At 35.6% G+C, this 144,179-nt stretch overlaps 1 pseudogene; it reads left to right on the forward strand.

Annotated features, from left to right (window-relative positions):
* Positions 1 to 26,417: 26,417 nt before the first annotated feature.
* Positions 26,418 to 90,957, forward strand: LOC116859267 (annotated as a pseudogene).
* Positions 90,958 to 144,179: the final 53,222 nt, after the last annotated feature.

The raw sequence follows: 144,179 nt of genomic DNA on the forward strand, positions 1-144,179 counted from the left end.
TATCATGAGTACATTTTACAATTCAGTAGGTTAAAATGATACACAATTATTTCTACAGTTTTCTTAGAATCGTGTTTCGTTGTCTTCATTATAAGATAAAGTCACCATTTTGATGAACATCAATGTATGATGTACAATGCATATTGATGGTAGGCTGCATTCAAAATAAATTAACTTTGTTTTCTAGTAAATGCAAAACTTTTGCAAAGGAAAGAAGAGTTCTGTTGATAACTGGATGCTAAATTCTCTTAACTAACCTATCAATCACAATATTTAACACTATATTGAGCACATATTAAACATTATATACTCAGTAATGTATCTGGCAAAGCTCATCTCCATAAGAAATCTAATTTATTTTCATTTTTTATTTAATACAGGTTTACTTAAAGTTTTACATCACAATATGAGGACCAAACTAGCATTAGCTAATATCTCTTACATTGATATCACATCACACAATTATCATTTCTTTTTTTGTGGTGAGGATATTTAAAATCTAGTCCCTTAACAACTTGAAGGTACTTCCTTATAACATTAATAAAATATATTTGCCTTATATTTTTAACAATATATAATTGTCATATTCGGTTATGTAAGTTCAACTTGTACAATATGTTGATTTGGTACATTTATGTAATGCAAAACAATTACTATCATAGCATCAGCTAACACCTTCATAATGTTGAATAATTGTAATTCATTCATTGAGTCACAATGGTACATAATTTTATACTTATTAGGAAATATCCACACACTACAATAATATGGCATTTTCTCAGGAAAGGAACCTGAAGTTTACACGTAGATCCATTTAACTTCCCTACCACCAACTCTATGCTCAAAAACTTGTGCAAATGAAGAGAATAAAATAAATAGACAATAATGAGAGGAAATAGAAACAGAAAGATAAAGAGCAGAAAATGACTATGGATAAAAACCAAAGGAAGGTCATGGACCTGTGCACCATTAGTGAGGGTGGTGGCTCATAGTCACTGTGAAGTAAAAGTGGAGAAAATTGCAATACAAGTTGTGGGTGGGTATATGTCATTGTCCTTCTGAGATGTGTGTCTATATGTGGGTATTTGTGTGTAGGTTTATATATTTTATGTATTTTATGAAATCTACACCCATTGATTCAACAGGTACAGACTTCTATACAACAAATCACAAATAAAAATGTAAAATTCAAAATGTAATGAAACTCTTTCTTAATATTTAGTCATATTGGGACAGATATGCATTTTCAAAACAATATTTATAGCAGAATTAAGTGCATTTAGTTTTTAATACTTCAGGTGCAGAGAAAAATAAATTATATTCAAACCTCACTGGCGTTTTCGGTGCTGGATTCTTAAATTTATGATTTTTGGTGAGGACAGTTTGCATGTGCTTAATGCAAACACCTGGGAGAGTCTATTTCTCTTTCAAATGTCTCTCTCAAATTTTCATAAAAATTTTCACTATGATCATTTGAGTTATGTTCATGCAAAACCAACCAAAAGTTTTTAAACCATTATTTTCCAAATATGTAACTTAAATCAAACAATTTTTAACCAAATTATTTACATGTGTAAACATTAGAAAGTCTAGTTAACAGCTCTTAACTTCTCACAAGCATTTGTCTTTGTTTTTCTTTTCAGGAATTCTTCATGAAGAACTTGGTAAGTAATATTTCTCTAGGAGGATAAAAATGTTAATATTTCAAAGCAAACTCTCACTACATCTTGTTCTTTCAGAAAGGATAAAACTCCTGGGAAAAGAAGGTGAGTTATGAAAAGGGCAACTTCTAGCCCTGACTCATACATCTGTCCTTTGACCAGGCATCAGATTCCTGTTTTACTCACTGATAAATCTTGGTTTCAAAACTATAATTTTCTTTTCTTTTTTTTTAAATTCTAGGGTTGTCTTTTGCTCGAGGATTTTCAGGTAACTAGATGCTGAAGTACTTGGATCTGGAGTCTTATTTTTAGCCAGAACACTAGGCCACCAGAGAAGGGAGACTAACACACTCACAAACTCCTACCTAACACAAATGCATTATTTTTTGCCAAAACTTCCATTTTATTATGCTTATTGTTGAGTAGTTTATAGCTATATGTCATTATATTTCACAAATTGTGCTGCTATCTGAGATTCATTGATGGAGGGAAGCAGAATATTATAATCCAAAATTGTATCATCAACATGCTTTCCAAAACCAAAAATGGTTTTTAGTGAGGGATGGTTATAGAGTTAGCTGACAGGGAATGGGGCAAATGTAGGCATCCACTCATCTGTGGTAGGTTTGAGAAATTTGTCTAAATATTTGGTGGCACAATGACACTAAGTGCCTATGGACCACAATCATTGGCCCTTCATTTGATTTATCAAGTTGAAAACCACTTTCTCCTTCAAGATTTCTTTTGACTTTTAACAACTGTCACATTTACTGCCTTTGTTTAATACTAGGAAAAATGGAAATTTGTGTTACATTTTACAGCTTTGTATTAATTAGTTAAAATGAAGCATCTTCATTTGATTCTCACAAATACACAAAGTCAGGTACTTTTATAAAGAAATATATGATGAGCATTCATAGGGGATTTCTCCAGATTATATAACTAATTGACATAATATTCACATTCATTAGACAGCTTTACAAGCACATTTGCCAGTTGAAAAAAAATACAGTACACATATCAATATTTCTTTGAAAAAAAATGTCTATGAGCAAATGAGTTGTAGTGAATTTAACAGAAAAAATCCTGTATTTGCAGTGCTAACATATAAGAGTTTTTACTGATTTTTATATTGCATTATTACTAGTGGAATTTTCTTTGTGGTTATACTAACACAAGTAAAACTTAGTTTTATCTAAAACTATTAATTTATAGTATAATTCTTATAGCATATATTAAGAGAATCCTGTGTAATTAAGTAGATATCCAGATAATTTTTACCTCAGTCTTGTGTGTTTATATGTTTTTAACACTTTTCAAATTATTTTTGGATTCATGTATCTGTGGAAATTTGTGCTGTATATAGGCAATTGCAGAAAAATTAATTTAGCAAATGTAGTCAAATTTCATTAGATAATAAGAAGTTTATTAGAGCACAGTTTAAATTGTCAAGACATTCAGATTTAAAGTAAATATATATATAAATATTTTTCATTAATTCAAAACTGAATTAAATAGATATGGACTTGAATCCTAACATTGAGGGATTTTACTAATCATAGTTGGACAAATTTCTTTAAATGTTTGTTCTGTCAGCTACAAAATAAAAGCATTTCTCCATTTTATTATTTTGTTATGAAAATTAAATATTTATGAATGTGCTTCAAATAGCACTATGTACATAAGTATTCCATGTAATATTGCATTCGCAAAATAATATTGTGACTAGAAAAAATCTGTTTGTTTAGATATTCATTTTTTTTCCATTCTAGACAAATGTTCATTATCAAGTTCTCAAGTGAGTGAGTTAGTAAATAGAAGTGATAAAAAAAAGCATGACTTGTGGGAAAAGAACAGCTTCATTTGAGGAAAGTTAGAGAAAAATCCTAGACAGAGAAAGGGCCCTTGTACATTGTATTAATTATTGTGGGTTATTATTGATCATAAACAAGACTGACAACAGGTTCTTCCATAGAAAATGTTACCTTGGACCCAGAAACAGCTCACCCGTATCTCGAAGTTGCTGAAGACAAGAAAAGTGTGAAAGCAAAAAAAAATTTGCAAGAAATACCCATAGGCAGTCAGCAATTTGATAACCTAGTCTGTGTATTAGGTAAGCAAATATTTTCCAAAGGTAGACACTACTGGGAGGTGAGTGTAGAAAAGAAAATGAAGTGGACTCTAGGCATTTGTAAAGATTCCGTCTGCAGACGAGGAGAAATCACAGTGTCCCCAGAGACTGGTTTCTGGACATTGTGCTTAAAAAAATGTAATGACTACCAAGCTCTTGCAAGTTCACCAATAACACTCCATTTTGAGGAACCTCCTGAGATTATTGGAATCTTCCTGGACTATGAGGCTGGGAGGTTGTCTTTTTATAATGTGAACAACCTGTCTCACATCTACACCTATAGAAACTGCTTCACAGAGAACTTGAGACCATACTTTTATCCTGGCCCACTCTACAATGGTCAAAATGAACACCCTCTGACCATCCTGTAATATGTTATATAAACAAGCCAGAAAGAAGATGTTCTTCTGAGGAAGAAATGTCTTATTTCGAATCTGCTGAATCTTAGGAGATTATATATATATATATATATATATATATATATATATTTAGAATGCTGAATTTCTTCTTTTAAATAAATCTAAATTTCAATGCTATGAATTATACCTTTTTAATCACTTCTTTCGCAGGTATGTACTTTTGTCTATGGACAAGAATAATTTGATTTGAATTGCATGCTGTAGAATTTACTTAATGAAAATGCAAGACCACAGAACATAAATAAAATACCCAAATGATGTGTCTACTTACACAAATGGTGAAGAGAAGTTAATTCAATTCAAGAGAAAATAAAGTGCAATAAGAGTGAGCCTGGTTAAAATGCATGCTTGTAGAACCACTTTGGAAAACAGTATGGAGATTCCTCAAACAGTTAAAAAATAGAGATACCCTACATCCCAACAATTGCATTACTAGTTATTTACCCCAAAGGAACGGATGTAGTGAAAAGAAGAGGCATATGTAACCGAGTGCTCATAGCAGCAATGTCACAATAGACAAACTGTGGAAAGAGCCAAGATGCCCTTCAAAAGATGAATGGATAAAGATGTGATACATATATCCAATGGGCTATTACTCAGCCATCAGAAATGATGAATACCCGCCATCTGCATCAACATGAATGGAACTGGAGGGGAATGTGCTAAGTGAAGTAAGTCAAACAGAGAAAGACAATGATCATATAGTTTCCCACATATGGAATATAAGGAATAAAACAGAAAACCACATAGGAAGGGAGGGAAAAATTAGTAGGAAGAAATCAGATAGGGAGACAAACCATGAGTGACTCTGGATCCCGGGAAACAAACTGAGGGTTAAAAAGGGAGGGTAGTGGTGGTTGTGTAATTGGGTGATGGGTATTAAGGAGGGGATGTGATGTGACAAGAACTAGGTGTTATATACAACTAATGAATTATCGAACCCTACATTCAAAATAAATGATGTACGGTATGGTGGTTGACTTAACATAAATAAATAAATAAATAAATAAATAAATAAATAAAGTGGGCCTGCATGGGGAAAGTAGAAGACCTGTGGAACACAGATGAAGTTGGGACAAAATGGTTCTAAATTAGTTTCCAGAGAGGTAAGTAGCTGAAACAACATGATAGGTAAGCTGAAATAGATTTTCTTTGTGCCACTAATGGACCATTCGGGTATATTATAATAAAATATTCAATATATAAGTAAAGAAATGTTAAAATTAAATCCTTGCCTAAAATAATAATAATAATAATAATAATTATTGAACTATTTCAAATGAATATGAAGCCCATTATCATAGGTCATTTTAAAGGAGGTGGCCTATATCTGTTTACATGAATCTACCTGATCATGGGCATGGAATATTTAATAATGTCAAGAGAGTTCATTGAGGTTTCAGGAAAGATCTGTCTGTGTTCTCAGGGACTGTCCCAGAAAATTAGGAGATGGTATGGTTGCTTGCCCTTCAAATCATATGAGAAAATAATTAAGAGATTAATTAGTCTCTCTCATGCAATCTAAAGAACACAGTGGACTTATGTTTGCCTTCTTCTGGAGATGTTTGGAGTGAGAAGGGCTCGCAACTACTCTGCAATAAAGTGGTGCTTCATTGAATGACCTGTGCACTTAAAACTTTTCTGGGTGAAGATCTCATGTTTTCAGGAGACTAGAATATGGTCCATAAGAAAGAGCTGCTCTGGGATGCTACATAAAATAATACATATTAGTGAAAATTAGATTATGTACCATAGGATACCAGGTGTTTGAAAAAAGGAATCTTAACAAGACAAAATACAGGCAAATTTTACTCTCCTCAAGTTAACAGGAAAAAAAAATCCTCAGCTATTTCAGATCCTTTGAAGAACTAATGAGGGAAAAGTGAATATGAAATAACTTATAAACATAGCTCATTACAATGATCAAGTAAAAACTTTTTCTCCTTTACAAAAAAATAAAATAAAAATAAATAGTAATAATGATAAACATATTTAGCTCATTACAACAATAATTAAGTTAAAATGTTCTCATTCCTTTTACCTCTAATGCCTCTTCACCCAGACTTTCCACAGTTCCCTATAATGTGTGTTGTCCCTTATTGTAGTGAAAAATATACCTGACTCATTCATTTACAGGTGTTTCACTGCTAGCTTTAGCTAAAGGGTATAGATAAATGCTAAGAAGTAGAGACATCTAGCATATTGATATGTCTTTCCACTAACATTAAACTGTGTTGTAGAATGTGACTTAGAAAATATGAAAAATTATGGCGAGGGGGAAAATTATGACAAAAATAACTTGCTTAAATTACTTATTCCAGTTACACAAGACACAATACAAGCTCATTTTGCTGAAATGCCTGAAACTCTGCTTTAATAAAAAGAATAAAATCAAGAGGAATTAAGATGCAGAAGAGTAGTGGAACCCTAAGCTTGCCTCATCTCTCAAACACAGCTAGATAAATATCAAATCATTCTAAACAGCTATGAAATTGACCTGAGGACTGAGAGAACAAACTACATATGTGGAGGGAGAAAAAAAAATGCCACCTCATGATAAGTAGGAGCTATGGAGAGTTGATTTGAGGGAGGTAAGAATTGTGGGTGCTACAGAAGGGAGGGAGCCCTGATCACAGAGATTGGTGTGAGAGAGGAAGAGAGAGAGAGCGAAAGCAGCAGGCAGGGCATTACACAAGAAAAACTCTTGCTCCAAACCACTGATTGGGAAAAGAAGACAGGCTGACTACTGCAAGTTATTATAAGCAGCTGAGTACAAATTCTAAAGTTTAAAAAGTCTGTGCCATCATCAGGATCATGCTCACATACTTAGTAGTACTCCTATGGGGAAGATGTATGGAAGACAAGGAGTGGGCAACTTGGTCTGAGAATCAGCTGTGTCACACAGGGAAAAAATTTTCCTTCTTAGAGTGCATTTGGGAATGATGGCATGGCCTCTCCAGGAACAGAATAACTGCTGGGAATAACATGATGCCCTTTTCATTAGCACAGGAAGAGAGATACCAGTTGAGTGCAACAAACCTTGGTGCCAGTTTTTTTGCTGTGCCTCTCAATAAACTCCAAGGCACTTTGTAGTCATGTGACAACACTTCAGGAACAATCCAAAAATGGCAAAAATAAAGTAAGACCATACATCAGAGGATCAATATGGGTTCACTTCACAGGGTCTGTAAATTTGGAGTTTTGAAACCCAGCCACGTGCCTGAGAAAAATCACAGGAGTAATGTGGAGCTTGGCAAGTAGACAGTTTAGACACAAAGTGAAGGCAAGGATTTGATGGAAGCTAGGAACAAAAGATGGGTGAGTGTTTGCACATGTGTGAGGGCTTCCTGAAGAGTGATGTGAACTTCCTGCTTCAGAGATGAGAGAGCAGAGTAATACCATTTTCCCCTGAATATCAGAACTAACCACTTTTATGAGGAGCACAGTACCCCCCAATGGATACTGAAACAATATACACCAATGTCCACGTCCTGTACTCTGTAGGTGCATCCCTACTAGGGCATGCTAGCTTGAGAATCAGTGTGTTGGCCCCCTCATCCAAAAGACCAGCACAAATCCCTCACACACACTAAGTCTACTGATCATAGAAGGATGCATAGCTTCTGCTTTATGGGAAATAAGTTCTAGATTCCTCCTCTTCTTCTTCCTCCTCCTCCTTCTGCTTCTTCTTTTTTCCTTCTTGTTCTTTTTCTTCTTCTTTCTTCTTTTCTTTCTTTCTTTTTTTTTTTTTTTAACAAGCAGACCAAAACATACCCAGTTAAAATTTGACAGAGTGGAAGACAAGGTCCAAACAGCCCCAACTGCAGGGAATGAGACATTACAGAGGACTCAACTAATGGAAGAGACAAAACACAATGGCAGAGTTTATGTAGGATGTATCCTCCTTTTAAAAAAATTTTCTTAATGTAGCTATTACTCTGAGAAGAAGGAATACACCAGCATTCATAACAATCACATCCAAAAAAACAGTGACCTAGACAAAACAAGAAGATAGACGAATTCACCCCAAAAGGAAGAACAGGAAGAAGTAAGGGCCTGGGATTTTATCAGTACAAATATGAGTAGGAAGTCTGAAAAAAATTTACACAAGAATTATAAGGATATGAGCTAGTTTGAAAAATGCTTAGGAGACAATAAAGAATCGCTTATTATAGAAATAAAAGAACTAAAAACCAGTCAGGCCAAAAATAAAAATGCTAAAACTAAGATGTAAACCTGAATGGTCGCCGTGAAAATGAGGATGGATGAAAAAGAGGAATGAATCAGTGATATAGAAGGTAAAATATAGAAAAAAAATGAAGCTGAAAAGAAGAGGGTAATGGAAAAGAAAGGTAATGGATCATGACTGTAGACTTAGTGGAGTCAGTGACTCCTTAAGAATAATAACATTCATATCAGGAATCCCAGAAGAAGAGAAAAAGGGTAAGAAGGTTTATTTGAGCAAATTATATGAAAACTTCCCTAATCTGGAGAAGGAACAGGCATCAAAATACAAGAAGCACAGATTACTCCCATTAAACTTAACAAATGCCAGTCATCACCAAGATATATCACAAATTCACAAAATACACAGACAAGAAAAGAATCCTGAAAGCACAGGACATCTGCGTGGCTCAGTTGGTTAAGCTTCTGCCTCCAGCTCAGGTTATGATCCTTGGGTCCTGGGATAAAGCCCCACATCAGGGCTGAGCAGGGAGCCTGCTTCTCCCTCTCCCTCTGCTGTTCCCCTACTTGTGCTCACTCACTCTCACTGTCAAATAAATAAATAAAATCTAAAAAAAAAAAGTCATCAAAGCATCAAGGGTGGGGGGAAAAAAAAGTCCTTAACATGCAAGGGAAGACAGAACAGGTTCACAACAGATTTATCCACAGAAACTTCATCAACCAGAAAGTGGAGTGATATACTCAATATGTCACATGGGGAAATATGCAAACATGAATACCTTATCCAGCCACCTGTCATTCAGAATTGGACAAATAGAATTTCCCTAGACAAAAACAAAACAAGAGCAAACAAAATAAAAGTAAAAAAACAACTAAAGTAATCTGTGACCACTAATGCAGCCCTGCAATAAATAACAAGGGGACTCTGAATGGGGGGGAGGGAGAGATCAAAAGCAACAAAAACTATAAAGGAAATGAGAACATCACAAGAGACACCAACTTTATAGGTTATAAAATGACACTAAATGCATGTATTCCAATAATTGCTCTAGATGTAAGTGGACTAAATGCTCCAATCATAGACATAGGGTATCAGAGTAGATAAAAAAAAGGACCCATATATATATACCACCTGCAAAAAACAAACAAAGTAAAAGCAAACACCATCACCACCACCACAACAACTACCACCACCACCACAACAACAAAAAACTCATTTTAGAGCTAAAGACACCTGCAGATTGAAAGTGAGGAGTTGGGGAGCCATCTATCATGATATTAAAAAAAGAAAAGAAAAGAAAGATAGCTGGAGTAGCCATCCTTATATCAGACAAACTAGATTTTAAACCAGACTATAATAAGAGATGAAGAAGGCCATATATCATAATTACTAATCAAACCAATCTAACATGTAAATATTTTTAGGAGCACCCAACCATATAAATCAATTGATAACCAACAAAGAAACTCATTGATAATGATGCAATGAGTAGGGGCTCTAGAGAAGGGATGAAAACAGAGGAATAGGGGACCCTATCCCTGAATTTAGCTGGAAATATACCAATCCACTCTAAACAACAACAAAATCAGCCTGAGATCTAGGAATATATATCTGTATCTCTACAAACAGGAAATCTAGCGCAGTCTCAAGGTATGAAGGGCTGAGCCATGATTCTGAGAGCAAATATAGGAAGATAAACAGAAGGGGGGGAGCCATCATAAGCTACTGTAAGGAAGTTGATAAAACACTGGAGCACAAAAACATCCCACACGGGGGAACAAGCGCAGACTTGTAGAGCACCAGAGGTGGGGAAAGGACTTTAGTGCAGCTCCTACATAGGATCCAGGTGCTGCAGGTGCATGCCCATGAACCGGGGATGGCTTGCAGTTTTAGAAGCACAAATTGCAGAGACATGCCCAATCCTTGGATCAAACTCTGGGAAAATTGTTGTGGGGTTCACCACTGAGGTAATTGCTATTTTTAGCAATGCAGACTGAAACAGAGAACATGTCTTGAGGGCTTAGTGAAGAGCAGATTGTTATTTCTCTCCTCTGGTACCAAGATTTGGGTATGATCACTGCTGCTATGACTATTGGAAGAGATGGGAAAATCCACCACAGAAAGCCACCAAAGAACAAAAATTCAAAAACCTGGATTTCACTGAGACCACTTGCCCCCACATAGGGAGCAATGCAACTCTGCCCAAGCAGGGCTGCCTGAGTAACAGCATAGCATGCCCCTCCCCCAGAAGACAGACTGGAAGAACCAAAGGACCACAATCCTAGGGTCATCAAATGGGTGTATCTTACTTAGATCATGGTTAAGACTTTGGACTCTATACATTCCCTCAATCACACCTCAACAGAATGAATAACAAAAGGAACCCTGAACAAAGAAAAAATCCAGAGACTATGGCCTCTGCCACCAACATAATGGATGTGGTCATAAACAAGATGTCAGAGATAAACTTCAGAGTAGCAATGATGAAGGTGATATCTAGGTTTGAGGAAAATATTAGAGACAAGATAGTATCTCTAAGGGCAGGAATGAGATCTAATCAGGCCAAAGTTAAAAATGCTATAAATGATATGCAAACTAAACTGGATAAATGAGTTCCAGGGTAAATGAGACAGGAGAAGAAATTAGTGAGATAGAAGGTAAGATAATAGAAAAGAAGGAAGCTAAGGAGAGCTGGGAAAAACAGATTAAAACCCAAGGGATCAGACTGAGAAAGAATAATGCCCTGAATTGTTCCAATGTCAGAATTGTTGGGATCCTGAGGGGCTGGAGAAAGAGAGAGGACTAGCAGGTATAATTAAGCAAATTGCTGAGAACTTCCTTAATCTGGGGAAGGAAATAAGCATTCCTGTCCAGGAGGCAGAGAAGACACCTCCCAAGATCAATGTGAACAGATCAATGCCCTGACATATAATAGTACAACTTGAATGTCTTAGATACAAGGAAAAAATCCTGAAAGCATCTTGGGGAAAGAGATTTCTTACATATCATGGGTGAAACATCAGAATAACAACAGACCTATCCACAGAAACCTGGCAATTCAGAAAGGGCTGGAAAGACATATACAGGGTACTAAATAATAAGAAAGTGCATCTAAGGATACTGTATCTAGCAAGATTGTCATTCAGAATGGGTGGGGAGATTAGGAGCTTCCACGACTGGCAAAAGTTGAAAGAATATGTGACCACCAATGTGGTCCTGCAGGAAATATTAAGGGGGGGGGAGATTCTATAAGAGAAGAAGGACCCTAAGAGTGATATAGAACAGAAATTTACAGAGATGATCTATAGAAACAGGGACTTCACAGGCAGCATATATGGCACTAAAATCATATCTTTTGATAGTCACTGTCAACATGAATGGCCTAAATGCTCCCATGAAATGGCACAGGATTTCAGATTGAATGAAAAGACATGACACATCCAAATACTGTCTACAAGAGACTCATTTCAAGCCTAAAGACACATAGAGACTGAAAGTGAGGAGATAGACAAACATTTTTCATGCCAAGGGAGCTTAAAGGAAAACTGGAATAGCAATTCTCATATTGGAGAAGTGAGATTTTTGCTGAAGACTCTAGTAAGAGATATAGAGGGACACTGTATCATTCTTAAAGAGTCAATCCAACAATAAAAATCTAACAATTCTAAATATCTATGCCCCCAACAAGGGAGCAGTCCGCTATGTAAACTAATGGTTAACCAAAATAAAGAATCCTATTGATAATTCTTTAATAGTAGGAGACCTAAACACTCCACTCATAGCAAGAAAGAGCATCTAAGCAGAAGACCAATAAGAATAAAAAAGAGCTTTGAATAACATATTGGACCAGATGGATTTCATTGATATATACAGAGCATTCCACTGAAAAACAACAGAATACTCATTCTTCTCAAATGCATATGGAGCATTCTCCAGAGTAGACCATGTACTAGGTCCTAAGTCAGGTTTCAACTGATACCAAAAGATTGAGCTTATTCCCTGCGTATTTTCAGACCACAATGCTTTGAAACTGGAACTCAGTTATAAGGAAAAAGAAAAAAAAAAAATAGAAGGATTTCAAGCACTTGAAATGTAAAGACCATCTGCTAACAAATGTTTGGGTCAACCAGGAAGTTAAAGAAGAACTTAAACAATTCATGGAAAACAATGAGAATGAGAACACATTGGTCCCAAACCTATGGGATACTGTAAACCTGGTCATAAGGGGGAAATACATAGCCATTCAAGCCCCTTGCGAAGGATTAGAAAAGTCCCAAATGCACAAACTAATTTTACACCTAAAGGAACTGGAGAAAGAACTGCAAATAAAACCTAAAACAATTAGGAGAGAGAAATAATAAAGATTAGAGCAGAAAACAATGAAGTCAAAACCAGGAAAATAGTAGAACAGATTAATGAAACTAGAAGATAGTTCTTTGAAAGAATTAATAAGAACAATAAAACTTTGCCATACTTGTCCAAAAGAAAAGAGAAAGGAACCAAATTAATAAAATTATGAATGAAAGGGTGATAAATCACAAGTAACACCATGAAAATAGAAAAAAAATTAGAAATTATTATCAGCAACTATATGCCAATAAGTTAACCAACCTGAAGGAAATGGATGGTTTCCTGGAAACCTATAAAGTAGCAAGACTGAAACAGGAAGAAATTTTCAATCTAAATAGACCAATTACCTGGAATGAAATTGAAGCAATAATCAAAAACCTCCTCCAAAAAAATACGAGTCTATAGCCAGAGGCATTCCCAGGGAAATTCTACCAAACATTTAAAGAAGAAATACTACATATTCAACTACAAGAGTTTCAAAAAACAGAAGCATAAATAAAACTTTCAAATTTATTCTATGACGCCAGCATTACCTTGGTCCCAAAACCAGGCAAAGACCCCACACAAAGGAGAATTACATGCCAAAATCCCTGATGAATATGATGCCAAAATTCTCAACAGTATCCTTGCCAATAGGATCCAACATTACATTAAAAGGATTATCAAATATGACCAGATGGGATTTATTCTTGGGACACAAAGGTGCTTCAACATTTGCAAATCTTTCAATGTGGTAGAACACAGTAATAAAAGACAAGACTCATGATCCTCTCAATTGATGCAGAAAAAAACACTGACAAAATACAGCATTCTTTCCTTATTAAAACTCTTTAGAGTGTAGGGATAGATGGAACATTTCTCAACTACAAAAAAAAAAAAAATGAAAAGTCCGCAGTGAATATCATTCTTGATGGGGAAAAGCTGAGAGCTTTCCCCTTGAGATCAGAATCACAGCAAGAATAGCCAATCTTGAGGCACCTGGGTGGCTCAGCAGGTTAAAGCCTTTACCTTCAGCTCAGGTCATGATCTCAGGGTCCTAGAATCAAGAGGGGATCCTGATTCCCTTCCTCTCTCTCTGCCTCCATCTCTGCCTACTTGTGATCTCTGTCAAATAAATAAATAAAATCTTAAAAAAAAAAAAGAATGGCCAATCTTAGCACTATTTTTAAAAAAGATTTTATTTATTTATTTATTTATTTATTTATTCATTTATTTGTCAGAGAGAGAACACAAGAAGGCAGAGGCAGAGAGAAAGGTAGGCTCCTCCCTGAACAAGGAGAGAAATGCAGGACTCAGTCCCAGGACTCTGGGATGATGATCTGAGCTGCAGGCAGCCACTTAACGAAATGAGCCAACCAGGTCTTCCAATCTCACCACTATTGTTCAAAGAAGAACTGAAACAATTCATGGAAACAAATGAGAATGAAGACACTTTGGTCCAAAACCTATGGGATAGAGCAAAGGCAGCCCTAAGGGGGAAATACATAGCCATCCAAGCCTCCCTCAAAAAAATTGAAAAATCTAGAACACAGCAGCTGTCTCTACACCTTAAAGAACTGGATAATCAACAACAAATCAAACCAACTTCACACATAAGAAGGGAAATAATCAAGATTTGACTTGAGATCAATGAGGTACAAACCAGAGATACAGTAGAACGTATCAATGAAACTAGAAGCTGGTTTTTTTGAAAGAATCAATAAGATCGATAAAATATTGGCCACACTAATGCAAAATAAAAGAGTGAAAGACCAAATTAATAAAATTATGAATGAAAAGGGAGAGATCACAACTAACACCAAGGACGTAGAAACAATCATCAGAAGTTATTATCTATAGTTATATGCCAATAAGCTAAGCAAGCTAGATGAAATGGATGCATTCCTGGAAAACTATAAACTCCCAAAATTGAACCAGGAAGAAATTGACAACTTGAATAGACTGATATTTAGTAACGGAATTGAAGCAGTGATCAAAAACCTCCCAAAAAGCAAGAGTCCAGGACCTGATGGATTACCTGGGGAATTCTACCAAATGTTCAAAGAAAAACTAACACTGATGCTCCTGAAGCTGTTTCAAAAAATTGAAGCTGAAGGAAAATTTCCAGGCTCTTTTTATGAATCCAGCATTACTCTGGTCCTCAAACCAGACAAAGACCCTACCAAAAAGGAGAATTTCAGACCAATATCACTGATGAATATGGATGCTAGGATTCTCAGCAAGATCCTAGCAAACAGGATCCAACAACACATTAAAAAGATTATCCACCATGACCAGGTGGGATTCATCCCTGGGTTACAAGGATGGTTCAACATTCGCAAATCAATCAATGTGATAGAACAAATCAGTAAGAGAAGAGAGAAGAACCACATAGTCCTCTCAATTGATGCAGAAAAAGCATTTGACAAAATCCAGAATCCATTCCTGATTAAAATGCTTCAAAGTATAGGAATAGACGGAACATTCCTGAATTTCATAAAATCTATCTATGAAAGACCCATAGCAAATATCAGCAATCAGACAACAAAGAGAAATAAAAGGTATCCAAATTGGCAATGAAGAAACCAAACTCTCTCTCTTTGCAGGTGACATGATTCTTTATATGGAAACCCCAAAATACTCCACCCCCAAACTACTAGAACTCATACAACAATTCAGCAATGTGGCAGGATACTAAGTCAATGTACAGAAACCAGAGGCTTTCTTATACACTAACAATGAAAATACAGAAAGGGAAATTAGAGAATCGATTCCATTTACTATAGCACCAAGAACCATAAGATACATAAAGAGTTAAAGGATCTGTACCTGAGGAACTACAGGACACTCGTGAAAGAAATTGAAGAAGACACAAAAAGTTGGAAGACCATTCCATGCTCTTGGATTGGAAGAATAAACATTGTTAAAATGTCTATACTCCCTAGAGCAATCTATACTTTTAATGCCATTCTGATCAAAATTCCACCAGTATTTTTCAAAGAGCTGGAGCAAATAATCCAAACATTTGTATGGAATCCAAAGAGACCCTGAATCACTAAGGAAATGTTGAAAAACAAAAATAAATCTGGGGGCATCAAGTTACCTAACTTCAAGCATTACCACAAAGCTGTGATCACCAAGACAGCATGGTACTGGCATAAAAACAGACACATAGACCAGTGGAACAGAGTAGAGAGCCCAGATATGGACCCTCAACTCTATGGGCAAATAATCTTCAACAAAACAGGCAAAAATATACAGTGGAGAAAAGACAGTCTCTTCAATAAATGGTGCTGGGAAAACTGGACAGCTATATGTAGAAGGATGAAACTCGCCCATTCTCTTACACCGTACACAAAGATAAACTTAAAATGGATAAAACACCTCAATGTGAGACAGGAATCCATCAGCATCCTAGAGGAGAACATAGGCAGTAATCTCTTCGATATCAGCCACAGCAACTTCTTTCAAGATATGTCTCCAAAGGCAAAGGAAACAAAAGCCAAAATAAACTTTTCAGACTTCCTCAAGATCAAAAGCTTCTGCACAGCAAAGGAAACAGATAACAAAACAAAGAGGCAGCCCACGGAATGGGAGAAGATATTTGCAAATGACAGTACAGACAAAAAGTTGATATCCAGGATCTATAAAGAACTCCTCAAACTCAACACACACAAAATAGACAATCATATCAAAAAATGGGCAGAAGATATGAACAGACACTTCTCCAATGAAGACATACAAATGGCTATCAGACACATGAAAAAATTTCATCATGACTAGCCATCAGGGAGATTCAAATTAAAACCACATTGAAATACCACCTTACACCAGTTAGAATGGCCAAAATTAGCAAGACAGGAAACAACATGTGTTGGAGAGGATGTGGAAAAAGGGGAACCCTCTTACACTGTTGGTGGGAATGCAAGTTGGTGCAGCCACTTTGGAGAACAGTGTGGAGATTCCTCGAGAAATTAAAAATAGAGCTTCCCTATGACCCTGCCATTGCACTACTGGGAATTTACCCCAAAGATACTGATGTAGTGAAATGAAGGCCATCTGTACCCCAATGTTTATAGCAGCAATGGCCACAGTCACCAAACTGTGGAATGAGCCATGATGCCCTTCAATGGACGATTGAATAAGGAAGATGTGGTCCATATACACTATGGAGTATTATGCCTCCATCAGAAAGGATGAATACCCAACTTTTGTAGCAACATGGATGGGACTGGAAGCGATTATGCTGAGTGAAATAAGTCAAGCAGAGAGAGTCAATTATCATATGGTTTCACTTATTTGTGAAGCATAACAAATAGCATGGAGGACAAGGGGAGTTAGAGAGGAGAAGGGAGTTGAGGGAAATTGGAAGAAGAGGTGAACCATGAGAGACTACGGACTCTGAAAATTAATCTGAGGGTTTTGAAGGGGCGGGGGGTGGGAGGTTTGGGGAACCAGATGGTGGGTATTAGAGAGGGCACGGATTGCATGGAGCTCTGGGTGTGGTGCAAAAACAATGAGTACTGTTATGCTGGAAATAAAAAAATTTAATTAAAAAATCAGTAAACAAAAAAAAAATAAAATGTATTCAAATTTGTAAAGAAGTCAAACTCTCTCTCTTCACAGCTGACATGATACTTTATGTGAAAAACCCAAAAGACTCCAGTCCTAAATTACTAGAACTCATTACAGGAATTCAGTAACATGGCAGAATACAAAATCAGTTCACAGAAATAAATTGCTTCCCTATACACTAACAATGAAACTGTAGAAAGCGAAATTTTGATTTCATTCACAATAACACCAAAAACCATAAGATACCTAGAAGTAAACTTTTCCAAAGAGCAAATGATCTATACTCTAGAAACTAGAGAACATTAATGAAAGAAATTGAAGAAGATCCCCCCAAAATGGAGAGACATTCCATGTCCATGTATCCTAAGAATAAACATTGTTAAAATGTCTATGACTCCTAGATGAATCTAACTTTCAGTGCCATCCCTATCAAAATATCATTTCCATTTTTCAAATAGCTGGAACAAACTATAGTAAATTTTGAAAGGAACCAGAAAAGACCCTGAATGACCAAGGAGCTGTTAAGAGAAAAAAGATGGGGGCATTATGTTGCCTGATTTTGTGCTATATTACAAAGCTGTCATCACAAGGCAGCATGATATTGGCACAAAATCTGAAACATAGGTTCAAAAACAGAATAGAGAGCCCCGTAAGTGTTCCTCATCTCTATGTTCAACTAACCTTCATTAAAGTAGGAAATAATATTTAATGGAAAAAAGACAGTCTCTTCAAGAAATGGTGCTAGGAAAATTGGACAGCTATTTACAGAGGAATGAAACCATACACAAAGATAAAGTCAAAATGACTTCATTGTGAGATAGGAATTAATCAAAATGGTAGAGGACAACAGAGGTAGTTATGACTTCAACATTGGCTACAGCAACTTCTTTCATGACATGTTTCCATAGGCAAGAGAAATAAAAGCAGAAAGGATCTTTTTTTGCATTTCATCAAGATAAAAAGCATCTGCACAGCAAAGGTAACAGTCCACAAAACTAAGAGGCAATTCATGGAATGGTAGAAGATATTTGCAAATGACATTACAATTTAAGGGCTGGAATTCAGAATCTGTAAATAACTTCTGAAACTCAATACCCAAAAAACAAATAATCCATCAAAAAAAAAAAATAGAAGACATGAACAGACATTTCTCCAAAGAAGACATACAAATAGCTAACAGACACATGAAAAAATAATGTTTAACATCATTAAACATCAGGTAAATCCAAACAAAAACCACGTTGAGATACCACATTACACCAGTTAGAATGTCAAAAATTAACAAGTCAAGAAAAAGCAAATGTTGGGGAGGATGTAGAGAAACGGGGACCCTCTTAACCTGTTGGTTGGAATACAAGTTGATACAACCACTTTGGAAAACAATGTGGAGGTTCCTCAAAAAAGTTAAAAATAGAACTACCCTATGACCCAGCAATTGCACTACTGGGTATTTACCCCAAGGATACAGATGTAGTGAAAAGAAAAGACACACACACCCAAATATTCATAGCAGCAATGTCCACAATAGCCAAACTATGAGAAGAGTGGAGATGCCCTTCAACAGACAAATGAGCAAAGAAGATATGGTCCATATACACAATGGAATATTACTCAGGCATCAGAACTGATGAATACAAAACTTATGCGTCAACATGGATGGGACTGGAGATTATGCTGAGTGAAATATGTCAAGCAAAGAAAGACAAGGATCATATGGTTTCACTCATATGTGGAATAAGTAATGACATGGAAAACATTAGGGGGGAGAAGGGAAAACTGAAGGGGGGAATCTCAGGGGACACATAACACCCAGGGATCATTAAAACATATACCATCCTTAATACCCATCACTGGGATAAGTCATACTCCCCACCCCCAAAACCCTGATTGTTTCCAAGAGTCCATAGTCTCTCATTATTTGTCTCAACCTAAGATTATGTATAACATAAATAATGAAAATCATGAAATACTACATAAAAAAATAGAAGGACTTTTATTTAATGTAAGGACTTTAACACACTCCCATACATCCTTGGACAGGTCCTCTAAGAAGGAAATCAAGAAATAGGGCATTGAATGACACATTGAACCAGATGAACTTAAGAGATATACTGGAAAATTTCCTTTTAAAGCAGTGCAACACATGTTCTTTTCAAGGTCATATGGAACATGCTCAAGAATAGACCACATACTGGCTCACAAATCAGCTTTCAACAAGTACAAAAAGACTGAGATCATTCCGTGCATATTTTCAGACCATAATTCTATGAAACTTGAAGTCAACGACAAAGAAAAAAAAATAGAAAGATAATAAGTATATGGCAGTTAATTTCATCCTACAAAGGAATGAATGAAATAACCAGAAAATTAAATAAGAAATTAAAAAATACATGGTAGCAAATGAAAATAAAACATGGCAGAACAGAATCTTTGAGATCCTGTAATGGCAGTCCTTAAAGGGAAGCATACTGCATTACAGGCTTACTTCAAGAAGCAAGAAGAGTCCCAAATACAAAACCTAACCTTACATCTAAAGGGGCTAGAAACGGGACAACAAATAAAACCTATAGCCAGCAGAAGAAGAGAAATAACAAAGATTGGGACATAAATAAATGGTAGAAACAAACAAACAAATAAAAACATAAAAACATATCAATGAAACTAAGAGCTATTTCTTTGAAAGAATTGATAAAATTTATGTAGGTATTAGCCAAAAAGTAAAGAAAAAGGACCCAAATAAATAAAATCATAAATGAAATATGTGAGATCACAACTAAAACCACAAAAATACAAACAGTATTTGTCTTTAGTTTTTCACTTAGTGTTCTAAGATTCATTGTTTATATATAACTCCCAGTACTCCATGCAATAATGCAAAAATTCTTATCAACATACAAGCAAATCAAATCCAACAGAACTTTAAAAGAATTATTCACCACAATTAAGTGGACTTTATTCCTGGGATGCAGGGGTGTTTCAATACTCACTAATCAGTCAACATGATATACAACGTAGTTGAAAGAAAGATTAAAAAACATATGATCTTCTCAACAGATGCTGAAAAAGAATTTCAAAAAATACAGTACCCAATCTTAATATAAACCCTCAACAAGGTATTCTAGATGCAACATACTCAACGTCATAAAGGCCATGTACAAATGACCCAGAGGTAATAACATCCTCATTGGGAAAAAGCTTAGATCTTTTCCTCTGAGGTCATGAACAAAATAGGAATGTCCACACAGACCATAATTATTTAGCATAGTACTAGAAGACTTAGCCTCAGCAATGAAACAACACAAAGAGTTAAAAGGTGTCGTAGTTGGTGAGGATGAAGTCAAACTTTCACTATTTGTAGACATGATATTCTATGTAGAAACCTGAAAAACTCCAAATTTTGCTAAATCTAATATATATATTAAACTATGTCACAAGATATAAAATCAATGCACAGAAATGTTACATTTATATACACCAAAAATGAAGCAGCAGAAAAAGAAATCAATGAATAAATGCTATTTAAAATTACACCCAAAACCATAAGATATTTGGGAAAAAACATAACCAAAGAAGGAAAAGATTTGTACTCTGAAAACTACAGAACACTTAAGAAAAAAATTGAAGAGGACACAAAGAAATGGAGAAACATGCTCATGGATTGGAGGAACAAATATTGGTAAAATGTCTACACTACTTAAAGCAATCTACACAAAATATCACCAAAATATCACCAGCAAATTACACAGAGTTAGGGCAAGCATTGCTAAAATTGTATGGAAACAGAAAGGCCCCCCAAACCAAAACAATCTTGAAAAAAAAATGTCTGGGTAGCTCAGTGGGTTAAGCATCTGCCTTTGGGTCAAGTCATGATCCCAGAGCCATGGGATTAAGCCCTTCATTGGGCTTCCTGCTCAGTGAGGGGTCTACTTCTCCCTCTCCTTCTTATGTTCTCCTACTTGTATTCTCACACTCTTTCTTTGTCAAATAAACAAATAAAATATTATTTTTTAAAAAAGAAAGAAAGAAAAACTGGAGGGATCATGAGTACAGACATTAAGCTTCATTCCAAAGCTTTAGTCATTTAGAGAGTATGATACTGCACAAAAACAGAAACATTGATCAATGGAACAGATTGAACAACCCAGTAATGGACCCACCATTACAAAGTCAACTAATATTTGAAAAGGCAAGAAAGAATATCCAATGGGGGGGGGAGTTTCTTCTACATATGGTGTTGAGAAAACTCTATAGAATTTTGCTGAAAAAATGAATTTGGACCATTTTTACACCTTACACAAAAATAAATTCAAAATGCTTTAAAGACTTGAATGTGAGAAAGGGAAATATTAAATCCTAGAGAAGAACACAGGCAGCGACATATTTGACCTTGGGCATAACATCTCCTCCCTAGACACCTCACCAGAGGCAAGGTACACAAAGGCAAAAAATAAAATAAAATAAAATAAAATAACTATTGGGACTTCTTCAGGATAAAACGTCTACATAGTGAAGGAAACAATCAACAAAATTAAAGGCATCCTTAGGAATGAGAGAAGATATTTGAAAATGATATATCTGGTAAAGGAATAATACTTAAAATCTGTAAAGAACTTTCAACTCAACACTCATAAAACAATTTAATTAAATAATGGACAGCAAACATGACTAAACATTTTTCCAAAGGACATACATATGATTAATTAACAGGGCTATGAACAGATGCACAGCATCACTCATCAACAGGGAAATACAAATCAAAATATGAGATACCAATTCACACCAGTCAGAATAGCTAAAATTAAGAAAGAGGAAGCAACAGATGTTAGTGAGGTTGTGGAGAAAGGGCCATTCTCTAACACTGTTGGTGGGAATTCAAACTACTACAGACACTCTGCAAAACAGCATGGGGGTTCCTTCAAGAATTAAAAACAGAACTATCCTTCAATCCAGCAATTGCACTACTAACTATTAATCAATGGACACAAAAATAGAAACCAAAAGGATGCATGCACCCTGCTGTTAATAGCACCATTATCAATGGTGGCCAAACTAAGGAAGATCCCAAATGTCCATTGCTGATGAGTGGATAAAGAAGATGAGAAGATGTGAATATATATATATACATATTTGTATATGTGTGTATGTATATGTACACACATACATACATATATGAACCAGAAAGGCCCCCCAAACCAAACAATCTTGAAAAAAATGCCTGGGTGGCTCAGTGGGTTAAACACCTGCCTTTGGGTCAGGTCATGATCCCAGAGTCCTGGGATTAAGCACTGGGCTCCCTGTTCAGTGAGAGATATATATATAGATAGATATAGATAGATATAGATATAGATATATTAGCTATTAGAAACAATTAAATCTTGTCATTCCAAAGGACATAGATACAGCTAGAAAGGTATTATGCTAAGTTAAATAAGTCAGTCAGAGAAACACAAATACCATATGATTTCAGTCATTTGTGGAAATTTAAGAAACAAAGCTGATGAAAATATAAGAAAGAGGAAAAAATAAAGAAAGAAAGCAACCATAATAGACTCTTAACTTTAGAGAACACACTGAACGTTGATGGAGTTGAAATGGGTGCAGGAGTTGTTAATAGGTGATGGATATTTCCTAGGTTATGATGAGCACTGGGTGTTATATGTTAATGATGAAACACTAAATACTACTCCTGAAATGATTTTATATTGGTTAATTATGTTGGTTAATCAATATTCACTACGGTTATCACTATATGTTAACTAACTAGAGTTTATTTTTTTTAAATGAAAAAAGAAAAACAAGAAATTTGTAGAGACTCCCTAGTTAGAAGGAGAAAATACAGAATTTTAGTCTCATAGGAAATGTGATAAAAACATTTCTTTCGGAGTCTGTAGAGATTCAGAAGGGACTGAAAAGGGAAATGAATAAACATTTAGGCTTCCAGATATGACTAATATCTACATTTCTGTTGTTACAATAGTTAGAGGAAATGCTGTGGAGCAGAGCTCTGCTTCCTGGAAGAAATTTTAGTAGGCACCAAACAGAAATTTATTTTGACCAAACGATTAATATAGATTGATAAAATGGCATAATAGTTATTGAAAAATAGATTTTCCCTAAAATAAATGTGGCCCATATTTGCCTTAGCGTGGGGGAAAATTGAACATTGGAGAAGCTAGTTTACAATAAGGGATGAGAATAAAGATGTGGATTTTGTTGAGTAGAAGTTCTGATATCCTCAGGGTTAAATCTTAGGCTTGACCAATGGCTTTGATTTTTTTTAAGCATTTTATTTCTTTGAGAGAGAGAGAAAGATCACAAGTAGGCAGAGAGGCAGGCAGAGAGAGAGGGGGAAACAGGCTCCCCGCCAAGCAGAGATCCCAATGCAGGGCTCAATCCCAGGACCCTGAGATCATGACCTGAGCCGAAGACAGGGGCTGAACCCAATGAGCCACCCAGGTGCCCAATGACTTTGATTTTATAGCAAAATGAGAAAACTGGAAAGCATCTCTGTAACTTGCTGTGTGTTCCTAAACTATGAACCATCTGAAGGTCCTTGGCAATACTGGCAACAGAAGTGTTATCAGAGCAATTTATGAGTTGCTCACTCTGGTATAAATTCCCTGGATTATTTTATTTTATTTTATTTTGCAGAAATATGCTGGAAGCCACTTTTCATGCTCTTGTTACAAAAAAATAACAGTAATTTCACAGGATCTGAAAGTCCCAAAGAAAATCAGTGGTTGAGCATCAGTCACTGAGGCTGACTTCTGACACAGAACTCTGGGTGGTCATTTTCCCAAGGAATGTGTCAGCATCCATTTCTCTGGGAGGAAAAAAAAAACTTTCCAGATATTGAGGGAAGATGATGCTGCTTGGCAAGTGGGTAGATGAGGAAAGCTTATGGGTTGGAGCACATATACATGTTGGGTTTCAGAATATAGTCTGAGAAAGATACCATAATATGAAGAAATGGGGGGAAATAGTGGGAGGAAAGCTATCAACATCTGTCAAGAACTGAGATTCCTCTAAAGGAGGAATGAGGTGAAAGGTAAGTGTCAGGTGGTTATCATGTTGACAGACCTGGGAGAAGGGGCTACCACCCCTTTAAAAGGTCTGGTTGGCTGATCCTGTCAGTTTGCCCAACAAGTCTGCTAAATACATCCCTTCCCAATGGAAAGGAGATTTACACAGGTCTGTCAGTCTCTAACTGGAGTCCCTCTGCCCTTCCATGGCCCCATTCCACTTTCATTACCATAAAGGGAGCTACACTGATAAGGTGGGAAACATAAACATTTTGAGACCTCAGAGCATTGGAACCTAGGCAGCTTTACATCTGGTTTTCTTGACTAAACAGAAAATGCATCTCTTTGGAGTAAAACACAAAATATGGTGCACACTAAGTTGGGCTTACTCAGCGTGACTCCTGTTAATGACTTTTTTTGATGATATATAACATTCGCTACAGGACTGATGCTTCCTGGAGCTCAACAAAGATGAAGTGCTGGTTTTCATTCCTTCTGCCAGAGAAAGACCTAAAGACACACAGAGGCCAAGGGGAAAAAGCAAAGCAGCAGGTGAAATAAAACACATTTCAATAAAATATGATCAGGGAAGTAGATATTCATATGGAAAATTATTAATGAACTCTTACTTCATATCACACATAACTGTCAACTTTAGGTGAAATTCGGTCCCCTATATAAGCAAAGAATATACAGCTTTTAGAAAGTATGGACATTCCAGAAAGGAATTAAACAAGAAAAGTATGCAGGCAAGTATACTATATCCAGCCAGGATGTCATTGAATATAGAAGAAGATAAAAAGCTTCCAGGACAGGCAAAAACTGAAATAATTTGCAAACTCCAAACCAGCCCTACTGGAAATATTGAAAAATTCCCTCTAAGCAAAGAGAGAGCATACAAATAACATAAACCAGAAAGGAACAGAGGCAATATACAGTAACAATCACCTTACAGGCAATACAATATCACTAAATCCACTAACTATTTTTCAATAGTTACCCTGAATGTAAATGGGCTAAATGTCCCAATCAAAAGGCACAGGGTATCAGAATGGATTAAAAACAAACAAACAAACAACAACAACAAAAAGCCAAGACCCAACAATATGCTGTCTGCAAGAAACACATTTTAGACTCAAAGACACCCCCAGATTCAAAATGAGGAAGTGGAAAACAATTTACCATGCTAACGGACATCAAAAGAAAGCTGGGGTAGCAATCCTTATATCAGACAAATTAGATTTTAAGCCAAAGACTATAATAAGATGAGGAAGGACACCATATCATATTTTAAGGGTCTGTCCAACAAGCAAACCTAACAATTTTAAGTATCTAGGCCCCTAACATGAGAACAGTCAATTATATAAACCAATTAATTTTTTTAAATGACAATAATACAATCATGGGGAGTTTAACACCTCCCTCACTGAAATGGACAGATCATCTAAGCAAAAGATCAACAAGGAAATAGAGGCTTTAAATGACACACAGGAGATGGGGGCATGATGGCAGAGAAGTAGGAGACCTGGCTTCAGCAGTCACCTTAACTGAGCTAAATATCTACCAGAACACCTGAACACACAAAAAAACAGCCTGAGATATAAGATTATATACTTCTGGATCTCTACAGAGACAGAAGACATCAGTGGAGAGGTAACACGGACTGGGAACACTCAGACTGATATTGGAGGATAAACAGAAGGGGGAGGGAGACACCAGAAGTGATCTGTTGGAACGGAAAACCCCAATACGAAAGTGCCCTGTGGTTCAGGACCAGCATTAACTTGGAGTCTGGTTAAAAGCACTCAAAAAGAGCAAAAGAACTTAAGGGGCAACTGGTGGAATCAGGGGATCATGGGCACAGGCTTAAGCCTATGGATCCAGGGCAGTCATCGCCGGCAACCACCCACACCAGAGAGAATGCAGCAGAACATCTGTGGTCCCTGAGAGCATGGCTTTCTGCTGCCTGCACCACCACTCAGCTGGGCATACTCCTGGCCATGCCTGAGAGAGTGTGGTGTATGCAGTAGTCAGGAGTCTCTAAGCCCAGCCAAGAGTGTGGATGCTCCCAGTATGTGCCTGAGAGAACCTGACATGATCTCTGGTCAGGTTAGCCTTCTGCGACCTGCAGGACAGCAGAGTCTGAGTACAACCTGCATGGGCCTGGACCCCAGACAGCAGTCCTGGCAAAGGCAGTCACTGGAAGTTGGCTCCCTGGAAAATATTGCTTCTGGACTTAGTGGAACAGAGGTGCAGAGACAAGGAGACACCTTGAGCAACCAGTGAGGCAGTGGCTGGGGGTATGCACCACCTGTGGGAAGTTGCGCTGTTCAGCAGAATTTGCAGAGGGCAAGTCTCTGTGTCCTGGACGACCCAGAGGGGAGCAGACTGAACCTCATCTCTGGGGCAGATGTCTTGTTGGTTTGCTTTCCACTAAACCTCTGAAAACCCGAAAAAAGCTGACAAAGAACAAAAACCTCCAGAGAACAAAAAACTGAAAAACTTGGTTTCCACAGAGCCCAGCCCCTTGATAGGGGCTAGGTCAATTCAACTCAAGCAAGACTGACTAAGAAACAACCCATCAGGCCCCATCCCCAGAAGGTGAGACAAAACAAAACAAAACAAAACAAAACAAAACAAAACAAACAAACAAAAAAACCAAGAGGACAACCACCACAGGGGCCCCATAAAACTCTAAAACCCCAACATCTGGGGAAAGCAATATATTAAGCTCATGGCATTGCCCTAAAACCAGTATATTTAATAAATGCAACTATTTTTTAATTTGTCATCACCATACTTGTTCTTTGAATTTTTTTTTTAAAATTTAACATATTTACCACTACAACCAGAGTTTTAATGCAACATATTCCATAATAACCTTTTAACTTGAACTTGTTGTATACATATACATCAGTTTTTCTTTTTCTTTTCTTTTTTTTCTTTTTTTCAAATATACAGATAGATATAATCTGTAAGGTAATCCCCTTTCCCCATTCAATACTACCCCTATGTATAAATCAGTTTTAATCTCCCTTTATCTCTGGAAAGTTGAGTACTTTAACAAATGTATCAAGAAACACCCAGGAAGAACCAACGTAAACTCCCTCACCCACATCGAGGATTTATAACCACCCTCCCATTTATTTCCTCTGTCAGTGCTCCTGGGTATGTGTTTTTGTTCTGGTATTATATAAATCTTATTCTAGGGGTTCATTTCGGCTGGGTTCTTTTTTTTTTTTTCTTTTACTTTTGTCAATATTTTTGTTTGTTCTTTTTTGTTTACATACATTATAAATCTTACTTTTGGGGCTCATTGTGGCTGGGTTTTCACTTTTTTTCTCTCTCTTTCTTTATTTTTGGTGGTGACTTTCCATTGCTCCAAAACATTCCTGTGTGCAACTTGCCTGGATTGTGGTTGATATATTCAGCTATACATGCCCTCAGCCTCTTCTCACCAAAATGACTAGGAGGAGGAACACCCACAAAGGAAAACTTCAGGGACTGTGCTCTCTCCATCAGAACTTTTGGATATGGACATAAACAGTATGTCGGAGAAGGAATTCAGGGTAAAAATTATCCAGGCAATGGCTAGATTGGAGAAAACCATTAGTGACAACACAGAATCTCTGAGGGCATAAATGAGAGCTGCCCTGGCAGAAGTTAAAAATGCTATCAATGAGATCCAATCTAATCTAACTACTCTAACAGCTAGGGTAACCATAAGAGAAGATAGGGTTATCGATCTAGAGGACAAACTGGTAGCAAAAAAGGATCAGGAGGAGGCCTGTGACAAACAACATAGAAGCCATGAAAATAGAATTAGGGAAATATGACACCATGAAATGTCCCAATGTCAGAATTATTGAGATCCCTGAGGGAGTGGAGAAGAGAGAAGAATAGAAGAAGCAGTTGAACAAATTCTGGGTGAAAATTTTCCCAATCTGAAGAATGGAACAAGCTTTCCAATCATGGAGGTGAAAATAACACCCCCCAAGATTAACGAATCTAGAAAGACATCAAGACACATGATAGTGAGTCTCTAGAATCATAATTTTAGACAAGAGTTTCTGAGGGCAGCTGGAGGAAGAGATTCCTTTAATACAGAGGAAGGTCCATCAAAATAACATCAGACATATCCACAGAAGCCAGAAAGGTCTGGCAAGACGTATTCAGGACACTAAATGTGAAGAACGCACAGCCATGAATACTTTATCAAACAAGGTTGACTTTCAAAATGGATGGAGCGATAAAGAGCTTCCAAGACCTGCAAGAATTAAAAGAGTATGTGACCACAAAGTTGGCACTACAAGAAATATTATGAGGCACTCTAAAAGAAGGAGTGACAAGGAACATAAATTTACAGAGACAATCTATAGAAACAAGAACTTCACAGGCAACATGATGTCCATAAAAATGTATCTCTCAATAATCACCCTCAGCGTGAATGACCTAATGATCCCATAAAACAGCACAGGGTTGCAGATTGGATAAAATGACAGGACCCATTCATATTTTGTCTACAAGAGACACATTTGGAACCTAAATAAAAATCCAGAGTGAAAGTGAAGGGATGGAAAAGCATCTTTCATGCCAATGGGACTCAAAAGAAAGCTGGGGTAGCTATTCCCATATCAGATAAATTAGATTTCAAGCTAAAGACACTACTCAGAGATACAGGACACTGTATCATTTTTAAAGAATCTATCCACCAACAAGATCTAACAATTGTAAATATTTATCCCCCCACAATGAGAACAGCAAAATACATAAGCTAACAGTTAATTTAAAAAAGTCATATTCATATTAATGCATTAATAGTAAAGGATCTTAACAGACCACTCTCAGTAAAAGACAGATTATCCAAGCAGAAAATCAATAAAGAAACAAGAGCTTTGAATAACACATTGGACCAGATGGACCTCATAGTTATATACAGAACATTCCACCGTAAAACAACAGAATACTAATTTTTCTAGAGTGCAAATGGAACTTTCTCCAGAATAGACCACATATTGGATCACAAATCAGGGCTCAATCGATACCAAAACATTGAGATTATTCCCTGCCTATTCTCAGACCACAATGTTTTGAAAGAAGAATTCAACCACAAGAAAATTTGGAAGGAATTCAAACACCTGGAAGCTAAAGACCACCTCCCTTAAGAATGTTTGGATCAACCAGGGAATCAAAGAAGAATGCAAACAATTCATAGAAACAAATGAGAATGAAGAAATTTTGGTCCAAATCCTATGGGATACAGCAAAGGCGATCCTAAGGGGGAAATACATACAATCCAAGCTCTCCTCAAAAAAACTGAAAAATCCAGAATAAAGCAGCTCTCTTTGTATCTTGCAGAACTGGAATATCGACACTAAATTAAGTCACCCCCCACACACAAGAAGGGACATAACCAATATCAGAGCAGAGATCTATGAGATAGAAACTAGAGATATAGTAGAAAACATCAAAGAAACTAGAATTGAAAGAATCAATAAAAAAGATAAACCACTGGCTAAACTAATCCAAAAGAAAAGGGCGAGGACTGAAATCAATAAAATTTTGAATAAAAGTGGCAAGATCAGGACTAACAACAAGGAAATGGAAACATTCATCAGAAATTATAAACAGCTATATGCCAATAAGTTAAGCAACCTAGATGAAATTGGAGCATTCTTGGAAACCTATAAACTTCCAAGACTGAATCAGGATGAAATTGACAACTTCAGGTTGTCTAGACAATTATCTAATAATGAGATTGAAACAGTGATCAAAAGCCTCCCAAAAACAAGAGCCCAGGACCTGACGGTTTCACTGGGGAAATCTAACAAACATTCAAAGAAGAAATAATACATTTTCTCCTGAGGCTGCTTTCAAAAATAGAAACAGAAGGAAAAGTCCCAGACACTTTTTATAAAGCCAGCATTAGCCTGATATCCAAACCAGAGAATGACCCCATTTAAAAAGAGATATTCAGACCAATATCTATGATGAATATGGATGCCAGGATTCTCAACAAGATCCTAGCTAATAGGATACAACAGTACATTAGAAAGTATATCCACCATGACAGGATGGGATTTATCTGTGGGATACAAGGGTGGTTCAAACAGTGTGAGAGAACATATCAATAAGAGAAGAGAGAAGAAATGCATGGTCTTTTCAACTGATGCAGAAAAAGCATTTGACAAATTGCAGCATATGTTCCTGATTAAAATGCTTCAAAGTATAGGGATAGAGGGAACATTCCTCAATTTCATAAAATCTATCTATGAAAAACCCACAGCGAATATCATCCACAATGAGGAAAAGCTGACAACCTTCCCTTTGAGGTCAGGAAAATTACAAGGATGCCCATTCTCACCACTCTTGTTCAACATAGTGCTAGAAGTCCTAGCAACAGCAATCAGTAAACAAAGAGAAATAAAAGGTATTCAAATTGGCAATGAAGAAGTGAAATTCTTTCTCTTCACAGATGACATGATACTTTATATGGAAAACCCAAAAGACTCCACTCCCAAACTACTAGAATCCATAAAACAATTCAGTAATGTGGCAGGATACAAAATCAATGACAGAAATCAGTTGCTTTCTTATAGACTACCAATGAAACTATAGAAAGGGAAATTAGAGAATTGATTCCATTTACTATAGCACCAAAAACCATAAGAAACCTTCAAATAAACCTAACAACAGAACTAAAGGGCCTGTACTCATGAAACTATGGAACACTCACAGAAGAAATTGAGGAAGACACAAAAAGATGGAAAAGCATTCCATGCTCATGGATTAGAAAAAATAAATATTGTTAAAATGTCTATACTGCCTAGAGCAATCTATACTTTCAACACCATTCCAATCAAAATTCCACTGGCATTTTTCAAAGTGCTGGAACAAACTGTCCTATTTTTTTTCTATGTAGAGGTTCATTTAATCTTTTTTTATTATTATTTCTTTTCATTGTAACAGTATTCATTGTTTTTGCACCACACCCAGAGCTCCATGCAATCCATGCCCTCTCTAATACCCACCACCTGGTTCCCCCAACCTCCCACCCCCCACCCCTTCAAAACCCTCAGATTGTTTTTAAGAGTCCATAGTCTCTCATGGTTCACCTCCCCTTCCAATTTCCCTCAACTCCCTTCTCCTCTCCATCTAAAATTTGTGTGGAACTTTAAGTGACACAGATTTTTAAAGAAAATGTTGAAAAAGAAAAAACTGCAGGCAACACATTTCCTGATTTCAAGCTTTACTACAAAGCTGTGATCACGAAGACAACACAGCCCAGGCAGAAAAACAGACACACAGATTAGTGGAAAAGAATAGAGAGCTCAGATAGGCACCCACAACTCTATGGTCAAATAATCTTCAACTAAACAGCAAGATATACACAGTGGAAAAAACGTGTCTTCAATAAATTGTGCTGGAAAATTGGACAACTATGTATAGAAGAATGAAGTTTCACTATTACCTTACACCATGCACAAATATAACCTCAAAATGGATAAAATTCCTCAACATGAAGCAGGTATCTATCAACGTCCTAGAGGACAGAATAGCCAGTCACCTCTTCAGCACCAGCCACGGCAACCTCTTTCAAGACAAGTTTCCAAAGGCAAAGGAAACAATAGTAAAAATGGACTTTTGGGCTTTCTTCAAGATCAAAAGCTTCTGTACAGCAAAGGAAACAGTCAACAACACAAAGGAGCAGCTAACAGAATGGGTGTGATATTTGCAAAGGCAGCACAGACAAAGGGCTGAAATCTAAGATCTATAAAGAACTCCTGAAACTCAACACTCAAAAAAGAGATAATCACATCCAAAAATGGTTAGAAGACATGAACAGATACTTCTCCAATGAAGACATACAAATGGCTAACAGAAACATGAAAAAATCTTCATCATCATTAGCCATCAGGGAGATTCAAATAAAAACCACATTGAGATACCACCTCACACCAAGCAGAATGGCCACAATTAACAAGACAGTAAACATAAAGTGTTGGAAAGGATGTGGAAAAATGGGAATCCTCTTATATTGTTGGTGAAATGCAAGTTGGTGCAGCGACTTTGGAAAACAGTGTGGAGAATCCTTAAGAAATTAAGAACAGACCTTCCCTATGACCCTGCAATTGCACTACTGGGTATTTACCCCAAAGATACAAATTTAATGAAAAGAAGGGCCATCTGTACCCCAATTTTTATAGCACCAATGGCCACAGTCACCAAACTGTGGAAAGAACCAAGATGCCTTTCAGCAGACGAATGGATAAAGAAGATGTGGTCCATATATACAATGGAGTATTATGCCTCCATCAGGAAGGATGAATACCCAACATTTGTATCAACATGGATAGTACATAAACAATGAATTCTGGTACACTGAAAAGAAATTTAAAAAAAAGTTAAAAAAATCTGGAAGGAACAAATCTGAAGTGGTCATTAACACTTTCTGAAGATTTCTCACATGTGTAATTAAAATCTTTTATAATACTACAGAAAATCTTCTAGATTTAATAGTTTAAAATGATGTGATTCAATAAAGATTCATACTAAAAACAAAAACTCAACAACTCAAAGAGTACACAATACTCAACAACTCGACAAGAGTACACAATAATTGTAAATATTCTTTATTTTTTAAAGATTTTATTTATTTGACAGAGATCACAAATAGTCAGAGAGGCAGACAGAGAGATGAAGGGAAGCAGACTCCCTGCTGAGCAGAGAGCCTGATGTGGGGCTCGATCACAGGACCCCACTGGGGCTCAATCCCAGGACCCTGGGATCATGACCTGAGCTGAAGGCAGAGGATTTAACCCACTGAGCCACCCATGCTCCCCTGTAAATATTCTTGCACTCAGCATTGGAGTACCTAAATACATAACAACTATTAACAGACATAAAGGAAGACATTGACAGTAATTCAACAATAATAAGGGACTTTAACACGCACTTACATCACTGGATAGATTATCCAAAAAGAAGAGCAACAAGGAAACAGTGTCTTATTGACACATTGATGACACATATGAACATTTAGGGTTCAGATGGCCCTAAAACCTGTATTCAGAACATTCCACCCAAAACACCAGAATACACATTCTTTTCAAATGTGCATGAAACATTCTTAAGAATAGATTGTATTTGAAGCCACAAAACAAGTCTTATCTAATTATAAGGACCCTAATTACACCATGCATATTTTCCAACCACAACAATATGAAACTGGAAATCGATTTTTAAAAAATCATGAAAGAACACAAATGCATGAAGACTAAGTAACATGCTCTCAAATAATGAATGGGTCAACTAAAAATTCAAAGAGGAAATAAAAAATAAAGGAGAAAAATAAAAATGAAAATGAAACTGTCCAGTGTTTTTTTTTTTTTAATTTTAAAATTTCTTTCAGTATTCCAGAATTCATTGTTTATGCACCACACCCAGTGCTCCATGCAATATGTGCCCTCTGGAATACCCACTACCAGGTTCACCCAAGCCCCCCGACTCCAAAACACAGTTTGTTTCTCAGAGACCACAGCCTCTCATGGTTCATCTCCCCATGCAATTTCCCTCTACTCCCTTCTCCTCTCCATCTCCACATGTCCTCCGTGTTATTCCTTATGCTCCACAAGTAAGTGAAACCATATGGTAATTGACTCTTTCTGCTTGACTTATTTCACTTAGCATAATTTCTTCCAGTCTTTCCATTTAGGTACAAAAGTTGGGTATTCATCCTTTCTGATGGAGGAATAATACTCGATAGTATATATGGACCATATCTTCTTTATCCATTCATCCACTGAAGAGCATCTTGGTTCTTTCCACAGTTTGGTGACTGTGGCCACTGTGGCTATGAACACTGGGGTACAAATGGATCTTCTTTTCTCTACATCTGCATCTTTGGGGTGAATACCCAATAGTGCAATTGCAGGGTCATAGGGAAGGTCTATTTTTAATTTCTTAAGGATTCTCCACACTGTTTTTCAAAGTGGCTGCTCCAACTTTGGAATTCCCACCAACAGTGTAAGAGGATTCCCCTTTCTGCAGAACCTCTGCAACACTTGTTTACTCTCCTGTTAATTTTGGCTATTCTAACTGGTGTGAGGTGGTATCTCAATGTGGCTTTGATTTGAATCTCCCTGATGGCTAGTGATGATGAACATTTTTTATGTGTCTGTTAGCCATTTGTTTATCTTCTTTGGAGAAATGACTGTTCATGTCTTCTGCCCATTTTTTTTTTTTGAATGGGCATGTCTTCTGCCCATTTTTATTTGAATCTCCCTGATGTCAAATGATCATCAATGTGGCTTTGATTTGAATCTCCATGATGGCGAATGATGATGAACATTTTTTCATGTGTCCTTCAGCCATTTGTATGTCTTCTTTGGAGAAGTGACTGTTAGTGTCTTCAGCCCATTTTTTGACATGATTATCTGTTTTTTGAGTGTTGAGTTTGAGTCCTTTATAGAACTTGGATTCAAGCCCTTTGTCTGTATGTTAATTTGTGAAAATCTTCACTCATTCCATGGGTTGCCACTTTGTTTTGTTGACTGTTTCCTTTGCTGTGCAAAAGCTTTTCATCTTGAAGAAGTCCAAAAAGTTCATTTTCACTTTTGATTCCTTTGCCTTTGGAGACATATCTTGAAAGAATTTTCTGTGGCCGATGTTGAAGAGGTTACTTCCTATGTTCTTCTCTAGGATTCTGATGGATTCATGGCTCACTTTGAGGTATTTTATCCATACTGCATTTATCTTTGTATATGGTGCAAGAGAGTGGGAGTTTTATTCTTCTACACATAGCTCTCCAGTTTGCCCAGCACCATTTGTTGAAGAGACTGTCTTTTCCCCACTGTATATTTTTTCCTGCTTTCTCCAGGATTAGTTTACAACAGTCTGTCCATACCTGGGCTGTGTACTCTGTTCCACTGGTCTATGTGTCTGTTTTTGTGCCATTACCATACTGTCTTGGTGATCACTGCTTTGTAGTAAAGCTTAAAATCAGGCAACATGATGACCCATATTTTGCTTTCATTTTTCAACATTTCCTTAGCAATTCAGGGTCTATTCTGGTTCCATACAATTTTAGGATTGTTTGTTCCAGTTCTTTGAAAAATGCTGGTGGAATTTTGGTTGGAGTGGCATTGAAACTATAGACTGCTCCAGGCAGTACAGACATTTTAACAATATTTATTCTTCTGATCCATGAGCATGTAATGGTCTTCCATCTTTCTGTGTCTTCCCCAATTTCTTTCATGAGTGTTCTGAAGTTCCTTGAGTACAGGTCCTTTACCGCTTTGGTTAGGTTTATTCCGAGGTATCTTATGGTTCTTGGTGCTATAGTAAATGGATTTGATTCTCTAATTTCCCTTTCTGTATTTTCATTGTTAGTGTATAAGAAAGCAACTGATTTCTGTACATTGACTTTGCATCCTGCCACATTACTGAATTGCTATATGAGTTATAGTAATTTGGGAGTGGAGACTTTTCAGTTTTCCAATAAAGTATCATGTCATCAGCAAAGAGAGAAAGTTTGACTTCTTCATTGACAATTTGAATAATTTTATTTCATTTTGTTCCCTAATTGCTGTTCCTAGGTCTTCTAGTACTATGTTGAACAAGAGTGGCAATAATGGGCATCCTTGTCTTGTTCCTGATCTCAAAGGGAAGACTGTCAGCTTTTTCCTATTGAGGATGATATTCACTGTGGGTTTTTCAGAGACAGATTTTGTGAAGTTGACGAATATTCCCTCTATCCCTATACTTTGAATCACTTTAATCAGGAATGGATGCTGTATCTCGTCAAGTTTATTTTCTGCATCAGTTGAGAGGACCATGTGGTTTTTCTCTCTTCTCCTATTGATTTGTTCTATCACATTGATTGTTTTGTGAATGTTGAACCACTCCTGGATTCCATGGATAAATCCCACCTGGTTATGGTGGATAATCTTTTTTAATGTACTCTTGATTCTATTAGCAAGGAAGTTATTGAGAATCTTTGCATCCATATCCATCAGGGATAATTGGTCTGAAATTCTCCTTTTTGTTGATGTCTTTGCCTGGTTTGGGGATCAGCGTAATACTGCCTTCATAAAAAGAGTTTGGAAGTTTTCCTTCTTCTTCAATTTTTTGAAACAACTTCAGGAGAATAAGTATTATTTCTTCTTTGAATGTTTGGTAGAATTCCCCAGGGAATCCATCAGGTCCTGGGGTCTGTTTTTTGGGAGGTTTTTGATCACTACTTCAATCTTGTTGCTAGATAGTGGTCTATTCAGGTTATCAATTCCTTCTTGATTCAGTTTTGTAAGTGTATAGATTTCCAGGAATGCATCCTTTTCATCTAGGTTGCTTATTTTTTTAGCATGTAACTCTTGACAATAATATCTGATGATTGTTTCTATTTTCTTGGTGCTAGTTGTGATCTCTCCCTTTTCATTCACATTTTTACTAATTTGAGTCCTCTCCCTTTTCTTTTAGATTAGTTTGGCCAATGGTTTATCAGTCTTATTGATTCTTTCAAAAAACAAGCTTCTAGTTTTGTGATGTGTTCTACTGTATCTCTAGATTCTATCTCATTGATCTCTACTGTAATCTTGATTATTTCCTTCTGTGTGTGGGGTTGGCTTAATTTGGTGTTGATTGTCTAGTTCTATACGGTGCAAAGATAACTGGTGTATTCTGGATTTTTCAGTTTTCGTGAGGGAGGCTGGAATGACTATGTAATTTCCCCTTAGTAATGCCTTTGTTTTATCCCATAAGTTTTGGGCCAAATTGTCTTTATTCTCGTTTGTTTCCATGAATTGTTTATATTCTTCTTTGATTTCCTGGTTGATCCAAACATTCTTAAGGAAGGTAGTCTTTAGCTTTCATGTTTTTGAATTCCTTCCAAACTTTCTTGTTGTTGAGTTCCAGTTTCAAAACATTGTGGTCTGAGATTATGCAAAGAATAATCTCGGTCTTTTGGTATCAGTTGAGCCTTTATTTGTGACCCAGTATGTAGTCTATTTTAGAGCAAGTGTCATGTGCACTCAAGAAGAATGAGTATTATGTTGTTTTATGGTGGAAAGTTCTGTATATATCTATGAGATCCATACGGTCCAATGTGTCATTCAAAGCTCTTGTTTCTTTATTGCTATTCTGCTTGGATGATCTGTCTACTACTGGGAGTAGCATGTTAACATCCTCCACTATTACTATATTCATGTAAATATGACTCCTTATCTTGATTAAAAGTTGGCTTATGTAGTTGGCTGCTCCCATATTGGGGGCATAAATATTTACAATTGTTAGATCTTCTTGGTGGATAAACCCTTTAAGAATGACATAGTGTCCTTCTTTATCCCTGAGTACAGTCTTTAGTTTAACATGTAATTGATCTGATATAAGAATCTCTACCCCAGCTTACTTTTGAGGCCCATTGGCATTAAAGATGCTTCTCCATCCCTTCAATTTAAGTCTGGATGTATCCTTGGGTTCAAAATGGGTCTCTTGTAGACAACATATGGATGTATCCTGTCATTTTATCCAATCTGAAACCCTGTGTCATTTTATGGGAATTTAGGCCGTTCCCCTGGAGAGTGCTTATTGAGAGATACGTTTTTATTGATATCATGTTGCCTGTGAAGTCCTTGTTTCTATAAATTGTCTCCATAAATTTCTGCCCTATGACATTCTTGGGTTCTTTCTTCTTTTATAGAATGTCCCATAATATTTATTGAAGTGCCGGCTTGGTGGTCACATACTCTTTTGATCCTTGATAGTCTTGGATGCTCTTTGTCTCTCTATCCTTTTTGAATGTCACTCTTGCTGGATATAATATTCTTGGCTGCATGTTCTTTCATTTAATGTTCTGAATACTTCTTGCCAACCCTTTCTAGCTTGCCAGGTTTCTGTGGACAGGTCTGATGTTATTCTGACAGGCCTTCCTCTGTATGTAAGGAATCTCTTCCTCTTAGCTGCTCTCAAGTGCTCCTATCTAAAATTATGATTCCTCAATTTCACAATCATGTGCCTCGATGTCTTTCTAGATTCTATGAACTTGGGGATAGACATTTTTGTCTCTAGGATACAAACACTGTTTCCATTCCCCAGACTGGGAAATTTTCATGGGAATTTGTTCAACTATATCTTCTAATTTTTGTTGTTGTTGTTTTTCTCTACCCCCCTTAGGGATTCCAATAATTCTGATGTTGGGATGTTTCATGGAGTCCTTTATTTCCCTAGTTGTGTTCTCATGGCTTCTATGTTGTTTTTTTCCGGGCCTCCTCCTCATCCTTTTTCTCTGTATGTTTGTCCTAGGTCACTAATTCTATCTTCTGCCTCAGTTTCCCTAGCTATTAGTGAATTTAGATTAGATTGGAACTTATTTAGAACATTGTTAACATCTTCTCTGGTGGGTTTCACTTCTGGTCCAATCAATTCCATGTTGTCATTAACTGTATTCTCCAACCTAGCCATTGCCTGGATAATTGTTAGCCTGAATTTCCTTTCCAACATACTGTTTGTTTCCATATCTAATAGCTCTGATGGGAAGGGCACAGTCTCTGAATTTTTCCTCTGTTGGGTATTCCTCCTTCTAGTCATTTTGGTGAATGATGGCTGAGGGGATGTGTAGCTGAATTTATCAAATGTGATCCAGACAAGGTGGACCCTGCAATGCTTCTGAGCAATCGGAGTCCCCACCAAAAAGAAAGAAAAAAAGGAAAAAAAAAAAAAGAAAGAGAAAGAGAGAGACAGAAAGAAAAGAGCGAGAGAGAGAAAGAGAAGCCAGAATGGCAAAGTTTAGATTTATAAGGTATACAAAGAAAAACGGACAAAAAGCCTGACAAAAGTGAATGACACATATTGCATAGAACACTGGGTGTGGTACATAAATAATAAATTCTGGTACACTGAAAATAAATTAAAAATAAAAAAATAAATGAAAAGTAAATGACAAGGAAAAAAGAACCCAGCCTAAATGAACCCCAAGTATAAGATTTATATAATACCAGAACAAAAACAAATACACAGAAACACTGACAGAAGAAGTTAGAAGAGTGGTTATATATACTCAGGGTGTGTGGGCAAGGATGGTTATTTTGATTCTTCCTGGGTGTGTCTTGAAATCTTTGTTAAAGTACTCAACTTTCCCAAGATAAAGGGTATTAAAACTGGTTTATATATAGGGATATTATTGATTGGGGAAAGAGGATTACCTTGAAGCTTATCTCTATATGAATATTAAAAAAATAGAAAAGCAAAAGAATAACACAGGTATATGTATCAAAAAAGATCAAGTGAAAATGTTATTATGGAATTCGTTGTATTGAACCTCTCCTTGTGATGGCATATAGGTTAATAAAAATTTAAAAATATTAAAAAGAATGAGAATAGTGGGAATGAATTAAAAATAAATGTTGTATCTATGAAGTATACAGGTTATAGAGCAATATTGGGAGCTCTGAGGGAACCGGTTTTTCAGGCATTTTTTCTCTGGAGGTGTTTGTTTGTTTGTTTGTTTGTTTGTTTCCCTTCCCCTTCCCTTGGTGGCTTTTGGCAGTTCTTTGAAGGTTCAGAGGAAAGCAAACTTCACCCAGACCTACTTCTCAGAGAGAAGCCTCAGTCTGATCCACTCTGAGTGGTCCAGAGCACCCAGACTCCCCCTCTGCCAGCTCCCACAAGCAGAGCACGTCCCCAGCCACCCTCTCAGGGGTTGCCAGAGCTCCTGCTTGTCTTTGTACCGCAGTGCTACTAAAACCATGAGAAATATTGGTCCAGAGAGTTTGTTTCCAGTGAGTGCCTTTGCAGGGGCTGTTGTCTGGGCAGGTCCAGACTGCCCAAGAGATCCCAACCAGAGACAGTGCCCTGAGACTTTCATACCTTCCCAGGGTGGGAAAGTTCAAACTCTAGAGGGTCCTAGAGACCACCTACTAGTGCCCTCATGGATCTCTCTCAGGAGATGGTATGGAGTGGAGCTCAGGCCCCAGTGTGTAGCATTCATGCAGAGTGCAAAAGGCTGTGGTTCTAGAGAGTATCAGCTGTTATTCACACAGAGGTTGTCATGCGCTCTGCCATGCAGACTCTCTTGATCCCCAGTGGCTCAGGGACCATGACCTTGAGGCTTTGCCTCACTCTCTGGAACTGGTGGCTGTTGTCTGTGGCAATCCTAGGTCCATGGGCATAAGTCTGTGCCCATTCCCATCTGATACCACCAATTGTCCCTTAAGATCTTTTGCTTTTTTTGAGTGCTTTTAACCAGACTCCAAGTTAATGCTGGTCCCCAATCCCAGGACACTCTTGTATTGGGGTATTACTTTCAAATGGGTCACTTCTGGTGGCTCCCTCCCCTTCTGTTTATCTTCTGATATTCATCCAATCATCCTCCCTCCAATTTACCAGTAGTGGGTCTTCTGTCCCCATAAATATCCAGAAGTGTATAATCCTACATCTCAGGCTTATTTCATGGGTCTTCAGAATGTTCTGGCAAATAATTGGCTCATTTTAGGGGACTGGTCAAAACAGCGTCTCCTACTTCTTGGCCATCTTGCCCCTCCCTCCTCTGTCCAAATTTTTTGAAAGCAATAGCTTTTGTAAGAGGGAAGATAATGGCAGTAGAGTCTTACCTCAAACACCAAGAAAAAAATCAAGTAAACAACTACCTTACAAATAAAGGATCTAGAAAAGTAAGTACAAACAAAGTTCCAAACCAGCACATAGAGGATATAACAAAGAATAGAGTAGAAAAAAATGAAATAGAGAATAAAACAAAATAAGTTAAAATAAAATAACACAGATCAATGGATCCAGGGACTGACTCTCTGAAAAAATAAACAAAATGGATGTACGTTGAGTCAAATTCATTAAGAAAGAAAGACAAGAGAGACTGAAAAGACTCAAAAAAATCTGTTGGGCCTATATCAAAATAAAAACTTCTGCACCGTAAAGAAAACCATCAACAAAACAAAAAGGCAACCTACTAAATGGGAGAAGATATTTGCAAATAAATATCTGATAAGGAGTTAATATTCAAAATACATTTAAAAAAAAACTTATATAACCCAACAACCCAGAAACTCCAATGAAAAATGGGAAGAGGTCCTGAATAGACATTTTTATAAAAAAGACATACAGATGGCCAACGGACACCTGAAAAGATGCTCAACTTGTCTAACTATCAGAAAAATGCCAGTCAAAATCACAATGAGATATCACATTACACTTGCTACAATGCTAAAATAAAACACACACCCAGACACACACCCAGACACACACACACACACACACACACACACACACACACACACACTAAGTGTTGGTGAGAATGTGGAGAAAAGGGAACTCTTTTACTATTGATAGGAATACAAATTGGTACAGTCACTGAGGGAAGACTATTGAGTTTCCTTTATAAACTCAAAATAAAATTACCATGTGATCCCATAATTCCGTTACTGAAAATAAAAACACAAATTCACAAAAATATATGTTCACCCCTATGTTTGTTGCAACATTATTACAATAGCTAAGGTACAGAAGCAACCCACGGGTTGATCAATAAATATTTGGCCAAAGATGTCACACACACACACACACACACACACACACACAGAGGAACGTGACTCAGCCATAAAAGAGAAAAAAATAAGATCTTGACATCTGCAACAACATGGATGGACCTAGAAGGTATAAAGTTAAATGAAGTGAATTAGTTCAGAGAATGACAAATACCATATAATTCTACATCTTTGTGGAATTTAAGAAACAAAGCAAACAAAAACAAAGAAAAAAGAGACAAAAAATTAACCAGACTCTTAAATATAGAGAAAAAAAAAAGTTGGATTGTTGGAGGGGAGGTGGGTAGGTTGATAGGTTAACTAGATAACTGGGATTAAGAGTACACATATTTAGATAAATAAAGGTAATGTGTAGAATTGTTGAATCATTATAATGTATACCTGCAACTAATAGAACACTGTATGTTATTTATGCAAATAAAAAAGGGAGAGAGAGAGAAAGATTTGGAATTTTAGAAACCATGAGACTAGAGCTTCAAGGTAAGTTTATTTCATGTATATTTTATTTATTTGTTTTTATTTTATTTTTTAAATTTTATTTTATTTTTTCAATGTTCAAGATTCATTGTTTATACACCACACCCAGTCCTCCATGCAATATGTGCTCTCCTTAATACCCACGACCAGTCTCACCTAACCCCCACCCCCCTCCCTCCCAAAACCCTCAGTTTGTTTCTCAGAGTCCACAGTCTCTCATGCTTTGTCTCCCTCCCCAATTTCTCCCAATTAACTTTTCCTTTCCTTTCCCTAATGTCCTTCATGTTATTCCTTATGCTACACAAGTAAGTGATTGCCAAAGAGTGAAAATAGCCAAGATGCCATTCAACAGACAAATGGATAAAGAAAACATTGCCCATGTATATAATAGAATATGATGCCTCCATAAGAAAGGATGAATACCCAACTTTTATATCAACATGGATGGGACTGGAAGAGATTATGCTGAGTGAAACAAATCAAGCAGAGTCAATTATCATATATTTTTGTGTATTTAGATATGTGTGATTAGAAGACATTTGTTGATGTGAATTTTTAAGTTATTTATTTAAGTTATTTAATTAATTTATTTATTTAGGTAATCTCTACATCCAACAAGGGGTTCAAACTCATAATTCTGAGTTCAAGAGACACATGCATGTCTAACTGAGCCACCCAGGCACCCCAATATAAAATCTTAATGATGAGATTATTTTAGTCTTATTGAGCCTAGATGCTATATTTAGCTGGATAAATCACTACCTAAACTGAGATAGAGCACCTTTCAACATGATTCCCAAGTCTTAAATCCATCAATCCAAGGAGCAGAGAGGCTGACTTTTGTCTTTTCTTTGTTGGCACTATCAGTTCTGCTCTAAATTATGTAAAGATGGTGGAAACAGTCTTACAACTCAACACCTGGCAACTTTTGTGTATATGTACTTTTCAAGACTGGAAGTTCAGGACAAACATCAAAATATTGAGAGCATTGAGTCCCTGCTCATAGGTGTGATTATATTCAAGGTTATTCCTCTTGGAAGTAGAAGATGGGATACCAGTATCGCTGGATACACGAGTATTTATTTTCTTGTATTCATAAAGAATGTGAATGACTTCTCTCTGGATTTAATTAAAGTCTTTCACCTATGACAGAATCTCTGGAGCTTAGATAATCAATCTAATGTTCACTGTGCAAGTATTGTAAAAACTGACAGAAGGCCATTGTTATTAGGAGCTTACAAAGTCCTTCAAACTGAGATTCCAGAAATAGTTAGGAAAGAAAGGGAAATATAGATGAAATATGCTACTTAATTGTTTCAAATATGCCACCTTTATAAGAGGAAAAATGAAGGCAGGTGATGGGACATAACCATAGACTAGAAGCCAAGTTACTTTTAATATCTTGAATGTCCCCAAGATCAGCTAATAAGCAGAAGTAAATAATCCACGCATGAAAGTTTTCTGTTTTACAGAGGGAATGTGAGTAAACATGGTGCTATTAATATGATTAATTATGGTATTCCTGAAAATCTGCCAAAATATATTCTGCCTCATGCTCCAGATAGATGCTTCATTAACACAAGGTCAGTTTCACACCCTCTAGAAATTTCAACTCGAAGGGCAGTGCTAATTTAGCAAAATGATACAGACTTCCACACAGCTTTTAATCAGAGAACAAGTCACCATTACCTGAACTCTCTTGTGAAATCTATTAAAGTATGTATATTTAAAGTCATCCAGGTAAACAGTTCGGGTTAAAGTGTAACTGTTTTATTAACAATATAACATGTAGATACCCTCTTGTCAAATGTCTGTGTTGACAAATGAGTAAAACATTGGTCAGAAAAAACTATCTGGTGCTGGTAAAACAGATAACCTTTACGTTGTATCTTAATTCCACAAAAATTGCTTTATTTTTATATGACACATCCATTATGAACCTTCTGAGGGCTTTGTTCCCCTGGAATTTCATCTTCATTCTGACTGAGTTGCACATACCTGGATATTCCTAGTTGATATGGCAGAAAGAAGAGAATCTGGTCAAATACACACACTGATTATTTGTCCATCATTGACCTTCACTTCCATTTTATTGCCCAAAGCAAACTTCACGGCCAAATCTGTCATTATAGTCTGTTAATAAGTTCTAATAATCTCAAAGAGAAGGAAATGAATATGGTGTGCAGGCCAACAGTCTCTTTCAAGTTCCATGGATGATTTCTCATTATAATTTTCCAGTGTTCCACTTTGAAAACAGAAACTTTTAAATTAAACTCAATCCATGTCAATGAAAGATAACAATTTTTAATGTTTTCAGTTACAAGTAGCGAGTTCTGTTGGGAAACAGTAAAAATATAGACCCAACAATATCAGTCTAAGGCCAAAAATTGTTGAATAGATTTTTTTTTATTTCAGTAGTTTTCTAATTTTTCAATTAAAGTGCATTATTGTCCTTAAAACACAACAAACAAACAAAAAACAGAATAGAACGACAAAATAGAAAGAAATTTCCAAATCAACTTGTCACACATTGGTATAAAACCACAGTGTCCTGACCAAAAAAAAAAAAAAAAAGCTTTCATTTTCCTACTCATTCTAAAGCTTGAATTCATTTCAACAGTAATGCAACATTGGTCTTATTTCTGGGCAAACACAGCTACTCCTCAAGGTTGTGGCTAAAACAGTGTTCATATACATATTAAAGGTAAAACAAAAACAAAAAACAAACAAACAAAACAAACCCCAGTTCATCAGCCTTTATTAAGTTCTCACCTAAGTCTCTTTATTATTTTAATTCAATTTTATTTTTTCCGTGTGCCAAGATTCATTGCTCATGCACCACACCCATTGCTCCAGGCAATATGTGCCCTATGTAATACCCACCACCAAACTCGCCCAACCCCCCACCCCTCCTCTCCTCTGACACCCTCAGTTTACTTCTCATAGTCCACAGTCTCTCATGGTTCATCTTCCCTTCCAATTTCCCTCAATTCACTTTTTCTTTCCTTCCCCTAATGTCCTCCATGTTATTCCTTATGTTCCACAAGTAAGTGAAGCCATATGATAATTGACTTTATGTTTGACTTACTTCACTCAGCATAATTTGGTCCAGTCTCATCCATGTTGATATAAAAGTTGGATATTCATCCTTTCTGATGGAGGTGTAATATTCCATTGTATATATGAACCATATCTTCTTTACCCTTTTGTCTGTTGAAGGATATCTTGGCTCTTTGCACATTTTGGCAATTATGGCCATTGATGCTATGAACATTGGTGCACCTAAGGCCCTTCTTTTCACTGCATCTGTATCTTTGGTGTAAATACCCAGTAGTGCAACTGATCCTCCGGTTATATAATAGTTTGTTTTATGAAATGTCATGGCTCCATTCATATTTTTTTTCTTGTTCTTCCTATTGGTATATACAACTTTCAGAGCTCTTGTATTTTAAAGCTGGAAGGATCCAGACTTTAAAATAATGTTTTGTTTTCACTGTTTTAGTTTTCATTTTAAACCTAAGCTATATAGAGCTTATGGATTAAACAGAATTAATTGCCAAATTAAAAAAAATAAAGTGCATTATTGTAGCAATATTTCCTTCAGAGCATTAATGTGAATAGTGAAAATTCCCGTCATACAATATTTAATTAACGTTAAGCTAAAGACAATTGATCATTTGCTTCCACATCTATAATACAGATACAAATAATTAAAGAAAAATAATGAATGAACATCTAAAAAATAATGGATATGTATTGTGCATATATATATATATAATTTTTAAATTACTTTTAATCCAATATAGTTAACATACAGTGTTATATTAGCTTCAGGTGTGCAATACAGTTATTATTTTGCCATTTTGGAAGTTTGTATTTATTTTTGCCTTCACTGTCATATAATTTTGAAAACTGTTCCTATAATTGTGGCTTCTCAGTGTATGTATCAATGCCTCTCCAAGACGGAGGCCAGAGACCATTTTTCCCAGCCTTTCTTATTAGAGTTACTGCTGGCATTTTAGCCATATTCTCCAATCTTATGCATTAATGTTAGAATTCACTGTCAAAGTTAGTGACAGGGTTCTCTCATCTATAATAACTTTGGAAAAGTTTCCTTTTTTTGGGGGGTTGAGATTTTCTGGTAACCCTATGGCCTGGTAATTTCTTATTACAAATATAATTAATTGACATCCCATGTATAATGTGTACATATGTATACCAAATGCATATTTATAAAACCATAGTTATAATAATACCAAGTGAAAGATGATTCAAGTATCAATCAGTAACAGTAAAAATTGTCTCATAATCATGTAATAGGATACTACACAAAAATGAGAACCAACCACCAATAGACATCAGCAATAACACAGATAAATTTCATGAATGCTATGCTTACTGAAATAATTTAGACACAAATAAATATATGTCTTAATGATTCCATAATCTATACTTAAAAATAACAGGGAAATTTCATCAATAGTGATATTTGTGAGAAGGATGGTTATCTTTCTAGGGTGTTGCAACATGAGGACATACAAAAGGAGCTCTGGAGGGCTGGTAAGGTTTGCTTCTTGATATGGCTGGTGTTTATAAGATTGTTCCTCTTTTATGAAAAACTCATTGAGCTGCTATTTATGATTTATGTAATTGAAATGTACCCCTCCATAAGAAAATTCACTTAGGGGGAAAAGAATGGTGATGTGAAGATGAAGGCTGGTATGGAATTCTCTCTGGGAAGGATGGTAGGAGAAATAACATGCACAGTGACAGAGGGTTTAGCTCCAGCTTCTGCACCAGCATTAGCAACAGCAGAGCTTGTGTCCAGTTGGAGCAGCCATGTCCCACTGTGATGACATGGGTTAAATGTCTAAGTTGGCCTCCAAGTGTGCCACTTCCTAAGGTTCTGTAATCAATTTAACATGTCATCAACTTTCATTTCCACTTAAACTATTGCTGTATTCCTCTAACTCATATATTTTCCTACTTACAACTGGGGAGTGAGAAGATTATCAAGTATGAGTAATAAATGTATAAATAGAGGTACTGTGGGAAGATATGATTTTTTATTTCACAAAATCTGAGATGTATTTCACAAAATCTGAGATACCTCATGCTACCATAGGATAGACTTGCATCCAGGATAGTGTAAAAACAATGATTATCCTAGGGTCCAAGAGTGATAAAATATCCTGCCATTTTTCTCTCCCTTTCCTGCAGTTTCACCACCTTATAGGACAGAAACCAGGAATGCTGAGTAGTTCTGGATATTTTTGTTGTTGTTGTTGTTCAGGAAAAAAGACAGGCTAGAATTAGGTTTCTCTACAAGGTTCTAAGGGGTTTCCTCCCTTTTGTTCTTAATTTTTTCCCACTAGAGATATAATATTCATATTCCAGAACTTTTAGAAACCACAAAATGGTAGTCTTACATTTCACACAACATGAGCTGTTTTATTTGTGGGTCTCATATTTATAGGAATCTTTGTCTTGGTGAGTAAATATTATCGTGTTTGAACTTTGCTGAAATATTGTGATGCATTCAGTGATTGTTCACCCATGGACTCTTGGATCATTTATTTGCTTTCATGGAAGGAACTCCATCACAGTATACAGGATCATAAATATAATTATCTTCCAAGTTACCAGAGATGTATCTATACAAAAGTTGGCCCATATTATATACTAAATAAATGGAAAAAATATAAATGAATAGAACAGTCAGAATAAGCATCACCGAAGTTGCAGAATTACTTAAAAAAAAAAACACAAGCAAACAAACAAAATAGTTCATTTGAGATTGTTTTTACAATAAACTAAAATTCACTACAGTTTCTCTTCATGAGGTAGAAAGGTGATAGAAACAAAACAAAACAAACAAACAAAAACCCTCAAATATCATGTCACTTGAGAATTGTGTCCAGAATCAGATACTCTATCATCTTTGTTACCATAACATGTTCTACTAGACATATCTCTTGTGAATTAGACATATATCGACATATCACCTTTGTTAGCACAAAGCCTGATATTTATAAAAGATAAAATTGTTTAATAAATGTGTAGCCTATTTCTTAGATGCTCTTATTTCCCTGGATAAGAAGTACTCCACTGATATCCATGCTGGGATGGAATGGAATAACTTTTCATTTAGAATATTAAAAGTTAACTGGAGGAAATCAGAGGGGGAGATGAAACATGAGAGACTGAGGACTCTGAGAAACAAACTGATGGTTCTGGAGGGGAGGTGGTGGAGGATGGTTGAACCTGGTGGTGGGTGTTGAGGAGGGCACATATTGCATGGAGCACTGGGTGCAGTGCATAAACAATGAATCTTGGAACACTGAAAAATTAAAATAAAATTTTAAAAAATAAAACAAATATGGTTCTTAAAAAAAAAGAATATTGCACACCTAAGCATGGAATGACTTAAAGTCCCTCTATTCATCTTTTTTTTTCCTCTAATCTTATCTTAAATATAAGAGGAATCAGTGGTGCCGAGTAATGATTTAGAAGCAATAAATGCTTGAGGGACGTGTTTGTTGGTGGTGGTAAGTGTGTGTAAGTGTTTCTGTTAGGAGATGTCTCAAATTCTATTTTATAAATTTTGTAACTAAAACTAAATTGGGTGGCTAGAGAAAAACACTCTTACAGCACTCTAATGTGAGTGTACAAACAAAAACATGCATAAAAATACACATTGAACCAAAAAATACTATTCTATATGACTGTATGTTAATTTTCATGCACCAATATTACATGAAACTCAACCACATGAGGACCATGTAGTTAGCTATTTATGCTGGTAAACAGCTGCATAAAGATATACAGATACCTTAATTTATTTAAAATTTTCCTATCTATGGATGGACATTGCGGTTGTGCACAACTGTTAATGTAGTAAATACTTGTTGGTGGCAATTTTATTTTCTATTTCTCTAGAACTGATCCAATGTTTTGTAAATACCTTGTGTCACTTTAGACAACGAGAGTGTTACTTTCCTCATTATGTTTCCAATTTTAGTTTCCAAGTTTTTTTTTCTGAGAATGAAAAAAAAAATTGGCTATAGATTATTATGGTTTTTACCTGTCCTTCTGTAGAAAGTTGAGAATTAGATAATTTAATTGTTAATTATATAATTGTATTTCATCTTTTCTTAATGGTTTTAAGTGGCCTTTACTTAATTTTCTTTTATGCATTGTATTTTCAGTTATTCAATTTAATTTAAAATTTCTTTTATTTTAAAGAATTCTCCATTGACAATCAAATTGTCAGGAACCCAATCTCATCTATCTTTGTTCAAAGAATTTTCAATTGGTTAAATGTCCATGTATGCATATATTAATTTGGAGGATAATTGCATCTTTAAAATATATACTTTTCATAATCATGGATTATAAATTATAGTCTAGTAATTCATATCATTAAGGTCATTTCATAAAATCTAGTGGTTTATACATGTGGTTCTTCAAATAATTTTCCAAATATGTTTCTTGATGTTTTATACTGCATAAATAATAATACCTATAACTCTTCCCCATTTTTAACAGTCTGAAATCATATTGAGGCTTGTCCATTGATTTATCCAATAACGTGATTATTTATTTTATTAATTAAATGGTTATTTTAAAATATTTTTTTCCTTTTAAGATATTTAATCATTTAACAGAGATAACTGGAGAAAGATCATGAGCAGGAGGAAGGGGCAGTGGAAGAGCAAGAAGTAGAATTCCTATTGAGCAGAGAGCCTAACATTGGGCTTGATCTCAGGATCCCAAGAGCATGACCTGAGCCAAGGGCACATGCTTAATCAATTCAGCCATTCAGGCACCCTTATTTATTTTTTATTTTTAAATAAAAATTTGTATCAGGGAACCTGAGTGACTCAGTTGTTAAGCATCTGTCCTCTGCTCAGGTCACCATCTTAGGGTCCTGGGATCCCTGCATCAAGATCCCTGCTCAGGGGAGAGCCTGCTTCTCCCTCTCCAACTCCCCCTGCTTGTGTTCCCTCTCTTTCTGTTTTTCTCTCTGTCAAATAAATAAGAAAATCTTAAAGAAAAAGAATTCTATCAGCTAGTGTTTTTAGATCAGGGAAGATGGCAGAGTAGAAGGTCTCTAAGCTCAAATTGTCCCATGAGTACAACTAACTAACTGTCATATCAATGTGAATAACTCAGAAAATGAACCAAAGGCATACAGAACAAACTCCACAGCTGAATGTAGAAAATAGATCACATCAAAAAGGGCAAGGATGGTGGAAACATGTTGAGGATCTAAACAGAACCATGGGGCTTTCCACTGGAGGGTGGGACCCACATACATGGAAAAGAGAAAGAAATGGTCTATCACACTGGGGACCCTGATTAAGGAAAAGAGATCTGTATAACATTTGTGTTTTTTTTTATTTTTTTTTATTTTTTAAGATTTTATTTATTTGCCAGAGAGAGAGAGAGAGAGAGTACACACAAGCAGGCAGAGAGGCAGGCAGAGTCAACAAGAGAAGCAGGCTCCCTACCAAACAAGATGCCTGAAGTGGGACTCGATCCCAGGATCCTGGGATCATGACCCAAGCCTAAGGCAGTGGCTTAACCAACTGAGCCACCCAGGCATCCCAACATTTGGTTTTTAAACCAAAGGGGCCACATCTTATAAATTCTTATAACTTGTGGGAATTAAGTGGAATTTTAACTTGTGGGACTTAAATGGAATTTTAAAAATCATTGGGCTCAGTTCTGGGAGAATCAGTAGGGTGAGAGGAAAATGAGTCCCTGGCCTTAGAGAGACAGCACAACAAAAGATGCTGTCACTATATATATATATATATATATATGGAGAGAGAGAGAAAGAGAGCATAAAAAATGAAACACCTGTGGCAAGAGGAAGGAGATTAGTTCATACTAATCTCAGAGCATGGGGGTGGTTAGGTATTTTTGGAAGACTACTCCAGGAACTAAGGACATGGAAGATAACATTACCATCCCCATCATCCAGTCAAAACACATTAACCTGTGGGAACCAGCATGGTGCTGACACTCCCTGCTTAACTTCTTAACACTGTGCATTTGTCCCCACTTCCCATGCTTCAGTAGATCTGCCTCATCCACCAGCCTGGTCAGTTCTAGCACCGCAGATCCCCTACACCAAAATACCTGCACAAACCCTGCTAAAATCACACCTCACACTTCCACTCTCCCAGTACTCTGTGGGTCCACCTTCTCCAGCCAGATTTGGCTCGGTCTCACCCCTGTAGGTCCACACTCACAGAGGACCTCAGCACAGACTTTGTTAAAACTGTGTATCCCACCATCATGAATGTTGTGGATATGTCTCTTCCAATAAGGTCTTGGTCAGAGCCCCTCCAAATTGGGATATCAGGCCTGGTAGTGTGGATGATGCTCTGACAGGGGTGACAAAACTTTAAAGTGACTTTTTCCCTAAGGAAAGGGAATTATAAGTGAATAAATCACTCAGAGTGCTGTCCCAGCAGTGGGCTGGGGGCAGACAGTTAATCTGATTGCACATGCCACATGCAAATAAAAGTGTCTTGAGTAACAACATGAGAAAATAACATGCAGTCTGTTGCTACTGAATCTTTGATAAAGGCTCTGTTTGACTGAACTCCACCCTACAGCAGCCACAGACTTTTTCACCAACACCTAGGACCAAACACTGGTCCTGGCAAAGAGTCATTGTAGATGACTGGACAAAAGAAAAAAAAAAAACAGAAGAAGTTGTGCACTTCACACACCGGAGGCACCTTTCAATTGTGGTTCCTTTGTGCTTGCACTATGGTAGATACTACACAGGAGGGCCTATAGGATCTCTTCTTTGTAAGGTCACTACTTTCAAGAGGAGGAGATGGAGCTGACTTTACTAACACAGAGGAAAACACACACACACACACACACACACACACACACACAGAGTTGGAGAAGATGAGGAGACAGAAGAATATGCCACATATGAAAAAACAAGACAAATGACAGCAAGAGACCTTAGTGGGATGGGGATAAACAATATACATAATAGAGAGTAAAGTAATGATTATAAAGATACACACTGGACTTGAGAAAAGAGTAGAAGTCATCAGTGAGACCCATAACAAAGGGATAAAAAGGAACAAATAAGAAATGACCAACACAATAAATTAAATTAAAAATAAAGTAAATGGAATAAATATTGCATTACAGAAAAGAGAAGGGTGAACTAGCTACCTGGAGAATAAAATAAAAGAAAGTAATCAAGCTCAGCAGGTTAGAAGGGAACATTATGTATAATGATGGTAGACTCTGGGAACTCAGTGGCATCATTAGCATAATAACATTTGTATTATAGGTATCCCAGAAAGAAAAGAGATAGAAAAGGAGGGGAAACTTTATTTGAAGAAGTAATGGTAGATGACAGCTAACAGAATCTGGGAAATGTAACAGAAATTCAGATCCAGGAAGAACTGAGAGCCTCCAACAAAATCAACCCAAAGAAGAACATGCCAAGAAACATAGTAATTAAAATGGCAAAAAGAAGTAATAAAGAGTGGATTTTAAAAGCAGCAAGAGAGGGGCACCTGGGTGGCTCAGTGGGTTAAAGATTCAGCCTTTGGCTCAGGTCATGATTCCAGGGTCCTGGGATTGAGCCTCATGTTGGGCTCTCTGCTCGTCAAAGAGCCTGCTTCCCCATCTCTCCCTCTGTCTGCCTCTCTGCCTACTTGTGATATCTGTCTGTCAAATAAGTAAATAAAAATCTTTAAAATAAATAAATAAATAAAAGCAGCAAGAGAAAAGTAAACAGTTACCTACCTAAGAAACCAAATAAAGCTATCAGCAGATTTTTCAGCAGAAACTTTCCAGGACAGAAGAAAATGAAATGATACATTCAATGGGCTGAAAGAAAAACATGTGCAGCCTAGAATACTTTATGCAAACAAAGCTGTATTTTAGATTAAGGGAAGTAGTGTCCCAGACAAACAAAAATTAAATGAACTCATCACTACTAAACTAGCCCTATAAGAAAAGTTAAAGCGGACTCTTTGAGGGGAAAAGACTGACCATAAGTAAGAGTAAGAAATGTAGGAAGCAAAAAACAAACAAACAAACTAAAGATAAGCACATCAGTAAAAATCAGACCCGTAACTGACAAAATAAGAGGATGCAAAATATAACAACAGTATCTAAAATGTGGACAGTAAAGAGTAAAGAATGGGTTCAAATGTAAATGACTCTCAGCTCCATATGGGCTACTATATGCAAACGATGTTATACACAAATGTAATGGTAACCAAAAATCAAAAGCCAACAATAGATAGACAAAAGACAGAAAGAAAGGTATGCAAGCATGTCACTAAACACAACTAATCATGATAGGAGGGAGCAAGGCATGAAAGGACTAGAGAATAACTACAGAAACAACTAAACACAAGTAATGGCAATAAATACATGCAAATAAATAAATACTCTGAATGTAAAGAGGCTAAAAACACTAATCAAAAGACATAGGGTGACATAATGGAAAAAACAAGCAAAGCAAAAACAAACAACACCCACCTACATGCTGCCAATTTCAGACCTAAAAAAACCTGCAGATTGAATTTGAGGGGATGGAGAAATATTTATCATGCAAGTAGGTGTGAAAAGAAAGTTATGGTAGCCATATTTATATCAGAAACAATTACTTTGTAACATGACCATAACAGGACACCTGGATGGCCCAGTATTTTAAGCACCTGTTTTTGGCTCACGTGATTGGTCCATGTGTCCTGGGATCAAGTTCTTCATCAGGATCCCTGCTCAAGAAGGAGTCTGCTTCTTCCCCACCCTCTGCTGCTCATTCTCTCTCTTTCTCAAATAAATAACTAAAATCTCTAAAAATTAATAAAAAAAAACCACGACCATAACAAAAGACAAAGAAGGACACTATGTAACCATAAAAGGGAGTATCCAATGAAAATATCTAACAATTGTAAATATTTATGCACCAAACTAGGAAACACCCAAATACAGAAGATAGTCAGTAACAAACATAAAAAAAATCTAATTGATCATAGTACAAAAATAGTACAGAACTTTATCATCCTACTTACATCAATGGACAGATTATCCAAAGAGAACATTAACAAGCAAACTGTGGTTTTGAAAGACAGATTGGACCAAATCTACTTAACAGATATAGTCAGAACTTTCCATTCTGAAAGAGCAGAATACACATTAATTTCAATTGTACATAAAAAATTCCCCAGAACATATCACGTATTAGGCCACAAAACAAACCTCAAAAAATAAAAAATGATCGAAATCCTACCATGAAAGTCTTCTGAAGAAAACTATATGAAACTAGAAATCAAGGCAAGACTTTTGGAAAGAGGATAAATACATGGAAGTTAAATAACATGTTACTACACAATAACAGGATCATCCAAGAAATCACAGAGGTTATGCAAAAGTAATTTTGTTCATTTTTTTTTTCTGTGAATGACAATGAAAACAGAATGGTCTAAAATCTTTGCGATGCAGCAAAAGCATTTCTATGAGGGAAGTTTATAGCGTTCAGGCCAACATTAAGAATCAAGAAATTCTCAAATAAAAATATAAACCTAAGCATAAAGGGACTAGAAAAAGAAGGACAAACATAACCCAAAACCAGAGAAGAAAGGTAATAATAAATATTAGAGAATAAATAAATAATAGAGAAACTAAAAAAGAAAAAAAAAACATTGACTCCAGTAGCTGCCTCGTTGAAAAGAGCAATAAAATTGATAAACCTCTAGTTAGACACAGCAAAAATGAAAAGAGAGAGAGAGACAGGACTTAAAAAAATCAGAAATAAAAGGAGAAATAAAGATGAACAGCACAGAAATACAAAGATGATAAGATACTATGAATGAAATATATGCCAACAAGTTTTTCAGCCTAGAAGTAATGGATAAATTCATAGAAACATATGACCTTCTAAAAATGAATCACACAAAGAAAATTTGAGCAGACTGATTACCAGCAATTAAATCAATTCAGTATTAGAAAAATGTTCAATTAAAAAATGTCCAGGGCAAATTTCAAAGATGAATTCTATCAAACATTTGAAGAAGAAATAATAATACCTATTCTTATCAGGATATTCTTTAAAAAAAAAGAAGAAGAAGAGGAAAGAACATATCCAAATTCATTCCATGAGGCCAACATTATCTAGACACCAATAATTAATTAATTAATCAATCAATTAAACAAACTTCAGGCCAATAATTCTGATGAACATAGATGTAAAAATTCTCAACAAAATATTTGCAATCTAAATCTATTAATACATTTAAAAATATATTCACCACAACTAAATGGGATTTATTCCTTGGATGCAAGTATGTTTCAGTATGTTCAAATCAGTCAATGTTATACATAATATCAAGGAGAGAAAAGATGAAAACTATATGATTATCTCAATACATGCAAGAAAAAGCATTTGATAATGAGCAGCATCTACTCAGGGTAAACTCTCTCAACAAATAGGTTTAGGGGGAACAGCTCTCATCATATGTGAAAACCTACAGCTAACATTGTACTCAATATTGAAAATGAGAATTTTTCCCCTATGGTCAGGAAAAGACAAGAACATTCATGTTCACCATTTTTATTTAGCATAATTCTTGAATTCCTAGCCACAGTAATCAGAGAGGAAAAAAGAATAAAAGACATCCAAATTGCTAAGAAATAAGTAAATTTTCAGTATTTGCAGATGACATGAAACTATATATAGAAAACCTTTAAATATTCACACACACACACACACACACCTGCTAGAACTGAAAAATGAATTCAGTAAGTTCATAGGACAAAAAAAAAAAAAGACAGAAATATATGGCATTTCTGTATGCTAATAATGAACAGCAGAAATTATGGGAAGAATCCCATTTACAATTCCATCCCAAAATAATAAAATACTAAGGAATAAACTTAACCAAGGGTGTGAAGTACTTCTCTTCCGAAAACTATAAAACTATGAAAGGAAAGTGAAGCCACAAACAAATGGAAATACATCCCATGCTCATGGAATCAAAGAAGAAATATTGTTCCAATGTTCACACTATTTAAAGAAATCTACAGATTTAGTTCAATCCCCATCAATGCACCAAAAACATTTCACTGAACTAGAACAATCGTAATGTTTGTATGGAATCTCAAAAGACCCTGAATCACCTGAGCAATCTTGAAAAAGACAGTGTTGGAGGTATCATAATGGTGGATACCAAGTTATATTACAAAGCTGCAGTAATCAAAACCGGACAGAAAAAATAGACATTTAGGTCAATGGAACAGAAAACAAAGCCCAGAAATAAACCCATGATTATATATTCAGTGAATGTTCAATGAAGGAAGAAAAATATGCAATGGTAAATAGGTAGTTCCTTCAAAATATGGTGTTGGGAAAAAAACAGATAGCTATATGCATAAGAATAAAATCAGATAACATTCTTACGTCATACACAAAAATAAATTTAAAATGTCCTAAGGACCTAAACGTGACAACTGTAACAAAAAATTCTGAAAGAGAATGCAGGCAGTAGTGTCTTTGGAACTGGTTTTACAGCACCTTTCTAGATATGTCTCCTGAGGAAAGGGTAATAAAAGCAAAAGTAAACTATTGGGACTACATCAAAATAAAAAGCTTCTACACAGCAAAGGAGACACCCATCAAAATTAATAGGCAACCTACTGACTAGGAGGAGATATTTGCAAATGATATACCTGATAAATGTTTACTATCTAGAATACATAAATAACTTATACAATTCAACACCAGAAAAACAATAATAATCCAGTTAAAAAATGCTCAGAAGACATAAACAGACATTTCTTGAAAAGAAGGTCAACAGACCCATGAAAAGATGCTCAACATCACTCATCCTCAGGAAAATGCAAATCAAAACCACAATGATGTATCACCTCACATCTATCAGAACTTCAAAAATATCAAAAATGTGGAAAAAAAGATACACTTGTTCTAGTTCAGGTGGAAATGCAAACTGGTCACTGTGGAAGAAGGTATGGAGGTTTCCCAAAAAATGAAAAGTGATCCAGTATTTGCAGCACTGGGTATTTACCTGAAGAATACAAAGTGGCTAATTCAGAAGGATATACACACTGCTATGTTTCTTACAGAATTAATTACAATAGCTGAATTATGGAAGCAGCTCAATGTCCATCAGTAAATGATGGATAAGGAAGAAATGGTATATATATTCAATGGAATATTAGTCATAAATAAGAATAAAAGATTGAATATGGATGGATCTAGAGAGTATAATGCTAAGTGAAGTAAACCAATCAGAGGAAGACTTACCATATGATCTTACTCATATGTGGAACTTCAGAAACAAAACAAACACAGGAAAAACAAGACAGAGAGAGACAGACAGACATACCTAAAAAGATTATTAACTATAGAGAAGAAACTGATGGGTACCAGAAGGGAGGTGTTTGGGGGAAGGGTGAAATAAAGGGATTTTAGAATACACTTATCTTGATCAGCATTTTGTAAAATATAAAATTGTAGAATCACTATATCACACACCTGAAACTAATATAACATTTTATGTTAACTACTCTGCAATTAAACTAAAATGAAATTAAAATAAATTAAAACTTGGAAAACACTATGCTATCAGCTGAAAGTACCACTTCATTTATCTCTTGTTTTAACTAATCACATGACATATTAATATGTCCTGAGTTTGGGATTTTACCTGAGAACAATATTAAATACACCACAAGCCTGAAAAGTGGCAACATTTTGTTGCAACTGATTTTAGTGGGAAAGCTATATTTACCCATTACATATTGCCATTATATGAGTACCTCTTAGAGTGTTGCTTATTTTTAAAGTAATTGTATTATATGTACATTGTCAATCTTATTTTTCACATGAGGAGATGGAAAATAACTGTATTCTCCTTCGTTATCTAAAAGTCAAATATCTGACAGATTTTGTCATGTCCTGACCATATGTTCCACAATATTTTACTGCAGAGTATTATAGGCCAGACTATTTCCCTGGAGGATAAAAAATCATTCTTGTCTAAGTCCCCATGCATCATTTTCATTAACATTTTTTTCTTATGAATATTCTTTTACTTCTTTGGCTAGGTTTATGTCTGGGTATCTTATGGTTTTTCATGCAATTGTAAATGGGATTAATTCCTGATTTCTGTTTTCAGTGCACAGATTTCTGTATGTTCATTTTGTATTCTTAGATGTAGAATTTGGTTATCAATTCCAGCAGTTTTTTTGGTGGAGTCTTTCAATTTTATACACAGACTATCATGTTGTCCACAAATAGGGAAAGTTTGACTTCTTCCTTGCCAATTTGGGTGTCTTTAATTTCTTTTTTTTGTCTGAATGCTGAAGCAAGGATTCCATTAATGTGTCAAATAACAGCTATAAGAATGGACATCCCTGTCATGCTTCTGCCCACAGAAGAAAAGTTCTCAGTTTTTCCTCGCTGAGAATGATACTAGGTATGAGGTTTTGATGTTGTTGTTGTTTGTTGTGTATATATTTGCTTTGTTTTGTTTTTTATATGGCCTTTATTATGTTGAGGTACGTTACCTCTACTTCTATATTATCGAGTGATTTTTATAAAGAATGGATGATGTCCATTTGTCGAATGCTTTTTCTGCATCTATTGAGAATATCATGTGGTTTTTATCCTTTCTTTAATTAATATGGTATATCATATTGTTGATTTATGGGTATTTAACCATACTTGCAACCAAGGATCAACTACAACTTGTTGCGGGTGCCTGGGTGCCTCAGTCACTTAATTATCTCATTGTGATTGTGTCAAAATGCAAGTGATTGCTGTGCATTGATTTTATAGCCTGCCATATTACTGAATTGTTCTATGAGCTGTAGCAATTTGGGGGTGGAGTATTCTGGGTTTTTCACATAGAGTATCATGTCATCTGAGAAGAATGAGAGTTCAACTTCTTCTCTGCCAACTTGGATATATATATACATATATATGTGTATATATATATATATATATATAGGACTAGAAGTCCTATCCTCAACAAGCAGATATATTATATATATATATATATATATATATATATATATATCCTGAAACCAATAATACACTATGTGTTAACTAACTGGAATTTAAACAAAATCTTGAAACAAAAATTAATGACTAAATAAACTTTCACAAATTATGATTAGGTAAAATTTATACTTGTAATATATTAATGACTTACCATACATAAATCAATAAAGGTGATACAAAACATCACTAAACTTTAAGATACAAATATATACATGGTAAATTAATATTCAAAAATTGAGACTAAAATGTAAAGTGGGAAGCAATAGTCTTTCCCATAAATGTTTTTTGGGGAACTGTGCAGCCACATTCAAAGGTATTAAACTGGACCCCTTCCATAACACACACACACACACACACACACACACACACACACACACAATTATACAGAGATGAAACTCATGATGCTAGAGAGGAGGTTGGTGGGGAAAAGGACACAACTGATGAATGGAAGGGGAAGTACAGGCTTTCACTTATGGAAAAGAAAGTCAGAACATACGGAATATATTCAACAGTATTGCAATAGAATTCTATTTTGATAGATGGTTGCTACACTTGCAAGCAGCATAGAATATAGAGTTGCTGAATCATTATGTTGTACAACTGAAACAAAAGTAATATTTTTGTCAGTAATACTTTAATGAAAATGGTAAATTAATTGCAAAATATATGATCATCTCAATCAGTACAGAAAAAAAACTGATGAAAGTCAACATATTTAATGATAATTTCTGAAATTGAGTATAAAACGTATTTCAATATAATAAAGGTCAAATATAAAAAAAAACTATGACAAACACAGAACTGAAAGAAGCAATACTGAAAGCTTAACTTTTCTTCTAAAAACAGGAATAATTTAAGGGTACTCTGTAATTGTCATCTTATTCAATGTAGTACTGGGACCTAGTCAAAGCAATTAGGTAAGGGAAAGAAATAGAAGGCAGCAGACTCAGAAAGCAAAAGTAAAATGTCTCTGTTTGCAGATAGTATAATCTCATATTTACAACCAATGAAAAAAATCATAAAAGTAGCAGGATACAAAATATGTATAAAAGGAAGTTGTATTTCGATACATATTTCTATGAATGAATATATTTCTATAAGGGTGCATATATATATATATATATATATATATATATATATATTTAAACCAAGGTGAAGAAACACATACACACTAAAATTAGACATTGCTACCATGTTTTTCCACAGAAACAGAAACAAAAGCTAGCCTTAAATTAGTATGAAACCACAAAAAGACACAGAACAGCAAATGCAATCCTGAGATAGGAAAAAAAAAAGTTGGAGACATTGCACTTCCTGATTTCAAACATTATTAGAAAATTATAGTAATGAAAATCATAGAGTGGTGGCATAAAAATAGATATATACATCAATGGGACTGATTGACTGCCTAGATATAAACCCACTTGTATATGATCAACTAATATTTACCATGAAAATAAGGAAGAGACAATGGGAAAATAATATCTTCAATATAAGATAAATGGAAATAGATAACTACATGTAGAAAAATAAAAATGTCCCCCCATGTTAAATCGCTCACAAAAATTAACTCAAAATAGATTAAAGACTTAAACGTAGCACTTGATAAAATAATTTTTTTCTGGAAAACATATGGAAGAAGATATTAGGGTCGATAAGGTTTTTTAAATGTTTATCGTTTATTTATTTATTTTTATAATTGTATATTTTTATTAAGTTCATTTAGCCACCATGGAGTACATCATTAGTTTTGATGCAGTGTTCAATGATTCATTAGTTATGTGTAACTCCCAGTCTTCTTCACAACACATGCCCTCCTTAATACCCATCACCCAGTTACCCCTTCTGCAAACTCTCAATTTTTTCCCAGAATCCAGAGTCTCTCATGGTTTGTCTCCCTCTCTGATTTCTTCCCATTCAATTTTCCCTCCCTTCCCCTATAGCCCTCTTCACTGTTCCTTATGTTCCACATATGAATGAAACCTTATGATAATTGTCTTTCTTTGCTTGTCTTATTTCACCTAGCATAATGTCCTCCAATTCCATCCCTATTGATACAAATTGTACGTATTCATCCTTTCTGATGGCTGTGCAATATTCCGTTGTGTATATGGATCACATTTTATATATGCATTCATCTGTTGAAGGGCATCTCAGCTCCTTTCACAGTTTGGTTATTGTGGACATTGCTGCTATGAACACTGGGGTGCATGTGACCCTTTTTTTCACTACATCTGTATCTCTTGGATAAGTACCCAGTAGTGCAGTTGCTGGGTCATAGAGTAGCCCTATTTTTAACTTCTTGAGGAACCTCCATACTGTTTTCCAGAGTGGTTATACCAGTTTTCATTCCCACCAACACTGTAGTACCACATTTCTATACACTAACAAGGAATCGATCCCATTTTAAATCACACCACAATCCACAAATTACCTAGGAATAAAGCTAGCCAAAGAGGTAAAACTCTGTAATTCAAAAACTATAGAACAGTTATGATAGAAATTGAGGAAGTCACAAAAAAATGGAAAAGAGTTCCATACTTCTGGAATGGAATAAGAAATATTATTAAAATAATCTATGCTACCTAGAGCAATCTATACATTCAATGTAATCTCCACCAAAATGCCATTGACATTTTCCAGAGATGGAAGAAACAATCTTAAAATTTGTATTGAACCAGAAAAGACCCCGAGTAGCCAGGGGAACGTTGAAAAAGAAAAGTAAAGCTGGTGACATCACAATGTTTGACTTCAAGGTATATTACAAATCTGTGACCATCAAGACAGCATGTTATCTCTTGGCACAATGACAGACATATAGATCAATGGAACAGAATAGAGTGCCCAGAAATGGACCCTCAACTCTATGATCAACTAATACTTGACAGAGCAGGAAATAGCAACCAATGAGCAAAAGTTTCTTCAACATATGTATTGGGAAAATTTGACAGACACATGCAGAAAAATGAAACTGGACGATTTTCTTACACCATACACAAAGATAGACTCAAAATAGATAGAAGTCCTAAATGTGAGATAGGAATCCATCAAAATCCTAGAGAAGAACACGGGTAGCATTCTTTTTGACCTTGTCTGCAGTAACTTTTTGCTAGACTTGTCTCCAAAGGCAAGGGAAACAAAAACAAAAATGAACTATTAGGACTGCATCAAGTTAAAAAGCTTTTGCACAACAAAGGAAACATTAAACAAGACCAAAAGACAACCTATAGAATGAGACAAGATATTTGCAAATGTCTTTTTAGATAAAGGGCTAGTACCCAAAATCTAAAAAGAACTTATAAAACCCAACAACAACAGCAACAACAAACAAACAAACAAATCCAGTCAAAAAATGGATAGAAGACATGAACAGACATTTCTACAAATAAGACATACAAATGGCCAACAGACATATGAAAAAAATGCTCCATATCACTTGGCATCAGGAAATACAAATCAGAACTATAATAATATACCACCTCACACCAGTCAGAATGGCTAAAATTATCAAGGAAGGAAATGACAGGTGTCAGCGAGGCTGCAGAGAAAGGGGAATCCTCTTTCTCTGCACTAGAAAACATTATGGAGGTTCCTCAAAAAGTTGCAAATAGAGCTACCCTCTGACCTAGCAATTGTACAACAAGGTATGTACCCCAAAGATACAGATGTAGTGAAAAGAAAGGGCACATGCACCCTAATGTTCATATCAACAATGTCCATGATTGCCAAACTGTGGAAAGAGACCAGATTTCCATCAACAGATGAATGGATAAAGAAGATGTGGCATTTTTTATACAATGGACTATTACTCAGCCATCAAAGTTGTGGTTGGAACTAGAGAGTATTATGCTATGCAAAATAAGTCAAGTAGAGGAAGACAATTATCATGTTTTTATTCATATGTGTTATTTAAGGAATAAGACAAAGGATCATAGGGTAAGGGAGGGTAACCTAAAACAAAATGAAATCATAAGAGACTCTTAACCATAGGAAACAAATTGAAGGTTGCTGTAGGGGAAGGGGTTAGGGTTATAGGCATTAAGGAGGGGTTGTGATGTAATGCACAGTGGGTGTTATACACAACTGATGAATCACTGGACACTACCTCTGAAACTAATAATATGTGTTATATAATTGATTTAAAATTAAAATCTGAAAATAAGTAAGTAGGTGTGACAAAGAAAAAAAATAGAAATAAAAAATACTTAAAATAATAAGAAAGTATTTCTTATTGAAAAGGAAAATAAAATGTAAAGCTTAAAGCCTAAAAAATGATAAGGAAAAACAATGAAAGCTATATACTTCTTTCCCTAAGAGCTAGAGATTTGCAGTTCTCTATGATTGGTAAATCTGGGGTTATTAGGAAGTTCCTGCTGATCTTCTGGAGGAAGGGCTTGTTGTGCTCATGCTCAGGTGTCTTTCTCCAGGTGGAATTTGACCACCCCTGCCAGGGAGCTGTGACCAGTTTTAGCAGCTCTGGAGCCAATGTGGGGGTCGAAAACAGAGCTCTAGTCCTGGAGCTGAAAGTTCACGCACACGACTCTTCAATGAGTGAGCCCTCATGTATTAGCAGTCAATCACTCTCGTATCCCTGGTTTCTGTCTAAACTCTGTTCACCCAACCTGTGATTGATCGTTTTTTATCTCAGGCTCAGGACCCTGTTTTGAGTCTCCATACTTTACAGACTGTTGTGGTATATGTCTGTGCTGTTCTTCTAAGTGGTGGGAGGAGGCTTCATGGTACCTTTGCTTCTTATTGGGTCCCTGATCAAAGAGCAGTCTGACCATTCAATGGTTCCTTGGTTATGGTAACACTGAGTAGAGAGCTGGAATTTGGTCTTACTATTTGCAACTGGCTTCCCTGTTCAATGCTAGGAAATTTCCATACTCAGCCACCCCCACTCTTTTTGTGACCCTGGGAATCCTGAGAACATGCTGTCCCTCCTGGGATTCCACCCTGCTTCCTCTCCTGAGCACCTTTCAGGCAGAGTTCTAATGGTTCTGATTTTGTTCTCCATTGCGTATGACACTTTCCAGTACCTAGAACTGTGAATTGCCTCTGATTCACAACTCTGTACCTCCTATCTCGCAAAACATGGTCACTTTCCTATTTGTAGAATTGTAGCAATTCTTTTCTCAGATATCTAGCTGATTTTGCAGGTATTCAGAATGATTTTATAGCTAGCTGAATTGAAGTAAACAGATGAAATTAGGGTTGCTTATTCCTCCACCATATTAACTCTTCCCCCTAGTTTCATACCCTTCTGTTGTGAAAAGGTGCTTGGTATGATTTCAGTAATTTTAAATTTATTGAAACCTCTTTTGTGGCCCAATATGTGATCTATCCTGAAGAACGTTTCATGTGCTCATGAAATGCATATTCATTATGTTGTTTTTGGATGGAGTGTTCTATCTTTCTAACTATCTATCATCTATATCTATCTATCTATCAATCATCTATATCGATTTATCTATATATATAGGTATATATATATACCCTCCCTTATAGATATAGGTAGATATATATAGATAGATAGATGATAGATAGATAGATAGATAGATGATAGATAGATAGATAGATAGATGATAGATAGATAGATAGATAGATAGATGATAGATATATTAGATTCTTCTTGTCTGAAACATTTTTTTCCTTGTTTTCCTGCCTGGATGATTGATACATTCATTTAGTGGGCATTAGAATCTCTTATTATTACTAAATTACCATCAAGTTCTCTCTTGATGAGTCTTAATATAGCTTTCTGTTTTTAGGTGGTCCAGAGTTGGGAGCATAGATATTTTTAATTGTTAACAATTGCACAATTATGATGTACTCATATTTTTATCATTATGTAATCATTTTCTTTGTCTCTTGTTACATATTCATTTTAAAGTTTTCTTTACCTAATATAAATATTGCTATGCCCATTCCCTTTTTTCACTCCCATTTACAAGGTGACTGTTTTCCATTCCTTCATTTTGAGCATGTATATTTCTCTAGGTCTGAAGTGCCTTGTTAGCAGCAAGTAGGTGGGCCTTCGTTTTTGTCCATTCCTCTCACTTTATGTCTTTTGTTTGGAGCATTTAGGCCATTTTAATTTAAATTAATTATTTTTTAAAGATTTTAGTTATTTGACAGAGAGAAAGATCACAAGTAGGTAGAGAGGCAGGCAGAGAGAGAGGGGGAAGCAGGCTCCCCGACAAGCAGAGAGCCTGATATGAGCCTCGATCCCAGGGCCAAAGGCAGAGACTTAACCCACTGAGCTAACCAGGTGCCCTAAATTAATTATTGATAGTTATACTTAATGTCATGTGGTTATTTGTTTTCTGAATGTTTTAACTTTTTCTCAGTTTCTGTATTTCCCTTCTTTCTTTGTGATCAATAAGTTTCTATAGTGTTATGCTTTCCTTTCTTTCTCAATGTTTGTGTTCCTATCAGAGGTTTTGGGTTTGTGCTGACCATCAGTTTCATTTTTAACATTGTAACTGTATAGCAGTCTATATTATTTTGGTGTTCATTTAAATTTAAACACGGTCTAAAAAAGAAAAAAAGAAGAAATGAAAACAAATTTTCTTTCTTTTTCTTTGCACTCCTTTTATCCTACTTTTATGTATAAATTGTCATGTTTTACATATTTTTATTTATAATTTATAAAAACTCCTTTATGATTAACACATAGTGTTATATTAATATCAGGTGTAATATATAGTTATTCAGCAATTATTTATACTATGCAGTGCTCATTTGACAAGTGTATTCTTTAATCTTCACCTATTTCACCAAATACCCACCTTCCTTCTCTCTGGCAATCAAGTTTCTTCTTTGTATTTCAGAATCTGGTTTTCTTTGTCTCCTTTTTTTCCTTGTTCATTTGTTTTGTTCCTTAAATTCCACAAATGTGTGAAATCATGTTATTTTTCTTTCTCTGACTTACTTCACTTATCATACTTTTCGGATCTATTTATGTTGTTGCCAATGACAAGAGTTCATTCTTTTATATGTCTGAGGAGTATTCCATTTTATGTAATATTTATATATGTATATGTTTATATATTTATAGGCATACGTATATCCCACATATTCTCCATCCAACTATTGATTGACAATGGGGTTGCTTTCTTATTGTGGCTATTATAAATAATGCTGTAATAAACAAAAGAGTGCATATATCTTTCTGAGTTAGTGTTTTCATATTATTTGGGTAAAGAGTAGTGAAATTACTGCATCTCATAGTTCCTCTACTTTTAATATTTTGGTGGAACTTCATATTGCTTTCCAGGGTAGCTACATCAATTTTTATTTCCCAAAGCAATACACAAGAGTTCCTTAATCCCCACATCCCTGACAACACATATTATTTCTTGCATTTTTTATTTTAGCCACTCTGAAAGATGTGACGTGGTATGTATGTTTTTCAGTGGCATTTTCCTGCTGATTAGTGATGTCAAGCATCTTTTTCTGTGTTTGTTGACCAACAGTATGTCTATTTAGAAAAATATCTGTTTGTATATTCTGCCTATTTTAAATTGAATCATTTTGTTTGTTTATATGATTGACTTGTATATGCTATTTTAATTTATTTTGGATATTAACTTTTATTAGACAGATTTTTTAAAAATATATTTTCCCATTCAGTTGATTATATTTAATTTTTGTTGATTGCTTCCATCTTTTTTATTTTGATGTAGTCCTGATAGTGTATTTTTGCTTCTGTTTCCCTTGTCTTAAGAAGCATATATATAAGAATGTTACTACAGATGATGTCAAATAAATGACTAACTGTCCTGGGGCGCCTGGGTGGTGCAGTGGGTTAGCCTCTGCTTTCGGCTCAGGTCAGGATCTCAGGGTCCTGAGATTGAGCCCTGCATCATGCTCTCTGCTCAGCAGGTTTATTCTTTTGATTGTAGCTATCCATTTTTCCCAACACCATTTGTGGAAGAGATTTTTCTCCATTGCATATTATTTCCTTCTTTGTCTTATATTAATTGACCAAATAATCATGAGCATATTTCTGGGCTGTTGATTCTGTTCCATTGATCGATCTATTTTTTGTGAGCACAGTATTGTTCGGATTACTATCAGTTTGTAGAATACTTTGAAAACTGGGATTCTGATATGTTCAGTTTTGTTCTTTTTCTTTTTTTTTTTCTTTCAAGATTTCTTTGTCTATGCCAGGTTTTTTGTGGTCCCCTCAAATTTTGGAATTATTTGTTCTAGTTCTTTGAAAAATGCTGTTGGACATTCATTAAAGCTGTATAATGCTTTTGATAGTATTGCTATTTAAACAAAATTTGTTCTTCTGATTCATGAACATGGAATGTCTTTTAATTTTTTATGTCATCTTCAATTTATCTTATCCATACTTTACAGTTTTCAGAGTATGGATCCTTTGTCTCCTTAGTTAAGTTGATTCCTATGTTATTTTATACTTTTTGATATAATTGCAAATAAGATAGTTTTCTTCATTTCTCTTCCTGCTATTTCATTATTGATGCATAGAAATGCTACAGATTTCTGCATATTCATATTGTATCCTGCAACTATATTGAATTTGTTTTTTCTTTCTTTCTTTCTTTCTTTCTTTCTTTCTTTCTTTCTTTCTTTCTTTCATTATTTTGTGTGTGTGAATATATGGAGTCTTTAAGTTTTTTTTTTTTAAAGATTTTTTTTTATTTATTTGACACAGAGAGATCACAGTGGACAGAGAGGCAAGCAGAGAGAGAGGAGGAAACAGGCTCCCTGCGGAGCAGAGAGCCCCATGTGGGACTCGATCCCAGGACCCTGAGATCATGACCTGAGCTGAAAGCAGCGGCTTAACCCACTGAGCCACCCAGGTGCCCCTTAAGTTTTTATATATAGTATCACATCACCTGCAAATACAGAAAATTTGGCTTCTTAGCAATTAGACATCATTTACTGATTTTTCTTATCTGATTACTGGGGTTAGGACTTTCAGTACTATTTTGAATCAAAGTGGTGAAAGTGGACCTCTTCCTTTTGTTAGCTGTGGGTTTTTCATTTGACCTTCATTATGTTCAGATATGTTCCCTGTAAACTTACTTATTTGAAAGATTTTTTTTTTTTTTGAGAGGGAGAGAGATAGATAGAAAGAGAGCGCTTAACCTGGGATGGCAGAAAAGTAAAATAGGGAGAGAAAGAGAATCCCAAGAGGACTCCATGACCAATGTGGAGACTGACATGGGACTCGATCTCACAATCCTGAGATCATGGCATGCACCAAAATCAAGAGCTAGAAGCTTAACTGATTAAGCCACCCAGGCACCCCTATGTGTAGCTTTTTATCATGAAAGTATGTTGTACTTTCTCAGATGCTTTTTCTGCAGCTATTGAAATGATTCTATGTTTGTTATCCTTTATATTGTTCCTGTAACCCACCTACTGATTTATTTGCAAGTATGAAACCATCCCTTCATCTTAGGAATAAATTTCACTTGATTGTGATTATTTTTTTAATGTGTTGTTAGATTTCAATTACTTATACATTTTGGTGATTATTGCATCTTTGGTTTATTGAGGATATTGGCTTGTAGCTGTTTATTATTTTTGTAGTGTTTTTATTGGGTTTAGGTATCAGGGTAAAATAAATAATATGGAATTTTTCTTCCTTTTGTAATTTCTCGACTACTTTGAGAAATAGTGGTATAACTTTAATTCACCTTTTAATTCATTTTAATTCATCTTTTCTTGCTTTTATTTACTGGTTTTTTTTAGTTTTTATTTTTTAGTCCAATATTTATTAAACATAAATAATAATGTGTTCTAACACATAGTAAGACATAGGAGTTCATACCATCTTGAGGAGAAAGCAATTGAATAGTAGTTGTTCTTAGTAGTTGATCTTAGTGACTTAATAATTATATTTTTTTATCCTCAGTTAGTTAGCATATAATACACCATTAGTTTTTGATGTAGTGTTCAATGATTCATTAGTGGCTGCACACAATGTGATGAGCATTGTGTTTTATATTGGTAGGTTTTTTATTGTTTATTCAATTTTGTTGCTGTTAACCAGTATGTTAACATTTTCTATTTCTTCCTTATTTAGTTTTGGGAGTTTATATGTCACTAGGATTTATCCATTTCTTTTATGTTATCCAATTTCATGGCATATGAAATATGCATTATGAAATTTCATAGTAGTTTCTAAAGATCTTTTGTATTTCCATGGTGATGATTGTTGATTCTCTTCTTTCATTCTGATTTGGTTTATTTGAGTTATCGCTCTCTGTTTTTCTGTCTTTATGTCTCTCCCTTTCTTGTTTTAATGAGCCCAATTAAAGGGTTATCACTATTGATCTTTTCATAAAATTTTTTCTTAGTTTCATTTATCTCTTCTATTTTGTTTATTTTATTTTTAGCTTTTATTTCATTTGTTTCTGCTCTAATCTTTACTATTTATTTCCTTCTTCTATATTTAGTTTTTTTTTTTCCCTAGCTTCTTTAGGTGCAAGATGAAATTGTTTATTTGAGATTTTTATTTGTTTCTTGAGGTTGGCCTCTATTGCTATAAATTTCCCTTAGAACTGCTTTTTCTACATCCTAAAGTTTTTCGACCATTGTGTTTCATTTCATTTTATTTCCATGTACTTTTTCATTTCTTCTTTGATTTCCTGTTGCACCCATTCCTGTTTAGTAGCATCTTATTTAACTTCCATGTATTTATGGTCTTTCTAGATTTATTTCTTGTGGTTGATTTCCAGTTGAGTAGTGTTGTGTTCAGGAAAGATGGATGGTATGACTAATCTTTTTTAATTTGCTGAGGCTTGTTTCATGATCTAGTATGTGATCTCTGGAAAATGTTTTGTGTGCACTTGAAAATAATGTATATTCTGCTCTTTTAAAATGGAATGCTCTGAATATGTTTTAAATACATCGCCTAGTGTGTCATTAAAAGCCATTATTTCCTTGCTTATTTTCTGTTTGGATAATATTTCCATTGATGTGAATGGGGTATATACTAGTATTTTTGTATTATTGTCAATTAGTTTCTTTCTTTATGTTTGTTATTAGCTCTTTCATGTATTTGAGTGTTCCTATGGTGGGTGCATAAACATTAACATTATTATATATTTTTGTCAGATTGTTCCTTTTATTATTATATAGTGTCATTATTTTCTTCATTACCATCTTCATTTTAAGGTATATTGGATACGATATACGTATTGATACTCTGGCTTTCTTTTGACACCAATTTTCATGATATTTCTCCATCCCCTCACCTCAACCTGTATGTACATTTAGGTCTGAAATGAGAGTCTCTTTAGACTAGATATACATGAGTCTTTTTTTTTTAATTCATTGTGTCATCTTGAGTTGTGATTGGAGCTCTTAGTCCACATACATTCAAAGTAATTATTGGTATATATTTATATTCACTTCTTATTTTGTGGATGTTTGTGAAGAATTTCTCTGATTTGTCCTTGTCTTTCCCCCTTTCATGGTTTGCTGATTTTTTTAAAGATTTTATTTGTTTGACAGAGAAAGAGAGAGTGAGAGAGGGAACACAAGCAGGGGGAGTGGGAGAGGGAGAAGCAGGCCTCCCCCTGAGCAGGGAGCCTGATGTGGGGCTGGATCCCAAGATCCCAGGATCATGACCTAAGCCGAGGGCAGACGCCCAGTGACTGAACCACCCAGGCTTCCCAGTTTGCTGATTTTCTTTAGTGATATATTTAGATTTCATTCTTTTTATTATTTGCATATTACTTAATGGTTTTTGATATATGATTACCATTAAGTTTGTATAGAACTAGTTCCACAAATAGAAGTCTATACTAGGTTGATGACTTATTTACTTTGAACCTATTCTTTACCCCTTCTTTCATTTTAGGTATACGTTGTCACATTTCATATCCTCACATTTCATATCCTTTAATTTTTTGAGTTCCTTAACTGATTTTTTTTACAGAAATATTCACTTTCACTTCTTTTGTGTTTCCTTCCATACTTGCACTTTTGTTCTTTCTTTTTCACTCAAAGAGTTCCCTTTAATATTACTTCCAGTTGTGACATAGTGGTCTTGAATTTCTTTAGAGTTTTTGTTTTTGTTCTTATTTTGTCTTGGGAACACCTTATATCTCCTTCTGTTCCAAATGATAATCTTCCAGGATAGAGGATTCTTGGCTGCAGATTTTCCCCTTTCAGTATATATATATATATATATATATATATATATATTTATAAATTTTCCACTGACATTTCAGTTGATAAGTTCACAGGTTTTCCCTTGTTGATAACTTGTTTCAGATTTTCCCCTTTCAGTATATATATATATAGAAAGTGGCATGATACATATATATACATATCATGCCACTTTCTTCTGGTTTCCAAAGTTTCTGTTGAAAACTCCCTTGCTAGCCATAAAGGGTTTCACTTGTATGTTACTATTGTCTTTTGTTTTGCTGATTTTTTTTAAATCCATGCATTTTCCAAATTTAGTAAATGTTTTGATGTGGATCTGCTCTTGTTGATTTGTATGGGGGCTCGCTTTGTCTCCTGGATCTAGGTATCTGTTTCTTCTCCTAGCTTATAGAAATTTTCAGCTATTATACCTTCAAATAAATTCCCTGCCCCTTTTCTCTTTTTTCTTCTTCTAGACTTCTATAATATGAATGTTATTGTATTTGATGCAGTCACTGAATTCCCCAAGTCTATTCTATTTTGCACAATTTTTTTCTCTCCTTTGTTCACCTTGATTACTTTACATCACTGTCTTCTAGGTTATTGATTCATTTCTCTCTTCTTCCAGCCTGTTATTTTTCATTCCATCATACACGTTTCTAAATTCATTTACTGAGCCACTTATCTCTACTATAATAATTACTTAGTTCTTTGTTAAGGTTCTCACTCATGTCTATCACTCATTTCTCAAGTCCACTGTTTATTCTAAGATTATTGCTTTAAATGCTCCATCAGGTATGTTATTTATATTTACATCATTTTGATCTCTCACCATGACTATGTCCTGTTTTATGTTGGATAAATTTCTCTGTCTTTTAATTTTTCCTGATTTTCTGTGCCTGTTTCTGTGTATTAGGAAAATCAGCTACATCTCCTGTTCTTGAGGGTAAGGACCTTATGAAGAAGAGGTTTTGTAGTCTCCTACAGTGCAATGTCCACTATTCACCAGAATTTGTCACTTCATGGGTGTCTGCTATGTGTGCTATATGTGCCATACTATTGTCACTAAACTGTGTTTACTGTCAGTCCTGCCATCTGAAATGGATTTTGCTGCCTGTTACGGGCATGGCTTGGTCCCTGTGTTGTTAAATGGATAGTCTGGGGCCATCCATGCTGGAGTTGGATCAGATCAGATGTTTGACAGAGCTGCAGTCTAGATGGAACTGCAGTGTTCTTCCTGTGTCGTCCCTGATTGGCTCTTTTTTGTGGGTGGAGCCTGCCATCAGTTCAGATCTTTGTCCCCTGCCCATTGTTCAGACTATAGTCGAAATGCTATGTATGTTTAATTCCCATCTCCATAAGGAAAGAGTCATTTTGGTGTGGTGCTAGCCACTGCTGGGATGGCTCTCAAAATCTCTTGCTTGTGACATGTTTCTCTTTTTCAAATCTGAACTAAAACCTTGTCATGTAGGCCATTCCTGACTGTAGGTTTTCCCTTTCAGCAACTGGATATATCACACCACTGTCTGCTAACCTATAAATTTTCGACTGACATTTCAGTTGATAAATTCACAGGTTTTCCCTTGTTGATAACTTGTTTCTTTCATGGTGTGTATATGATTTTCTCTTTTTCTTTATTTTTTAACATTCTCTTTATTTTGTGTTCCCATGTGGAGGACCTTGAATTTATCTTGTTTGGAACCTCTGCATTCCTTGGACTTGCATGTTTATTTCTTTCTCTAGGTTAGAGTTTTCATTATTTATTTAAATAACTTTTCTATGTCTATCTGGTTCTTCTTTCTTTCTTTCTTTCTTTCTTTCTTTCTTTCATTCTTTCTTTCTTTCTTTTTTTCTTCTGGGTTCTTTATAATATAAATTTTTGGATTGTTCGGTGTTGTCCCAGAAGTAACTTAATCTATCTTCATTTTTATTTCATTTTTAAATATATTTTATTTTACTTATTTTGAGAGGGAGAGCAGAATGAATGAGAAAGAGAGCATGAATGCAGGATGGGCAGAGGGATAGGGAAAGCAGCCTCCTTGTTGAGCAAGGAGACTGAAATTGGACTTGATCCCAGAACCCAGGATCATGACTTGAGTCAAAGGCCCAGGATGCTTAACTGCCTGAGGTACACAGGCACCCCATCCTCATTTTTAAAATTATTTTCCTTTTGTTATTCAACTTGTTTGTTTTCCATTAATTTGTCTTCTGGGTCTCTGAACTGTTCTTCAGCATCCATGAATCTAATGTTGGTACTTTCTATTGTGATTTTTATCCCCATTGTTGTATTCTACATCTCTGCTTGCTTTTTTAGATTTTTCTCTCTCTTTAATGAAATTTTCACTGATTTCTTTTACCCTTTCCTCCAGACTGGTGAAGATTTTTGTGATCATTACTTGAAATTCTTCATTTGGCATTTTTTTTTTAAATGGTGTTTTTTCCCCCTGTTTTTTTTTTTTCCTTTTCTGTTAGTATATATTATACTTCTGTCTCCCAGTTTTGTTTGTGTTTCTGTGTTTGGTTCCATGAGTCAAGTGAACAGCTTCATCTTTTAAACCTGAAGGAATGTTCTTATGTGGTGTTCCCTATGTAGATTCTGAGTACTTGTTGACTTTTGCTGACTCATTTGAACTGCAGCTGCATATGTTAATTGCTCTTTTGTACTGTGGCTTTTTAGAGAAAGAAATACTACTATTACTACTAATATAATAAATAATAAAATATTAAGTTTAAAAAAATAAGAAGGGAAAAGGAAAAGAGAAAAAGAAAAATAACATGAAAGTCCAGAAATGAAAATGAACCCATCCAAGAAAAGAACAATAACAAGAGTAACAAAATTCTGGATCTTATTTTCTTTGTGAAACACCCACAAGGATGGTATGGACTTGCAAGCCCTGTGCTCTCTCAGGTTCCTAGCTCACTGTTGGCCATACCTAATTATTGTCTGAGCTTTTAGTGTGGAGAGTGAGAGAGCATCATTTCAGGTTTTTAGTTCATTTAAACTCTAGTTGTTTGCTATGTTCCAGCATGACCAAGACTAATGTGAATATGTGGACCCTCAGCTTGCTAAGGTCACACGCTCTGGTGATGATAAGACTTTCCAGTTATGGCATCTGGACCCTGTTGCTCTCTGGGATTTTAAGGTGGAGTAGGAATGTAAACTGAATTTCTCTCCAATCCCTCTTACCTGGAGAGCATTCCAACAGATTTACACCTTTGGCCAAATTCTACTGTTTTATCTTTCATATGCTACTTGCTCTTCTAAACCACAGTCAACATTTTTGTGCCCAGGGACAGAGGGATTTGTTCCCACTTTCTATCCTTCATAGCATCTGGAGTAGGGGTTCTCTTTGTTACTGTGTCTCAATGTCTCTTGTTATTCTCTTCCCATTCTCTGTACCTTTACTTGTTCAGAAGCTATTCAGTCATCCTTCAATACTTCGTCAGGAGGGACTTCTCCATAAATACATATAACTTGGTGTGTTTCATGGGGGATGTGAGTTCAGGTTCTTTCTATGTTGCCATCTTGGAACTGCTTTATATATTTTGAATATTAACTCATTGTCAAGTATCTCATTTGCAAGTATCTTCTGCCATTTAATGTGTTAATTTTTTTTGTTTGTTTTCTTTATTGTTTCCTTCACTCTGCGAACGTATTTATTCTAATGTGGTTCAAATACTTTATTTTTGCTTTTGTTTCTATTGTCTTAAGAGACAGGCCTAGAAAAATAATGTTATGGCTGATGTCAGAAAAATAACTGGTTGCTTTTTTGTTTTGTTGTTGCTGTTGTTGTTTTTCCTCTTTGAATTTTATACTCAGGTCTCACGTTTAAGTCTTTCATCCATTTTGAGTTTATATTTTTCTATATGGTGATAGAAAGCGTTCCAATTTTCTTTTGTATATAGCTGCCCATTTTGCACAACACCAATTATTAAAAATACCATCTTTTCCCCATTGTATATTATTGCCTTATTTGTTATAGACTAATTAACCATATAAGCATAGGTTTATTCTTAATCTCTTTATTATGTTATATTGAGCTATGTGTCTATTTTTGTGATTTTATCATACTGCTTTATTATAGTTTTGTAGTCTGTCTTGAAATCTGGGATTGCAACAACTCCAGCCATGTTCTTTCTCAAGTTTGTTTGCTTATTCAGTGTATTTTCTGGTTCTATGCAAGTATTATTATTATTTGTCTTAGTTCTGTGAAAAATATTATTGGAAATTTGATAGGAAATGCACTGAATCTGGTGATTGCTTTCTCAGTATAAACATTACAATGTGACTAATTCTTCCAATTAATCAGCATGGAGTATTTTCCTATTGTATATGTTGTGTTCTATTCCATAAATTAATACATATATATGTGTATATACACATGCATATATATGCATACATATACATATTACATGTACACAAACATATATTATATGTTATTTAAATATTATATATACATTATTTAAATATTTATACACAATATGTGTATATATACATTTATGTGTGTATATGTGTATGCATATATATTTCTGTATATATGATCATATAATATATATGTATGTATGTGACTATATATACACAAATATACATATTATATAACATATTTTGTGTGTATATATACACAAATATACATATATAATATTTATACAGTAATATACATCATATATATGCATATATACATATACATATACATATATACATGTCTATATCTTTATCTAGAGATTTAGATATCAATATCTAAATTGAGTTTAGATATTTAGATATCTAAATCTCTAGATAAAGATATAGACATGTATATATGTATATGTATGTATAAGATATATGTGTATATATATGTATGGATATATATAGGATATATATAGGATATATGTATATATATATAGGATATATATAGGATATATAGATATAGATATGTATATAAGCATCCTATCTATATATATATGCATATGTGTGTGTATATGTATATGTATATATGTGTATATATATGTGTAATATATAGGATATATAGATATAGATTTAGATATAGATATGTATATATGTATCCTATCTATCTATCTATAAAGGATACAGTCTTTGACTTCCTTGATTAAATTTATTCCTAGATATTTTATTAGTTTTTTATAATTGTAAATGGAATTGTTTCTATTCACCTTCTGCTACATTATTATAGTGTACACAAATCCTATCAATTACTGAGTAGTAGATTTTTATCCTTCAACTTTACTGAATTAATATATTTGAATTTTTTTGGCAGTCTTTAGGGTTTTGTTATATATAGTATTACATCTGCAAATAAAGAAAGTTTTATGTTTATTATACCAATATGGATTTCTCCTTGTATAGGCTTCACCTTTTTATTTATTTTTTTTATTTAAACTTTTCAAATATCCAGCTCTTGGTTTCATTGACTATTTTTATTATTTTACTCTGTCAATGATTTCTGATCCGATCTTTATTTCCTTCCTTCAATTCACCTTAGGCTTTGCGTTTTGTTCTTATAATTTCTTTGGGTGTAAAATTGTTTTGTTTTGTTTTGTTTTTTAAGCTTTTTCTTATTCTTGGTTTAGGCCTGTATCTCTATATATTTCTGTCTTAGAAGTGGTTATTTTGGGGTCACCTGGATGTCTCAGTGGCTTACATGACCTCAGGGTCCTGGGATCCAGCTCTGGGATCCAGCCCCATGTTGGGCTTTCTGCTCTGCAGGGAGACTGCTTCCCTTATCTCTCTGCCTGCCTCTCTATCTACTTTAGATCTCTCTGTCTTTCAGCTAAATAAATAAAACATTAAAAAATAAAGTGTTTATTTAGGGTCTCAAAGATTTTGAAGTGTTGTGTTTTATTTTTACTTATATGTATGTGTTGTTTTGTTTTGTTTTTAATTTCTCCTTAGAGTTCTTTGTTGACCCATTGGCAGCTTAGTATCATGTTTAGTATTCACATGTTTGTGCTTTTCCCAGTTTTGTTGTTGTTGTTGTTGTTTTGATTTTTTTTTTTCTTTCTTCTTTTTGTGATTGATTTTTAGCTTTATACTGTTGTGGCTGGGCAAGATACATGGTATGATTTCAGTCTTTTTTTTTAATTTATTGAGCCTTGTTTTGCAAACTAATTTGTTATCAGATCTGGAGAATATCCCATGTGAATTTTAAAAATATATATCCTAATGTTTTGGGTGCAATTTGTATCTATCTTTTCTCCCTCAATCTGGTGTAATGTGTCATTCAAAGACACCGTGTCATTATTGGGTTTGTTTCTTTGTTTTTTGTTTGTTTGTTTGTTTTGTTTTTGTCTTGTTATCTATCCATTGATTTAAATTGAAACTGAAGTCCTCTAAACTTTAAAATTTATTTGTCTGGGAAACTCTTTATCTTTCCTTTAAATATGGATGAAGATTTCACTGTATTTTTGGAGGTATATTTTTTTCTCCTTTAAACACTTTCAATATATCATGCAACTTCTTTCTGTCCTGTAAAGTTTCACTATATAGAGATGGCACATTATCAGAATAGTCAAAGCTGAGGTGTGTGTAAACCGAGGTGTTCCAGTACTCTCCACACAGGGGATGGCATGGATTGGTCGTTAGATCTGAGGTAGGGTATAGGTCAGATGTCCCACTATGATCCACACAAGGAATACTCTGGTCGGACTGCTAAAGGAAAAGTGGACACAGGTCATCATGGTTTCTAAGCTCTCATCACAGCATATCCTCTAGCAAGATAGCTGAAGTCAACATGGTTGCAAGTCATAGTGTCTTGGGGCTCTTTACACTGAGTGTGCCCTGGTGGGCTAAAATTGAGTTGGGTGCAAACTGGGATATCCCAGGATTTTCAGGATTCTTCAGTTCCTGTGATATCCCGGCTAGGGAGCTCAATCATAGGCTCATACAGATAGGCGTATTCCAGGACACTTTATATTGAAAATTCCCTTACTGGGAAGCTGGCTCCAAAGTGGATGGCAACTTGGAGGTCTGCAATAGGGGTGTCCTAGCAAGCTATCAGAAACCAAAATTGCGCTGGTCTAAAGTGATTAGTGTTGCTTTTCATTTGTGTCATCTTGGCACTGAGACTGGAGCTGAGTGACTGATAACCAAGAGTTTCACTGTGTGCACCACCTTATGACCACCTTGTGGCATGTCTGGAGCTGGTGAGGTACTGCTTTTTAAAGAGAACTTTTATTATATAAACAGGTAGTTTATAAAATGCTGGGGTTCTCTACTTAGAGAAAAGGATCATCAGGTGAGTGTGTAAAGTGTAATTTAAAAGAGAATCCAATAAAAGTAATATTAATAGAGAAAAGAACAAGGAAAACAAGAGGCGTTGTTGGGAAGATAAGGAAAAAACTGAAATGAAGAATAAAGTTTCTTGGTTAAAATAATAAAATTTCATCTATAGAGAACTATATAAACTTTATTAATATCTGAATGTAAAACAGCAGAGAATAAACATTGTCATAGTAAAGGTGTAAGGATAGTTTGGCTACTTCCATGAAGAGTTAAATAAGTAACAGGAAAATTAAAATTTAGAGAGATATTATTAAAAAAATAACAATTAAGGAAGTCCAAATAATATATTTCCTGGGGGAAGAGAGGAAAAAAACAAAATTTAAAAAGGTATCAAAATAAGAGGAAGATAATTCACAAAGTGAATGAGTTGAATTTTTAAATGATGAGATCTATTTTATTCTCAGAAGAAGAAGTTGTGAACAGAAACCATAGAGCATGGTGCAGTTTTGTGAAATCCATGAACACAAGAAACAGAGAGACTCCCTCAGGATCATTCAGAGAGAGAATAAACAAATATACATAAACATAAAGTTATTGTGAGTTTTAGTGCATGGGTCATCAATGTGCATAAAGAGGTGGGAAGATGAAGCAAACACCCTGAAATCCAAATAAGTCAAATTTTAAATTTAAACTGTTTACAAAATTAAAATAATACTTATGGGGGCAGAATCCTTGATATCTGGTTAATAGGTTGCTTTGTTTTGTTTTTGTTTTTGTTTTGGCTGTGCAACATGAAGTAATTTATTTCTGGTTATAGAATTTTAGGTTTAAACTTACTTTCTCAGTAATAGAGCTCAAAAATAATATAATCATCTGAAAATGTCATTTAACTCAGTCATATGAGATTGATTTAAAAAAATAGATTAAGGTGTTGTTAGATTAGAGGAGAAATTTAGGCCTCATCATAAAAATATATTCATGAACAAAATACCTCTTTCACCTCTACTACCTGCTTTTTCCAGGTTATCATGAGGCCTCAGTAGGAATGGCGACATTCAAGCATTCAGTTCTTATTTCCAGTCAGCTTTCTCTACAGTCTACACTTGTCAGAGAGTGATCACATTTAAATGTGCTGTTCATTTCACTACTCAAAATCATCCGTGGTTTTCCTCTCCATGCAGAGTAAAAATTAACAACTTCACATGAAGTGCTTTGTCACCTGCTACTGAAGTTATTTTTTTAATGTACTCACAATCTAGTTTCTTATTATCTGTTTCCTTGAGGTTGCACTAGTCTCAGAAGTCACCCTGTCAGACCCTCACCATGTGCTTTTCATGGACCCATTGTTAGTCATACTCTCCCTGAGACTACAGTCTTTGTTGCTCTATATGTACTCTAACTTATTTCTAATGTTTCTATATCCTGGTGAGAGAAAGTGAGATTAGAGCTCACCTTTGCACTTTGACTCACTGCATTGCTCTCAATGAGTGCAAAAAACTAGCTGTAACATACAGTTAGCCCTCAATAAATAAAGACTAAACACTGAATTCTAAAGTTAGTCACAATCTTGTCCATAGATGTATAACCAACAAAATTAAAAACACAGTCTACTGATTACACTAATTAGTGAAATTTATTATTGGCTGTTAGTAACTAGGCAACCCAATAAATAAAACCATAACATTAATTTCCCTTTGGAATAGAACACCTTGATAAATTATAAATCTTAGACAATGTTTAAGTGCATTAGAGGCCAGTAAGAGAAGTAAAATTACCATGATCTTTAGGCCCCTTCTTTCTTCCTCCTGTGGTATGAATAAAGTCAGTTTTGAAAGTTATATAACTTTTCAGAGGATCAACATATATAATATCTATTTTGAAATGAGATTCTATAATATTCTTCTGCCCTTGCTATGGCAATACTCAGGATAAGAAAGCTTATGAAGACAAGAAAGTGTAACTGCCATGTGCCAGGATTGGAAGTATACTATTAAGTGATTTCTTGGAAGTAAAAACTACTTAGCCTTAAAATATTTTGGATTTAATAACTTATTTTAGATTTGAGAAAGATAAGAGTTAAAATTCATATTTTTCAAATAATGAAAACTAAAAAGATGTAAAGGGATAATTTTATTCTTTGTTGCACAAATTGTTTGATTTAACAATGCCAGGTTTCTCTATGGTGAGTTTCAATGGGAGAAATATATATTTTCTAAATTTTCTTCAATTTAAGGTATTTCACTTTTTATGACTTTTTAAAATTCTATATTATAATATTTTGATGTAGAGAATATATTATAATTACCATATGTATAAATCTTTGTGATATATTTTAGCTTTTAACATGCTAAGTTTAAAGTATTAAATGTTAAATTAAATCACAATTAATAAGAGTAAGTTATAAATAAAGAAACTCAAGATGAAACTTAAAAAATATGTAATAACACTAAGTGTTAAGGGAGGAATGCTATATTTTTATCCCCCAAAACATTAATCACTTGTGTATGAGTTAGATTTAATCTTTAGGAAGTCTTTAAGGAATTTTTCCCAGTTATTTTGTATCTGTCACATTAGAAATGACAAACATAGATGGATTTCTCTTACTCCATCACTCAACATTTTAGTAATATTATAAGAAGAAGAATTCATAGTATTTTAACAGGGACTGTTATATCTAGGTATATAGATAGATATCAACTTTAATGTAATTATTACAAACATATATTTTAAATAATTCAGAAGATTTGTACATCTTGGACTGAAATACATTCTAAAATATATTTTATTAAAGTATGTTTACTTTAATAAAAGTATAAACAATAAAAGTATATTGTTTTCATTAAAGTATCTTCAATTATCATTTCTAATATATTATTTTTTTATATTACCACTATTCAAAATCCAACAACCAGCATTTTTTCAGGATCCTTCCATTGTCCATCACAATGGAGTGTCTTATCATGTATTTATGGCAAATTATGAATTAATAATATAATCGTTATATATTTATATATAATATTTGTGATGTATATTATATATTGATTATGTATTTTATTATTATTATTACTATTCTAGTAGGAAAGTGTGGGAGAGAATATTGTATAGTACAATATTAACATTTTACTAAATTTACATTAATAAAATTTATACAAATAGAAGAAATTGTCATGTCACTGTAAAAGAAGTTGACAATCACACTCATCAGACTAAAAGTATTTATATGTATATCCAACAGTGTGGTCCCTGCTTCATACCACAGATTCAATTTTCATTAATCTTATGGGAAGGAAAGAGGAAGACAAGGAAAGGCATTGGGAGGGAGTGGGCTTGAAAACTGTAATAGTTTGCAAGTACATGCATTTTAGGATAAGAGTTATATGATGAACAAGAGAAAAAAAAAACTTTGTAGAGAAAACATTTTCAACTCCTAGTATAATAATGGGAAAAGCCAGATGGTAGGGGGAATAGTGGGTAAATTGGTGACTAGGAGGCCAATAATCTTGTTCATATAATGTAGGATTTTTGATAGCTACAGTATTCAGGAAATGTGTCATATGTAAGTATACACATAAAACTATATAGTTTTATGATAAATACCTTGGGTATTATTAAGAAAAAAATGATTTATATTTAATCTGTTAAAATTTTTAAATATAAGGACATCTCTAAGCTGCGTGTTTTGCAGATGGTAAGGAAGTTAAAGATTTCGTAGTTTGCCAAAGTAATCTGTTTTTTTTTCCCTAAAAATTGTTTACTTTTCAACTTCTTGAAAGTATGCTGAAATAAGTTTTGTTTTTCATGAGATATGATTAAAGGACTTTATGACTGAGACACATTTTAATAATTGTAGGTTTGTCACTCTGAATTTACTCAAAGATATAGAGAGGATAGACTGTTGTTCAGGTTTTGATAAAGTCAGTTGAATTTTCAATACTTCAGCACTTCTCACAGGACATATTTTGACAACATAATAATGGCACATTTACATGAGTTGAAACTAAAGTGGTTCAATAGAACAGTATTATCCAAGTAATGATTGGTGATCAATACACTGAATAGGACCTAGAAGAAAGTAATTGCTGTGTTTAATTGTTTGTGTAATTGCCATATTTAGAAGTCCATTTTATGCTCAATATTGAAAAACATTGATAATGATGTGTTTTTTTTATTTAATTTTTAAAATTTATTTTCAGTGCAACAGTATTCATTGTTTTTGAACCACACCCAGTGCTCCATGCAGTCTGTGCCCTCTCCAATACCCACAACCTGGTTCCCACAACCTCTCAACCCCAACTCTTCAAAAACCTCAGATTGTTTTTCAGAGTCCATAGTCTCTCATGGTTCACCTCCCCTTCCAATGTCCCTCAACTCCCTTCTCCTCTCTAACTCCCCTTGTCCTTCATGCTATTTGTTATGCTCCACAAATAAGTGAACCCATATAAAATTGACTCTCTCTGCTTGACTTATTTCACATCAGCATAAGCTCTTCCAATCCTGTCCATGTTGCTACAAAAGTTGGGTATTCATCCTTTCTGATGGAGGCATAATACTCCATAGTGTATATGGACCACATCCTCCTTATCCATTCGTCCATTGAAGGGCATCTTGGTTCTTTCCACAGTTTGGCGACCATGGCCATTGCTGCTATAAACATTGGAGTACAGATGGCCCTTCTTTTCACTCCATCTGTATCTTTGGTGTAAATACCCAGTAGTGCAATGGCAGGGTCATAGGGAAGCTCTATTTTTAATTTCTTGAGGAATCTCCACACTGTTCTCCAAAGTGGCTACACCAACTTGCATTCCCACCAACAGTGGAAGAGGGTTCCCCTTTCTCCACCTCCCATCCAACACATGTTGTTTCCTGTCTTGCTAATTTTGGCCATTCTAACTGGTGTAAGGTGTTATCTCAATGCGGTTTTAAATTGAATCTCCCTGATGGCTAGTGATGATGAACATTTTTTCATGTGTCTGATAGCCATTTGTATGTCTTCATTGGAGAACTGTCTGCTCATATCTTCCGCCCATTTTTTTTTATATATAATTGTCTGTGCTGTGTGTGTGGAGTTGCAGGAGTTCTTTATAGATCCTGGATATCAACCATCATTTGTCTGTACCGTCATTTGCAAATATCTTCTCCCATTCCGTGGGTTGCTTCTTTGTTTCTTGACTGTTTCCTTTGCTGTGCAGATCTTGAGGAAGTCCCAAAAGTTTATCTTTGCTTTTGTTTCCTTTGCCTTTGGAGACACTTCTTGAAAGAAGTTGCTGTGGCTGATATCAAAGAGGTTAATGCCTATATTCTCCTCTAGGATTCTGACGGATTCCTGCCTCACGTTGAGGTCTTTTATCCATTTTGAGTTTATCTTTGTATACGGTGTAAGAGAATGGTCGAGTTTCATTCTTCTACATAGAGCTGTCCAGTCTTCCCAGCACCATTTATTGAAGAACTGTCTTTTTTTATCACTGTATATTTTTTCCTCTTTTGCTGAAGATTATTTGACCATAGAATTGAGGTTCCATATCTGGGCTCTCTACTCTGTCCCACTGATCTATGTGTCTGTTTTTATGCCAGTACATTGCTGTCTTGGTGATCACAACTTTGTAGTAAAACTTGAAATCAGGTAACGTGATGCCCCCAGTTTTATTTTTGTTTTTCAACATTTCATTAGCGATTCGGGGTCTCTTCTGATTCCATACAAATTTTTGGATTATTTGCTCCATCTCTTTGAAAAATACCAGTGGAATTTTGATCGGAATGGCATTAAAATTATAGATTGCTCTAGGCAGTATAGACATTTTAACAATGTATCTTCTTCTGATCCAAAAGCATGGAAAGGTCTTCCATCTTTTTGAGTCTTCTTCAATTTCTTTCTTGAGTCTTCTGTAGTTTCTTGAGTACAAATCCTTTACCACTTTGGTTAGGTTTATTCCCAGGTATCTTATGGTTCTTGGTGCTATAGTAAATGGAACAGATTCTCTAATTTCCAATTCTGTATTTTCATTAGTCTATAAGAAAGCCTCTGATTTCTGTACATTGACTTTGTATCCTGCCACATCGCTGAATTGTTGTATGAGTTCTAGTAGTTTGGGGGTGGAGTCTTTTGGGTTTTCCATATAAAGAATCATGTCGTCGGAGAAGAGAGAGAGTTTGACTTCTTCATTGCCAATTTGGATACCATTTATTTCTCTTTGTTGCCTGATTGCTGTTGCTAGGACTTTGAATACTATGTTGAATAAGAGTGGTGAGAGAGGGCATCCTTGTCGTGTTCCTGATCTCAATAGGAAGGCTGCAAGCTTTTTTTCCATTGAGGATGATATTTGCTGTGGGTCTTTCATAGATAGATTTTATGAAGTTCAGGAATGTTCCCTCTATACCTATACTTTGAAGCATTTTAATCAGGAAAAGATGCTGGATTTTTGTCAAATGCATTTTCTGCATCAATTGAGAGGACCATGTGGTTCTTCTCTCTTCTCTTATTAATTTGTTCTATCACATTGATTGATTTGCGAATGTTGAACCATACTTGTAGCCCAGGAATGAATCCCACCTGGTCATGGTGGATAATCTTTTTAATGTGCTGTTGGATCCTGTTTACTAGGATCTTGTTGAGAATCTTAGCATCCATATTCATCAGTGATATTGGTCTGAAATACTCCTTTTTGGTAGATTCTTTACCTGGTTTGGGGATCAAGGTAATGCTGGCTTCATAGAAAGAGTCTGGAAGTTTTCCTTCTGCTTCAAATTTTTGAAACAGCTTCAAGAGAAGAGGTGTTATTTCTTCTTTGAACGTTTGGTAGAATTCCCCAGGAATCCCTCAGGTCCTGGGCTCTTGTATTTTTGGAGATTTTTGATCGCTGCTTCAATCTCATTACTAGATATCGATCTATTCAGGTTGTCAGTTTCTTCCTGGTTCAATTTTTGGAGTTTATAGTTTTCCAGGAATGCATCCATTTCATCTAGGTTGCTTAGCTTATTGGCATGTAACTGTCTATAATAACTTCTGATGATAGTTTCTACTTCCTTGGTGTTAGTTGTGATCTCTCCCTTTTCATTCATAATTTTATAAATTTGGGCTTTCTCTCTTTTCTTTTGGATTAGTGTGACCAATGGTTTATTGATCTCATTGATTCTTTCAAAAAACCAGCTACTAGTTTCATTGAAATGTTCTACTGTATCTCTGATTTCTACCTCATTGATCTTAGCTCTAATCTTGATTATTTCCCTTCTTATGTGTGTAGTTGGTGTGATTTATTGTTGATTCTCCAGTTCTTTAAGGTGTAGAGACAGTTGCTGTGTTCTGGATTTTTCAATTTTTTTTCAGGGAGGCTTGGATGGCTATGTACTTCCCCCTTAGGACTGCCTTTGCTGTGTCCCATAGGTTTTGGACCGAATGTCTTCATTCTCATTGGTTTTCATCAATTGTTTCAGTTCTTCTTTGATCTCCTGGCTGATCCAAGCATTCTTAAGCAAGGTGGTCTTTAGCTTCCAGGTGTTTGACTTCCTCTGAACTATTCCCTGTGATTGAGCTCCAGTTTCAAAGCATTGTGATCTGAGAATGTGCAGGGAATCATCTCAGTCTTTTGGTATCAGTTGAGTCCTGAGTTGTGACCCAGGATGTGGTCTATTCTGGAAAAGGTTCCATGTGCACTTGAGAAGAATGAGTATTCTCTTGTGTTAGGGTGGAATGTTCTGTATATATCTATGAGGTCCATCTGGTCCAGTGTGTCATTCAATGCTCTTGTTTCTTTATTGATTTTCTGCTTGGATGATCTGTCTATTTCTGAGAGCGGCTTGTTAAGATCTCCTACTATTAATGTATTCATATCAATATGACTCTTTATCTTGATTAATAGTTTTCTTATGTAATTGGCTGCTCCCATATTGGGGACATAGATATTTACAATTGTTAGATCATCTTGGTGGATAGCCCCTTTAAGAAATATGTAGTTTCCTCCTATATCTCTGACTATAGACTTTAGTTTAAAATCTTAATTGTCTGTTTTGAGAATCGCTACCTGGCCTTCTTTTGAGGCCCATTGGCATGAAAGATGCTTCTCCATCCCTTCACTTTCAGTCTGGGTGTATCTTTAGGTTCAAAATGGGTCTCTTGTAAGCAACATATGGATGGGTCCTTTCGTTTTATCCAATCTGCAACCCTGTGCCATTTTATGGGCGCATTTAGGCCAATCACATTGAGAGTGATTATTGATAGATATGTTTTTATTTACATCATGTTACCTTTGAAGTCTTTCTTTCTGTAGATTGTCTCCATATTTCTGTTCAATGCTATTCTTCGGATTTTGCTTCTTTTATAGAACCCCCCTTAATATTTCCTGCAGTGTCGGCTTGGTGGTTGTATCATCTTTAAGCCTTGCTGGTCTTGGAAACTCTTTATCTCTCCATCCATTTTGACTGTCAGTCTTGCTGGATAAAGTATTCTTGGCTGCATGTTCTTCTCATTTAGTGCCCTGGATATATCTTGCCAGCCCTTTCTGGCTTGCCAGGTCTCTGTGGACAGGCCTGACATTATTCTGATGATCTTTCCTCTATAAGTAAGGAGCCTCTTTGTCCTAGCGGCCTTCAAGAGATTATATCTACAATTATGATTCCTCAATTTGACTATCAGGTGTCTTGATGTTTTTCTGGAATCTACAATCTTGAGTGGAGACCGTTCGGCCTCTAGTACATGAACGCTGATTCCATTCACGAGATTGGGAAAATTTTCATGAAGAACTTGTTCCACTATATCTCCTAGACTTCTTTCTTTCTCCTCCCCTTCAGGGATTCCAATAATTCTGATGTTGGAACATTTCATGGCATCATTTATTTCCGTGATTCTGTTTTCATGGCTTCTAAGCTGTTTGTTCCATGCTTCCTCCTGATCCTTTCTCTCTATCTGTTTGTCCGCCAGATACTAATTCAATCTTCTGTCTCAGTTACCCTAGCTTTGAGAAAATTTCCATTAGATTGGAACTCATTGAGAGCATTGTGAACCTCATCTCTGGTAGCATTCAGCTCTGCCCTAAAATTGTGAACATCACCTCTGGTCACTTTCATTTTGACCCTAATCAATTCCCTTTGGTCATACATGGCTTTCTCCAACCTAACTATCGCCTGGGTAATTGTTAGCCTGAATTCTCTTTCCGACATATTGTCTATGTTGATAGCCATTAGCTCTGTTGCAGAAGGCCGATCCTCTGTACTTTTCTTCTGTTGGGCATTCCTCCTCCTAGTCATTTTGGTGAGAGATGACTGAACGGATGTAGCTGGATGTATCGACTGTGGTGCAGTCAAGGTGCATTCTGGAACGCTTCTGAGCAATCAGAATTCCCCACCCAAATGAGAGAAAAAAGAAAAAATAAGAAAAATAGAGAGACTGGAAAAAAAGGGAAGATAAAAGAGAAGGTTCAGCCCTAATGCGCCCCAAGGTAAGATATATGAAGTATACAAACAAAAACAGACAAACAATAAGACTGATAAAAGTATATGCCAAGAAAAAAATATATATGTGCAAATGAAGAAAGAACCTGGTCAAAAAGAACCCCAAGTGTAAGATTTATATGCTATCAGGACAAACACAAAAACACAGAAACACTGGTGGAAGAAAAAGATGGGAGAGTGGTTATAAATTCTCTGTGTGGGAGAGGAAGGTTGTTTTGTTCTTCCTGGATGTATCTTGATATCTTTGTTAAAGGACTCAACTTTCCTAAGATAAAGGGGGATTAAAAATTTGTTTACCTATAGGGGTAGTATTCATTGGGGAAAGGGGATTACCTTGAAGTTTAACTCTATAAGATTATTAGAAAATAAAAGTAAAAAAGGAATAAACTAGTCGAAACTAAACTAAAATTAAAAAAAAAGTAATTTAAAAAATAGAAATGCAAAAGAAAAACACAGGTGTATGTATCAAAAAGTTCAGGTTCGAAGGTTATTATGGAATTTGATGTACTGGACAGCTCACTGTGATGGTAAATAGGTTAAAAAATTATCTATACTTTAAAAAATGAGCCAGAATAGTGGGAACAAATTAAAAATAAAAGTTGTCCTATGAAGTAGTGGTGGTTGTTCTCTTGTGTTTTCTTTTTTTTTTTTTTTTCTTCCTTGTTGTTTTTCTGGGGGAGGGGCCTGCCACGTGGGTTTTCAGTAGATGATGTTCTCTGAGTTAAGCCGTCCTGCCCCCATCAAGGGGGTGGGGTCTGAGGAAACTGTTTTTTTTTCAGGCATTTTTCTCTGCAGGTTTTTATGTTTATTCACTTTTTTTTTTCTCTCTCGCCTTGACCGCTTTTGATGGTTTTTGTAGGTTTAGAGGAAAGCAAACTGCACCCTGACCTCCCTCTCAGAGAGAAGCCTCAGCCTGGCTACAGGGCCCAAATAAATTCCCCCTTGGCCGCTGGCAGAGCAGGTTCTGAGTCGCGGTCCCTGGGGATGCAGGATCTTTTGCTTGTACCCAAAACCATGGCAGCGGCCACTGTCTGTGCAGCTCCAGACTGTGAGAGATGTTCCAAGTAGGGATCGCACACTGAGACTTTCCTGATGCCCTGGGCTGGAGTGCTTGGTCTTTCTGAGTCAGAGAGCACAGGGCTGGCGCCTGTGCGCACCTCTCTCAGGGGAGGGCGCGGGGCGCGACTAGGACTCTAATAGCATGGCATGGCACTTGCGTGGGGACTGCAAAAAGGCTGTACTTCTGCTGGCTGGGTGAGGCTCCCAGCCCCTCACAGGAGCAGGACCCCTGGCACTCTCAGGTGCGCTGGTTGTCAGGGACAAAGACCTGGTTTCTCCACCGCACTCTCTCTGGCTCTGTGCCAGGGGTGGCCTGTCCTGGGTCTGGGGACTTAAGCCTCTGTCCCTAGCCACCCAGATTCCCACAGTTCCCCCCACCCCCATGATCCTTTGCTCTTTTTGAGAGCTTTCTACCAGACTCCAAGTTAATGCTGGTCCCCAGATGCAGGGCACTCTCATATTGGGATATTACTTTCCAATGGGTCGTCTCTGGTGGCTCCCTCCCCCTTTTGTTCATCTTCCGATATCAGTCCCACATTCCCACTCCACTTTACCTGCCCACTGGCGTCTTCTGCTCCTGTAGAGATCCAGACATGTATAATTCTGATCTCTGGCTGATTTTGTGGGTGATCGGAGTTCTTTGGAAGGTAATCAGCTCACTTTAGAGTACAGGTTGAAAGGGTGCCTCCTCCTACTTCCCCGCCATCTTATCTCCCCAAAAGCAATAATGATGTTTTATTACTATTTTTATATACATTGTGCCCCCAATACCAACAAGTCTCACAGTTGGGAAATAATTTATCCTCATGGGATTTTCTACTAACAAAAATACCTGGGTTTTTCATTTAGTGCTCTTCTTTTTGATTTAATTCTCTGCTCTGATGGGCAATGTCTTCATCATGACCACAACTTTGGACCAGAATCTCCACACCCCCATGTACTACTTTTTGAATAATTTATCTTTTGGGGATCTCTACCTAATTTCAGTCACCATTCCCAAATCCATTGCCAATTCCTTGTCTCACAGTAACTCCATTTCATTCACTGGCTGTGTTGCCCTGGTCTTTCTGGTGTTTTTTCAACAACTACAGAACTACATCTCCTGATGGAAATGTGCTTTGATCATTATGCTGCCATATGCCATCCCCTGCACTATGAAATCTTCACAAACAAAGACGTGTGTTCAGTTGACAGCGGTATCTTGGTTGGGTGGGGGTCTGATTTCTCTTTTGCACAGAGCAGGTACCTTCTCCTTATCCTTGTGGGTCTAACATAATCCATCCGTTCTTTTGGGATATCCCACAGTAACAGGCTATTTCTTGCTGAGGAAATTTAATAAGAGAAATTGTACCTATACTCATTAGTGTGGTGTTGGATATCTGCTGTTTTATTTAAATCATCATGTCCTATGTGAATATCTTTTCTACTGTGAATATTCCATCAACAGAATGTCAGTCAAAAGCCTACTGTACTTGCCTTCCACATCTGGTTGTAGTTGTATTATTTCTCTTTACTGGCATCTTTGCTTATCTGAAGTCAAATTCAAGGACTCCTTCCATTAGTGACCTTTTAATTTCTATATTCTACATGATGGTGCCTCGAGCCTTCAATCCTATTATATACAATTGAAGAAATAAAGCCATGAAAACATCACTGAAGATGTTACTAAAAAAAAATCAAAAAATAAAAGCTATTCTCCCCCCTTCTTTTTTGCATTTTCAGTAATGAGTATCATCTATAATTTTTCACACATTATTTCTAATGTTTTTTTCTTTTTTCATTTTTTTCTAGAACAGTTTTAGTTTTAAAAAATGAGAGGGAATCAAGAAATTTTCTGTACAACCCCTACATCCACAAATTCATAAACTTCCTGAGTGATAATATAAGTCATCAGAATCACATTTTTAAAGAAAGATACACCTACACTGAAACCTTATGATTAATCCAAAGTTCATATTTACATTAGGGATTCTCTTAGTGTTTTACATCTATGGATATGGAAAAGCACATAATGACATACATTCATCACTATAATGTCTCAAAGAGCATTTATACTACTCCAAAATTACATCATACCTGCCCATTTTTGTCCCCTAACCTCCATCAGTACAGATTTTCAATAATCCTTAATTGTCTCCATATTTTTGGCTTTCCCACAATGTCATGTAGTTGGAATCATACAATATATAATCTATTCAGATTTGCTTTTCTTATTTAGTACTATACATTTAAATTTTCTCCATGTGATTTTGTGGCTAGATAGATCATTTCCTTTTATTGCTGTAAAATATCCCAGTATCTTCATATACCATAATTATTTATCCACTCGCCTACTAAAGAAACATTTTGGTTCCCTCCAGATTTTGCCAACTAACAATAAACCTGTTATAAACATCCTTGTGCTGTTTTATTTGTACATAATTTTCCTTTGGATAAATATAGAGGGGCATGTTTACAGAATTGTGTGGTAAAATTATATTCAGTTTTTAAAGTTTTAATCCTAGTATACTTAACATGAAATGTTATATTAGTTTCAGGTGTACAATACAGTGATTCAACATTTCCATACATCACCCTGTATTCATCACAACAAATGCATTCCTTAATTCCCATCACCTATTTCATCCAACTCCACCTTTGGTAACCATCAGTATGTTATCTATAAGTCTATTTCCTATTTTTTTTTTCATTTTTTTCTTTGCTCGGTTGTTTGGTTTCTTAAGTTCCACATACTAGTGAAATCATATCGTATTTTTTTTCTCAGACTGACTCATTTCACTTATTATCATACTTTCTCCATCCATGCCTTTGCAAATGGAAAGATTTCTTTAATTTTTATAGTTGAATAATATTCTATTTCTTGTTTGTTTGTTTTAAATAATATTTTATTTTTACTTGTATATACTACTTATTATTTATCCATTCATCTATTGATGTTCATTTGAGCTGATTCCATATTTTGGCTATTGTAAATAAGGTTGCAAAAAACATAAGGGTGTATGTAGCTCTTTGAATTTGTGCTTTTATATCTTTGGGGTAAATCATCCAAGAGTGCCATTACTAGATCACAGGGTAGCCCTATTTTTAACTTTTTGAGGAACCTCCATACAGTTTTTATCAGAGGCTGCACCTGTTTATAATCTCACCAACAGTGTAAGAGGGTTCCATTTACTCCAAATCCTTGCTAACACCTGTTGTTTCTTATGTTGTTAATTTTAGGCGTTCTGTCAGGTATGGGGTGATATCTCATTGTGGCTTTGATTTGCATTTTACTGATGATGAGAGATGTTGAGCATATTTTCGTGTTCCTATTGGCCATCTGGAAATCTTCTGGGAGAAAAGGCTGTTCATGTCTTCTGCCCATTTTTAATTGGATTTTTTTTTTCCTGGGTGTTGAGATATATCAGTTCTTTATGTATTTTGGATACTAACCCTTATCAGATATGTTATTTGCAAATATCCTCTCCCATGACATAGGTTTCCTTTTAGATTTCTTGATTTCCCCTTCACTCTGCAGAAGTTTTTTTTTTTTTTTTAATGCAGTCCCATAGTTTATTTTTGCTTATTTACCTTGACTCAGGGGACAAACAGACAAATTTTGTTGTGACAAATGTAAGAAACATTACTGCCTCTGATCTCTATTAGGACTTTTGTGGTTTCAGGTCTCATATTTAGCTTTTTAAGCCATTTTAAATTTATTTTGTTTATCATGTAAGCAAGTGCTCTGGTTTCATTCTTTAGAATGTAGCTGCTCAGTTTTCTCAATACCATTTGTTCAAGAAACCTTTTTTTTTCCCATTGAATATGCATCCCTTCTCTGTTAACAATTAATTGACCAAATAATTTTGAGTATATATCTGGATTTTCTACTCTGTTCTATTGATGTATGAGCCTATTTTTGTGCCACTGCCTAACTATTTTTATTATTGCAACTTTGTACTGTAACTTGAAGTCTGGAATTTTCACACCTCCACTTTGCTTTGATTTTCAAGATTTTTTTTTGGCTATTCTGTATAAATTTTAGAATTCCTTGTTCTAGTTCAGTGAAAAATGCTGTTGATATATTGAGAGGGATTGCTTTAAATGTATAGATTGTTTTGTGTAGTGTAGATATTTTAACAATATTTGTCCTTCAATATCACAAACATGGATTAGCTTTCCATACCTTTGTGTCATCTTAGACTTCATTCATGAATATTTTATAGTTTTCAAAATACAGATATTTCATTTCCTTACATATATTTCTGGGTGTGTTATTATTTTTGGTACAGTTGTAAATGATATTTTTTTCTGAATTTCTCTCTGCTGCTTCATTATTGCTATATAGAAATGCAACACATTTTTGTACATTGATTTTGTGTGCTGCTATTTTAACTGAATTCCTTTATCAGTTTTTAGTTTTTTGGTGAGTCTCTTGTGTTTTCTATATATAGCATGATGTCATCCTCAAATAGTGAAAGTTTTACTTCTTCCTTACCAATTAATATGGTTTTACTACTTTTTGTTGTCTAATTGCTGTGGCTAGGAATTCCACTACAATGTTGAATAAAAGTGATGAGAATGAACATTCTTGTCTTATTCCTGACTTAGAGGAAAGGCTCTCAGTTTTTTTCCCAAGGGAGTGTAATGTTCACTGTAATGTTTTCATTGATCACCTTTATCATGTTGAGGAATGTTCCCTCTAAACGTACTTTGTTGAGGTCTTTTATTATGAAAGTTGTTGAAACTTGTCAAAATTTTTCCATGTCTATTAAAATTATCTTATTTTTTAATCATTTGTCTCATTGATGAAATGTAACATGTTGATTGATTTGCAAATATTGAACCGACTTTTTATCCCAGGAATGAATCCTACATGAATGAATTTTTAATGTATGGTTGGATTGTAACGTATTGTTTCCTAGTATTTTGTTGAAGATTTTTTCTCTGTTTTTATTCAAGACATTGCACGGTAGTTCTCCTTTTCCATAATGTCTTTATCTGCTTTTGTAATCAGGGTGATATTGACTTCATGGAATGAATTCACAAAATTTCCATCCTCTTCTATTTCTTGGAATAGTTTAGGAAGAATAGGTATTAATTCTTCTTAAAATGTTTGAGCCAAGATGCCCTTCAACAAATGAATGGATAAAGAAATATGTCCCATATATACAATGGAATATTATGTTTCCATCAGAAAGGATGAATATTCAACTTTTGTATCAACATGGACGGGAGTGGAAGGGATTATGTTGAGTGAAATAAGTCAAGCCGAGAGAGTCAATTACCATACAGTTTCACTTACTTGTGGAGCACAAGGAATAACATGGAGGGCATTAGGAGAAGAAAAGGAAAAGGGAATTGGGGGAAATTGGAGGTGGAGATGAACTATGAGAGACTGTGGGCTCTGAGAAACACACTGAGGGTTTTGGAAGGGAGGGGAGTGGGGAGTTAAATGAGCCTAGTGGTGGTTATTAAGGAGAGCACCTACTGCATGGAGCACTGGTTGTGGTGCATAAACATTGAATCTAGGAACAACGAGGCTATGAAAGGAGGTTTTTCAGACCAACATTTTCGTAGACACTTGGGATATTGCTAACAAATTTGCATTTGGGTCCAGTTAATGACTAAGGTACAATCTCAGACAAGGCAAACCCATCTGGGACCCCCGGCTTTGGAAGGAATTAGTAGAGACCCAACTAGTGTCATTTTACCAATGTTTTTGAACATATTAACTGCTCTGCACCAGAAATAAATTTCAACAGTATTACAGACTGCCTCGCTAAACCATACAGTCTGCTATTGCAGACTAAGGGTCTGACTAAGGGTACTGACCTTACCTACCAGCTAACAGAATGAATCCACACAACCTCAGGTTATTGAGGAATTAATACCTTAGCAAGTTGGGCTCAAGTAAAGGCAATCTTTTACTTGGCAGCAGCCAAAGTTGTGATAGATTATTACATTTCTGCTCCCAACCAAACGACGGAGGCTACCCAGAAGAATACATATTCCCCAGGGAAACTAACCATACTCAGCTTGCTGACTGAAATTCTTACCATTCTTTAACTGCCCTCTTCTGTTGGGGCTTCAAGATACACCATAACAGTCATAGATACAGAGAACTCCTTTTGGCAAACTTCAGTCAAAATTACTCTTTAAAAGAAGTAATATATCTCCTCACCAAATTTATTCCCCTTTCATTTAGATTACCACTTTATTTTTTCTTTTTTTATGGTTAAGTATTTTATTATCAAAATTATTACATTTTTATGGTTAAGAATATTATTATCAAAATTATTACTTTTTATGGTAAAATTTTTATTATCAAAATTATTACAATTTTGTGGTTAAAATTTTTATTATCAAAATTGTTACTTTTTTTAAGGATGTCCACCATACATCAATAGTGGGCTCTCCAGAATATATTTTGGAACCTCGATCTTGACTACCACTCTACGATGGCTGGTTTTGTTAAGGGTCATAAACATTTGCTTAAAAAGAGACACTCATAAAATAACTATCAAGTAAATGGTTCACACAATGGATGAGATTCTTATTCTATGCTTTCATCTTGCTTAATTCTTGCTCCCAGGCCTTCAGAGACTACATATCAATTATTATGCTCCCAAAATACCCACTTTTGTTAGTCTCTGGCAATCTTATAGTGTTCACCCTCCAAGACTGTGTACTTTTTATTTTGTTTCCACATCCCCTTTCTGATGATTTTTTTTTTTTTAAATCATTCTGCCATCCTGTTTCATGCTGTTAACCTAACCAAGGGCAGGGAGTCCAATATGATTCACTTCTCATTTAATGCCTCCTGGGCCAAAAGATCACCAGGTTAGTGTGAGATAGTTCCTTTCAAACCCTTGACAGTGTGAATACTCTCCAAAATAAGCCACTTCCATGCTAGTCACTCTCCTCAATATAGTAGCTGCTAGGTGTTCTGGGAAAAGATTCACACCAGCCACATTTTTTATTTCAAAAAGAAAATTTTATTATCACAGAAACTTATAAAAAACAGAAGAGAAGAGGAATGTAAGGAATGCACACATAGATGAAGGTAATAGCAAAAATGAGAATAAAGCAAAGTTTCATCAAATCACGTACTAAACATATCAACCTCATTAGCTGTTGAAGCCCCATGGAAACAAGTGAGGCCGGAGTTCCAATTGAGAGGCCTGGGCAGAGTATCCTCACCTCAGGTCAGACTTGAATCTTCCATCCCTTTATGGATCATATTTATAGGGCAAATGATTGTGTTTGAAGTTAAACATTTGTTTGCTTATTGCCATTTGGAGTGAGATTCATTTCCATGTTTTCATGTTTCTGAATTTGCAAGGAGTCTAGGATAGATGTGTTTTCCTCCCTGCTCCTGGATTCCATTCTTTGGGGCCAGACCAGCTTGGAGCAAAAGGGGATGAAAGGAACGATTTAAAGTTCTTGGAGTCAAGACCAGAAGGGCCAGTTCTGACCTAGAAACCACATAATATATTTTAAATGACCAAACTTCCAAGGCTATTCACAGGGCACAATTCTCACAAACACTTCTTAGCCTCCCTTTGTATGTGCAGATCTAGGTGGACAGTTATGCAGGGATAATCACAGAAACTTCTATCAATGTAGAACAGGCACTTGTGAGTGCTTGTATATTTAAACTGTGATATATCTCTTGTCAGTGGCCAGTAACACCATGACCAACATGGTTAGCCACTACATGTATACACTGGCAGAATAAACTCCAAAACTAAAGGTATAAAAGAGGTGTTATTGAAAAAGGTAGGAGGGACAAAGATGTCACTGAGAAGTGAAATGGACCATGGTCCACCATGGTCAGTAAGCAGTTTGGGAACAGAGAAGAGTGAAAATCATACTATCATATCAGTTATCCTGCAAAGGGAAAATGAATCCCCATAACATTTGTCTTTGAAAATGATAGGGATGGGTATGCCTGGGTGGCTCAATCCTTAAACAGCTACCTTCAACTTAGGTCATGATCCCAGCATCCTGGGATCAAGTCCCACATCGGGCTCCTTGCTCAGCAGGGAGCCTGCTTCTCCCTCTGCTGCTTCCTGCCACTCTGCTTGCCTGTGCTCTCTCTCTCTCTGTCAAACAAATAAATAAATAAATCTTTAAAAATTTTTAAAAAGTGATAGTGATGAATTCCATGAGTGCTTAATACAAGCCAGACTTAAAGTATGCAGTTTTAGAAATCAACAGGCTTTGCCCTGGGAGAGCCCAGAGGACATTGAGAAGTGAAATTCCCACCCTTAAAGAGGCAGCAGGATAAATTGACAAAAGAGATACAGCATGGAAGAAGTGGTTTGAAAAATGCTGGTTTCCAATGGGAAAGAGAGTGATTTATTAATCTCAGAGTGTGGCCTAGAGAGTTAAGGATCATAACGAGACCCTAGAAGGAACAAAGGACCTTTCATGCTCCATTTTCCTTGTCCCACCCCTCAGCATAAACACATGACCACCTGTAGGAACCAGCAGGGCACTGGTTCCTTAATCCACACCTCAAAACCCCCCAGCCCTGGCTTCCACAGATTTGCACTCCCCAGTTATACTTGCATCACTCCTGCACTGGAAGCCTCCTAACTCAGAAGAATGATGCAAAACCACCAATATCTCATTTTGTAGGACTTCAGTTTCAGGTGCAGTACTAGGTCTCATTTTGCAAGGAAATCACCTCACATTTGTTAAGATGTGCCTCACCCACCCAGAAACCCAAAACTAGAGACAACAAGCAAATCCAGACTCTTCAGACAAATGGGCTGAAGGAAAAAGAGGACAGGGTTCAACAGCATTGCCTATGTATCATACTTAGGAGACAATCTCTGAAGTACCAAACTCTAGGAAAGAGAGGACACCACACTTGAAAGCAATACAAGAATACTGTTTCATTAGGCTATTACCTTCAAGATCAAGACACATAGCTCTATTTCTTAACACACAGCAACAGACACAGAGAGTTATACAAGATGAGGAAATTGAAAAATATGTCCCAAATGAAGAACAAGACAAAGTCACAGCAAGAGACATAGTGAAATGGATATAAGTAATATTCCTGATAGAGAAATTAAAGTAGTGATCATAAAGGTACTCATTGGACTTGAGAAAAGAGTGGAGGATATCAGTGAGACCCTTAACAAAGAGATAAAAGAGAGCCAATCAGAAACGGAGACAACGATAAATGGAATTAAAATAGACTTGATGGAGTAAATAGTAGGCTAAAAGAAGTAGAGGAACAAACTGATGTCATAGAAGACCGAGTAATGGGGAGTAATAAAGCTGAGTAAATGAGAGGAAAACAAATATGTATATTAAGGATCATCTGAGAAAACTAAGTAACTCCATCAATGTAATAACATTCATACTATTTGGATCCCAGAAGAAGAGAGAGAGAGAGAGAGAGAGAGAGAGAGAGAGAGGAGGCAGAAAACATATTTGGAGAAATAATAGCTGAAATCTTATCAAATATGGAAAATAAAACATACCCAGATTCAGAAGGCACAGAGATCACTCAAAAAAACTATCCCAAGGTAGTTTAAACCAAGACACATAGCAATTAAAATGAGAAAAATTCTGATAAAGAAAAAAAAATAAATTCAGCAAGAAAAGGGATATTTATGTACAAGAGAAACCTTCTAAGTCCATCGGCACGTCTTTCCGCAGAAAAATTTCAAGCAAAAACAGTGGCATTATATACTCGAAGTGCTGAAAGCAAAACATCTGAACCCAAGAATACTTATCCAGAAAGGCTATAATACCGAATTGAAGGAGAGATAAATAATATCTCACTCAAACAAAAACTAACCAGTTCATGACAACTAAGCAGCCCTACAGGTATATTAAAAGGGACTCTTTGAGTGGAAAAGACAAATAATAGGTGAAAGTATAAAAATAAAAAAAAAGCAGTAAAAATAACTATGTCTGTAAAAAAAAAAAGTAAAGGGATTCATAAAATTAAAGGATTAATGTTGCTCTCAAGTTTTCCCATCACCATTTATTGAAGACACTGTCCCCCCTCCATTGGATATTCTTTCCTGCTTTGTTGAAGATTAATTGATGATAGAGTTGTGGGTTCATTTCCGGGTTTTCTATTATGCTCTGTTAATCATTGTGTCTATTTCTGTGTCAGGACTATACTCTTTTGATCAGCACAGCTTTGGAAAATCACCTGAAGTCCAGAATTGTGGTTTCACTTTTGCCTTTCTTTTTAAAGATTGCTTTGACTATTATGAGTCTTTTGTGGTTCCATATAAATTTTAGGAATATTTGTTGTTTTGTGAAAAATCTGTTGGTATTTATTGGTATTTTCATAGGAATTGCATTAAAAATTTAGGTTGCTTTGACTATTATAGATATTTTAACAATAATTCTTCTTCCAGTCCAAGGGAATCCAATGTCTTTCCATTTCTTTGTAAACTCCTCAATTTTTCAATCCAGGTTTAATTATTCTCAGAGTATAGGTCTTTCACTCTTTTGGTTAAGTTTGTTCCTAGGTATCTGATTGCTTTTGGTACAATTGTAAATGGGATTGATTTTTTTTTTGACACATTACTCAGTTCTTTCAATAATAATATCTTCCAAAACTATAGTAAAATATTACAAATAGGATATTGGCATTGTTACATTCCACTGACCTTGATCAGGTCTCCCCAGTTATGTGTACTTACTTGTGTTTGTGTGTATGTTTAGTTCTATGCAATTTTATAGATATATTAGTGTACCCAACACCACAGTCAAAATACAGAACAGTTCTATAATCAAAAGGTTTCCTCCTGTTGTCCTTTTATAAATACCCCATTTCCTTCTGGTGCCTCTTCTCCTCATAATTGACTGTTGGTACCCACTAATCTGTTCTTTACTTTCATGATTTTATCACTGTCTGGACAATATACAAATAGATTCATATTGTATACAGAATTTTGACTTGCTTTTTCTCTGGAGATTTATCCTATTTCTTGCTTGGCATCAAGAGTCCATTCTTTTTACTGCTGAGTTGTATTCCACATTATGGGTGTACCTACAATGATTAACTCTAGGTAATTAACGCTAGGAAACAAACTGATGGTTGGTGGAGGGGAAGTGGGTGCTTTCTATTCCTGTTTTTTCATTATTGGAGTACAGAAATGCAACAGATTTCTGTATGTTAATATTGTATCTTTGGACTTTACTGAATTAGTTTATTAGCTCTAACAGTATTTTGATGGAGTCTTTTGGGTATTCTCTATAGAGTAGCACATCACCTGCAAATAGTGAATGTTTGAATTTATCCTTGCCAATTTGGATGATTTTTTTTTTTTTTTGGTCTACTTTCTGTGAATGGGACTTCCAGTACCATGTTAAATAAAAGTGATGAGACTTAATATCCTTGTCTTGTTCTATAACATAGAGGAAATGCTTTCAGGCTTTCTCTCATTGAAAGTAATATTAGTTATATGTTTTTTTAATACTGCTTTTTTATGTTGAGTTATTTTTCTCTAACCCTCCTTTATTGAGGAGTCACTGTTAAATTTTGTAAAATGCTTTTTATACATCTATTAAAATGATTATATGGTTCTTATCTCTTATTAATGATGTGATGTATCATGTTCTTTGATTTGTACAGGCTTTTTCCTTTTTTTTTTTCTTTTTTCATTATATTCTGTTAATCACCATACAGTACATCATTAGTTTTTGATGTGTTCCATGATTCATTGTTGGGGTGTTATACCCAGTGTCCCATGCAATTCATTCCCTCCTTAATAACCATTACTAGGCACATATTGAACCACAATTGCAACTAGGAATAAATACTACTTGATTGTGGTGAATGATTCATTTAATGTACTATTGGATTCAGTTTGTTGGTATTGTATTGAGAATATTTACAACCATGTTCATCAGGGATATTGGCCTATATTTCTATATTTTAGTGGAATATATATGGTTTTGGTAGCAGGGTAATGCTGGCCTCATAAAATGATTTGAAGGTTTTCCTTATTTTTTTTCTTTTTTTGGGGGGAGCAGTTTGAGAAGAACTGGTATTAACTCATCATTAAAAATTTGTCAGAATTTCCCTTGGAAGGTATCTGTTCCTTGACTTTTGTTTGTCAGAAGATTTTTGATTAATGATTCAATTCCTTTCCTGGGTACCAGTCTATTCCAGACTTCTACTTCTTGCTGTTTCCATTTTGTCATTTTATATGTTTCTACAAATGTATCCATTTCTTACAGGTTGTCCAATTTGTTGGCATACATGTTTTCATAATATTCTTTTTTAAAAAGATGTATTTATTTATTTGAGAGACAGAGAGTAGGAGATGGTGAGAGAGAGAGAGAGAGAGGCAGAAGGAAAGGAAGAGAATCCCAAGCAGAATCCCTGTTGAGCATGAAGCCTGACACAGGGCTTGAGCTCAGGACCCTGAGGTAATGACCTGAGCCAAAACCAAGAGCTAGATGTTTAACTGATTGAGCCACACAGGCACCCCCATAATATACTCATAACTGCATTTCTTTGGTGTTGTTTGCTTTTCCTCCTCTCTAATGTTATTTGGTTCCTTTCTCTCCTCTTTTTGATGTTTATTTAAATGTTATTAATTTTTTCAAAGAACCAGCTCCTAGTTTTATTGAGCTGCTGTATTTTTTTAAAGATTTTATTTATTTATTTGATAGAGATCACAAGTAGGCAGAGAGGCAGGTGGGGGGCGGGGGGCAAGCAGGCTCCCTGCTGAACAGAGAACCCCACGCAGGGCTTGATCCCAGGAGCTTGGAATCATGACCTGAGCCAAAAGCTGAGGCTTTAACCCACTCAGCCACCCATGAGCCCCTTGCATTTTTTGTTTTATTTTTGTTTTTACAGCATTGATTTCTGTTCTAATTTTTTTTCTTTTTTTAAAAGACTTTATTTATTCATTTATTTGACAGAGAGTGAGAGAGAGAGAGAGAGAGCTCAAACAGAGGGATCGGCAGGCAGAGAGGGAGCTCCCTCCCTACAGAGCAGGAACCCAGTGTGGGGCTCAATCTCAGGACCTTGGGATCACGACCTGAGCTGAAGGCAGATGTTTACCCTACTGAGCCAGGCACCCCTGTTGTAATCTTTTTTATTATTTCATCCTTTCTTCTGGTCTTAAACTTCATTTATTGTTCTTTTTATAGGTCATTTAAGTGTAAGGCTAGGTTGTTTATTTGATATTTTTCTTTTTCTTAAAGTAGGTCATATTGCTATATACTTCCTTACAACCGATTTTACTTCATCGTAATCCTTTTGGAGAGTTGTACTTTCATTTTCTTTGTTTCCACTTTTTTTTTTCTTTTAGATTTTTTAAATATCTTGGTTGACTTATTTGTTAGTAGCATGTTGTTTAATCTCCATGTATGTGTGGTCTTCCCAAATTTTCTCTTGTGGTTGCATTCAAGTTATATAGCATTGTGGTTTGAAAAGGTGCATGGTGTTATTTTAAATATTTCACATTTGTTGAGGCCTGATCTGTGACCCAATATGTGACCTATTCCAGAGATTTCCCCATGTGCATTTTAAAAGAATACGTATGCTGCTGTTTTAGAATAGAGTTATTCTGAATATATCTTCAAGTCCATCTGATTCTGTTTGTCATTCAAAACCATTTTTTCCTTGTTGGTTTTCTGTTTAGATGATCTGTACATTCATGTAAGTGTGGTGTTAAAGATCACTACTATCATTTTATTCTTATCAGTGAGGTTTTTTTTGTTTTTTTTTTTTTTTTTTTTGGTTTGCTATTAATTGTTTTATATATTTGGGCACTCCTAGTTTGGGTGCACAAATATTCACAATTATCAGACATTCTTGTTGTATTGTCCCCCTTATGATAATATAGTGCCCTTCTATGTTTCTTGTTATTGTCTTTATTTAAACCCTAGTTTGTATGATATAATAACACTGTTATGGCTCTCTTTTGATATTCATTAACATAATAAATTTTCCTCCATCTCCTCATTTTCAATCTGTAGGTGTCCCAAGGTCTAAATGAGATAGATGAGTCATGATTTTTATCTATTCTGATACTCTATCTCTTCTGGTTGGAGCATATGTCCATTTACATTCATAGTAATTATTGGTAGATATGCATTTAGTGTCACATTATTACTTGTTTTTTCATTGTTTCTGTGCTTTTTCCCCTGATTCTTTCTTGCTTTTTTTCACCTTGTTCTCTGCACTCAAATAATCCTCTAATATTTTCTTCAGAGCTTGCTTAGTGGTCACTAACTCCTTTGGTTTTTGTTTGTAAAATTTTTATGTCTCCTATTTAAGAAGAAACTGGGCCACTTCCTTACATCATACATATAAGTGAAATCAAAAGAAATTAAATGCCTAAGTGCGAGACTTCAAACCATAAAAATCATAGGGGAGAACACAGGAAGGAAACTCTTTGGCAACAGCTATAGCAAACTCTTGGGAATTCATCGAAACAAAAAAGGATCCTGCACAGTGAAGGAAACAATGAACAAAACTAAAAGACAACCTATAGAATGGGAGAAGATATTTCATAACTCCATCCCAATAAAGCATTAACATCCAGAATATAAAATTCAACAAACAAAAGATGAATAATTCAATTAAAGAGGAGCAGAAAATATGAATAGATATTTTTCTTAAGAAGACATACAAGTGGCTAACAGACACTTGAAAATATTCCCAACATCACTGATCATCAGAGAAATACAAATGAAAACTACAATAGGACAACACCTCACAGCTATAAGAATGACTAAAATCAATAACATAAGAAACAGCATATATTGGTGAGGATGTGGAGAATTGGAAACAATCTTGCATTGTTGTGTAGAATGTAAGGCAGTATGGCCACTGTAGAAAACTCTATGGAGGTTATTCAAAACATTAAAAATAAAACTAGCAATGATGACTGAGCAATTGCATTATTTTTTTAATTATGTAAATTATATTTAATGAAATATTTTTAAATTTATTTTCAGCATAACAGAATTCATTGTTTTTGCGCCACAACCAGTTCTCCATGCAATATGTGCCCTCCTTAATACCCACCACCTGGCTCCCCTAACAGCCCACACCCAGCCCCTTCAAAACCCTCAGATTGTATTTCAGAGTCCATAGTCTCTCTTGGTTCACCTCCCCTCCCAATTTCCCTCAAATCCTCACCTCTCCATTTCCCTATATACTCCATATTATTTGTTATGTTCCACAAATACTTGAAACCATATGATAATTGACTCTCTCTGCTTGACTTATTTCACTCAGCATAATCTCTCCCAGTCCAATCAATGTTGATACAAAAGTTGTGTATTCATCCTTTCTGATGGAGGCAAAATTCTCCATGGTGTGTATGGACCACATTTCCTTATCCATTCATCTGTTGAAGGACATCTTGGTTATTTCCACAGTTTGGCAACCATGGCCATTGCTGCTATAAACATTGGAGTACAGAAGGCCCTTCCTTTCACAACATCTGTATCTTTGGGGTAAATACCCAGTAATGCAATTACAGGGTCATAGGGAAGCTCTGTTTTTAATTCTTGAGGATTCTCTTCAATGTTCTCCAAAGTGGCTGCACCAACTTGCTTTCCCACCAACAGTGTAAGAGGGTTCCTCTTTCTCCACATCCCCTCCAACACACGTTGTTTCCTGTCTTGCTAATTTTGGCCATTCTAACTGAGGTAAGGTGGTATCTCAATGTGGTTTTAAATTGAATCTCCCTGATGGCTAGTGATGATGAACATTTTTTCATGTGTCTGATAGCCATTTGTATGTCTTCATTGGAGAAGTGTCTGTTCATATCTTCTGCCCATTTTTTGATATGATTAACTGTTTTGTGTGTCTTGAGTTTGAGAAGTTCTTTATAGATCCTGGATATCAACCTTTTGTCTGTATTGTCATTTGCAAATTTCTTCTCCCATTCTGTGGGTTACCTCTTTGTTTTATTGATGGTCTCCTTTGCTGTGCAGAAGCTTTTGATTTTGATGAAGTCCCAAAAGTTCATCTTCACTTTTGTTTCCTTTGCCGTTGGAGACATATCTTGAAAGAAGTTGCTGTAGCTGATATCGAAGAGGTTTCTATCTATGTTCTCCACTAGGATTCTAAAGGATTCCTGTCTCACGTTGAGGTCTTTTATCAATTTTGAGTTTATCTTTGTGTACGGTGTAAGAGAATGGTCGAGTTTCATTCTTCTACATATAGCTGTTCAAATTTCCCAGCACCAGTTATTAAAGAGACTGTCTTTTTTCCACTGTATATTTTTTTCCTACTCTGTTGAAGATTATTTGTCCATAAAATTTAGGGTACATATCTGGGCTCTCTACACTTTCCACTCATCTATGTGTCTGTTTTTATGCCAGTATCATGTTGTCCTGGTGATCACAGATTTGTAGTAAAGCATGAAATCAGGTAACATGACGCCCCCAGTTTTATTTTTGTTTTTCAACATTTCCTTAGCAATTCGGGGTCTCTTCTGATTCCATACAAATTTTAGACATATTTGCTCCAGCTCTTTGAAAAATACCAGTGGAATTTTGATCGGAATGGTATTAAAAGTATAGATAGCTCTAGGCAGTATAGACATTGTTATGTTTATTCTTCCAATACAAGAGCACGGAATGGTCTTCCATCTTTTTTTCTTCTTCAATTTCTTTCATGAGTGTTCTGTAGTTCCTCGAGTACAGATCCTTTACCTCTTTGGTTGGGTTGATTCCCAGGTATCTTATGGTTCTTGGTGCTATAGTAAATGGAACCGATTCTCTAATTTCCCTTCCTGTATTTTCATTGTTAGTGTAGAAGAAAGCCACTGATTTCTGTACATTGACATTGTATCCTGCGCCGTTACTGAATGGATGAATAGAATGAGTTCTATTAGTCTGGGGGTGGAGTCTTTTGGGTTTTCCATATAAAGAATCATGTCATCTGTGAAGAGAGAGAGTTTGACGTCTTCATTGCCAATCTGGATACCTTTTATTTCTCTTGGTTGTCTGATTGCTGTTGCTAGGACTTCTAATACTATGTTGAACAAGAGTGGTGAGAGTGGACATCCTTGTCGTGTTCCTGATCTCAATAGGAAGGCTGCAAGCTTTTTCCCATTGTGGATGATATTTTCTGTGGGTTTTTCATAGATAGATTTTATGAAGTTCAGGAATGTTCCCTCTATCCTTATACTTTGAAGCATTTTAATCAGGAACAGATGCTGGATTTTGTCAAATGTTTTTTCTGCATCAATTGAGCGGACCATGTGGTTCTTCTCTCTTCTCTTATTGATTTGCTCTATCACATTGATTGATTTGCGAATGTTGAACCATCCTTGTAACCCAGGGATAAATCACACCTACTCATGGTGGATAATCTTTTTAATGTGCTGTTGGATCCTTTTTGCTAGGATCTTGTTGAGAATTTTAGCATTCATAAATATCCATCAGTGATATTCATCTGAAATTCTCCTTTTTGGTGTGGTCTTTGCCTGGTTTGGGGATCAAGGTAATGCTGGCTTCATAAAAAGAGTTTGGAAATTTTCCTTCTGCTTCATTTTTTTGAAACAGCTTCAGGAGAATAGGTGTTATTTCTTCTTTGAAAGTCTGGTAGAAAGCCCCAGGGAATCCATCAGGTCCTGGGCTCTTGCTTTTTGGGAGGTTTTTTATTACTGCTTCAATCTCGTTACTAGATATCGGTCTATTCAGGTTGTCAATTTTTTCCTGGTTCAATTTTGGATGTTTATAGTTTCCAGGAATGCATCCATTTTGTCTAGGTTGCTAAACTTATTGGCATATACCTGTTGATATTAACTTCTGATTATTGTTTCTACTTCCTTGGTTTTAGTTGTGATCTCTCCCTTTTCATTCATAATTTTATGAATTTGGGCTTTCTCTCTTTTCTTTTGAATTAGTGTGGCCAATGGTTTATCGATCTTATTGATTCTTTCAAAAAACCAGCTTCTAGTTTCATTGATACGTTCTACTGTATCTCTAGTTTCTACCTCCTTGATCTCCTCTAAACTTATTTCCCTTCTTATGTATGGAGTTGGTTTAATTTGTTATTGATTCTCCAGTTCTTTAAGGTGTAGAGACAGATGGCATATTCTGGATTTTTCAATTTTTTGAGGGAGACTTGGATGGCTTTGTATTTCCCCCTTAGGACTGACTTTGTTGTATCCCATAGCTTTTGGACAGAAATGTCTTCATTCTCATTGGCTTCCATGAATTGTTTAGGTTCTTCCTTGATCTCCTGGTTGATCCAAGCATTCTTAAGCAAGGTGGTTTTAGCTTCCAGGTGTTTGAGTTCCTTCGGAACTTTTCCTTGTGATTGAGCTCCAGTTTCAAAGCACTGTGATCTCAGAATATGCAGGGAATAATCTCAGTCTTTTGGTATTGGTTGAGTCCTGATTTATGACCCAGTATGTGGTCTATTCTGGAGAAGGTTCCATGTGCACTTGAGAAGAATGAGTATTCTGTTGTGTTAGGGTGGAATGTTCTGTATATATCTATGAGGCCCATCTGGTCAAATGTGTCATTCAATGCTCTTGTTTCTTTATTGATTTTCTGCTTCAATGATCTGTCTATTACTGAGAGAGGCATGTTAAGATCTCCTACTATTAATGTATTCATATCAATATGACTCTTTATCTTGATTAATAGTTTTCTTATATATTTGGCTGCTCCCATATTGGGGACATAGATATTTACAATTGTTAGATCATCTTGGTGGATAACCCTTTTAAGAATTATGTAGTGTCTTTCTGTATCTCTGACTACAGTCTTTAGCTTAAAATCTAATTCATCTGATATGAGAATCACTACCCTGGCCTTTTGAGGATCATTGGCATGAAAGATGCTTCTCCATTCCTTCACTTTCTGTCTGGGTGTACCCTTTGGTTCGAAATGGGTCTCTTGTAGACAACATATGGATGGGTCCTGTCGTTTTATCCAATCTGCAACACTGTGTAGTTCTATGGGGGCATTTAGGCTGTTCACATTGAGAGTGATTAATGATAAATACATTTTTAATGACATCATGTTACCTTTGAAGTCTTTCTTTCTGCAGATTGTCTCCATATTTCTGTTCAATAATATTGTTAGGATTTTCCCCCTTTTATAGAACCCTCTTTAATATTTCCTGCAGTGTCAGCTTGGTGGTCGCATACTCTTTTAAGCCTTGCCAGTCTTGGAAATTCTTTATCTCTCCATCCATTTTGAATATCAGTCTTGCTGAATAAAGCATTCTTGGCTGCATGTTCTTCTCCTTTATTGCCCTGAATATATCTTGCCAGCCCTTTCTGGCTTGCCAGGTCTCTGTGGACGGGTCTCTGTGACGTTATTCTGATGGGCTTTCCTCTGTATGTAAGGAGCTTCTTTGTCCTAGATGCCTTCAAGAGGGCCTGTCTTCAATTATAATTCCTCATTCTTACTATCAGGTGTATCAAGGACTTTCGAGAATCTATTATCTTGGGGGGAGACTGTTCTGCCTGTAGTACATGAACGCTGGTTCCATTTGCGAGAGTGGGAAAATTTTCATGGAGAACTTATTCCACTATATCTTTTAAACTTCTTTCTTTCTCCTCCCCTTCAGGGATTCCAATAATTCTGACTTTGGAAAGTTTCATGGCATCATTTATTTCCCTGATTCTGTTTTCGTGGCTTCTAAGCTGTTTGTTCCAGGCTTCCTCCTGATCCTTTCTCTCTATCTTTTTGTCCTCCAGATCACTAATTCTATCTTCTTTCTCAGTTACCCTAGCTTTTAGAGAATTTAGATTAGATTGGAACTCACTGAGAGCATTGTGAACACCATCCCTGGTGGCTTTCTGTTCTGCCCTAACATTGTGAGCATCATCCTTGTTGGCTTTCAGTTCTGTCATAATCAACTCTGTCATATCATCCATGGCTTTCTCTATCCTAGCTATTGCCTGGATAATTGTTATCCTGAATTCCCTTTCTGACATATTGTCTATGTCGATATCCATTAGCTCCATTGCAGAAGGCCCATCCTCTGAATTTCTCTTCTGTTGGGCATTCCTCCTCCTAGTCATTTTGGTGAGAGATGGCTGAACGGGTGTACCTGGATGTATTGACTGTGGTACAGTCAAGGTGCACCCTGGAATGCTTCTCAGCAATCAAGAGTCCCCACCCAAACGAAAGAAAAAAGAAAAATAGAAAAAAAGAGAAAAAAAAAAAGAGAAAGAGAGGGAGAGAGGGAGAGAAAGAGACAGGAAAAAAAGAAAGATAAAAAAGAAAGCTCAGCCCAAATGGTCCCCAAGGTAATATTATGAATATACAAACAAATACAGACAAACAAAAAGACTGATAAAAATATATGACAAGAGAAAAATATATATATATATCTATATATACATATAAGCAACAAATAATAATAATAATAACTTCGTCAAAGAGTACCCCAAGTATAAGATTTATATACTACCACAACACACACAAATACACAGAAACACTGGTGGAAGAAAAAATGGGAGAGTGGTTATAAATTCTCACTGAGGGCAAGGAAGGTTATTTTTATTCTTCCTGGATATTTTTTGATATCTTTGTTAAAGGACTCAATTTTCCTAAGATAAAGAGGGATTAAAAATAGATTTACCTATAGGGGGAGCATTGCATGGGGGAAGGGGATTACCTTGAAGTTTAACTCTATATGAATATTAAAAAATAAAAATAAAAAAGTAAATTATACTAAAATAAAATAAAATTTAAAAAATTAAAAAATAGAAAAACAATAGAAAAACACAGGTATATGTATCAAAAAGTTCAGGTTACGGGATTGAGCCACACGTCAGTATCTCTGCTCATCAGGGAACCTGCCTCCCTCTCTCTCTGTCGGCATCTGCATACTTGTAATCTCTCTCTGTCAAATAAATAAATAAAAATCTAAAAAAAAAGTTCAGGTTAAAAGGTTATTAGGTAATTTGATGTACTGGACATCTCACTGTTATGGTAAATAGTTTAAAAAGTTATCTATATAAATTTTTTTTTAAATGAACCAGATTAGTGGGAATGAATTAAAAATAAAAGTTGTGTCTATGAAGTATTGGTGGTTGTTCTCTTGTCATCTTTTTTTTTTTTTTTTCTCCCCGGTTGGCTTTCTGGGGGAGTGGCCGGCCACATGAATTTTCAGGCAATGTTCTCTGAGTTAAGTGCTCCCACCACCCTCAAGGGGGTGAGCTCTGAGGAAACCTGTTTTTCAGGGTTTTCTTCTCTGGAGGCTTTTCTGTTTGTTTGCTTATTTGTTTTCTCTCACCTTGACAGCTTTTGATGGTTTTTGGAGGTTTAGAGGAAAGCAAACTGCACCCAGCCCTCCCTCTCAGAGAGTAGCCTTAGTCTGCTCCCCTCTGGGTGCCCCAGAGCACATAAGTTTCCCCTCAGCTACCGGCAGAGCATGTTCCGAGTCGCAGTTCCTGGGGACACAAGAACTCCTGCTTGTACCCAAAACCAAGACAACAGTGGCTCTCTGGGCAGCTCCAGACCTCCAGAGAAGTTCCAAGCAGTGATAGCACACTGAGATTTTCCCGCTGGCCTGGGCTGGGAGTGCCTAGACTTTCCAGGTCTGAGAGCACAGGGCTGGTGCATGTGCAGCTCTCTCTGAGGGGAGGGTGTGGGGCGCGACTCAGACTCTGATACCATGGCATGGCGTGCACATGGGGACTGCAAAAAGGCTTTGTTCCTGCCAGTTGGGGAGGCTCCCAGCCTCTCACAGGAGCCATACCCCATGCGCTCTCAGACACACTTGTGGCTCAGGGAACAAGACCTGGTTTCTCCTCCACACTCTCTTTGGCTCAGTGCCAGGAGTGGCTGTCCTGGGTCTGGGGACTTAAGCCCCTGTCCCTAATTGCCCCAATTCCCACAATTTCCCCCAGCAATCCTTTGATTTTTTTGAGTACTTTCAACGAGACTCCAAGATAATGCTGTTCTCCCGTAGCAGGGCACTCTTGTATTGTGGTATTACTTTCCAATGGGTCACTTCTGGTGGCTCCCTCCCCCTTTTATTTATCTTCTGATATCAGTCCAACATTCCCACTCCGCTTTTCTTGCCCACTGGCTTCTTCTGCCCCCATAGAGATCCAGACGTGTGTAATTCTAATCTCAGGCTGATTTCATGGGTGATTGGAGTTCTTTGGTAGGTAATCAGGTCACTTTAGGGTACAGGTTGAAATGGTGCCTCCTCCTACTTCTCCACCATCTTGTCTCCCCAGCAATTGCATTATTAAGGATTGACCTGAAGAATGTAAAAATGCTAATTTGAAGGGATACTAGCACACTGATGTTAATGGCAGCATTATCTATGATAGCCAAATTTTGAAAACAATCCAAGTGTCCATCAACTGATGAATGGATAAAAGAGGTATGATATTTATGTATAATGGGATATTACCCAGCCATAAAATCAAGGAAACTTCATTACAATTGACCTGGATTGTGTTAAGCCAATAAGTCAGTCATAGAAAGAGAAATACGATATGATTTCACTCATATGTGGAATTGAAGAAACAAAATCAATGAGCAAACAGGGAGAAAGAGAGAGGCAGAGGCAAACCAAGAAACAGCCTCTTAACTATAGAGAACATATTGATGATTATTGGTGGTGAGATGTTTTAAATATCTCCTGGGTAATAAGGAGTGCCCTTGTGATGAGCACTGGGTGATGAATTATTGAATAACTGTATTGTACACCTGAATCTAATATTACACTGTATGTTGACTAGCTGGAATTTAAATAAAACTTAAAAAAAGAAAAAAAATATCCTGCATCATCGTAAGACTCTGAAAAAAATCTATAATCCTTAAATATGTAAGGAGTTCCCATGGAAAACATCACACTTCTACTGTGTCAAAATATCTTCAAAATAAAATATGTGTTTTTGCTAAAAATGATGCAAAATATGATATCTTACACATAATATGTGAGGGGAAAAATAGTAAAGAATGGTTTGTAAATTAAGTGGGTATTAATATAAACTGTTATATGCAGAAGATGCTACATACAAATCAAATGGTAACTGCAAATCAAAAAACAGTAATAGAAATGCAAAATATAAAAAGAAAGAAATTCCAGTATATCAGGAAATAAAGCCAATAAACCATGAAAAAAAGGAGAAGAAAGGATCAGAGAAATACTGTGGAATCAACTACGAATCAAGTAACAAAATGGTAATAAATACATATCTATCAATAATTCCATTGAATGCTGTCATGTAGCACATTCATTGAGAGACAAAATGATTACTCTGAGTCCAATAACTTGAAACAAAGAGCAACCCAGTCCAAAGGGGTTACATCATCAGGCATTGACACGAAATGCAAGGCCTGATGTGAAGCCCAGAGTTGAGTTGGGTGGCCTCTTGGTTTTATCATCACAGAATCTAAAGTATGCAGAAGTAAAGAAAAAGAAAAACAATTCAAGAAAGCAATCACGTAAGGGGCAGCAACGAACTGTGTACATGACTATCAGCACAGGTCCTAGTGACATTAATAGAAGGACGGCCAGAGATGGGAGAGCCAAAGTCAGTAGGCTTAGCTATTTTATCTGTCATCATTGCTGTTTTCAGCCTATACTGTTTTCAGTATGGAATGATGGGGAGAATGGTTGGCTTTCTCCACACACATACGGCTTTTACCGTCTGTACATGTTCCTGTTATTACTGTTTCTTTTACCCACTGAAGTCTTGCTCTCCCACAGAATGCAATGGACTAACTGCTCCAATCAAAGTAAAAAAAAAAAAAAAAGTGACATACTGGGTAAAAAATCAATACCCATCTATTTGCTACCTACAAGACACTCATTTTAGACTTAAAGTCACCTGATTTTAAATGAAGGTTGGAGAAAAAATTATCATGCAAATGGATGTCTAAAGAAAGCTTGTATAACAATACTAATATCAGACGAAATAGATTTTAAAACAAATTCTGTAACAAAAGACAAAGAGGGAAACTATATAGTAATAAAGGGGATTATCCAACAAGATGTAACAATTATAAATATTTTTGAAACCAGCATAGGAGGACCCAAATACATAAAAGGGTTAAAAATAAAGGTAAAAGAAATAATTGATAGTAGTATAATAATAATAATAGGGAACTTTAATGCCCCATTTACATCAATGGACAGAACATTCAGACTGAAAATTGTGAAGAAACAAACAGTGGTTTGAAATGACACACTAGGGCCACCTGGATGGCTCAGATGGTTAAGCATCTTCCTTTGGTTCAGGTCATTCTCCTGGGATGGAGTTCTGCATCAGACTATCTGCTTAGCAGGGAGCCGGCTTCTCCCTCTACCTCTTCCTCTCTCCCTCTGTTTCTCATGAAAAAATAAATTTTAAAATGAAATGACACACTAGATATGATAGACTTAAAAGATGTATTATATATAATTCCATCTTAAAATAGCAGAATACACATTATTTTAAGAATAGATCAAAGAATAAGCCTCAATTAATTAAAAAAGATCACAGTCATTTCATGCATATTATCTGAACACGACTCTACGAGACTAGAAATTAACCAAAAAAGAAAAAAATCTAGAAAAAGCACAAATATATGGAGGTTAAATAACATGTTACTGACCAATGAATAAGTCAGCTAGGAAATAAAAGAAGAAAATTTTTAAAGTACATGAAAACATAAAAAAATGAAAATACATTTGGGATGTAACAGAAGTTGTAGAAAAGGGGAAGTTTTTACCAATATAGGTATAACTCAAGAAATAAGAAATATTTCAAATAAACAAACCTAACTTTATACTTAAGGAGGTTAGAAAAAGAAGAATAAATGAAACTCCTTATCAGAAGAAGGAAAGAAATAATATAGAGCAGAAATCAATTCTGGAGAAACAAAAAATAACAAACAAAAAACACAAAAGAGTAGATCAATGAAACCACAAGCTAGTTCTTTGCAAAGATCAAAGATCTAGACAGACTCATCAGAGAGATAGAGAGAGAGAGAAATGACTCAAATAGAAAAAAAAAAAAACTCCACAAATTAAAAAAGAAATAACAGCCCAAACTACAGAAATACAAAGACACATAAGAAAATACAATGAAAAATATATGCCAACAAATTAGCTAACATAAAAATAAAAGTGGATAAATTCCTTGAAACATATAACTTACTGGAAGTGAACCAGGAAGAAAAATGATATTTGAACAGATTGATTACCACCAAGGAGATTGAGTCAATAAAGGAAAAAAGTCCCAACAAACAGAAGTCCAGGAACTGACAGCTTCACATAGGAATTCTACTAAACATTTAGAAAAGTAATAATGCCTATTCTTCTTGAACTATTTCAAAAAAATGGGAAACTTCCAAATTCATTCTGAGTCCATCATCACCTTGACACAAAAACAAGATACAGATTCTACTAAAAAACAGAACGATAGGCCAATATCATTGATGATTGGAGACACAAAAACTCTTTACAAAATATATTTTCTAGCAAATAAATCTGACAATGCATTAAAATTTATTCACCATGACCAAATGGAACTTATACCTGTGATGCAGCAGTGATTCAATATTTGCAAATCATTCAAAGTGATACATCATGACGATAACAGAGCAGATAAAAAGCATATGATCATAATAAGTGTAGAAAAAGCATAGACAAGGTATAATATCTTGCTACTTAATTCATGCTACTTAGTGTATGTAGGTGGAATATATATCACTATAGCAGAGGCCTTATATGAAAAATCCACAGTGAACATAATACTCAATTGGGAACAACTGACAGTTTTTCTACTGTGGAGAGAAAAAAAAAAGTAAGATCTTCACTCTTGCCACTTTTTTTCAACATAGCACTGGAAAAGTTAGACACAGCAATTAAACAAATGCATCCAAATTGGTAAGGAAGAAGCAAAACTTTCACTAATTTCAGATGACATGATACTACGTATCAAAACCCCTAAATACTGCACCAAATAAACAAAACAAAACAAAACAATAAAACCCTGCTAGAACAGATATATGAATTCAGTAAAGGCTGATGACAACAACAACAACAACAAAGAATGGGCAGAAATCTATTGCTTTTCAATACACCAATAATAAGACAGCAAAAAGAAAAATTAAGAAAAATCTCATTTACAAGTACACCAAGAAAAAAAGAAAAAGAAAAACATTATGAATAAAACTTTCCAAAGATGTAAAAGACCTGTATTCCGAAAAGTATAAAACACTGATGAAAAGAAATTGAAGACACAAAGAAATGGAAAGACATTAAAATGGTCATGGACTGGGAAGAGCAAATATTGTTAAATGTTTATACTACATAAAGCAAATCACAACTTTTAAAATATTTTATTTACTGGGGCACCTGATTGACTCAGTCAGTTAAGTGTCTGCTTTTAGTTCAGGTCATGATTCCAAGGTCCTGGGATTGAGCCCCCACATCAGGCTCCCTGCATGGTGAGAAGCCTACTTCTTACTCTCCTTCTGTCTGCTGCTTCCCCTGGTTTCTCTCTCTCTCTAAAGATTTTATTTATTTGAGAGCAAGAGCTAGAGAGATAAGAGCAGGAACAGAGAGAGGAGAAGAAGCAGACTCACCTTCTGGGCAGGGAACCTGAAGATGAGCTGTATCCCAGGAGCCAGGTATCATGACCTGAGCTATAGGCAGTTACTTAACTGAATGAGCAACCAAAACACTCAAATAATTTACATATTTAATGTGATCCTCACCAAAATTCTGAGAGCATTTTTCACAGAAATAAAACAAAAAACCCTAAAATTTATATGAAATCACAAGAGACCCAGTAGCCAAACCAATACAGAAAAAGAAAAACAAAGCTACGGACATCACAATTATAAATTTCAAGTTATACTACAAAACAGTAGTAATCAAAACAGTATGCCACTGGCACAAAAATAGACACATAGGTCAATAAAACAAAAGAGAAAACCCAGAAATGAAGCCACAATGTTATGATTGATTAATCTTCCAGAAAACAGAAATATCCAGTGGAAAAGATAGTGTTTTCAACAAGTGGCATTGGGGAAACTAGTCAACTACATGCCAAAGAATAAAACTGGACCACTTTATTACACTGCACATGAAAGTAAAGACAAAATGAATTAAAGATCTAAATGTGAGACCTGGAACAATAAAAATTCTAGGAAAGAGCACAGGCAGTAATATCTCTGGCATCTCCATAGCAACATTATTCTAGATATATCTCCTGAGGCAAGGAAAATAAAACTAAAGATAAACTATTGAGGGCCTTTGTGTGGCTCAGTTGGTTGAGCAACTGCCTTTGGTTAAGGTCATCATCCTGGAATCCCAGGATCGAGTGACACTTTGGGCTGCTTGCTAGATGGGGAGTCTGTTTCTCCCTCTGACCCTTCTCCATCTCATGCTCTCTCTCTCTCTCTCTCATTATTTCTCTCTCAAATAAATAAATAAATAAATATTGAGGCTATATCAAAATGAAAATTTCTGCATAACAAATGAAAGAATTAAAAAAAATAAAAGGCAACCTATGGAATGGGAGAAAATATTTTCAAAAGAAATATCTGATAAAGGATAAGTTCCAAAATATATACAGAAGTGATAAAAATTAACATGAAAAACAAATAATCAAATTTAAAAATAGGCAAAAGACATGAAAACATCTTTCTTAAAAAAAAAAAAGAAAGAAAGAAAGATCCAGATAGTCAACAGACACATGAGAAAATGATCAAAAGTACTCATCATCAGGGAAATACAAATCAGAACTATAGTAAAAAATCACCTCACACCTGTAAGAAAGTACAAAAAAAAAAAAAAACAACGAACAAGCAAACAAGCAAAGAAACAGAAACAAGTGTTAGCAGGAGTGTGGAGGAAAAGGAGCTGTCTTGCACTATTGGTGAACATGCAAACTCGTGTAGCCACTGTGGAAAACATAATGGCGTTTCCTCAAAACACTCAAAATAGAAATAATCTACATACCAGTAATCACACTACTACTGAATGTACATTGGGGAGCAATAGTCTTTTCAAAAAAATGTTTTTGGGAAAACTGTGCAGCCACATTCAAAAGTATGAAACTAGACCCTTTACATATACCACACACCTCCAGAATTAAAGTGAAGGGGTCAGGGCGCCTGGGTGGCTCAGTGGGTTAAGGCCTCTGCCTTTGGCTCAGGTCGTGGTCTCAGGGTCCTGGGATGGAGCCTCACATTGGGCTCTGTGCTCAGTGGGGAGCCTGCTTCTCTTCCTCTCTCTGCCTGTCTCTCTGTCTACTTGTGATCTCTGTCTGTCAAATAAATAAATAAAATCTTAAAAAAAAAGAAAGTGAGGGGGTGGATAACAATTTATCATGCTAATGGGTTTTCAAGGACGTATGGGTAGTAATCTTTATTTCAAACAAGTTAGAGTTTAAATCAAAGACTATAATAAGAGATGAAGAGGAACACTATATCATACTTAAAGTGTTTATCCAACAAAAATATCTAACCATTATAGATATTTATGCTCCTACTTTGGAAGCAGGCCATTATATAAACCAATTAACAAAAAGAACTCAAAACACATTAATAATAATACAATAGTTGTTGAGGAATTAAATACCCCACTCAGCAATGGGCAGATAATTTAAGCAGAAGTGGAACAAGGAAACAAGGGCTTTGAATGACACAGTGGGCCAGATGGACTTCATAACTATATGTATCTATATATCTATATCTAGAGAGAAAGAGACAGAGAACATTCCATCCTAAAGGAATAGAATGTGCATTCTTCTTGTGTACACACTGAACATTCTCCAGAATAGATCTCATACAGAGTCAAAAATCAGGAATCAACAGATACCTACATATTGGAATTATTCCCTGCTTATTTTGAGACCACAAAGCTTTGAATCTTGAATGAATAGGTCAGCCAGAAAATTAGGCAACAATTTTTAAAAATCATGGAAACAAATGAAATTGAAAAAACAACTGTTCAATACTTTTAGATGCAGCAAAGGAGGTCGTAATGAGGAAGAACATAGAAATGCCAACTTTTCTCAAGAAAGCAGTAAATCTCAAATACACAAGCTAACCTCACTTATAAAGGAACTGGAGAAAGAACAGCAAATGAAGCCTAAACAAAGAAGGTTACAAGAAATTATAAGGACCAGAGCAGAAATTAATAAAACAGAAATCAAAGAACAGTAGAAATATCAATGAAACTGGAAGCTTGTTTATTGAAAAATTAGAAAGATTGATAAATGCATAGCCAGACTTATCAAAAAGAAAAGAGAAAGGACACAAATCAATGAAATGCTGAAAGAAAAAGGAGAGATCACAACCAACACCAAGGAAATACAAACAATTTTAAGAATAAATTATGACCAACTCTACACCAATAAATTAGGCAATCTGGAGGAAATAAATTCATTCCAAGAAATGTATAAATTGCCAAAACTGAAACAGAAAGAATAGAAAACCTGAACAGATCCATAACCAGCGAGGACATTGAAGGAGTTATCAAAAATCCCCCAACAAACAAGAGCCCAGAGCCAGATATCTTCCCAGGGGAATTCTCTAAACACTTAAAGAAGAAAAAATACCTAAATTCTGAAACTGTTGCAAAAATAGAAATGGAAAGAATAGTCCCGAACATATCTATGAGTCCAACATCACCTTGAGCTTAAGACCAAAGTCCCTACCAAAAAGGATAATTTTAGATCAATAACTCTGATGCATTTGGATGCCAAAATTCTCAACAAGATACCAGACAATAGGAGCCAACACTACCTTAAAAATATTCACCATGATAAACTGGGATTTATTCCTGGGCTGCAAGGGTGTTTCAACATTTACAAACCATTAAACATGAAACACCACATTAATTAAGAAAGGACAAGAACCATATGATAATCTCAATTGATGCAGAAAGAACATTTGACAAAATATAGCACCCTGTCTTGATTAAAATCTTGCACACTGTGGTTATAGAGGGAACATATCTGAATATTATAAAAGCTATCTATGAAAAGCTCACAGTATTATTCAAAATAGGGAACAACTGAGAGCTTTTCCCTTAATATCAGGAATACAACAGGGATGTCCACTCTACCACTATTTTTCAGCATTGTACTGGAATTCCTAGTCTCAACATATCAGACAAAAGGAAGAAATAGAAATCATTCAGATTGGCAAAGAAGAATTCAAATTATAACTCTCAGTAGTTGACATAATACTTTATGTGTAATACCCAAAATATTCTACCCCCAAATTGCTAGAACTCATACAGCAATTCAGTGACATGGCAAGATACAAAGTCAATCCACAGAAATTATTTGCATTTCTATACATTAACAATGAAACAGAAGAAAGATAAATTATGGAATCAATCATGAATCCCATAAGATATCTAGGAATAAACCTAACCAAAGAGGTAAAGAATCTGTGCTCTAAAAACTAGAGAACACTTGTGAAAGAATTTGAGGAAGACAGAAAGAAGTTGAAAAAAATCCATGATCATGGGTAGGAAGAATAAATGGTAAAATTTCTGTGTTGGCCATAGAAATCTACACACACAATGGAATCCCTATCAAAATACCACTGATATTTTTCACAGAGCTGGCACAAATAATCCTAAACTTTGAATGGAACCAGATAAGACCCTGAATAGCCAGGGGAATGTTGAAAAAGAAAACCAAAGCTGGTGGCATCAAAACACTGTGCTTCAAGTTATATTACAAAGCTATCATCATTAAGACAGTATGGAACTGGCACAAAAACAGACATTCAAAACCTTGAAATGGACCCTCAGCTCTATGGCCAACTAATCTTTGACAAAACAGGAAAGAATATCCAAAGGAAAAAAGACAGTCTCTTCAATAAATGTGCTGGGAATATTGGATGTCACATGAAGAATGAAACTGGACCATTTTATTATACCATACACAAAGATAAACTCAAAATGAATGTAAGACCTAATTGTGGGAAAGAAATTCATCAAAGTCCTAGAGGAGAACACAAGCAGCAATCTCTTGGACCTCAGCCACAGCAACTTCTTGCTAGGCATATCTGCAAAGGCAAGGGAAAAAAACAAAAGCAAAATAAATAAATAAAATAAAACAAAGAAGCAAAATACTATTGGATCTTGAACAGCAAAGGAAACAATAGCCAAAACAGGTAACCCACAGAATGGGAGATGATATTTGCAAATGACATATCTGATTAAGGACTAGTATCCAATATCCATAAGGAAATTATCAAATTCAACACACAAAAAAATAATCCAGTCAAGAAATGGGAAGACATGAACAGACACTTCTTCAAAGAAGACATACAAATGGCTAACAGATCCATGAAAAACTCCACATCACTTGTCATCATGGAAATACAAATTAGAATCACAATAATATAGCACCTCACAGCCATCAAAATGGCTAAAATAATTCAGGAAACAGCAAATCTTGGCCAGAATGTTGAAAAAGGGGAACTCTTAAACATTTGGTGGGAATCAAGCTGGTGCAGCCACTCTGGACAAGATTTTGGAGGTTCCTCAAGAAGCTAAAAATAGAGCCAACTTATGACCCAGGAATTGCACTACTAGGTATTTATACCAAAGATACAAATGTAGTGATCCAAACGGGGAACTTGCACCCCAATGATATAACAGCGATATCTACTAAAACCTGAAAAGAACTGAGATGTCCATTGACAGATGAATGGATAAAGAAGATACAATATAGATATATGGAATGGAATATTACTCAGCTATCAAAAATTATAAAATTTGCCATTTTCATTAAGAGGATGGAACTGGAGGGTATTATGTTAAATGAAACAAATCAGTCAGAGAAAGACTGGTTTTAATCCTATGTGGACTATAAGAATATAATATAATATAATATAATATAATATAATATAATATAATATAAGAATATAATATATAATATAAGAAGTAGCACAGAGGATCATATGGGAAGAGAAGGAAAACTTAATGGGAAGAAATCAGAGAGGAAGACAAACTATGAGAAACTCTTAACTACAGGAACAATCTGAAGGTTGCTGGTGGGGAGATGGGTGGTTAGATGTGGTAACTGTGTGATGGACATTAAGGAGGGCACGTGATATGATGAACCCTGGATGTTAAATGTTACTGATGAATTACTCAACTCTACATCTCAAAATAAGAATTCAATGTATGTTGGCTAATTGAATTTAAATTTAAAAAGACAATTAGTGTAGGTATTGTTAAGTAACAATTAATTAAACTAAATTTTGGGGTGCATGGGTGGTTCAATCAGTTAAACATTTGCCTTCGACTCAGGTCATGATCCCAAGATCCTGGGATGATCAAGTGCTACATCAGATTCCCTGCTCACAGGGGAGTCAGAGTCTCCCTCTCTCTCTTCGCCTTCTCATACCCTCTCTCTCTCTCTCAAATAAATTAATAAATAATCTTTAAAAAAAAGGAAACTAAGTGTTAAAATACAAGATACACTTTCAGACCCAAATATATTAATGAGTGATATGAATCCAATAAGATCATTAAGACATTAGTTTTGAGGCCATTTTCCTTTGCCATTATATTTTGCTCACACTATAGAGACAGAAGTTTATGAAAATCTGCCCATTTATATCCATGAACATTTCTCTAAATTTAATCACTCAAAGCCTGTGACTCATATTGTATGTTGAAAAAATCACAGTGTTTAAACAGGAACAGCAGCACAGATATTCCATTTATAATTATATTATTTTGTAGATTCTTCTTTTCCAGACTTCTATTTTTAAACATTATTTTATAAACCAAAATAATGTAATCTCAAATTACATGCAAATAGATAAATGTTGTACAAAAATCATGGTCTCAATATGTTCCAGTGGGAAATTTTTTTCTGGATATGAATCTTCCATTGTGTCCTTTTGAGACTAACTGATAAACATGTATCATAATTTGCTGATTTTGGGTCATGTCCAATGCCTAAATCAAATCATTACCCATGACTTCAGGGCAGCATATAATCTAAAATACATGAATTCCTTCATAGTCTGATGTTGAATATTAATTTTTAATTTTTTTTATATCATAGACAGAGATCACAAGTAGGCAAAGAGGCAGGCAGAGAGAGTGGGGAAAGCAGGCTCCCTGCCGGGCAGAGAGCCTGAAGCAGGGCTTGATCCCAGGATGCTGGGATCATGACCTGAGCTTAAGGCAGAGGCTTTAACCCACCGAGCCACCCAGGTGCACCAAATATTAAAAATTTTAATACAAACTGGAAACTTACTATATGTGTCAATTTAAATATATATAATATTATATATTATAATATTAATATTAATAAATATTATATATATTAAATGTATATAATATTAATAATATTATATATATATGAAAGAAAGAAAGAAAGAGTACAAGATAACACAAGTTGGGGAGGGAGAGAAGCAGACTCTCTGTTAAGGAGTGATCAGGGATCCCATTCAGGGATCAATTCCAGAACCTGTAAACATGACCTGAGCTGAAGGGAGCTGCTTAACCTACTAAGTCATGCAGGTACCCCATTATATATCTTAATTTTAATGAGGTTAAAACAAAAATAAACAAATTTACCTCTCCTCTTCCTTAAAAACAAAGAGAAATAAAAGAAACAAGCGAACAAAAAAGTAATAGGGAATATGCTTTAAAAAAATAATAAAGGGTGCCTGGTGCCTCAGACAGTTAAGCGTCTGCCTTTGGCTCAGGTTATGATCTCAGAGTTCTGGGATCAAGTCCCACATTGGGCTCTCTGCTCAGCAGGGAGTCTGCTCCTCCCTCTGACTCTCCCCCATCTCATGCTCTCTATTTCTCTCAGTCTCTCTCTCTCTCTCTGAAGTAAATAAATAAAGTCTTAAAAAATAAAAAATAATGAAATCTTACCATTTGTTATTATGTGGATGGAGATAGAATAATTTATGCTAAGTGAAATAAGTCAGTTAGAGAAAGAAAAATACCATATAAATTCATTCTTATGTAGAATATAGCAAACGAAACTGATCAACATAGGAAAGGGGAAAAATAAATGGCAGTAAACATAAGAGAGTTTTAACTATAGAGAACAAAGTAAAGGTTGTTGGAAGGGAAGAGAAGAGGGGGTGAGCTAAATGGGTGATGGGTCTTAAAGTGGGCATTGGATGAGATGAGCACTGAGTGTTATATGTAAGTAATGAATCACTAAATTCCACTCCTTAACCAATAGAGCACTCTTAGTTTACTAAATAGCATTTATATAAAAACTTTAAAAATAGTTCTGCTTTGTTGACTTGATTGCAATAAATATATATGATTTATAAAATCAAAAAACAAATGGCAGAATAATCATTTGAAGAAAAATCAATTTATCACATAGCTTTCTAATTTTTCACACATATATGCTCTCAATCTAGGATAGAAATTTGATAATAAACACATGATCAGTTTACAAAATACAGATGATCCCAATTTTAGTAATTTCCCCCAGTTTAGCTGTTTTTAAAAAGGTTGTTTGTGAGTGTGTGTGTGTGTGTGTGTGTGTGTAGTTTTAAACACACAAACATTCTGCTTACAAGTCCTGGATACGTTTACATTAAAAGATCTTGAAAAAAGAGGAATGAAAAGTAGAATAAGTAGAATAAGAATAAGAACAAGAATAAGAATAAGAATAAGAATGAATAAGAATAAGAGTAAGAATGAGAATGAGAATGAGGAGGAGGAGGAGAAAAAGAAGGCAGTTGAGGAGTAGAATGGGAAGAGGAAGAGAAAGAAAGGAGAAAGAGGAGGAAAATAAAAGAAATTGTGTTTTTGTGTAGAATAAAATGTACTTATAAGACCTGAATATTAAAACCAAAAAAAAGTTCAGGAGCTCCTGGGTGTCTCAGTCATTAGGTGTCTGTCTTCAACTCAGGTCATGATCCCAGAGTTTCAGGATTAAGCCCCACATTGGGCTCCTTGCTCAGTAGGAAACCTGATTCTCCTTCTCCAACTTTCCTTGCTTGTCTTCCTTCCCTCTCTATCTCTTTATCTCTGTCAAATAAATAAATAAAATCTTTAAAAGTTCATTACTGTGTAATGGAATCTCCTCTGTTGTCATATTTACATTGCTGATTGTTACAGCTCATGTCATAAAATATCTTTGGCATTGTATAAAATATAATATAAGATGATGTTACTGTGATACAATTTATACTTACATGCTATAAGATAAATTTACAAATTTATTATAATTTAAAACTCAATTAGAACTTATGTCATTACGGCACAGATTTATTGCAGGTCCTTTCTTGTTTTTTTTTTTTTTTTTTTCTTTTTGCCTGCAATAAGGACACTGAAATTCAGACATAATCGTCTTAGGTGGTGAACTTTGGAGGGTAGATAACTCAAAGAAAGAAAAAAAAAGGGCAGATGGAGGGCAGTAAAACCTCATGAAGTGAAATTCGAAGAACTGATTAAATTGGAGGATGGATGGAGAATGACTTGGAATAGTGATGGACTACAAGGCAGACACCGGCCTTGCCCCAAACTTCGAAATATAAGGGATTAAGAGAAGGAAGCTTCCACCTATGTCACAGATGGGTTTCATGACACAGTGACATGGACTTTGAGTTGGATGTACTTTTCAGATTAATACATGTGGAAGAACATGAGAAGAAGGGTTGGGCACAAAGTAAGGTCACCAAAACTTTTCCTTGCCCTGTGAAGAATTGGGAGCCAGCATTGCTCACTGAATTATTCTTTTACTTCCTACTTTGATCAGTCACCAGTGGACTGTCATGGGAGGGCATTGATGTCTTAGGGAATTGATTTGCTACCAAGGAGGCCCAAAAGATGTTCGTCTGAGCCTGTATTTTTTTAAAAGATTTTATTTATTTATTTGACAGACAGCGATCACATGTAGGCACAGAGGCAGGCAGAGAGAGAGGGAGGGAAGCAGGCTCCCTGCTGAGCAGAGAGCCTGATGTGGGAGTCGATCCCAGGACCCTGGGATCATGACCTGAGCTGAAAGCAGAGGCTTTAACCCACCAAGCCACCCAGGCACCCCTTGTCTGAGCCTGTATTTTAATCTCATTTCAAGTGACCAGTAATTCTTTCTTCCAGGGGAATATCTACCACTGCTTCAGGAGCACAGCAGGGTTGGGTATATTCTCAGATGAATCCCATGTTTATAGGAGACTAATATCATTTCATGTACATTAAGAAGAAGAAAAGAGTTGAAGATATCCTTTTTAAAAAATTATATTTAAATTCTAGTTAGCTAACATATAGTGTGATATTGGTTTCAGGAGTAGAATTTAGTGATTCATCACTTACATATAACACCCAGTGCTTATTATCCTAACAAGTGTCCTCATTAATACCCAACACACATTTGGCCCAATCCCCTACCCCTTTATTATTATTTTAAAATACATTGTTCTGGGGCGCCTGGGCTGAGCCTCTGCCTTCAGCTCAGGCCATGATCTCAGGGTCTTGGGATCTAATCTCATATTGGGCCTTCTGCTCAGTGGGGAGCCTGCTTCCCCCTCTCTCTCTGCCTGCCTCTCTTCCCGTTTGTGATCTCTCTCTCTGTCAAATACATAAATAAAATCTTTAAAATATATTGTTCTAGGGTTCCTGATAGTTCAGTAGGTTCAGTAGGTTAAGCTTTGGACTCTTTATTTTGGATCAGGTCATGATCCTGGGATCATGAAAATAAGCCCAATATCAGAATCAGCCTCCACACTTGGCAGGAGACTGCTTGAATTCCTCTATTTTCCTCAGCCCCATCCTAACCACTCTCTCTCTCTCTAAATAAGTAAAATAAGAAAGAAAATATCTATGTAAGACATCAAAAAATAACAAAAGAATAAAAATATGGAAATATGAAAAAAATCAAATAAATATACCGGAAAACAGTAATGAAGAAAAAAGTTTAAAAAACTTTGTCAGACATACAGAAAATGGATATCAAGATAAAAAATTAAGTCTTTCTGTATCAGTAACTACTTTAGATGTAGACATACTAAGCTCCTCAAACAGGGGCATCAATAGACAGATAGAATTTTACAAAATAACTTTGTTACATACTACCTCATTAAAAAGTCTTATTTATAATGATAGTCATTGGATTACTCAAAGAAAATGGTAATATGAAAATACAGGACTTAAATAACACTAGACTGATTTTACCTAGGAAACATACAACACTCCAGCAAATAACAGTAGAATACTTATATTTTCTCAAGTTCATATTTTCAACATTTTCTAGGATAGAACATGTTGCAGGGAAAAAAAAGATTCTTATTTTTAACAGTTTGAAATCATTCAAAGTGTAATGACAATCACAGTGGAATGAATAGTCAAGAGCAGAAATAAAACTGAAAATTGAAAAAGTGTATGGACATAGAACAAACATTAAAATAACAATGGGTTAAAGGTGAAACCACCAAGGAAATTAGAATTTATATTAGTTTAAATGCAAATGAAATATCAAAATTCCAAAACTTATGGGGTAATGCAAAAACTGTGGTAAGATAGAAAATTATAACTATAATTTATTTTTAAAAAACAAGGATTTTAAATCAATAACCTAAATTTAAGTTTTAAGAAACAAGGGAAAAAAAAAACTAAACCCACAGATAAGTATGAAGTACATAAGACAGATTCTTGCTAAAATAAATTAGAGATAATAGAAAAAGACAAAAATGAATACCAATAATTTGTTCTATTGAGAAAGAAGGATTTCCTCTACACTTCAGTATTCTTCCACTTAGACTAGAACAAACTGACATGAGAGATTTTAAAAGGGCAAAATCAAATTTAATAATGTAAATAAAAATTTTATTTATTTATTTGACAGAGAGATCACAAGTAGGCAGAGAGGCAGCCAGAGAGAGAGGAAGGGATGCAGGCTCCCTACTGAGCAGAGAGCCCGATGCAGGGCTCAATTCCAGGACCCTGGGATTATGACCTGAGCCGAAGGCTGAGGCCTTAACCCACTGAGCCACCCAGGAGCCCCTAATAATGTAAATAAAGGGAATCCACACAAACATGGAAATTCAACAACAATGAGACAATATGACAAGTGTATAAGCTAAGAAATAAGTAGGGGTCTGAGAATACAAAGGGGAGAAGTACTATTAGCAGAAGGGTGAGAGGAGATATTTGGAAAACAAATTTCTTATAATGCAGTTTTTGTTATTGTTTTTTGTTTGTTTTGTTTTTTGGGTTTTTTGTTTGTTTTGTTTTGGTTTTGTTGTTGTTGTTTCTTGGTAAAAGGAATCTGTTTATAGGTTTCTTTTGATTTTGTATCCTACAACATTACTGAATTGCTGTATGAGTTCCAGTAGTTTAGGAGTGGAGTCTTAATGGGTTTTCCATATAAAATATCATGTCATCTGCAAAGAGAGATAGTTTGACTTTTTCTTTGCCAATTTGAATACATTTATTTCTGTTTGTTGTCTGATTGTTGTTGCTAAGACTTCTTGTACTATGTTGAACAACAATGGTGAGAGTGGGTATGTTGTTTTGTTCCAGATATCAAAGGGAAGTCTGTCAGTTGTTTTCTTATACAATACAATGAAAATATAGAAAGGGAATTAGAGAATTGACTTCATTTAAAATAGCACCAAGAACCATTAAGATACCTGGGAATAAACCTAACCAAAGAGGATCTGTATTAGAAGGACTACAGAACACTCATGAAATAAACTGAAGAAGATGCAAAACGATGGACAAGCATTCCATGTTCATGGATCAAAAGAATGAACATTGTTAAAATGTCTATATTGCCTAGAGCAATCTATATTTTCAATGCCATCCTCATCAAAATTCCACCAGCATTTTTCGAAGTGCTAGAACAAATAATCTTAAAAATTGTATGGAACCAGAAGAGACCCTGAATTGCTAAGGGAATATTGAAAGAGAAAAACAAAACTGGGGGAATCACGTTGCCTGATTTCAAGGTTTACTACAAAGCTGTGATCACCAAGACAGTATGGTACTCTCACAAAAGCAGACACATAGACGAGTGGAACAGAGTAGAGAGCCCAGATATGGACCCTCAACTCTATGGTCAAACAATCTTCGACAAAACAGGAAAAAATATACAGTAGAAAAAAGACAGTCTCTTCAATAAATGGTGCTGGGAAAATTGGACAGCTATATGTAGAAGAATGAAACCTGACCATTATCTTACACTGTACTCAAAGATAAACTCAAAATGGATAAAAGACCTCAATGTGAAGCAGGGACCTATCAATATCCTAGAGGAGAACATAGGCAGTGATATCTTCAACATCAGCCACAGTTACTTCTATCAAGACATGTCTTCAAAGGCAAAGGAAATAAAAGTGAAAATGAACTTTTGGGACTTCATCAAGATCAAAAGCTTCTGCACAGCAAAGGAAACAATCAACAAAACAAAGAGGAAACCCACGGAATGGGAGAAGCTATTCGCAACTGACAATATAGACAAAGGGTTGATATCCAAGATCTATAAAGAACTCCTCAAACTCAACACCCAAAGAACAGATAATCACATCGAAAAATGGTCAGAAGAGATGAACAGACACTTCTCCAAGGAAGACTTCCAAATGGATAACAGACACATGAATAAATGTTCATCATCATTAGCCATCAGGGAGATTCAAATCAAAACCACATTGAGATAACACCTTACACCAGTTAGAATGCCCACAATTAGCAAGACAGGAAACAACAAGTGTCGGAGAGGATGTGGAGAAAGGGGAACCTCTTACACTGCTTTTGGGAATGCAAGTTGGAGCAGCCACTTTGGAAAACTGTGGAGATTCCTTTAAATTTTAAAAGTAGGGCTACCCTATGACCCTGCAATTTCACTACTGGGTATTTACCCCAAAGATACAGATGTAGTGAAAAAAGATACAGATGAGCCCTTTGTACTTCAGTGTTCATAGCAGTAATGGCCACATTCGCTAAACTGTGTAAAGAGCTAAGATGTCCATTAACAGATGAAGAGATAAAGAAGACATGGCCCATATACAAAGTGGAATATTATTCCTCCATCAGACAGGATGAATACCCAACTTTTGTATCAACATGGATGGGACTGGAAGAGATGCTGAGTGAAATAAATCAAGCAGAGAGAATCAATCATCATTTGGTCTCTCTTACTTGTGGAGTATAAGCAAAACCCAGAGGACATTGGAAGAAGGAGAGGAGAAGGGAGTTGGGGGAAATCAGAGGGGGAGATGAACCATGAGAGACCATGCACTCTGAGGGTTTTGGATGGAAGGGGGTGGGGGTTGTGTGAGTCTGGTAGTAGGTATTAATGAGGACACATATTACATGGAGCACTGGGTGTGATGCATAAATGATAAATTTTGGAGCACCAATAAAATAAAATAAAGTTTAAAATAAAAAATAGGTATCTTTTGCATACAGGTGGACAGTTGAGAGGGAGGTGTGGAGCTTTTCCTGAATCTGCTGGGATCTGCCTGCTTTTAATTCAAAATGATGTTTGTGCCAAAATGGCCTGTCTTCAGGTAGACCGCCTTTTTCTCTTACAGTTCTTAAAAAAGCTGAAAAATGTAGACAAACTGAAAATTATATTGACAAAGAAAACAGTAGAAGTTACCAGTAACTTCAACCAGAAATGAAAGTTAGGACCTAACTACTGTTTTTACAAAATAAGAATGAGTATAAGAAAACACTGTGAACAATTATACACCAACATCTTGGATAACCTAGATGAAATGAACAATGACCTAGAAAGACAAACACAAACAAACAAAGAAAACAAAACAAAACAAAACAAAACAAACAAAAACCTGACAGAATCATAAATAGTAGCAATGTCCACAATAGTTAAATTATGGAAAGAGCTGAAATTCCCTTCAATAGACGAATGGGTAAAGATGTGGTTTTTATATACGATGGAATATTGCTCAGCCATTAGAAAGGATGAATACTCAACTTTTGCATCAAGTGCATGGGACCGGAGGAGATTACACTGACTGAAATAAATAAAACAGAGAAATGTAATTATTATATGGTTACACTTACTTGTGGAATATTAGGAATGACATGGAGGACATTAGGAAGGAAAGAAAAATTGAACTAGGGGAATCAGAAGGTGAGATGAAGCATGAGAGAGTGTGGAATCTGAGAAATAAACTGAGGGTTTTAGAAAGGAGGGTTTGAGGGATGGGTGAAGCTGGTCGTGGGTATAAAGGAGGGCATATATTGCATGAAGCACTGGGTGTTGTACATAAACAATAAATCTTGGAACACTGCCTCAAAAACTAATGATGTATTTTATAGCAACTAACATAACACAATTAAAAAAAAAAAAAAGAAAAGAGAAGAGGAGAAAACATTAGTGATGCCTAGGTGGCTCAGTCAGTTAAGCATCTGCCTTTGGACCACAGTCCTGGGATGGATTCCTTCATTGGGCTCTTTACTCAACAGGGATCCTGCTTTTCCCTCTACTGCAACTCCCCTTGCTTTTGCTCTCTTGTTCTCTCTCTCTGACAATTAAATAAATAAAATCCCTAAAAATAGAAATAGAAAATATGTACCCATCCATAAATAGGAAAGTTACTGAATCACTTAAAATTAGAATTCTCTAATGTGGTGAATTATCTTATGAATTCTTCTAAACACTTAAAAAATATAGCAACATTCTAAAACTCATCCAAAAGATTGATTAAAATACAATACTCATTGCATAAGACCAAGAAATAGTGATGACAAATGCAGAGTGTAGCACTACAAGAAGGAACTCCTACATATCAATACCCCTTATGAATGTTGCTACAAAAATTGTCAACAGAATAGAGACAAGTTGGATTTTCAAACACTTTAATAAGTTTATTTATGCCTTGTCTATGTGGGATTTATCGCTGGGTTGAAAGGTCATCTAATATTTAAATATCAGTCAATGTGGAGAAAACATCTGACAAAATTCAACAATTTTCACTATAAAAACTTTCAACAAACTTGGCATGAAAATAAAGTATGTCAACATGATAACGGCCATGTATGAAAAACAACAGTTTATGCCATAATCAGTGGTGAAAGTCTGGAAGACATTCGTGTAAAATTAAGAGCAAGACAAGTATGGCCATGTTTTCCATGTCTTTTCCATATGATACTAGAAGTCCCGGCCAGAGAAATTAGGCCAGTAAAAGTAACAGAGAGCATCAGGCTTGGACGAGAAGAAGTAAAATTATCTCTGTTCACAGAGAAAATGATCTTATGTTGGTAAACAGAAATTATTCCCCTTTCAAACTTTTGGTGACTAATCAATTCAACAAGGATAAAAGATACAAACTCAAGACTAAAATTTAATTCATTAAATTTTCAAACAACCAAATAGCAATAACCAATCTAAATGGAAATTATTTTTTTTTAATCTAAAGATAATAGCATTTAAAAGAGTAATACGTTTAATTATAAATGTAACCAAGGGTTAACCACCAATGTAACCAAGGGTTAACAAGAGTAGACATAGACAGATTTGCATACAGATGCCATTTCTGCCCTTTAGGACAGTTAACAAAAATGTTTAAACATACCTGATATGTTTTGAAAGTTCACTACAGATAATTTAACATATACATTTGAAACTTTATAAATATGTAAAATTATTATATGGAAATAATGAAAAAGACCAGTGAAAAACTTGTAATATCATGTGTAACTTTTTTTTTTACATGTAACCATTTTTAAATGAAGAAATTAAAATAAGAATTATTGGAGAAACAACAAGTTAAATAATTTTTTGATTAAATTAAAGAAATAAGTCATCAAATGTAACATTGAAAAAGAGAGTCAAATGTTAATACAGTAAAATTAAAAATAAACATGGAAAAATAAGCTCACATGTAAAGGTAAAAAAAAAAACATAAAAAGGATCAAAGCAAGATGCATCCTATTCTAGAACATTAGCAAGATAGATATCTATTTTTATATATTTATTGATCTGTTTTATCCATTTTGTTGCCATGTTAAATAAAATCATTAGGTGTTTATTTTTGTTGTTGTTGTTGTTTTGTTTATTCTTTAGTTGTTCTCTCCCTTATAAATCTATTCCAAATAGAAACATTATAAAATTTTGTTATATCCTTACATAACATTTTAACATATAGTTCCAAAAAAAATCAACACTCTAAGAATTCAAGAATAAGAGTAGGAGACAAGATGGAGGGGAAGTAGGAGGAGGCGCCTTTTCAACCTATACCCAAAAGTGAGCTGATTACCTACCAAAGAAATCCGATCACCCATGAAATCAGCCTGAGATCAGAATTTTACACGTCCGGATCACTACAGAGGAAGAAGATGCCAGTGGGCAGGTAAAGCAGAGTGGGAACGCCGGACTGATATCAGAAGATACACAAAAGGGGGAGGGAGCCACCAGAGGAGACCGATTGGAAAGTAATACCCCTAATACGAAAGTGCCCTGCATCTGGGGACCAGCATTAACTTGGAGACTGGTTGAAAGCACTTAGAAAGAGCAAAGGATTGTGGGTTGGGGGGGGAATTGTGGGAATCAGGATGGCTAGGGACAGGGGCTTAAGTCCCCGGACCCAGGAAAGCCTCCCCTGGAGCTGAGCCAGAGAGAGTGCGGTGGAGAAATCAGGTCTTGGTCCCTGAGCCACCAGCATGCCTGAGAACCCATGGGGTCCAGCTCCTGTGAGGGGCTGGGAGACTCACCAGACAGCAGAAAGCTGAGCTGTGCTACAGAGCCTGAGATGCACGTGCCCCTCACCCTTCTCAGAGAGAGGTGCCCAAAGGCCCAGCCTGGTGCTCTCAGACCTGAGACACACATGCAACCCTCAGCCTCCCCTTAGAAAGGTACATGCAAGTCCGGTGCTCTTAGACCTAGAAAGATCAGGCACTCCCAGCCCGGGCCAGCAGGAAAATCTCATTGTACGATCACTGCTTGGAATCTCTCTGGCAATCTGGAGCTGACCAGACAGCCACCACTGCCGTGGTTTTGGGTACAAGCAGAAGATCCTGCGTCCCCAGGGACAGCGACTTGGAACCTGCTCTGCCAGCGGCCGAGGGGGAATTTATATGGACTCTGTAACACACACAGGGGACCAGACTGAGGCTTCTCTCTGAGAGGGAAGTCAGGGTGCAGATTGCTTTCCTCTAAACCTCCAAAAACCATCAAAAGTGGTCAAGGTGAGAGAAAAAAAAAAAAAGTACACAAACATAAAAACCTCCAGAGAACAAAAGACTGAAAAAAACGGGTTTCCTCAGAGCCCATCCCCTTGAAGGGGGAGGGAGGACTTAACTCAGTGAACTGAAAACCCCCGTGGCAGACCCCTCCCCCAGAAAACCAACCAGTAAAGAAAAAGAAAAAGAAATTACAAGAGAACAACCACCAACTTCATAGGACAACTTTTATTTTAACTAATTCCCACTATTCTGGTTCACTTTTTTTTATATAGATAATTTTTAACATATTTACAATCACAGTGAGATGTCCAGTACATCAAATTCAATGATAATCTTCTAACCTAACTTTTTGATACATACACCTGTGTTTTTCTTTTGCATTTCTATTTTTTTAATTATTTTTTTCTAAATTTTAGTTTAGTTTAGTCTAGATTGTTCCTTTTTTATTTTTGTTTTCTAATATTCATATAGAGTTAAACTAAATTTAAGGTAATCCCCTATACCCAGTAAATGCTACCCCTATAGCTAAACCAATTTTTAATCCCCCTTTATCTTAGGAAAGTTGAGTCCTTTAACAAAGATATCAAGATGCATCCAGGAAGAATCAAAACAACCTTCCTCACCCACACTAAGAATTAATAACCACTCTCCCATCTTTTTTCTTCCGCCAGTGTTTCTGTATTTTTTTGTTTGTCCTTATAGTATATAAATCTTATACTTGGAGCTCTTTTTGACGAAGTTCTTACTTTATTTGCTTATATATATACATATCTGTATATATATATATATTTTTTTCTCTCTGTCATATACTCTTATCAGTCATTTTGTTTGTCTGTTTTTGTTTGTATACTTCATAAATGGGACTTTGGGTCCCATTTGGGCTGAACCTTCTCTTTTATCTTCCCTTTTTTTCCTCTCTCTCTCTCTTTTTTTTTCTTTTTTCTTTTATTTTTTCTCTCGTTTGGGTGGGGAACCTTGATTGCTCAGAAGCACTCCACGGTGCACCTTGACTGCACCACAGTTGATTCATCCACTACATCTGTTCATTCATCTCTCTCCAAAATGACTAGATGGAGGAATGCCCAACAGAAGAAAAATACAGAGGATCGGCCTTCTGCAACAGAGCTAACGGCTATCAACATAGACACTATGCCAGAAAGAGAAATCAGGCTAACAATTATCCAGGCAATAGCTAGGTTGGAGAAAGCCAGGGATGACCAAATGGAATTGATTAGAGCAGAACTGAAAGCCACCAGGGAAGATGTTCACAATGTTAGGGCTGAGCTGAAAGCTACCAGGGATGAGGGTCACAAAGCTCTCAATGAGTTCCAATCTAATCTAAATTCTCTCAAAGCTAGGGTAACTGAGACAGAAGATAGAATTAGTGATCTGGAGGACAAACAGATAGAGAGAAAGGATCAGGAGGAAGCCTGGGACAAACAGCTTAGAAGTCATGAAAACAGAATCACGGAAATAAATGATGCCATGAAACGTCCCAATGTCAGAATTATTGGAATCCCTGAAGGGGAGGAGAAAGAAAGAAGTTTGGAAGATATAGTGGAACAAGTTCTTCATGAATATTTTCTCAATCTCACGAATGGAACCAGCGTTCATGTACTAGAGGCCGAACGGTCTCCAGCCAAGATTATAGATTCCAGAAAAACTTCAAGGCACCTGATAGTCAAATTGAGGAATCATAATTGTAGATATAATCTCTTGAAAGCCTCTAGGACAAAGAGGCTCCTTACTTATAGAGGAAAGACCATCAGAATAACGTCAGACCTGTCCACAGAGACCTGGCAAGCCAGAAAGGGCTGGCAAGATACATTCAGGGCACTAAATGAAAAGAACATGCAGTCAAGAATACTTTATCCAGCAAGACTGACATTCAAAATGGATGGAGAGATAAAAAGTTTCCAAGAGCAGCAAGGCTTAAAAGACTATGCAACCACCAAGCCGACACTGCAGGAAATATTAGGGGGGTACTATTAAAGAAGCAAAATCCGAAGAATAGCATTGAACAGAAATATAGAGACAATCTACAGAAAGAAAGACTTCAAAGGTAACACGATGTCAATAAAAATGTATCTCTCAATAATCACTCTCAATGTGAATGGCCTAAATGCACCCACAAAATGGCACAGGGTTGCAGATTGGATAAAACGACAGGACCCATCCATATGTTGTCTATAAGAGACCCATTTTAAACCTAAAGATACACCCAGACTGAAAGTGAAGGGATGGAGAAGCATCTTTCATGCCAATGGGCCTCAAAAGAAGGCCGGGGTAGCAATTCTCATATCAGATAAATTAGATTTTAAACTAAACACTGTAGTCAGAGATACAGAAGGACACTACACCATTCTTAAAGGGACTATCCACCAAGATGATCTAACAATTGTAAATATCCATGCCCCCAATATGGGAGCAGCCAATTTCATAAGAAAACTGTTAATCAAGATAAAGAGTCAATATGATGTATATATATATATATATATATATGATATATATATATCATATCAATATGATATGAATACATTAATAGTAGGAGATCTTAACATGCCTCTCTCAGAAATAGACAGATCATCAAAGCAGAAAATCAATAAAGAAACAAGAGCATTGAATGACATATTGGACCAGATGGACCTCATAGATATTTACAAAAGATTCTACCACCACAACAGAATACTCATTTTTCTCAAGTGAACATGGAACCTTCTCCAGAATAGACCACATAGTGGGTCACAAATCAGGACTCAACTGACACCAAAGGACTGAGATGATTCCCTGCATATTCTCAGATCACACTGCTTTGAAATTGGAGCTCAATCACAAGGAAGAGTTCGGAAGGAACTCAAACACCTGGAAGCTAAAGACCACCTTGCTTAAGAATGCTTGGATCAACGAGGAGATCAAAGAAGAACTGAAAAAATTCATGGAAACCAAAGAGAATGAAGGTACTTTGGTCCAAAACCTATCAAATACAGCAAAGGCAGACCTAAGGGGGAATACATAGCCATCCAAGCCTCCCTCAAAAAAAATTGAAAAACCCAGAATACACCAGCTTTCTCTACACCTTAAATAACTGGAGAATCAACAACAAATCAAACCAACTCCACACATAAGAAGGGAAATCATCAAGATTAGAGCAGATATCAATGAGGAAGAAACCAGTGATAATTGGAACATATCAATGAAACTAGAAGTTGGTTTTTTGAAAGAATCAATAAGATCAATAAACTATTGGCCACACTAATCCAAAAGAAAAGAGAGAAAGCCCAAATTCATAAAATTATGAATGAAAAGGGAGAGATCACATCTAACACCAAGGAAGTAGAAACAATCTTCAGAAGTTATTATCAACAGTTATATGCCAATAAGCTAAGCAACCTAGATGAAATGGATGCATTCCTGGAAAACTATAAACTCCCAAAATTGAACCAGGAAGAAATTGACAACCTGAATAGACTGATATCCAGTAACAAGATTGAAGCAGTGATCAAAATCCTCCCAAAAGCCAAGAGCCAAGGACCTGATGGATTCCCTGGGGAAATCTACCAAAATTTCAAAGAAGAAATAACACCTATTCTCCTGAAGCTGTTTCAAAAAATTGAAGCAGAAGGAAAATTTCCAGACTCTTTCTATGAAGCCAGCATTACCCTGATCCCCAAACCAGGCAAAGACGTTACCAGAAAGGAGAATTTCAGACCACTATCACTGATGAATATGGATGCTAAGATTCTCAACAAGATCCGGGCGCCTGGGTGGCTCAGTGGGTTAAGCCTCTGCCTTTGGCTCAGGTCATGATCTCAGGGTCCTGGGATCGAGTCCCGCATCGGGCTCCCTGCTCAGCAGGGAGCCTGCTTCCCTCTCTCTCTCTCTGCCTGCCTCTCTGTCTACTTGTGATCTTTCTCTGTCAAATAAATAAATAAAATCTTTAAAAAAAAAAAAAAGATTCTCAACAAGATCCTAGCAAAAAGGATCCAACAGCACCTTAAAATGATTAACCACCATGACTAGGTGGGATTCATCCCTGGGCTACAAGGATGGTTCAACATTCGCAAATCAATCAATGTGATAGAACAAATCAATAAGAAAAGAGAGAAGAACCAAATGGTCCTCTCAATTGATGCAGAAAAAGCATTTGACAAAATCCAGCATCCATTCCTGTTTAAAACACTTCAAAGTATAGGGATAGAGGGAACATTCCTGCACTTCATAAAATGTATCTATGAAAGACCCACAGCAAATATCATCCTCAATGGGAAAAAGCTTGCAGCCTTCCCGTTGAGATCAGGAACATGACAAGGATATCCACTCTCACCACTCTTGTTCAACATAGTATTAGAAGTCCTAGCAACAGCAATAAGACAACAAAGAGAAATAGAAGGTATCCAAATTGGCAATAAAGAAGTCAAACTCTCTCTCTTCACAGATGACATGATTCTTTATATGGAAACCACAAAAGGCTCTACCCCCAAACTACTAGAACTCATACAGCAATTCAGTAACATGGCAGGATACAGAGTCAATGTACAGAAATCAGAGGCTTTCTTATACACTAACAATGAAAATACAGAAAGGGAAATTAGAGAATTGATTCCATTTACTATAGCACCAAGAACCATAAAATACCTGGGAATAAACCTAACCAAAGAGGTAAAGGAACTGTACTCGCTGATCTACTGAACACTCATGAAAGAAATTGAAGAAGACACAAAATGATGGAAGACCATTCCATGCTCTTGGATCGGAAGAATAAACATTGTTGAAATGTCTATACTCCCTAGAGCAATCTATACTTTTAATGCCATTCTGATAAAAATTCCACCAGTATTTTTCAAAGAGGTGGAACAAATAATCCAAAATTTTGTATGGAATCAGAAGAGACCCTGAATTGCTAAGAAAATGTTGAAAAACAAAAATAAAACTGGGGGCATCACGTTACCTGATTTCAAGCTTTACTACAAAGCTGTGATCACCAGGACAGCATGGGACTGGCATAAAAACAGACACATAGACCAGTGGAACTGAGTAGAGAGCCCAGATATGGACCCTCAACTCTATGGTCAATAAATCTTCAACAAAACAGGAAAAAATATACAGTAGAAAAAATACAGTCTCTTCAATAAATGGTGCTGGGAAAACTGGACAGCTATATGTAGAAGAATGAAACTCGACCATTCCCTTACACCATACACAAAGATAATCTCAAAATGGATAAAAGACCTCAGCGTGAGACAGGAATCCATCAGAATCATAGAGGAGAACATAGGCAGTAACCTCTTCGATATCAGCCACAGCAACTTCTTTCAAGATATGTCTCCAAAGGCAAAGGAAACAAAAGTGAAGATGAACTTTTGGGACTTCCTCAAGATCAAAAGCTTCTGCACAGCAAAGGAGACACTCAAGAAAACAAAGAGTCAACCCACGGAATGGGAGAAGATATTTGCAAATGTCAATACAGACAAAAGTTTGATATCCAGGATCTATAAAGAACTCCTGAACTCCACACACACAAAACAGACAATCATATCAAAAAAATGGGCAGAAGATATGAGCAGACACTTCCAACGAAGACATACAAATAACTATCAGACACATGAAAAAATGTTCATCATCACTAGCCATCAGGGAGATTCAACTTAAAACCACATTGAGACACCACCTTACACCAGTTAGAATGGCCAAAATTAGCAAGACGGGAAACAACATGTGTTGGAGGGGATGTGGAGAAAGGGGGACCCTCTTACACTGTTGGTGGGAAAGCAAGTTGGTGCAGCCACTTTGGAGAACAGTGTGGAGATTCCTCAATAAATTAAAAATAGAGCTTCCCTATGACCCTGCCATTGCTCTACTGGGTATTTACCTCAAAGATACAGATGTAGTGAAAAGAAGGGCCATCTGTACCCCAATGTTTATAGCAGCAATGGCCACAGTCGCCAAACTGTGGAAAGAACCAACATGCCCTTCAATGAACGAATGGATAAGGAAAATGTGGTCCATATACACTATGGAGTTTTATGACTCCATCAGAAAAGATGAATACCCAACTATTGTATCAACATGGTCGGGACTGGAAGAGAGTATTCTGAGTGAAGTAAGTCAGGCATAGAGAGTCAATTATCATATCATTTCAGTTATTTCTGGAGCATAACAAATAGCGTGGAGGACAAGGGGAGATGGAGAGGAAAAGGGAGTTGAGGGAATTTTGAAGGGGAGGTGAACCATGAGAGACTGTGGACTCTGAAAAACAATTTGAGGGTTTTGAAGGGGTGTGGGGTGGGAGGTTGGGGGAACCAGGTGGTGGGTATTGGAGAGGATACGGATTGTATGGAGCACTGGGTATGGTGCAAAAACAATGAATACTGTTATGCTGGGAAAAAAAAAAAAAAAAAAAAACCTGCCTCAAAAAAATGCAATTTTTCACCGAAAAAAAAAAAAAAAAGAAAAAAGAAAAAAAAACAAACAATAAAAGTAATGCCCTGATTGTTTGATCAACAAAACAGATACTTTTTTGTATAGTGTTCTGTCCTAACTAGGCCTTGCTTACCCGAAGTAAACATGAACTAATTAATGAATTTCACTTAGAGTTTGCAAAGTGGTTCACAAGGTAAATCTTCACCATATTAAAGATATTACTGTTTCAAGAGTAGAAACTTTAGTCACTCCCTTTCCCCAAACATTTTTCTGCCCAAATACTGCTTTAGAAAATATCTGCCAAGGAAATTAGGGGAATCTGCTGATATGCATAAACTAAAAACTAAGTAGAAACATTACCTTGCAATCCAAACACAATTATAGTGAAAGCAAATTTATTAGTATTTGTTTCAGCTGTAGCAGTACTCAAAGAGAAAGGTATTAGCAGCAAAACCTTGTATTATAACAGAAGCAAGGTCATAAATCAGACATACTGACTTCAACTATAAGAACTGACAGAGAAAACTAAACAAAAGGTAAGGGAAAGAAAAGAACGAATTAATATAGATTATAAAAAGAAATAATTGAAATTGGGAACAATTAAATAACAAAAATATCTAATATAAAAAGCTGGTTTGTTAAGATATAGATGACATATCCATTACAATACTGAGAGGTATTTTAGAGACAACATATAGCTTATCAGTATCAACAATGACAGAAATAACATCACAGTAGCATTTCTTAATATTAAAAAAATAATATGGGAACACAGCCTGTAAATGCAATATCTTGGATAGAGTAAAAAAGTAAAATTATTGAAAGGTCCAAATTATGGAACTCCTTAAAAAAATTAGATAATCGGAAGAGCTCTATAATTATTAAAATGGTAAAAATGTCCTATCAGGTACCTTGGGTAGACAAAGCCAACTGAATTTTATTGCATGGGTACTATGAAACCACGGAAGTGCTTAACCTATGCTGTGCCTCCCTTCTTTTAGCTATATTATATGGGATTAATAAATGAAAATAAAAATTGTTAATACTTAAGTGTACAACATGATGTTTTGATATGAATACACATTGTGAAATAAATACCACAGTCAAGGGTCGCCTGGGTGGCTCAGTGGGTTAAAGCCTCTGCCTTCGGCTCAGATAATTATCCCAGGGTCCTGGGATAGAGCCCTGCATCAGTCTCTCTGCTAGGCAGGGAGCCTTCTTCCCCCCTCCCCCCGCTTGTCTCTCTGCCTATTTGTGATCTTTGTCAAATAAATAAAATCTTAAAAATAAATAAGTAATAATAAAATAAATAAATAATAAATAAATAAATAATAAAATAAATAAATACCACAGTCAAGGAAGTCAACGTATATATCATCTTATCTAATTATTGTCATTTGTGTGCATTGAGAACATTTGAGATCTACTCCTAGAACCTTCTGAGTAGACAATATATAATCATTAACTATAGTCACCATACTATGCATTAGGTCTCCAGAACTTAAATTTAAAATTAAAACTTTTTACTCTGTCCAATGCCCCCAGTTCTCTCCCTGCCCTCAGTTCCTAATAACCATCATTCTAATCTCTGTTTTTAGGAATTCAACATGTTTCTTTAAAATTTGCATATATAGATGAAATTATGCAGCATTTGTCCTCTGTATCTAGATTATTTCACTTTACATGATGTTGAAGGATTCATCTATTATGTCATATATGGAACAATTTTCTTCTCTAAGTTCAAATGATATTTCATTCACACATAAACGAGTGCACACATACACACTTCTGTATTCATTCTTCTGTCCTTGGACATTCGGATTTTTTCCAAAATTTTGCTATTAGGAATAATTTTACAATTAAATAGAGTGAAAATATCTCCTGAAAGTAGTGATTTTATTTCACCTAGATACATAAGTCAAATTTTGGATCATATAGCATTTCTTTAATATTTCCTTTATATTTCTGAAGAAGTTCAATAATTTTTTCATAACGATTATGAACATTTTCAGTCAAACAACAGGGAACAGAGTTTTCCTTTTCTCTGCATTCACAATGATATATTTTATATTTTTATTATATTTTTTTATTTTAATGCCTATAGAGTTTGTATAGGCTGTTATACTAGTTTCAAGCCTATAATATAGCGAATCAAAAGTTCTGTACATCACTCAGTATTCAAAACAACAAGAGTACTTTTTAAACCTCATCAACTATTTCACTCATTCTCCCCTCACCTTCCTTCTGGGAATCATCAGTTCTCTGTAATTGAGAGTCTGTGTCTTGGTTTGTCTCCCTCCACTTTTTTTTTTCCTTTCTCTGCTTTTTTGTTTTGGGAAACAAATTTCTTAAATTTCACATGAGTGAAATCATATGGCATTTGTCTTTCTTTGATGGACTTACCTCACTTAACACTGTATTCTTTAACCCAACCACATTCTTGTAAATGGTCATATTTCATCCTTATTTATGGTGGAACAATATTCCATGCTATATTGATATTGTAACACATATTACAATCTTTACATTAACAATACAATATTTATAAGATATATATCATTATGTTGATATTGTACAGTGTATTGCATTATTTACATATTTAAATTATATAATATTGTATGTTAATGTAATAATATCACTAAATTATATATAATATTATGTACATCATTATATATACATGTATACTGAAGGAGATATATATATATAGACATATATATGTGTATATATATAGACATATATATGCAGATATATATGTCTATATATATATATAACTTCTTTATCTGTTCCTCTATCAATGGACATAAGCTACTTCCATGATATTGTAAATAATACTGCAATAAACATAGGGTGCATGTTTCCCTTTGGCTTAATGATTTTGTATTTTTGGGGTGAATAACATGAATTACAATGACTGTATCATAAGGTAGTTCTATTTTTTTGGTGGAGGGGGATCATCACACATTTTACTATGGTGGCTGAACCAGTTTGCATTCTCAACGTGCACGTGGGATTCTTTTTCTCTACATCATTGTCAACATTGTCAACGTTATTTCCTGTGTCATTAATTTTTTTTAAAAAGATTTTATTTATTTATTTGACAGACAGAGATCACAAGTAGGCAGAGAAGCAGGCAGAGAGAGAGGAGGAAGCAGGGTCCCTGCTGAGCAGAGAACCCAATGTGGGGCTCAATCCCAGGACTCTGGGATCATGACCTGAGCTGAAGGCAGGGGCTTTAACCGACTGAGCCACCTAGGCGCCCCTCTTGTGTCATTAATTTAACCATTCCGACAGGTGTGAGATACTATCTCATTGTGGTTTTGATTTGCATTTCACTGATGAATATAATATTGAATATATTTTCATGTGTCTATTGGGCATTGGTATGTCTTCTTTGGAGAAGTATCTATTCATGTCTGTTGTTATTTGGTAATAGCCAACTAACAAGTGTGAGGTGATATCTCACATATTCTTCCATTTGCATTTAGCTGATTTTTTAATTTTTTTTTAATTTTTAAAAAGATTTTATTTATTTATTTGGCAGACGGAGATCACAAGTAGGCAGAGAGGGAAGCAGGGGAGGGGGCGGAGAGCAGGCTCCCCGCTGAACAGAGAGATGGTTGCAGGGCTCAATCCCAGGACCCTGGAATCATGACATGAGCCGAAGGCAGAGGCTTTAACCCACTGAACCACCCAAGCGTCCACATTTAGCTGCTTATTAATGATGTATAAATTTGGCCTCAAAACTCGAGCTTGAAGGTGACATTGTTTCCTCTCATTTGTGTGTGTGTGTGAGAGAGATGGAGTTTGAGAGGAATTATTAATAATTGTCACTTTTAAATTTTTTGGTAGATTTCAGTAATGAAAACACCTGCTTTTGGACTTCTGTGGGAGATTTTTGACTACTGCTGCTATATCCTTACATATTATTGCTATTCCGAAATTTTAATTTTTAATTTTTAATTTTTAATTTATTTTTATTTTTTCTTTTTACAAATCAGTTTTAGTAGTCTCTTTGTTAATAGAAGGTAATTTATTGCTTTTAGGTTATTCAAATTGATAGCATGAACCTTTACATTTCTGTGATATTGATGGTAATATCTCTTTTATTCATTTCTGATTTTATTTATTTGAGTTTCCTCTATTTTTGTCTTAGTCTAGTTAAAGGTGACAATTTTGTTTATATATTCAGAATCATCTCTTATACTTATTATTTGGAGCATTTTTATATGACTTCTATTTCATTTATTTCTGCTTTAATCTCTGTTACTTCTTTGTTTCCACTAAATTTTGGATCAATTTTCCCATAGTTCCTGATGGTGAAGGTTGGTGCTTTATTTGTATATTTCTTTAATTTTAATATAAGCTTTTTATCATACCAAAATTCTTAGAAGCCATTTTTTGCTACACTCCATAAATTTTGATATGC

The sequence above is a fragment of the Lontra canadensis genome, unplaced genomic scaffold, assembly GCF_010015895.1.
Source record: "Lontra canadensis isolate GAN:19392208 unplaced genomic scaffold, GSC_riverotter_1.0 scaffold152, whole genome shotgun sequence".
NCBI lineage: Eukaryota > Metazoa > Chordata > Mammalia > Carnivora > Mustelidae > Lontra > Lontra canadensis.